This window comes from Hirundo rustica, chromosome 8, assembly GCF_015227805.2.
Source record: "Hirundo rustica isolate bHirRus1 chromosome 8, bHirRus1.pri.v3, whole genome shotgun sequence".
Taxonomy (NCBI): Eukaryota; Metazoa; Chordata; class Aves; order Passeriformes; family Hirundinidae; genus Hirundo; species Hirundo rustica.
Window position 1 is genome coordinate 2,358,323 of NC_053457.1, and position 119,126 is coordinate 2,477,448.

The window sequence follows — 119,126 nt, forward strand, 5'->3', positions numbered from 1 at the left end:
TGGAGCCGCTCGTTCCCGGTGTGGGCTCATGGAGCACCCCATGAATGTGCCACCTTCCCTGCAGCGAGGCCTTGGAGCAGCTCGTTCCCAGGGTGGGCTCAGAGCACCCCAGGGCTGTGCCACCTTCCCTGCAGCGAGGCCTTGGAGCAGCTCGTTCCCGGTGTGGGCTCAGGGAGCACCCCATGAATGTGCCACCTTCCCTGCAGCGAGGCCTTGGAGCCGCTGGTTCCCGGTGTGGGCTCAGGGAGCACCCCAGGGCTGTGCCACCTTCCCTGCAGTGAGGCCTTGGAGCCGCTCGTTCCCGGTGTGGGCTCAGAGCACCCCAGGGCTGTGCCACCTTCCCTGCAGCGAGGCCTTGGAGCAGCTCATTCCCAGTGTGGGCTCATGGAGCACCCCAGGGCTGTGCCACCTTCCCTGCAGCGAGGCCTTGGAGCTGCTTGTTCCCTGTGTGGGCTCATGGAGCACCCCAGGGCTGTGCCACCTTCCCTGCAGCGAGGCCTTGGAGCTGCTTGTTCCCGGTGTGGGCTCAGGGAGCACCCCATGAATGTGCCACCTTCCCTGCAGCGAGGCCTTGGAGCAGCTCGTTCCCGGTGTGGGCTCAGGGAGCACCCCAGGGCTGTGCCACCTTCCCTGCAGCGAGGCCTTGGAGCAGCTCGTTCCCGGTGTGGGCTCAGGGAGCACCCCATGAATGTGCCACCTTCCCTGCAGCGAGGCCTTGGAGCCGCTGGTTCCCGGTGTGGGCTCAGAGCACCCCAGGGCTGTGCTGGGGGAGGATGAGCTCCCTCCTAGCCAGCCCGGGACACTCCTGTGTCTAACCTCGCTGCTAACTCAGTCAGCGGCCAGATAAAATCCTGAGGGAAGGTGAGGCCCATCTCCACGGCCTGGGGGTTCCAGCAAAGGGGACACAAAGGCGCTTTGGTCAGGCTGCTGCCTCAAGGGAATCCTGGAGGGCTCTTGTGCTGCTCGCCCGGGGTCCCAGCTTCCCAGGCTGGCACCGTGCTCCTCTGCTTCGCTCTGCTCCTGCAGGTGCCTCTCGTTTAACCCACTTTGATCAGGTCCACGCATTTGTGGTTTAAGGAGGCAAGCCAGGAAAATAAGAAACTGCGGGGAGAAGGGCAGATAACACCGGAAGAATTGTCCCGTGTGAGCAGGGGACAGCGGGGTGACAACCGCAAGGGGAATTCCTGGGAGGAGGGGAGTGTGGGGGAGCAGTGAAGAGCCCGTGGTGCTGGCTAAGGCTCAAGGTTGCTCCCAGGAGAGGAGGAAAGCTCTCCCCATCAAGCCAAGGGTGCCAAAACCGAGACCGGGCAGGTGGGATCGCTCCTCCGACACAGCCACCGGCCCGGAGCTCGCCCCTGCTGTAAAAGCCCTTCTCCCCTGCCGGCTCCTGCTCCATTTCCAAGGCGTTGGTCCTGCCCTGCCGGCTGTCCCGAGCTGTGCGGCGAGGCGGGCTCACAAAATCTGCGATGGAAGAGGGGCTGGGAAAGGGGTCCGGGCACCCCGTCCTTCAGCGAGGGGGATGCAGAGGGATGGCTCTGGGCACAGCGGAATTCACGCTCAGGCAGCCCCAGCTCCTGCGCTCCCCCGCCCTGGCGTGATAAATTAGGAGGAAAAGTTTCTCATCTCGGTTTGTTCTCGCAGCGCCGTCCAACAGAGCACAAGCCTGTCTAATCAGGAGCTGCAGTCCTTCACCATCTGTTTGGAGCCTAATTACAAATGCAGAAAAATAATGTGCTTTACAATTGCACCAGTAAATGCTGTAAATGATTTAAATGCATGCATATGTTCCCTGCAGAATTCAGCATGCATCTGCGACTTCTTCTGCTCACATTAGGCACACAAATCAAGGGGAAAAATACCCAGATCTGATGAACAGCATGTCCCTAGGATGGTGATTTTTATCCCTTTTTTTCCCCCCTGCTGGAATGGCAAAACAGGGCTTTTTTGTAACAATTCATCCAGCAGCATTTTCTTTGCTTCCATTTTAAAAACTGTTTATCGCTGCTGTGTAAATATAGTACAAATTACTCCATAAAACACGTAAAAGGAGAACAGCAGCCAGGCAAGCCTGCAGCTGGCTGGCAAGGTTTCAAAGCCAAGGGTTGTTTTCTTCCTCTGGGGCACCCGTGGAGGGGCAGGATCAGCTCAGCTCACCTGCCGAGGATGGTGGCCCTTCCCAAGCCCCCAGTGATGTTTCATGGAATCACGGAATGGCTTGGGTTGGAAGGGCCCTTAATGACCATTTCAGAGGTGCTTCCCAGGGCATCGCAGCACAGCACCAGAGCCTCTGCAGTGCAAAGGCTGGTGCCACAGATGGAGAGGGGACAGTATTCCTACCCTGTGGGCACTCCACTGAGGGAGGACAGGGCTTTGGATATCAGAGAGAAAGAGGGAAAAGCACTTGCAACTGATGAGGTGAGGATAGCTCCATGACAAAAATTCCCTTTCCTCCTCCAGCACATTTGCTTGCTTCAAAGTCCCCAATACCGACGCTTAACCTGGTCCAGCTCTGAAGCAGGGAGGGAGAGCTGGCACCACAGTGGTGGGAGGGGACAAAACCAGGCCAGGCATAGGCTCAGCTGGTCTCCTTTGAGCAGAAGCTGCAGCAGATGCATCTCCTCCTCTTTGTGCCCTTCCTCTCCTTCTCCCTCACACCCTGCTGCTTTGCCAGTTCCCAGCTTTCCTTCCCCCTTGGCCAGTTGGATTTAACTCCAAAGGCTGCTGGAAAAGGCAGTGTGGGGCAGGCACACATCCCCTCTGTGCTGGGCTGCCAGGCCTGGCAGGACTGGGACTCTCCAAACCCCAGATCACAGTGCCAGCTCTGCTGGGCACCACACGGGCATTTGTGTCTTTGACTCTGTTTCACACCACGTGCTCACCCCCAGGAATTCTGCAGTGCCTGCATGGCTCATTTGACACCCACAGATGAAAGAGGGCCAAGCCCTCTGGAAAGCACGTGGCCCTTCCCGTGCCAGCTAGATCAACACCGCTTTCCTCGGCTGGGAGATGGGAAACAACCCTGCTGGCTGGCTGAGGGGATGCTGGTGATCACAGAAACAAAACCTGGGAGATGGCTGGGAGATGGGAAACAGCCCTGCTGGCTGGGGGGATGGTGATGATCACAGAAACAAAACCCAGGAATGCAGTTTTAGTCTGGACACACGGACCCAGCTCAGCTCCAGCCCTGCTCACACCCAGGATCTTTCTCTCGTACCCCAATTATGGGGAGCAACTCCCTCCTGTAAAGCTCTTGGAGAACGAGAAGGCAGTGTAATCTCCCAGCTAAATGCCATGAAGTAGGTTTGGATCCCTGCAGTGTTCCTCCTGACCAGAGCATCATTCCAGGCTGGGAACTGTGGTCCAAGGCTGCTTTTGTTGTCAAAGGTGCATTGATCACGGGATCACAGAGTAAGTTTGGGTTGGAAGGGGCTGTGCTGATCCTCCAGCCCCAACCCCTGCCATGGGCAGGCACACCAACTCAGCCCACCCAGGCGCAGGATGGAGCTGCCCTCTGGTGCAGCCCAGATCCAGCAGCCTCCATTCTACCTCGCCACCACCCTTTCCCTCCTCATCCCACTTTTCCTTACCTGGGGCTCCTCAGTATGACCCACACCGAGCAGCAGATGTGGCTTCTCCCAGGCACTGTGGCAACTTCCCTGCTGTTAGATGCAACTCCCTATAAATTATCCCTCCCCTTTTGCAGGGGGTTCACCCACAGCTCATGGCTCAGAGGCCTGGCAGCATCCACCCCCGTATGGTGGCATTCCCACCAGCATTCCCTCCTTTATGCCCAGACCTGGTTCTCACCCAATTTGCATCTGTATGGATTTTCCCCCTCATTTATTGACCTTCCTTAGCTGCATGCCACCAAAACCAAGGGATAAATCCCCTTTTTGCTCATTCCCCCCTGCCACAGGAATGCTCTCCACACCTACCTGCATGTCATTTGGGGATATTCCACTGGAATAACTGTGCTCCCAAAAGCAGTGATCTCAGGGCTCCCCCACGCAGCCCTTGCCAGGGACTTCTCTGAGTTTACAATCCAAGCTGGGAGAGAAGGACGACCAGAAGGAAAAATGCAAGCACAAGTGCATCTCCAAGTATTCCAGACACCAGCAGTTGCACAGGATCAAGAATTACCGTTGTTAGCAACAGTACCAGATAACTAAGTTCTCCCTCCAGAGGTCTGTAACACGGAGAGGAGGCTCAGAGATGCAGAGCAGTAAAAACCCAAGCCAAATCTCATCATTGCTTGGATCAGGGGGAAATGCACAGGTCAAAGACAGGCCCACTGAAGGCCACAAAGGGACTTTTTGATTGCCAAACACCAAGCTGGGTTGGGCTTTTTGACCAACTGCTGCATTTTTCCAGCACCAGGGAGATGATGGGAGCACGGGCTCCCAGCATCCCGACCCTCGGCCCTTGGGTGGGCCCTCAACTGGGTCAAGTGCTGGAGCCTAAGGGCTCCAAACCCACCAAAGGGACAGGAACAAGAGCCCACACGTTCCATAAAGCTGCTCCTCACTACTGCACACCCAACAGATCCTTCACTTGTGTCTGGACTTTACCTTGAAATAAAAACCAGCCATAAAGCCAAACTGTGTGTGCGTGTTGCCAAGGGGCCCAAACTAAACGCTGGAAAGGAATTGTGTAAAAAACCCAGCATCCACCACACCCACGTGGCACCCCAGGGCAGTAACCACCACAGGTCCAGCTGTTCTCCCAGCAGAGCCCCACCACTACGTGGGCAAGCAGGAGGTGTTCAGAGAGCACCCCAGTAATGGAGCATCTGCTCCTAACCCAGTCTTAAAGGAATTAATTTCCACAGACAACATCTCTGAGGCACCACTGCACTGCCAAGCTCTGCCATTACACCCTTGCCTATCAGTTCACCTCTCATAGACCATAAATCCAGCCAATCTGAGAAAATAAATACAATAATCAGATTTAGTCCAGGCTGTGCTGGCATATGGGAATTTAAATGGCTTTAAAAGCCAGTCATCTTTGGGTGGGCCATATTTTTGGGTGTCACAGTAGCTCACCCCTCTGAAAACATCTGGAGGCCATATGGTGCCTGTCTACATGAATTAACCAGATTTCTGCTGTGAACCTCACACCAGGGCCCCTCTCATACCCCTCCCTGGCTTTGACAGAGCTCTCTGAACACACACTGAAGACACCTTAAAAACCTCAGCATTTCACTTCCCCTGGGGGGTCACGCCACAGTCACAGCAGGAAAAATGCTCCTCTCAGCTTGGCCAGGGAATAGTTCCCAACACTAGTAGCACCATGCTAGGAGGTAGATGATCCCTCAATTCAATTTTACATGCAAAAATTAAAGCAAACAAAAATCCAAGTGGAGCGGTTTCCCTTATGTATATATTCATTTCCTTTTTATTTTGTGCAATGGTTGTATAAAGTCTGTTCAAAACTGCGCCCTGATCCCTGGGTCAGCTGCTACTCACTCCCTAAGTTGTGGAAGGTCCTCCAGGGCTCAAATCCCTTTTAGTTCAACACCACCACCACAGCTCGGTGAGGGGTAACCCCTAACCCCTGGAGGGCTCAACTTGTAATAGCACAGCAGTTAAACCCAAGGTACCCCCAAAAGCCCTGGGTTCAGCTAAAAACCACTGGCACATGGGTAAGAGATGGTATCTCTGTATCCCTGGTGCTTCCCTGAGTTCCCTGGGGAGGATGAGGCTGTTTTGGTCCCTGCTCCATTAAACTGGGGAGTGACAATGTCTGACGGAACCTTCCCAAGCACAGGGGATGCCCCTTCCCAGAAGGGAGACTTTCCCTCTGCATCCCCCCTGGATGCAGCTACCCCCTCCCTCCCAAGACAGGCACCCTGCCTCAAAACCACAGGATACCTGACTTTTTTGGGGAAAAAACCCAAACCCTAAATACCCAACAGCAGCACCACAAACCGAGGGCATCCTCGTCCTCCTGCTGCCCCTCTACACGAGGTGCACCATGAAAACAGCACAGGCAGACCCCAGAGCCAGCCCCAGCACGAGGTAAAATGTCATCACCACCCCTGCTGCCTCAGCCAGCTCTTTGGGCACAATTTTGGGGCCGTACACCATCACCAGCGTGCCCAAGTAGCCATTGCTGAGCCCCAGCAGCACCGTGAAGACCACGGGGTAGATGTCCCGGTTGAACACCACGGTCCGGATGTGAGCCCGGGGCTGGTAGTTGCTGAGGATGAAGAGAGGGAGGAAGATGGTTCTGAGGAGGACGAGGGCAGGCAACAGTTTGCTCTTGGGGCCAGGCACCCGGATCCAGGCGGTGACCTGCCTCCCGCACCAGTCAGCGAAGTTGTACAGGAGGAAACACGTGAGCGGCGTGAAGTACTTGGTGCTCCACGGGCTTCCCGAGGATTTGCTGACAGACTCGATGTTGGAGGAGAGGGACGGGAAGATGATGATGGAGATGAAGAAGACATAGAAGACGCAGAAGCCGAGGAGGGCGGTTTTCTGCAGGATGGGGCGGAGAGGGGGGATGCCAGCGCTCCTTGTGAGGAAGGAGGAATTCGCGGTGCCTCCTGACTCTGCCTCCACGGAGCTGTCAGGGGGTACGGTGACCAGAGAGGGGCTCTCCTTCTGGCTGCTCAGGTAATACCTGGAGAAAGAGAGAGAGGGAGGCACGGGGGGAAAGCAACTGAGAATTGGAGAGAGGGCGGGAGAGAACTTGGAGACACAGGGACGCCCGCCAGACCCAGAAACTCCACCACACCTCCAGCTCCCACCTCGTAGAGGGAGGTGAGCCCTGCAGACCCACCATCCCCTCTCTCCCCATCTCTCCGCACCCTCAGCGCTCACAGAGGGGACCCCGCTGCACGCAGGCACTTGGGAGCAGGGGGCTCCGGGGGGCTACAAGGCACCACCAGACCAGTGGGTCGCACGCAGGACGTGGGTACACTACTGGCTGGCTGCCTGCAGATTAGGGCTCTCTGCTGACTCCACGTATTTTGGGAGCGCCAGCAGCAGCAGCTGTGGGAATGCTTGGCAGAAACTCGGTGGGCGCCCAGTTTCAGCCTGTGGTTCTGGCGAAAGGGGAAGCGCGGCCGGCGGCGGTGACAGGACAGGCACCGGCACGGCGAGCGCCCCGCGGATCCCCCAGCAATCCCCGGGGGCGCCCTGGCAGCTGGCGCGCACCTGGAGTACTCCAGCCTGGGCAGGAGCAGGTACACCATGATGCAGACGACGATGAAGATGTCGGCGGTGAGGAAATAGGCCAGCGCGCTGTCGGTGACGTCGGCCGCCGCCGCCAGGTCTATCACAGAGGCCACGGCGCTGACGGTGCCACCCATGGCCTGGCCTGCGTGGGGGAGCACAGCGGGACACAGTGAGGGACAGGGAACAAGAGGGGGAGCCCAGAAGCTCCTCTTCTGGCATGCACAGGCCCCCAGGGGCACAGCTCAGGCCCTGCCCCACACCCGGCTCGGGGTGCGGCTGCGCAAACCACCCCCTCTTCATTTCCACACCTCAGGTATTTGTGGGGCTGCGGCCACGGCCCAGGTGCCATCCTGCACCCCCATTTCCAGCACGGCACAGGGGTCAGGATGGGACCCGACCTGCTGGGCTTGCAGGTCCCCAGCCCTGCAGGCAAAGTCCAAACCTTCTCCACAGCCTGAACCTGGCTCTCTGCCAGCACACTTATCGCCAGCCTCTCTTCTGCACTCCCCCAGATGGGAATTCAAGCCACCAGCGGCAGGAATGCCATCTCAGGGACGTGGTGCTTTCCTTCTCTGAGATAAACTCATTAAAACACTCCTGTCTTGGCCCCAGGAAAAATTTCACCATCCTGATTCTTTTTCCCCCCTTCTCCTCTTGGTTTGTCAACCATTCCACAGCGCATTTATAATGTTATCAAAGCTCCGGGGAGCTCATCACTCACTGCTCCCAACCCTCATGGAAAGGCTGATCAGAAGGAGCAGACAAGGCAAAGCTGCAGATCCCTCTCTGGAAATGGCAGGGCAGGGGGATGTCATCTCCTTCTATCCTTTCTCCCTGCACCCAGCAATTCTCCAGGGTCAGTTTATGGCTATTTACAGTAAACCAAAGCTCATGTGACCAAGCAAGTTTCTCCTTCAGCAACTTCCCTTTATCATTAGGGCAAAGTTAAGCCTCTGAAACAAACCCCACATGACAAAACCCCAGAGGCAGGAGAGAGAAAACCACGGAGCCAAGAAGGGAAAGTCCAAGAGCACGATCCCAGCGGGATCGCCCAACCTGAGATGAGAGCCTGCAGGTTCTTCATGGGGAAGCAGCTGCTCAGGCCGAAGATGCTGCTGGAGAAGACAGTGGAGGCACTGCTGACCACGGCCACGCAGCCAACAGTCAGGGCAAAGAAGCGTGTGGTCCAGGAGGAGGTGTCCACCTTCACCAGCACCGTGATCACCAGGAAAACAGCCAGCATGACAAAGAGGGAGGACAGGATCCGGACACTGGCAGGAACCCTGGGGACAAGGGGAAGAAGTCACTCCTGCGTTTCAAACCACAGCGGGAAGGTTTGACACGGGAGGACAACTCCTGTGCTGGCAGAAAGAAAACATATGTGGGAGGAGAGGAGGAAGCAGAGAGAGGCAAGGGAGAGAGGCAGGGAGCTGGAATCTGGAGATTAGGCAAAGCATGCAGGAGTTTGATGTGGGATAAAGAAGGGTACAAATGACGGCATGAGGCTGTTTGAGATTTAAGCCAAGCTTGCAACAAGGTGCAGCTAGTCCATTTCTTATCCCAGTTCAAGGGCTGGTAAGACCAGACCAAAGCATTGCTCCTACCTGGATGAGCTTGGCTTTTGTCTACCAGTCCTCTGATGACAATAAAGGTGTTTTTAAGAGAGAAGACCGTTTCACACAGAATCACTGCGTTGGAAGAGACCTTCAAAATCATTGAGTCCAACCATGCTCTAACACCTCAAACCATGGCACTGAGTGCCACATCCAGTCTTTTTTTAAAGCAGCCAGGGATGGTGACTCTACCACCTCCCCAGGTAGTGCACCCCAATACTTTATCACCCTTTCTATAAAAAACTTTTTCCTAATATCCAGCCTGTGTTTCCCTTGGTGCAGCTTGAGACTGTGTCCTTTCATTCTGTCAGCTGCTGCCTGGAGAAAGAGACCATCCTCCACCTGACCACAGCCAACTTTCAGGAAGTTGTAGAGAATAAGGTCATCTCTGATTCTCCTTTTCTCCAGGCTGAACAACCCCAGCTCCCTCAGCCATTCCTCACAGGTTTGTGCTTCCAGCCCCTCCCCAGCCTTGCTGCCTTCTCTGGATGCAGTCAAGCATCTCAACGTCCTTCCTAAACTGAGGGGACAGAACTGGACACAGCACTCAATGTCCATCCTAAACTGAGGGGACAGAGCTGGACACAGCACTCAATGTCCATCCTAAACTGAGGGGACAGAGCTGGACACAGCACTCCATGTCCATCCTAAACTGAGGGGACAGAGCTGGACACAGCACTCGGTGTCCATCCTAAACTGAGGGGCCAAAACTGGACACAGCACTCAAGGTGTGGCCTCACCAGTGCCAAGTACAGGGGAAGAATGACCTCCCTGCTCCTGCTGGCCACACCATTCCTGATCCAGGCCAGGTGCCATTGGCCTTCCTGGCCACCAGGGCACTCTGCTGGCTCCTGTTCATGGCTGTCACCAGCGCCCCCAGGCCCCTTTCTGCCTGGGCACCGTCCCCAGCCCAAAGCATTGCAGGGGGTTGTTGTGGCCAAAGTGCAGGACTCGGCACTTGCACTTGTTAAACTTCTTGTTAGACTCTGCCCATCCATCCAACTGTTCCAGGTCTCTCCGCAGAGCCCTCCTCCCTTCCAAGAGATCAACACACACTCCCAGCTTAGTGTTACCTGTGAATTTACTAATGAAAGACTCAATATCCTCACCCATGTTGTCAATGAGAATATTGAACAGAGCTGGCCCCAGCACAGACCCCTGAGGGACACCACTGGTGACTGGCCCCAGCTGGATGCAGCACCGTTCCCCACCACTCTCTGGGCCCAGCCATCCAGCCAGCTCCTAACCCAGCAAAGAGTGCTCCTGTCCAAGCCGTGGGCTGCCAGCTTTTCCAGGAGCGTGCCCTGGGAGATAGTTTCCACACAATTAAGCAAGGAATTCATTAGGAATTTATTTAGCCAAGCCAACTGCAGGCACTTGTGGAGCAAGGTGCATCTCCCACTTCATCTCAGCTGGCTGCAACTCAGGCAGGAGCAAGGAGGGGAATTTTGGGTGCACAGGGAGGCTGAGCTCAGGATGCCCCACGGTCTGCCCCTGAGGGAAGGGCAGCCTTAGCTGGGAAACTGGAAAGAAGACAGGAGCAAAGGCAGGGAGAAAGGTGGCTCGGGCACTTGGGATCAGAGCAACACCTACTTGTTGACAAGCAAGAAGTTTCCAATCAGGCACAGCACCGACGGCACGGTGGAAGCAATGGAGATGTAACTCTCAAAATAGTCCTGCCAGGAAAAAACATAAAGCCCCCAAAGTTAAAAATGTTATAGGGGGGAACAAAATGTGAATTTCAGGTCTCTAATATGACACAGCAGGGAGTTATGATGTAGGTATCCACCTTGTTGTATTGTAGCCCATGTTGCAAATTGCTCGGGGCAATGGGAATTCTGGGATTTGCCCTCCCATAGCCCTGGGCTATTCCAGGAAATCAGGGACATAAATTCAGAAGGAAAAAAATAAACAGTGAAAGAAATAGCTGCCATGTTGCTGTGCACCATCAAAGCGTGTCTGTTCCCTCTCCTCCCCTCGAGGGGCTTAAGCCCATTTTTTTGCTGCAGGAATCTCAGCCAGCAGGTAGGATGATGCAGGGAAGGATGACCTACATATTCACCTCTATCATGACAGGTTTTCATTTTCTAGGCTTATCTAGCTACAAAGATGGGGTCTCATCATGTCCAACCAGAAAAAGGCACTTGGCAGGTTTTCTCTGCACAGTTCATTATTTTTTATGGCTTTGCATCATTTTTAATCAGTTTACAAGCACGTTTGTCTCTTATACCCTATCAGGAGCTCCACTGGAAGCAACAGGAAATCTAATAATCACTCCTAGAGGGTCCAGATAGGCAGAGACTTAAATGCCTGTGCTTATGGCTTCAGCTCAGCCAAGCAGGAGGCTCAAAGCTCTGTGGCCACACGATGAATCATAGGAGAAAAGACAAAGCAAAATGCAATGCTGGCTGCTAAAACACCAGCTTATTTACCCACTTACTTAAAACAAACCTCCAAACCATCCTGGGGACACTCAATAAACTTCCAAGTTAACTTGCTTCTGTTTCTGGTGAGGAAAAATGACTTTCTAATGCTTTGCTCCAAGCAGAGGTATACTCAGAGTAACCCAGCAGAGATGCTGTGTTATGAGCATCCCAGGGACATACTCATTCATTCCCAGCAAATGGGCTCACACCAGCAGTGAGAAGGGAATTGGGCAAGTACTTAAGAACCCTTGCACCACGTTTGTAGTGCAGCAGCAGAATGGTGGGTGACAAATTTAATCCACGCCTGGACCAGTGGAAAATATCAGGTTCCATACTCATCTCTCCTGCTTGTTAGGTTTTAATCCATCTCCAATGGCAACTCTTCTCCCTCCTTGGGTATTCCCACCCTTCACAGACATGCTTTCATTTGTGGCACTGCAGGATATACCTGGTTCTTCTCCCTTTCTGCTGAGCCCTTAAAATAAACCCCAAAGCAAACCTGACATCTTCCTCCCACATCCAGGTCCAACAGGGAAAGGTGTCATCCCTCAGTCACAGAGCTGAGGCACACAGTAGAAGTGTTTAACCCCATATTAACTTCACACATGCTGCCAGCATGCCTTAAAAAGCCCCAAACCAAGGACCATTGTAGTGGCAAATCTGACACAAGGTGCTTTCGCAAAGTAGTTTCTACTCTGCTCCAGCCCGGACTTGGCAGCTGGGCTCCTGCCAGGCTGGAAAAGGAACCCAGGTCCATGACAGTGCCTGAAGGCACTGGAGCGTTACTGAGCACAGGGCATGAAATTAGCAGCAGTGAAGAGGCTGGAACCAGGAGCAGGATGCCAGTCAGAGGTGCATCCTTCCAGAGTTTGGCTCCCTGCGCAGGTAAACCCTCCTGCTGCAGCAGCAGGCACAAACTGGGATGACTGGTTCAGTGTTGATGACACTCGACTGCCACGGAGCAGCCATGTAGCTTTTCCTTGGAGAAGGGAAAAAGCACCGCTCCACGGCCACACAGGAGGAGGAGGAACACCTTTTCAGCAAAGAAATGGCTGATCCAACCAGGAGTATAGCTGTGCAAGCAAACACCTACTTTAACACCCTTTACATAAACCCAGCTTTTTCCAAGAGGATCAGCATGATGAAGAGGCAGTGAGGAACACGTGGGATGCAGGAAATATAAGGGAACACCACGCCACGTGGTGACAGAGCACCTTCACCGGCACAGACACAGGTAATTTTGGTCTTCAGGCAGTGCAGCAGCCAGGGCAGTTTTACAAACAGCAGTCTAAATCAGTGTCTTGCTTTACAGCAGCACGCCTGTAGCATCCTGGTATAAGCACCTGCTTTCCCCTCATCAAAAAAGCAGCTGGCACTTTACAACTATGAAAATTAAAAGAGCTGTGGGTGTACTGGAGTGAGAAATCCGAGAGGAAACGTGAGCGTCACACCTGCTACTGTGTTTATATAAAAACAAAAAGTGCCCAAACCACCTGAACGAGCCTTGCCACGAGAGGAGGATGCGATGCAGCCTCATTGCTCCAACAGTTTTTCCAGCCACAAAGAAACAAACACACAGCTTTGTCAGCGAGGCACAGGGAAGCAATTGTGCTGTGGCAGGAGCAGCAAGAGAAAGCAGCCTTTCTGGGGACAGGAAGAGGCCATTAACCTGCAGCCCCAAGGCTGCTGCGTCCCTCACCACGACACCTCGCTCCACATGCCACAAGCCAGATGCTGATCACTGCAAAGAGACACTGATGGCACACCTGCCAGATCGTGAAGGACACAAAACCAACCACCACAAAAACGCCTTGCACTGCAGAAATTGCCCTATGAAAGGTTAAGCCCTATTTTTTTAGATTCATCTTAACATTCCTTGGTCCAAATACAGGTAAAAGGCAGACCACAAAATGATTTGAAGCATCTTCCCTGCACCTATTTGTAAATAAATACCAAATAAGCCTTTTGCTCTGGATTACAGCAGGTGAGACCCTAGAGAATGTTCACTTACCTTCTGGGGAAGTGCAGGGGGAAAATGAGCAAGTTAGGAAGGAAAAGAGGTTATTTTGTCTGTCTCGAGAGCAGCACTCACCCGCAGGTCTGAGGCCGCCTGCCCCAGCGGGCCCGGCTCATCCGAGCAGTTCTGCAGCTTGTACCTCCAATAGTGTTTGGCCGTGATGAAGAAATTCCAGGGCAGGAGGGACCCGATGCCCAGGAGAAAAAATATAACGTAGGTCCCGTGCCAGCGGTCCCTTGGCTTCTGCCGGCTGTACCTGCTCCCCACGGCATCCTCCAGCAGGGGTTCCTGGTCCGGGGCAAAGCTGCCGGCCGCCGGGATCATGGTGCGGGCACGCTGGGAAAACAACAGCCCACAAGGATATTGGCACACCAGGGGCCCAAAGGGCTGCTCACAAACTGCAGCCCCAGCAAGTCATGGAATCACGGAGCGCTTTGGGTTGGAAGGGACCTCGAAGCTCACCCCCTGCCATGGGCAGGGACACCTCCCACTACCCCGGGCAAGCCCCGTCTAGCCTGGATTTTAACACTTGCAGGGATCCAGGGGCAGCCGCAGCTTCCCTGGGCACGCTGTGCCAGGGCCTCGAGCAGCCACACACTGGAGGAGTGAGCCAGGCATGGAAAGGCATGGGAAAAGGGACTGGGACTCAGCAGATTCCACCCATACTCCCGTCCGTAATTAATAATTAACCTCCCCTTGGACTTACGCGAGTAAGGAACGTCGCTTAGCTCACGTCAGGCTCAAAAAACAAACAAACAAACAACAACAATAAAAAACAAAACCCAACAGCAACCAAACCAACAGCGCCGTCGGGCTCTGCAGAGCAAGGTGTAAACTCGTAGTAATACCGCCAGGCTTTCCGAAACGACTCGTAAACTACTACAACATCACCCGGCCTTGGCGGAGCGGCTCCCAAACCCAACGCGACGCCACCCGGCCGTGTAAAATGACTCACAGAGACACACGAGAGGAAAACCACCTGTGACCGCCGCAGGAGGCCGGCCTGGGGCACCGGGACCCAGCGCGGCCGCGCCGACAGCCTCGGAGCCCACCCCGAGCAGCGCCGCCGAAACCCCCGCCCAGAGCGCGGGGAAGGCGGAAATGCCGGAAACCGCGGATTTTGCAAACAAACGGGGAACTTCAGAAGCGAGGAGCGCCGCCTCGTCCCCTGCAGCCTCCCGCGGCACCCACGCGTCCCCCCGGCCCGGCCCGGCCCGGCTCCGCCAGAGCAGCACTCACGGGGACCCCACCCGGCGCCGCCGCCGCCGCCTCAGGGCCCGGGCCCGCCCCGCCCGCCTTTAATGGACAGGACACGCCCACTCACACCGAGGCCACGCCCCGCCACGACTCCGCAGGAAACGGCCGGCCCTGCGGCCTGGCCGCGCGCCCCCGTATTGGCCACGCCCCTCTCTGTGCTAGCCACGCCCCTCTCTGTGATGGCCACGCCCTCTCTGTGCTAGCCACGCCCCTCTCTGTGATAGACAAGCCCCTCTCTGATAGACACGCCCCTCTCCGTGCTAGCCACGCCCCTCTCTGTGATGGCCACGCCCCTCTCCGTGCTAGTCACGCCCCTCTCTGTGATAGACAAGCCCCTCTCTGTGCTAGCCACGCCCCTCTCTGTGATAGACAAGCCCCTCTCTGCTAGACACGCCCCTCTGTGTTGAGCACGCTCCTCTGTGTTGGCCACTCCCCTCCGTGTTGGTCACGCCCCTCGGCCGCGCCCCATCCCAAAATTTTGCCTCGCCCTGATGGGAGCGCACCTATACCTGCACCGCCACCTGCACCTGCTGCTGCAGCTGCGTCCAGCTCCGGCATCCCCAGCACAGCAAGGGCATGGAGCTGCTGGAGCGAGTCCACAGGAGGCCCCGGAGCTGCTCCGAAGGCTGGAAACCCCCTGTATGGAGCCAGTGCTCACCTGGAGGAGAGAAGGCTCCAGAGGAGTCTCAGGGCCCCTGCCGGTGCCTAAAGGGGCTCCAGGAGAGCTGGAGAGGGACTGGGGACAAGGGATGGAGGGACAGGACACAGGGAATGGCTTCCCACAGCCAGAGGGATGGATGGGAGGAAATTCTTCCCTCTGAGGGTGGGCAGGCCCTGGCAGAGGTTGCCCAGAGAAGCTGTGGCTGCCCGCATCCCTGGAAGTGTCCAAACCCAAGCTGGATGGGGTGTCCAAACCCAAGTTGGATGGGCCTCTGAGCACCTTGGTCTACTGGAAGGTGTCCCAGCACATGGCACAGGGAAGCATCAAGATGATCCTGAAGGCCCCTCCTTCTAACTTAAATCATCCCACGATTCCATGAAAATCAGCATTAATCACAGCCTGGCATACCACACAGCAGTAATAAAAGCTTCTGCCTGTGCTTGATTTTTGTCAGAAGTAGCCAAAACAGCACCTCCTGAAAAATGGGAGGATGGGGAATGAGGAGCATCTTCTGCAGGATGGGATATGAGCTCCTCCTTTACTCCCTGTGCTTCCTGCAATGCCCCATCAGCATGAATTTCACTGGAAAGTCCTTGATTCCCTCCACATCACGCTTTGACACTCACCTTGAGGGTATGGTGTGACTGCGAAGGAAAACATCATTACCTCTTTTTACCCTGTTTCTTTCCCCAAAGCTGTGTCTGGCTCCTCAGCAGCCACACAGGGACATGCACATGTATCCAACGCTTCATCAAAGCAAAACACTCTCCTTGTGTTTTGGTTTTTTTTTTTGCAGAAAGCCCCAAAATGGTTTAGTCCGGATTTTTTTTTGCCTATGGGAGAAACACAGAGGGACCCAGGTACCTCCCAGTAGCCCCAGCGCACAGACAGCTGGCCACCACCATCCCCAGCCTCTGAGCCTTGGAGCAGAGCGGGTCAGATGGCCTCGGCCACCCAAATGTCACAGCAGCCCAAGACACGCTCCAGTGGTTTTTCCTCTCTTGTGAGCAAAACAAGCAGCAGCACGCAGCCGGCCCACCGGCAACGTGCTGAGATGGAAAGGCTTGAGAAGAGCGTGTGGGTTTCTCTTCAGAGGCTTCTCCGTGGGATTTTCATCCGCATTGACGTGCCAGGCTGGGAAAGCACCTGAGGAGATGGCACGGCCTATCCGAGTCAGTAACTCGGCAGCTCTGAGGGATTCGCCTGATATTTCTGACCTGCTGCCATCCATCACGTCAAAAAACCCACTGCTGGAGAAGAGCCTGGCACACATCGGCACAGGGACCGTGAGAGCCCGGCAAGGGGGACAAAGCCAGGCCACACGGGGCCAGAGCCACGACAGCCCCTCCAGACAACATCACCCACGCTCCAGAGACCCTCTGGCACAGCACAGCCCCACAGGGCTGGGACACGCTTAGGGATAACAGACAACATCACCCACACTCCAGAGACCCTCTGGCACAGCACAGCCCCACAGGGCTGGGACACGCTTAGGGATAACAGACAACATCACCCACGCTCCAGAGACCCTCTGGCACAGCACAGCCCCACAGGGCTGGGACACGCTTAGGGACACCCCCGTGCCGCTGCTGCTGGGGGTCCTCTCTCCTGCAGAATAAATTTGTGGTGTTCATGGGGCAGCTGCTGGTTTGGAGCCCGTCGTGGGCGCTGAGCTCGATGTGTCGCTGCAGGGATTGGGGACGGCTGAATTCCAACGGGAATTAGCAAACTGGGAGTTCCAACGGGAGAACAACAGGTGGAACTGGGCACCAGCTGGTCAAAGTTATCCATAGATGTCGGCCCTTGGAAAGATGGTTTAGTGCAAAAAGTGCCCAGAGAAGGCAGGGTGGGAGGTGGAGGTCAAAGGAATTCAGATGTAAAGGAAAGGACAAGCGGGAATGGCTTTAAACTGAAAAGAGGGCAGGTTTATACCGGGTATTTGGAAGAAATTCTTCCCTTTGAGGGTGGTGAGGGCCTGGCACAGGTTGCCCAGAGAAGCTGTGGCTGCAGCATCCCTGAAAGTGTTCAAGGCCAGGTTGGAGCAACCTGGCCTGATGGAAGATGTCCCTGTCCATGGCAGGGGGGAGGAACAAGATTGTTTGTAACATCCCTTCCAAACCAAACCATCTCAGGACCCCTTGAAAAGGTTAACCTTCCTGAGGAGGCATCTGCCTCAGCATCCTGTCCGGAGCTGGAAAGCCCAGCTGGGAAGGTGGGGCGTATTTGTGTGGCTATGTTACAGTCACTGCGGTGGCCGGGCAGCGATTTTGTTCCCATTTTTCCTCGCTGCTTGCAGAAGTCCCACTCCCGCCCAGAGCACGGGCAATGTTGCCATCTCCTGGTGGCAGCTGGTCATGAGGTGAGTGGCCCAGGCAGGGGCAGTGGGCTCCTCGCACCTCCCTGCAAACCCTTGTGGCTTCGTTCCCTTGCTGGGACTGAGGCAGGGGAGCAGGGCTAATCCCCAAGCAGGGCAGGAAGAGAAGTGGGATGCTGGAGGACAGCGATGCCCCACTTGCAGCTGCAGCTCTGTGCTCCGTTCCCCCCTCTCAAATTATCCCCCCAGTCCTGGTCTTTGCTGAAGGGGCATTGCTTTCTGCAGGGCACCCTTGGGGAAGGGAATGAACTGCTTGAGGTGGGCTTTGCCCACCAGCCACAGCTGTAGCCCTCGTCTCCCCTTGGAAGCTCTCACGTGAGCCCAAAACAAACCATCAATCAATCTCCAGCTTACTTCCAGCAGGGACTCCCAGAGCAACACCCTCCCGCTGGCACTCCCGCGGCAGTGGAGCCCACAGCAGCTCGGAGGGATGCTCACAGGGATCCCCCATCCCTGCAGATGCCAAACACAGCGGGAACGGGCGAGTGATGAACAGGAGAGGAGCGAGCAGATTGTTTCCTTTTTTTTTTTTTTTTTTTTTTTTTAATTAGACTAGGAAATATAATTTATTGCATAAAAATTAATTTGTTACAATAGGAATGCTAAACTTTATTTACAGTTCTTTAGTTTACAGAATAAACAGATGTGGGTTTAGAGGACGCCACCAGGCTCATCCCCTGGACATATAAATATGGAAACACATTTTGGAGCAAGAGATGGACACTGCCAGCACGACACGGACCACGGGGCTGCCTTTGCTGAAATGCCTGGCTGGAGAAACCCCAGGGCGTGGAGGCAGGCGTGGAGGGCTCCTGGGAGCTGACACCCACGGGCGATGGAGGCAAACCCTGCCTCCCACCCTGCCCTGCTCCTGCTGTGGGTCCCCTGGTCAGGAAAATGGGGAGAATCTCCCCAAACGTGCACTTCAGCCAAGCCAGGTGGCTGCTGCCTGCCCAAAGGGAGGGGAAGATGAACACAGACAGATGGGCATGGAGAGAGGCACCCATGGACAGGACGGAGGGATGGATGGACAGACGCACACCCCGGTGCAGTGATCCATCAACCAGAGAATGGGAGCGAGAGAGATTCCGAGGCGACCTGAATGAGCATCTCATCCCTCAGAGAACACCATGGAGCTGACAGAGGAGCCCTCAAAACCACAGGCAGCTGCATCGATCCATCGAGTCTTAATTGCTCTCCAAGTTTGCTTATCCTTCCTTAGCTCAGAGGGTCTCAGAAATGGTCAAACGCAGCCCAAAGGACGGATAAACCCCTTCCCACGTGACACGGGAGCTCACCCAGCAGCAGTTTCCCCTGCAGCACAAGGGGAAAAGATCCCTTCTCTCCCACAGCCTTGAAAATCCAGCAAGAAGTGAACCCCAGGGACCCCTGACCCAGCAGGGAGCAGCTCAGTGCTTTCCATCAGTGCCTCGGGAGCTGCCCAGAGGAATCCTATCATGTCCCAGCAATACTGAAAGCTCCTCCTGAGCTGCCCTGTGGAGGTGACGCTCTGCAGGCTCCCTGAGCGTGCTCCTGTGCCCAGCACTTTGTGGGATGACACAGCATTCCAGGACACTGACCCAGGGCTCTGCAGCCCAGAGCAGGACACTGCTCCTAATACTTCCACTGATGGGGAATCCACAGCCTGGCCGTGTGACCTAGTCTAATTCTGAGCTTACCACCCCCTTCCTATTTTATTTTTTTTAAACAGACATACTTCTAACGTACAGCACTCGGTGAGTAACTATTTCTACCTGCAGGCAACCTAAATTTTTTTACCTTCATCAAGACACCGTATCTGTGTGAGGAACCTCATTCCTGCCTACTACTTGATTACTTTCCCTTCACCCCACAGCTCCTCCATCGTTATAAAAAGCCTGTTCCAGGGAAAAACAGGAGCTGCAGTGAGGGATGGAAACCTGAGCACTGCTCACGATGCTGCCCCTCACGTGAAAATGCTCAGCCTGGTTCGCAGCTTGGGAATACCAGAGCATCCCTCCCTGAATCCATGCTGAAATACTGCATCAAAATCCAGGCAGGAGTGCACGGACCTGAAGCGGAGGCGGTTTGAAGCGGCCACACCCCAGCCCACCAGCCCCTGCTCTCTCCTGACCCCTCCACACCCCTCATCACCTCCCTCTGACCCTCAAGCCCAGGTTTGGGGTGCTCACTGCAAAACCCTGCTGCGTGTACAACAGCCGCCCCTTTCGCCTCGAGCCCAGAGGCCGGCGCAGGACTGAAATCTTTGGTTTGTACAGAAGTTATGTAAATGAAGGCGTAGTCATCCTAAAAAGCTCCCCCAAACCGTGACAGGGAAGAACTCATTAAAAATACCCATATCTGGATGCACTCGCCCCACCCTGAACCCTAAACACGGGGCAGCATCCCTCATCCCTCCTCGCAGGTGGAGTGGGACCCGTCATTCCCGCTACCAGGGAAAAGGGAGTTTGCAAGGACAAAAGCCTTGGGAAGGGCCTGAGCTGGCCCTGAACCAGAGGGACGGAGAGGCACTTCACCCTCCAGACTCCCTGGGGGTCCCAGGACATGTAAACACGCTTTGCTCAACTCGGATCACACACTTTTCCCTACAGAAGAGTGTCCATTGAAATCTCTCTCTCTGCCACCCCGACCACAGCGACGCTCTTGCTCTCACACACCGAAAAAAAAGATTTATAAATGTCTTTTTTTTCTTTTTTTTTTCTTTTTTTTTAAAAAGGACGCATCCAAAGATCTGGATAATAAGTTATTTGCGTTTCCTAAGAAACTTTTTTTTTTCCTTTTTTTCTTTCCTATTTGCCTCGTTAAGCTGCCTGAAGCCTTTGACAGAAGTTAAGCCTGGATTGTATTCGTCTCTCCAACACAGAAATGCTATTAAAGGAGGAGGAAGGGAACCCAAAAAAGAAGAAAGAAAAGGAAAGCCCCCATCCCGGCTGGAGAAGCCCTAATTTCTCCCCGTGCCACGAGGAGGAGGAGAAATGCCATGTAACACTTGAATTGCTTGTAAACGCTGAGGATGGGTCTCTAAGGCTGACAGTGATGCGGGAGAAGCGCCGGCCTCGGCCTCTCCCCTCTCAGGACGGATGTGCCCCCCTGCCATGGGGGAGGACCCTTCCTCGCCCGTTTCATCCTCCCGGCCCCCCAGGCGTGGGGAGCACCATCAGCAGTCCCCCTCCGTGGCCATGACCACCAGCATCTCGCTCTTGCCCATCTCCTCTAAGGCACTGGCCAGGGTGTTGAGATCGCCGTCGTCCTGGTGCTCGGCTTCCCACAAGTCCAGGAGCACCCCGGTGGGGCTGGCTTTGGTGGCAAAGTAGTTCAGATACCTGAAAGGGAGAAGCAGAAGAGGGTTGGGCTGCTGTGGTGCCCTTTGGAGAGAGGATGCTGGAGCAGCAAACCTGTTTGGAACATGTACTTCGGTGAGAATGCTGTAACACAAATGCCAAAGCCCTGGAGAGACCATCTGCAATTTTTAAACAGAGCTGGTATTCAAATGCAAAAGCAACGTAAGCTTTGCTTTGCTGAAATTACCCTCTCTCCCTCTGGTACGGGGGTGAAACCAGGTGGGAATGGCACAGCCATTGTCCCAGATAAATAAGGGCCATTCAAAGTGACAGGAGATGCAGGACTGGCAGATGGATGCCAGAATTGTTTGGGTTGGAAGGGACCTTCAAGATCATCTAGTTCCATGGGCAGGGACACCTTACATTATCCCAAGCTGCTCCAAGCCCCATCCAGCCTGTATTTGGACACTTCCAGGGATCCGGGGGCGGGGGGGTAGCCACGGCTTCTCTAGGCTAGGCTGTGCCAGGGCTTCACCAACCTCAGAGGAAGAATTCCTTCCCCATATCTCATCTAAACCTTTCCTCTTTTAGTTTAAAATCATATCCAAGGATAGAGATGGATTTAACTATGCAGAGCTATATCCCCATTTAGGGATGGACTCATCCAGCTGGACACAACCCCACTGGATGTCCACAGCTGACAGGGAGCACAGAGTGAAGCCTCCTTGCCGGGGGCACAGGGAGGGAAAGCAAAGCCTGGGAAGACCCACCGGTCCATGGAAAGCTTCTGGGCGAGAAGCCTCCAGTCGTTCCCCCTGGAGCTGGGCGCATCCAGGCTGTTGCAGATCTTCTGCCGGATGGAGAGGGGGATTTTGAAGGCATAGGGTCCCACCTGGGTGGTGGTGGTGGTGGCACCGCTGTGGTGGGAGCGGAGGGTGTCGGAGGAGCTGCCGTGCTGGAAGGGGAAGGACAGGGTGAGGCATTGCTGATGAGGCCTCACGTTTCAGCTTTCATATTTTCCAGATTCTGTACTGCATTAGTAGGTAACTCTGAACTTCATCATATAGAGTGTTAGCAAGTTCTCCTCACAGTTTAAAACAATCCTTTTCCAGCCCCAGAACCAAGGACACCGTTGCAGCTTCAGGCCCCAAAAGTATAAACAACAGCGAATTGAGGAGAGCGACCTGGGAGGATGGGACTCACGACCTGAAGCTGTAATTGGACAATTAACCCAAATATGCAAATGGACCAAAACTTATGAAAGTGTAAAAACTTGTGACCCGCTGTCCATCTTGGGTGTAGCCTCAGCCAGGCTCTTGTACTGCCCAAGGTATATCCTGTGGGAACTGACAGTGGACAAAGAGGAATTTCTTAGGCATCAGGCAGCTTGTGAGAAAGTAAGTCAGATAGGCTTTCCCAGGGATTGCTTTGGAGGAGCTGGGAGAAAACACTCCAAAGAATTTCTAATCTCACACCTGCTGTTCTAACCGACTTGTTTACTGAGAGGCGTTGGTCTGAAACGACCAATAATATTCATTGTACCGAAATTCTGTATAGACGAGCCTGTCTTTCAATAAACTTCTGCTATAACGCCCTCCAAAGAAACGGGAGTTCTACGAATCGTTATTTGAGCTGTCCCAAATGGTAACAGTAGTATCCTTTCAAGGCCCTTTTAATAAATCCCCACTTTATTCCTTCAACACTGCCTAGCCTCTGTTCTGGGTAGCCTCTCAAGGCATCACTGAAATGTCCCAGCGTGTTCCCTGCTGTCCTCACCTCACCCAGCGTGACGTGGAGCTGGAAGATCTGCCCTTCCCCTTCCACCTGCCGGACGCAGATCTTGCAGGTGAGCTCGGTGGAGGCCTGGCTGTACCTCTCCAGCGTGAAGGTGCAGTGCAGCGCTCGCTGGCTGCCGCTCCAGATGTGGTAGAAGGGGATTTCCTGTGGGCCACCGAAGCACGGGTTTAGCGAAGGCTGCGGCAGCTCCCGTGGGGATCCCGCCTCCTCCGGCCGCCCCATCGGGGGTGAGATGGGACAGCGGGACCTCACGGAGAGCATCCCACCAAGAATACCAGAAAACCGGTCCCCTTCCTCCTCCATCCTTTTGGGAGACACCCCAGGAGGCAGGCCCGGAACACCCACAGCCCTGCGGTGCCTGGCTGGAGACGGTGCTCCCGGTCTGGAAGCCCAGCTGCCCCCACGTCAGCCCCTCACCTGGTACTTGGCCAGCAGTTTGCTCCTCCACAGCGCGTGGGGGATGTCGTGGATGGAGAGGCGCAGGTTGTGGTAGCTGTCCTTGAAGGGCAGGGGCTTGGGCTCCTCCAGCAGGTACCCTCCCAGTGTCCTCTCCAGCTCCAGCACCTCCTGTGGGCAGCAGGACAGGTAGGGGGAGATGCAGGAGAAGGGCAGGGGCTGCTCCTCTGCCCACCTCCACACCCAAAGTCAGGATGGAGCGGGGAGAGGAGTTACCAAGAAGAGCCAGCAGCAGCCTCAAGCCCACGGAGAACAGCTTTTGCCACCCCAACAGAACTTGCCAGCTCATCTCATACACCTGCCCACCTAAAACTTGAATTTCCTAATGTGAGCATCCATGAATGCCTCCATACTCCCTGAAGAACACAAAGCTCCAACACAGGGGTCAGGCACTCTCCTGAAGGGTGCCACTCTATCTGCTTTTAACACCATCCCTTTATCACACCGGCAGCTTTTAGGAGGAAAAGACAAGCCAGGAGCCAGAGCCCTGCCTCGAGGCACCACATCAATCCCAACAGGATCCACTGGACAAGCCACAGGGAATCAAACAGCCACAGCACTAGTGGATCCAGGTAGCCAAAGCATCCAAACTCCAGCTTCCCATGATGCCCTGAATGTTATCTATGCCACAAAACCCTTCCATGGCAGGGAGAGGCATGGATCCATGCAGGACTAGCAGGATCTATAAAAAACCTGCCCATCAGCAGCCAAACCTCTCGTGCAATGCCTGCAGGAGGGGTCCCAGCAGAGGAGCTATGCAACACCCTCCTGTTCCCTTCGCAGAGGACAAGGAAGGACAGGCAAAGCAGTAAACACCTCATTATTTCACTGTGGTCACTTTGCAGGCAGTTGCATCAGGTTGTCTGCTCCCCAGGGCCAGGCCATCCTGAGAGGCACCAGGCAGCATCCTGCTGCCAGCACAGCTTTGGGAAGGGGATATTTACCTTCAGAGCATCTGGCGTGTCCTCCAAGCAGTAGACCTTGAGGCTGTACTCCAGGGAGGTGCAGACGGTGGGAGCAAAGATGGCCAGCTGGAGCCTCTTGATGGCTGACCTGGAGTAGGACTCCCCCACAAAGACGTAGGTGCCCAGCTGGTCCAGCAAAACATGGCAGGACTTGGCTTCCAGCTGGCAGTAGCAGGGAGTGTTGAGAGTCTCCTCATCCAGGGTCACAACCTCCTACAGAGACATCAAGACCGAGAGTCAGCCCGTCATCCAAGGGGCTGTGCCCCTGCGGTGTGGAAAGAAACTCAATTTCACAGACTCGTGGGATGGTTTGGGTTCAGGGGAACCTTAAAGATGACTTAGTCCAACCCCCTGCCACGGGCAAGGACACCCTCCACTAGCCCAGGCTGTTCCAAACCCCATCCAGCCTGGCCTGGAACACTCCCAGGGATCCATCTGGGCAACCTGTTGCTGTGGGAGCTCACTTGCTTTGGTCCAGCATCTCCCTTGCAGAGCCCAGACTGCTGTGTGCGGGCAATTTGGGAAGGAAGCAGCACACGCCTCCTTCACCCAGGCTTCAAAGATGGCATTGCTGGTGTCAGGGACTGAACTGACAGTGCCTGCAGGTGATGCTGGGCGTGTAAAACCTGCCAGAGTGGGTATCCGCTGCCTGTGGGGCCTGGGCTCCCCCCTTACCTCCCAGTTTCCCTGGTGGGACTGCGTTTTCAGCTGGTAGATCCAGTCGGAGGAGCTGACGTCGGCGCAGTGGGGAACGGTCAGGACGACAGGGCGGCACAGGAGCAGCCCCGTAGGGCCACAGGTCACCGCCGGGCTCAGCACTGTCTGCGTGCCCTCGGAGGGCAGCCTGGGGAGGGACAGCGACGAGGTTGGACAGGGAATTCCGCGGGGGCCAACGAGGAGTGGGTGGCCAGCGGGGTGACTTACAGGGCAGTGTCAGCCTTGTTGAGCACCAGGTACATCTCGTAGAACTTCCCCTGGGGGATGGCCCCGTGAGGCACCAGCAGGCTCACCCCTGGAATGGCACACACGGGTGTCAGTCACGGGCAGAGGGGGGAATGAGGGAGAAACCACCCTCCACCCCAGCCAGAGAGCACAGGGAGAGCAGGGAGTTAGGGCAACACAGAAGGGAACACCTCCAGATCACAGAAACGTGGAATGCTTTGGGTGGGAAGGGACCTCAGAGATCATCCAATTCCAGACCCCTTGCCTTGGGCAGGGACACCTTCCACTATGCCAGGATGCTCCAAGCCTGGTCCATCTTGGCCTTTAACACTCCTGGGGATGGGGCTGCCACAGCTTCTCTGGGATGGCCCGTGGCTGCACTGCTTGCAAGGATGAGCCAGGCCGACGCGTTTTCTTCACTAGGAAGGAAAATCCTAACCTTTGGGTTTTTTTGCAAGGTGCAGGCCTCTGGATCAATAGCAGGGAAAGACCAAGGCAAGCCCAAGAAGGCTGTAACCTCCGGCCTAAGACATGGGGCTTGGGAATGGCTTCCTGCCTTCCTTCCCTGAGCCAGCTTTGGGATAGCAAAGGGAGGCTCATGCAGGGACAAGAGGAACTCCTCAGCAGGAGTGGCTCAGCAGCCACTCAATCCCAGCCTTCGGCTTACCTGTGCCTGGCACGGTGAGCCTTCCCCCCAGGTAGCCAAAGGTGCCGCTGGCGCTGTAGCCGTGCTCCCGGGGCAGGCCGAGGAGGTGCTGGGAGCCCGGGCCTTTGCTCCGCGCGCTGGCGAAGTGGCCGTCCCTGGCGGCGTCCCCCGGGAAGGTGCCGGCGGCGGGGACCCCCCCCAGCAGGTCTGCGCCGTCGTGCGGCCCCGGCGAGGAGGAGGCGGTGGAGGAGTTGTACACCTTGATCTTGAGGCTGGGCAGGGGGTCCAGCAGGGGCGAGTTGGTCATAGGGATCTTGTCGGAGGAGTCCTGCAGGGCGTACATGGGGCCGCGGTACACGCCCGCGCTGGCCGTCAGGTCCGGCTGCATGGACGGGTGCAGCAGCTGAGGGTTGTCTGCGGGACCGGGAAACACGGCTGGGATGGAGACAGCGGTGGAAACAAGGGCACGGAAAAGTACCACTTGTGTGGAAGACATCCCAGAATGGTTCGGGGAGGATGGGACCTTCAAAAGCCTCTCATTCCAAACCCCTGCCATGGGGCACCTTCCAGTACACCAGGCTGCCCTGACTCCCACCATCAACGCCTGACCACTTACATGGAGAAATTCAGCCTTCAAAAATCAGTGTATTCCCTCGGGAAGATGGGACTGGGAACCCAGTGAGGATCCACCCTCTCCTGTGACTTTCTTTCTGCTTGACCCACGGCTGGTGAGGACCACCATGGCTCTTACCGTGCCGGGACGACTTGAAGTTGACAGGGTGGAACCCTCCGGTCAGAGCGGCCGAAGAGTCCGTGATGTCCGTGTCGAAATCCCGGCGCCTCCTCCGGTACACCACCACCCCCACGGCCATGAGGATGACGATAAAGACGAAAATGGCCACCACCAGCCCGGCGTACAGGGCCACATCGCCCGTGGCCTCCAGCACTGAGAGGGATTAAAGACACAGGGGTGAAAAAAAGGGCAGGAGAAAGGCACGTCAAGACCCACCATCGCTCCCCAGTCCCACCACTGACTCAGGCGTGGGCAGAAAGACGTGCCCTGGGCCTGCTGGAAAGGCTGGCAAGAGGATGGAAGGTGTTTTCTAAGAGCAGGAGATCAAGAGCAATGCCAGAGAATGAGATGGAGGTGAAGCCCTCAGACCACTGGAGAACACCTGGCCACAGCTCGTGCAAACTTCACCTGAGCACCAAGGGTCCCAGGAACATTAGGTTTCTGCAGCTCAGGTTCATGAAGCTGTGAGCAGCCCTCACATCCGAACAGAGACAACCCTGAGGAGCCCACAGGAGTTTTGGAGTGGGCCTTAGTTGTTCCATCTTCCCACCCTGTCCTTGGCCAGCTGCCAGGGAACCCCTACCATGGATTCAACAGAACAAAACCACGGGAACAAACAGAAAAAAAATGGCCATGAAATGAGCACTTACGGTGGCTTTTGGGCTCGTTTAGAATTCTTTTATCTGTTAGGAAAAACAAAGTTAGAAAAGAAAAAGGTGAAGGTGACGATGGGGATGAGATGAAACAGAAAGCGGGAGGTAAGCCAGCCCGGGGCAGGTTGTGGGAGATCAGCATCGCTCCCTGGGGCATTCCAAAAGCATGGTGACAAGGACATCCCCGTGCCCAGGCAGCAGAGGGGACAGTGGCGTCACACAGCAGCAGGTGGCAGCATTGGCTGCCTTCAGCATGCCTGCTCACAGGCAGCAGCACCATGACCATCATGTTGGGTTTATTTCCTCAGAAAACCACCTCCAGAACTCTCAGCAGTGACCCGGGGAAGGTGCCTCCACGGCGTGGCTGAGAAACCCCTCCTGTTGCCCTGTCTACCCACAACCGGCTTCATCCCAGCAGAGACCCCAAACCTGCGGGGGAGACGACAGGGGCCCCAATGCCTCTGCACATTTACATCCCCCAAAACCCCCAGTATCTCTTCCTCCAAGTAAGAAATAACTCTGGAAGGGGTGAATCTGCTTGAAAACACCTTTTTAACGACGCGGCTTAAAACTCAGGTGGCAGTGGCTGCTCCATCAGCTCGGAGGCACGGCCGACAAAGCACGGCCAAATGCCGGAGCGCCGCAGCCCGCGGCATCTCCCGCGGCAGGTCCCCGCGCCCGAGGCCGCCCTCCGGGTACTCACTGTGCAGGCAGAGGCCGTCGGTGCAGTTTTTGGAGTCCAGCAGCACCCCGCTGCAGTCCTTGCCGCCGTTGCGGGGCGCGGGGGCGGCGCACTCGCGGCTGCGCCAGTGGGTGCACTCGGTGCTGCACGCTGACCACTTGCTCCACTCCGTCCACGCGCCGTCCACTGCGGGCACCGGACACGGCGGCGTCAGTAAAACCTTCCCGCTTTGGGGAGGGCTATCCCAGCACTGCTTAAGGACCAGCTTGTTCCAGCGCCCTGCCATGGGCAGCACACCTTCCACTGTCCCGGGATGCTCCAGGCCCCGTTCAGCCTGGCCTGGGACACTTCCAGGCAGCCACAGCTTCTCTGGGCACCCTGTGCCAGGGCCTCCCTGCTTTCACAGGGAAGAATTTCTTCCCAATATCCCATCTAATCCTGCCCTCTGTCTGCGGGAAGCCATTCTCCATTGTGCAGTCACTTCAGGCCCTTGTAAACAATCTCTCTGCATGTTTCTCGTAGGCTCCCTTGTACTGGAAGACTGCAATTAGGTCACCTCAGAGCCTCCTCTTGTCCAGGCTGAACAATCCCAACAATCCCAACCACAGCCGGGGATACAGGCAGCATAGGCACGGCAGTTTCTGGACCCTCCTTACCTGGGCAGAGGGTGGTGCAGGTGATTTTCTGGAAGGGCTGTCCGTCGCAGAAGGAGCCGCCGTTCAGGGGCGCGGGGTTGGTGCAGGTCCGGGTGCGCTTCTGCCAGCCCCGGCCGCAGCGGTTATTGCACGGAGACCACTCGGACCAGGTGGACCAGCCACCATTCACTGCAGAGGAGATGGGCACAGTTAACTCTGGAGCCCAATCCATCAGCTAAGCCTCGAGTTCTTACACCTTCTGTGACCCCGTTACAGCCCAGCCTTGTGAACAGCAAACCACACAACTCCCTCTTCTGCCACCACCCCATACCCGAGATGCTCAAGACTGCTTTGGTCTCTTTTCCACTTGGCAAATATTTTTGTGCCTGGCCCTGAGGAGAGCTTTGATTTCACGGCAAAGTTCAGCCAAATACAGCTTTCCAGCTGCTTTGAGAGGCAGAGCAATCCATCCGGATCCAACCTCCACCCACCCTCCTACCCAGCCGAGAATGCTCGGCAGTACCTCCATCCTCACCCCTCAAGCCTCTCCACTGGAGGCCATTAGAGGCTCCTGCTCTGCAGATATTGGATATCACCTAATGGAATGCGCTCAGTTCACTCCCACCACTCTCAGGAAGTGCCCATGTTCCCCCTGGCTTGGGGACACGGCCAGCCAAAGGTCCCCTCCCCGGGAGGGCCGGTACCGTAGACGATGACGGCGGCCGTGGTGCTCCGGCGCTTGGCCACGATGTTCTTGGCCATGCAGGTGTAATTAGCAGTGTCCAGCAGCCGGGCCTGCTTGATGATGAGGTTGTGATCGATGGTGATCAGGAAGTTGGTGTCCTGGGTGGGATCGATGACATCCTCGTTCCTCAGCCATTCCACCTGGCAGGAAAGGAAGGGGTGGGGATTAAACCAGCACAAGACCAATGATGTCCTCAGCACTTTAACCACTGACTGGACAACCTCGCCTCTGACTGGATTTATTTCTCCTCCAAAACTGGGTCAAGCCAGGCCTGACTGGGGCACCTTACTGGTGTTTTGGCCAAGGATGAAACGCTGTGGCTCCCTCCGACACACAGCTCCCAGAGGCTGACGGAGCTGTGGGCAAGGAAAGCTCCACTACCGTGGCAGGAAAACCCGTCCTGAAAACTGATTTTCCCAGCCCTGAGCTCCCGCTGGTGACCGCTCCCATCCAGACAACTCACTGGGTGCCTCCTTGTCAGATCTCCCCTCGGAGGCACCTCAGGAAGCGTGGGAGAAGTGCGCTGAGTGGGTGCTGCCCAAAATAAACCATTCTGCTGAATGAGAGCTGCCAGGAGATGGGATGGGATGGGGTGGGGTGGGATACCCCACCGTGCATTCCTTCAGGAGCGGCTCACCTCGGCCTGTGGGACCCCCTCGGGCGGGCGGCACTGCAGCAGCACCTCGTGCTCCAGCGGGACCTCCTTGCCCAGTGGCTCCTGATCAAAGTTCTTCCGTAGGTCTGGGAGGGGAAGGAAAAGCCAGGAGTTACCAGCCTGCAGCAGGAGCAGGGCAGCCTCCAAAACTTTGGTGAGCACCTCAGCACTAAGCACCCTTGAGTCAGGAATTCCCTCTGGCACAGCCAGCCAGGGCAAAACGTGCCCTGGGAGGAAGGAGCTGAAGAGCCATCTTTTCCAGGATGGATTTGGGGCAGCACATGGTGCTCAAGGATGTTACATTTCCTCTTTCATGTGCTTGCAAGCTTATACCCCATCCTGTCTTTTCCTTTGGGGGTAAACCTCAGCTTATCCACTGCTTCATCCTTCCCAGCAGAGCTCCTCGGGGTGTGGGGGACACAGCTCTAGAGGCTGGGAAGGAGCAGGAGCATCACTAGATGGTGCTCTGCTACAATTCCCAGACCTCTCCACGAGGCTCCCAAAACCCTCTGCTCCAAAAAACACCACGGAAGCCTTCAAGGCCAGGCTCGAGGGGGTTTGAAGCAAGCTGGTCTAGAGGAGGGTGTCACTCCCCATGGCATGGGGTTGGAATGAGGTGACTTTTAAGATCCTTTCCAACCCAAAACTTCCTGTGACTCTGAGTCTGTGATTTTCCCAGAGTAAACCCTTCAGCAGCGTAGCTGGATCCATCAGCCCTCTCCGTTTTGGATAACATGCTGCTTTATTACCGCTCTGATAACAAAATCCGTCTGGGACCCGGGAAGCCCGGCTGTCCTCCTGCAGCTCCGCCATCCCGTTCGCTAATGGAGCCAATTCGGGCATGCCCATCCCTGCTGGCGGGCCTTTGATCGGGCTGGCAGCCCCAGACTGCAGCCCAGGGCGGTGACTGTGGCAGCAGGGGCCCGCAGGACGCGGAGCCGCCGGTTCAGCTGCCGGGTTATCGCGGATAACAAACCCCGGGCAGCGCCGGGCACGCTGCTGGCCGCCGCGGCCTTAACCCCGGCACGCGGGGACGGCGACGCTCAGAAGCAAAGCTACAGCTGGGGTGGGTGGGTGAGTGGGGAGGGAAAAGCGAGCTCATCCAGCAGGGATGGGCCGTCCCCAGCCGATGAGAAAGGGCAGGCGGCGTTCGGGACGGGCCGGGCCGGCACTCACAGGCGATGCGGACGTAGGCCCGGCGGCTCTTGGTGGTGCCCGCCGAGCTCCAGGCCACGCACTGGCACCAGTAATCCTCCAGGCCGAAGAGCTCCTCCACCTGCTGCCGGGACACCTCGATCTGCGCCTCCCGCACCAGCAGCCCTGCAAGGGGACACAGGCACGCCGTCAGACGGGCGGGAGCGGCCGGGGCCGGGGAAACCGAGGCAGCGCCCAGGAGGAGCGGTGCCCGTGCGAAGCTGGGGCACTGGAGCCCCAGGCGCTGCGGGTTTCAGACTTTCCGTGCTGACGAGCACTGACCCACAAGAAAACACTGCATTTGACCTAAAACCCTAGAAAAAAAATCCGAAATTGAATAATAAAGCTAAGATTATTGCTATATAGTTTAAATAAAAGCCTATAATATCGCATAGACGGAAACTTAAAATTTAAAGTTATAACAACATATATAACATATACCATATACAACATACTATATACTATACATTATATACTATGTATATAATATGTAATGTATAAAACAATTTAAAAATTTAAGCAAAAGCTAATCCTTCTTTTTCAACTTCTTCATAGATCTAAGTAGCATTTTTTATAATTAAATAGTAAAGTCCACATTACAAACCACAAATAGTTAGCTATTAAATTGAAAGTGAAAATAATTTAAATATCATTTCTTAATTAAGCAGTTTACCCTTAAAAAAGCCTTATAGAAAAAAGACAGGGGCCATTTTTACTTTATTAGCTAGAAGTACTGTAAAACTCAAAGTTTGTAAAACTGTAATATAAATAAAAATTAATAAACGTCTAAGTCCTGACAAAAAAATACTATCTCACACATTTAATCCCGGCTCTAGCAAAAAACAAAACAAACCACAACGCTGGGGGACAGAGAGTTGGAGGCTTCTCATCTGGGGTTGGCACCTGGCAAATCAGGGAGGCTGTTCCCTCTGAAGGATGGTTTGGGGATGAAGCCAGAGCAATGGATCACGTGGAAGTGCCTCCTTCCCCCTGCCCCGGCTGTCTGAGCAGGACCAGAATCTCTTCACCGTCCCTCAAGGCATCGCCCTCCTTCACCAGCTCTCTCCCACACCACCAACATCCCTGTCCGGACCCCCTTCCACCCACCAGGGGCTGAAGGACGCTTCCCCCAGGTTGTGGGGAGAAACCACCCCTGTCCGTGCCACCTGAATACAAGTACAACAAGATAAATAAAATCCTAAAGCAATCAGCCTGGCCGTGGCAGGGGAGCAATGACAAAGGTGACACCACCACAACCAGGACATGGTCCCTGGACTGCAGGAGCATCAATGAGCACCACCAAGGGCAGGAGGGACTCAGGGCTTACTTTTCCTTATTTTAAGCAATAGCTGCCCATTTCTTCTTTTCAGTTGCTATTTTAAAAGGCCTCAATTTCACAGTGATCGAGAGCCCTACGCTCCCCAGCTGTAATTTTGTTGCAGCACACTCCCAGTGCTGCTAGAGGCAATTACTGTCTCCCTGCCACCTTCCTGCAGAAGAGCTGACAAGGAAATACAATTTATTTTGTCACTATTCAGGGGAAGGTGAAAAAAAAAAAAAAATATCCACAACAAGAAAATCCCAAAAGCAAAGGTATTTGGGACAAGCAGTTTTGGGAAACTTTGGGATTTTAAAGGGATCCAGGCTGTAGATATGGCTCCCATCCATCTTGTTTGTCTGGGAAGCTCTGGAGGGATGAGCACCCTGGAGAGGCGGGAGGCATGCTGCAGATGCCCTGCCTCTGTCCCCACTGAAAGCAGTGACTACCCAAAACTGGAGACTGAGCTCATGGCACACGGGAGTGACTCCCTAAGGGCCTCGGGCACCCTAAGAGAGCCGCTCTTCCGGCCCGGCCCTCCTCACCCAGCTGAATTATCCTCTCTGACTTGGCCTATTTTTGCTTTCTTCCGCATGAAATGTTTTGGATCAGACGCAGTCAGAGCATTACTGAGCCAGGCTCATTCAAGACACGTCATCCTAAAAGTTCCTATTTTTTTTTTTTCTCCCTTCTTTTTAAAGATCCCTTTTTCCAAGCCTTTAGCCAAGGACACTTGAAAGCTAACCATGCTAACCCGTGCCTCTGTGCCCGGCGCTCCCCTTGCCCTCTCCGGCAGCTCTCCTGAACAACGCCAGGCGCTGCAAAAGCAGATTTTTAGCACGTTAAACCACGTTGGTTCCAGCTGCATTTTCCTTAGGGAGGCTGCCAGGCAGAGGTGCCCACTCTGGCAGGTTTTACACGCCCAGCATCACCTGCAGGCACTGTCAGTTCAGTCCCTGACACCAGCAATGCCATCTTTGAAGCCTGGGTGAAGGAGGCGTGTGCTGCTTCCTTCCCAAATTGCCCGCACACAGCAGTCTGGGCTCTGCGAGGGAGATGCTGGACCAAAGCAAGTGAGCTCCCACAGCAACAGGTTGCCCAGATGGATCCCTGGGAGTGTTCCAGGCCAGGCTGGACGGGGTTTGGAACAGCCTGGGCTAGTGGAGGGTGTCCTTGCCTGTGGCAGGGGGTTGGACTAAGTCATCTTTAAGGTTCCCCCGAACCCAAACCATCCCACGAGTCTATGAAATTGAGTTTCTTTCCACACTGCACATCCTGAAACCAGGGTAACACGCTCCTACAGGATGCTCCAGAGAAATGAGTCCTAACAGCAATTGACAAATTAACGAGGGGGAATTCCACCCATGGCTGGACCACAGTGCTCAGATGTTGCTAGCCGAGCTGGGAGTCCCTGACTGAGAATGGTGGAAAGCTGGGAGGGTGACAGGGCAGCTCCATTGCTCCCCCCTTGTCCTGGTTCCATGATCTTCCCCCAGGCATCCTCCACTGCTGTGTGCAGACCTTTGGCTCAACCCAGTGTGGCCAGATGTTATAAATAAATCAAAAACCCCTTGGCAAAGGCTGCTCGGTCACTGACCAGCACTGACTCTGCCCTACAGTGGCGAGGGTTTCAAACCTGGCCTCTGCAAGAGCTGGGAGGTGGAGATGCATCGAGAGAGAGAGAAACAGTGTCCCCTGCTCCTGCCAGCCTCCAGAGAAGCAAAGGGACAGCCTGCCTGGGCTAAAAGGGGAAAAATACCCCATGAACGGCTGAAGCAGCTTTAGGAGGAAAGGCTCAAAAAGCTGCAGAGGAAAGAAAGGCTCTTCCCTTTACAGAGCAGGTTCAGGAGTGCACCCGAGCACAGACCGGCTCACAGCTACTACAGCGTGGAGAGCAAGAGACACCAGGGAAGGGCAAGGCTGTGGGAAAACCCACAGGGACAAGAGGAGAATCTGTCAAAATGCTGGTGCCTCCTCCAGGCTGGTGAAGTCTCTCCTCCAAGCCCAGCCTGCCTTCCAAGGCCAACACCACTGCAGTTCTAAAGGCTGCCTTGATTTAAAGCCCTCTGGATGCCACAAGCGCAGGGGTTGGCAGAGGGCAGATCTTACAGGGGAAACGTGACTGGTTTCCTCCACTCCTGATCAGCCAGGTACCAAAACTGGCACAAAAAAGATGGGAGCTGAGCTAAAGCACCCCAATTTTAGCAAATCTACTTGATTGCGTGCTATATCCAACCCCACATCTTGTTCTCATGTCAGGATGTTTCAAGGCATGCACCAAGCAGCGCTGCAGAGCCCAATCCCACAGAGTAAGACCCCCCCTAAAATGCTTAAGCCACTTTCTCACCCCGTTGCAGGCAGCCAGAGGCTGACTTATCCTCTGAGGCAGAAAAGAGCTCATTTGCCATCAACAGGCATTTCAAATCCTACCTGCAATTGCTCTCATTACCCATTAAACACTTAATCCCTCTGCGAACCTGCATAAGCTGCCAGCCTTTGCCACCCCTCCTGGCAATGACTCCTACATGTTGATTAGGCATTTTGTAGGAAAGCAGTCCCAGCTTTTGTTTTTTGTTGTTGTTGTTGTTGTTATTTGGTTGGTTGTTTTTTGGTGGGTTTTTTTTTGGGGGGGGGGGGTGGGTGGGTTTTTTTTTTTGCTGTTTGGTTGGTTTTTATTGAGTTTTTTTGGTGGCTTTTTAGGGGTTTTGGGTTGGGTTTTTTTGGGGGGGGGGGTTGTTTGGGTTTTTGTTGGGTTTTTTTGGTTTGTGGGGTGTTTTTTTGTTTGGTTTTTTTTGGTTTTTTTTTTTTTTTTTTTTTTTTGTTTTGTTTTGTTTTGTTTTGTTTTGTTCTTTATTGCCAGATTTAAACATGCCGCCTTCAAAATCCCTTTTAAGAACCCCAAGTCCTGAACAAGGGTAAGCGTGAGATCAGGCAGGGTGACCTCCCCAAGCTTCTGTGGGTGTGGTGACCACGGCACCGCCCCGGGCTCTCAGCGATGGTCGGGAAGCCTGCCCGGAGGAGAGCCATCGCCGGGGTGGATGCGGCAAGAGGGAAAAGGGCCCGGAGAGCAGCGAGAGGCGGGAGGGCGTGGGGAGGGGTGCTGGGGCGGCTTTGCTCACCGGTGACCTCGTCCAGGCTCTCCTTGGTGACGTGGTCGTTCTGGTTGACCCACTCGCCGTTGCACTTGAAGTAGATCTGCGTGGCGGGGTTGGCGCGGCACACGAGCTCCACGGGCTTGTTCTTCACGATGTAGGCGTCCTGCGGCTCCAGCAGGAAGTGCGGGAGCGTCTCCGCCGCTGCCGACGGGAAGGAGTCGGGCAGCACGTCGCTGTACTCCAGCCCTGCCGGGAGACCCACAGCGTCGGGACGTGCCCCGTGGCCCCGGCCCCCCGCTCCCTCCCCGCCCGGCACACGGTGCTGGCAGCAACAGCTGGGCGCGCGTGGAAAAGCGAGAAGAGGGCTGGAGGCTCCTCAAAAACCAGCAAAGCTGCAGAGCTGTAGGATCAACCCTGTTTCACCCGGGAACTGCCCCCATTCACACCCCGAGCCCAAAGCCTGGGTGATCTCACTAGAGGGCACGGCGAGGGGAAAAGCAAAACAAACCCAGGCGCAGGGATAGTGACGGGGACACGGAGAGGCTCCAAAGGGGCTGGTGTCCCCCATCCCAAGCCTCACAACCCTGAGGAATGCATGGGCGTGCTCCAAGCAAAAAGCTGGCAGGGCTCGCGCTGGGAACGCTGACCATATCCCCGGCACAAATGTCAGACACGCACACCTTCGCTGGAGCTGCATTTGGGATCTCACCCCCTGCCAACACTCGGATTCCAGCGCACCCAACAGGTGAGCGGTGGCTTCCAGCCCAGCCACCTCCAGAGAACATCACCCAAAGCTGCCACCAGGATTCACACCATCCCAGAAAACGGGGGCCTGTGCCCTGGCGAGCTCCATATTCCTTCCTGCCTCTTTGCTTTCAAAAGCCATCTGAATGCAAAAACAACTGGAGGTCACATCTGCTCAGGCCAGGCCAAGTAAAACCTTGGAAAGGGGTGAGCAGCTCACTGCTCACACAGGAACGTTATGCCTTAGGAGTGGGAGCCTCAGGGTGCCTCGTTCCCAGCAGCAGCTTGGGAAGATGCTCTGGCTGAAGATGAACATCCTCTGCAGGAGACCTGTCTGCAGCCCGTTAAGATCAACCCCAAATATCACAGGAGTAATAAAACCCCCACGCGGGTGCACAGGGATGCTGCTGCTTAACCTGTTGTTCCAGGGAATCTCACTAGCAGTCAGGTCACATCTCGAGGCTTTTCTTTACACTCAAAGGAGTTATGAGCTTTTCCTCCTCCTCTCTTCCCCCAGCCAGAGCTGTGATTCTCAACTCCAGGCACTGCAGCGTGCAGGAAAACAGTAAATATCCCCAGCCCAACGATAACATCTCCAGAGCTGGCAGGGAAAAGAAAGGAGCCCACTCCCTTCATCACCCTCGGCAAGGAGCGGTGCTGCACGGAGAGAATCAGAATCCCAAGCTGTGAGGAGGAGGAGGAGGAGGAAGAGGAAAAAAAATATAATCAGATGCATCAAGAAAACGAGATGACCAAGCTTCCTCCTGAGCAAAAATCAGTGAGGGAAAAAAAAAAAAAAGGCACGAGGTCAGTCGTTTAAAATCCATTTAGGAAAATTGACTTTCCATTTCCATTTAACACAGCACTAAGGGAGAGCGGTAGGACATTTGTCATAATCCATTAACTGCTCTTTTGGAAACAATGAATTAAACTCCGGGCTAATTTCTCTCTCTCCCTGGCTGGCTCTTCCCCACCTCTCTGCTGCTGGTTATCTCCTCCCCCATCTCACTTGCAGACCTGTAATTTCCCCAGGCCCCGTGGCAGGCAGGGTGACAGGGAATGCCAAGGTGCGTGACCCCCACCCTGAACCATCCCACCCGCTGCTCCTTGTGACCGCCTCAGGCCACTGCTCCTGCTCCCCTCTCCTGCCGAGCAGCCTTTTACCTGTCACAGCAGCAAATATCCCCTTTTTAAATTTGCTACTCAATTTTTCATCCACGGGGTTGTTGTTTTGTTGGTTGCGTGTTGGTTTTTTTTGCTAATTTCAAAAACCTGCTCTGACGCCACGGCTCTAAATTCCCTGGCAGAGGAGGCTGGCAGGAGATAATCGAACTGGCAACAGAGGCAGCCAACAAAACTTCACTCACGGGCTTGTGTGAAAACCTCCCTGATAGGATGCTCCCTGCATCCCTGTGGCAAAGTCAGACCTGAGCTTGGGAGCCGGGCACAGGTATCCTCAAGAGCCAGTTTTTGGCAGGATCTTCCCCTATGGAGGTGACGCCCCATGGTGCACGTGGCCCTGATCCAAAACCACAGGCCAGGAGAGAGCTCCTTCTCCAACAGCCAACACCAAGGAGATGGTTTCTCCCACCTCACCACCTCACTCTGGTGATGCTAAACAAGACTTTAGGTCACCCAAGAAGATCTGGGAGCTGGGAGGGGATGAGTCACGGCCGGATGGGGATGAAAATGCCGGATTTGTGACTCACCAGGATCATCTGCAGCAGGAAGGGTGAAGGCTGCGGTGGGAGCCACCGTGGGCCCCCAGTACAAGGTTTGGGGCTGAGACACTCCCGGTGGTACCAGAAATCCCATCCAGACCCTGCTCCAAGAGGGGGTCTGCCCATATAAATGCTGGGTCCTCAAGGCTCTTCTCCACGTGGGCACAGTGACTTTGGGGATGAGGGTGTGGGAATAGGAGGATGCCACCAGCCAGATCCAACATCTGCTTTTGGTGGCTACTGAAACCTGCTGGGTTTAAAGCTTGAACCCAAAACACCTGAACCTTTTAAGCAAGGAGGATGCTGGGAGAGTTAAAACCCTGCAAACTCACAACAGCTGAGAGATCTTTTGTTTCTGGCCAGGAAAGATCTGGGGCCAAAAGAGCGGCTCTAACAGGAGGCAGGGGAAAAGGATGATGGGTTTTTCATGGCAGACTCACAGCTGGGGCCATGCCATGGAGCCCCAACCCCACAGACTCTCCAGACTCCGGGATGGGAGCAAATCAAGGGGGAGGGTGATTTTTCCATTCAGACATTAGCTGGGGAAAAGCATTTGCAGCTGGGCAGGGCGTTCTCCTCCAGCATGAAACGGCCGCTGCTATTTAAACACGCTGGGGAAGAATTAAGGCATAGGAACAACGGGGACTTTGGCTGAGAAAAGGGAGGAGAACCATGCTGGGCACATTTATCATAAGCCATCAAGCCAGCCTTTCATTCCCGCTGCCGACGCCCGGCCACCCACCGCATGGGAAACCTCTCCCTCTGCCGACACTCACGGGAGGGCCCCAAAAAATCCACACGCGATCAGTGGGGGGAGAAACACGGCCTCTTCTGCAGGAACAACTGCTGCTGCTGCTGCTGTGTGCCCTGGCTGCCCAGCAACAACTGCAAAATGCCCCCCCAGAAAAAGGCATTTCCCCAGCAGTGCGAGGCCACCTCGGCTCCGGTCCCACCCGAGGTGACACTGTGGCCCGGCGACCGCAGGAGCAGCAGGCACGGGAGGTGCTTTTGCATGGGAAAGCAGGAAAGGAGCCCTGCACGGCCGGGATTTCCAGTCCTGCCATCACACCAGCAATAAAACTCCCAGCAGTGACAAACTAATAAATATTTGAGAGAGCGCTCCGCTGCCTGTAATCATCTCCCTGGCAGACGTCTGCAGGGGTTTCCCATCTGCCGGCTTCCCTCCTTCCTGCTGGATGTGGGTGCCTGCTTCCCAGATCTCTTCTGGGGGTTTTTTTTGGAAGTCCCAGGCTGTTGCCATCCCACAATCTCACACTGCTTGGGGCACGGTATTACGGGGTGTCTGGAGCTCTTCGTGGGGAGGGAGAGACAAAGAGGGGGCAGCTCGAGCTCGACCTACGGGACCAAATCCCGAAGCCTCGGGGACGAGTGTCGTAGGAGCAAGGGAGGAAAAGGGAGGAGGGGAACAGGCACTTCTTTTCCTCTCCCCATCCCTCATCACACATTTTAATCTGCTGGGGCTGAGCTGGATTATCCGCAGCATCTGTTCCCTGGGGGGTGATTTGCAGATGTTTGCAGCCAGCGTTTGCAACTTGTCAAGATCGGTGACCCCAAACCCACCCCACCCCCCAAAAGGGAGCAGCGCTGGAGCCGGGATCCAGCCTTAACCCCCCCTCCATCACCCCAAACGCGTGGCACCGGGGATGGCGAGCCCGGGAGGCAGCTCCCCACGCAGCAGCGGCCAAGCAAACCTCGCCAGGAAAGCGTTAAAATCCTCTCTCCTGCAACTGTTATCCCTCCCAATATTTGGAAGATTACAGGAGCATTAGCGGCTGCCCATCACCCACGGCCATCACCGTCCCTCCTCCCGGTACCAGGCAGGCAGGGATGCGAGGTAAGGATGCAGGGATTAGGCTGGGATGCCTGGGTTTCTCCCGCTAAATCACGGTGGCTGTGGACGCTTTAACCCCTTCCGTCTCCGCCTCCGCACGTCCCCGCCTGCCTCAGGGCAGGCGCTGGCTCCTGGGAAGGCCTGGCAGGGAACAGTTAAACCTGCCAGGTGGGTTAAAATCCTCCTGTAGGAATGAAAAAATATATGACATCTTATCTCCAGCACCACAGGAGGAGTCATCTGCCTTCTCAATCCCCCTTCCCAATCCCCCAGCAGGGATGGGAATGGCTCTGGCTCCGGAGACAGAGATGGAGGGGATGCTCCAGCCACCGGCTAGGCTCCAGGAGGTGTCTGAAAGGCTGGAGCGGGGCCGTCCCCCTTCCCCAAATCCCCCCTCCTATTGCCCCCAGGGAGAATGTATGAACAGGCTCATTTAGAGATTAGCGCTCTTGCCATTTAAACTCCAGCAAATTTTGACGCTGGAGCCACGGCATGGCTCCCTGCCATTCCAGAATCCCTGCCTGACTGAGGGCATCCCTGCTGCCAGCCGTGGAGGGACCCAAAGGCATCCCACCACATCCCAGTCCGTCCCTGAGCTCAGGGGAACCGGCACCACCAACCCAGGCCCGTCCTATTCCCACGGGCTTCCCACGGCCAGTGGGACAACTTTGTGCCGAGTGGTAACAAATACCCGAACTTTCCATCCTTCCTCCCCCAAACATCATCCTCTCTTCCCCAAGCAGCCCCTTCTCCGCCAAATTCAGCCTCCCACAGCCACGTGGGCCCCAGCACGAAGCCCGTCTCTGAGGAGGTGACAGCAGCAGGTGGCACCTGCCATGAGGCAGAGCAGTGCCACGCCAAGCCACAGCCACCGCCCCTTCTCCGGGGTCACACCCCACTGGAGACACAGCAGGGAGAAAGGACGGCCCAGGGAAAGGCTGAGGGTGCAGCTGAGCACGGGTTTGGGAGATCTGAAGGCACCCGCAGCCGGCTCTCTCCCTGCTGCCTCCTCGCACAGAGCCCGCAGAACCCCGCGCCTCGGAAAGCCCGGGGCTGTTCAGACCCAGGCTGGGAAGTGCTGAATGCGAGATGCAGGGAATGTAACAGGTCCCCAGGGCTGCGGCTGGCTGATGTAACCCCCGGCCTCATTAACTCAGTGTGCTCATTAACCTCTCCCTCCCGGGACGGGACAGCCCCGAGCTGCCAGCAGAAGGCACAAAACCGAGCGTGGAACCTTCGGGGGCACCAAGGACGACCAGTGGTAGCCAGCTCCTGGGTTCCTTCGGGTTCAGAGTGAGATTTATGGAAGAAGATCTTCCATGTGAGGGGGTTGAGACCCTGGCACGGGCTGCCCGGAGGAGCTGTGGCTGCCCCATCCCTGGAAGTGTCAGCCCAGGCTGGACGGGGCCGGGAGCACCCTGGTCTGGTGGAAGGTGTCCCAGCCCAGGGTGGAAGGGGGTTGGAAGTCCACAATCTTTAAAGGTCCCTTCCAAGCCGAACCATTCCACGAGTCTGCCTCACCTCCAGTCTGGAGCAGGGCTGGATTTTGAGTTCAAAAAGCCACGGGGATGCCGTGCCCGTGGGGGGACCACGCTCGTGCCCCCGAGCTCGGCAGCTCAGCAGGGGCTGGGGCACAGAAACCCAGCACCCTGCTGTGCCCAGGGGTGTGCTGGGCTGTGCAGAAGGTGTTGTTCTACCCCTCTGGCCCCCCAAAACCTGGAGCCCATCCCCTCCTGCCGCCACCAGCCAGGAAAGCATCTGGAATCCACATCTGGCCTCTCCATTCTGGCCACTCTTATTAATAACTAAACCTGGAAAGAACCACTTGACCTTTCCCCCGGGCATCTCTGCCTGACAACCGAGCTCCTTTTCCCCACGGCCTGCCCTCTCCCAGCAGCTTCGCAGTCCCTTCCTGCCAAACCTGGCACCATCCAGCCCCGGGCCAGCCCCATCCCTCCCTCCCAGGGCCTCCAGCTCCTCCCAGAGCCCACCCAGCCCGAGAGGGATGGACAGACAGGCATTTCCCAGCGGGTTAGGAATCCCTCCTGTCCCTCCCGCCCGGCGACAGGCAAACTTCATAATTAGAGAGCATTCCTCCCCGGCGTGGGTAATGAGGGGGTGCACCCAGCCAGCCCTAATTACACCCTCGGAAGAAAAAAAAAATAAGCAGATTCCTCCTCTCCCAGCTAAAGGAAGAGCCTGCAGCTGGCCTCCCTCTCTGCCTACCTTTATTAAACCAGGACAGGATGGGGACAGGGAAAGAAATAAAGAGAGCAAAGTCTGTGCTGAGGGAAGGGTGGGAAGGAGGAGCTGGGCAGCCCCACAGATGTTTCTGCACGCAACGGCGTTATTGATCAAAACCCCAAAATGAAATCTATTTATTTTGTTTATAAATAAAGTTAAAAATAAATCGACTTTTTAGCTAACTCCTCAGGTAGGTCAGGATTTTGCAAAGCAGCCTGCAAGGTAAACTAAGGCAGGGTGCCCTCGCACAGAGCATCCAACCACAGCATCCCCGTGCACCCCTGCAGCATCCTTGGGCATCTGCCCCAGAACCCGTGCAGCACCTCTGGGCCCCGCCAGCCTCAGGAGTCCAGCCCAAATCCCAACCATCCCCAGTCCCCAGAGGAGAAACAGCCAGGGCTTTGGGAGCTGGAAAGAGAGAGATTTATCTTGCTGATTATGCATTACGCCGGAGTATTTATGGAGCCACTACTCTTTTGTTTATCTTTATGATTATGATAATCAAAAGCGAAGCCTCCTGAGAAGTGTAAACAGCTGAGATCCCTTATGGTACAAATCTCTTCATTTTTCATTATATGGATTTACAACACGACACAGGCAGATTGGAGTAAATTGTTCCTTATTTCTGCTTTTAGCGGAGCCATGAGCTGTGTGGATCCCGTAAATACCCATGGAAAAGAGAGTGAATTAAAATCGAAAGAAAAAAAAAAAGAAAGAAAGGGGAAAAAAAGGAGGAGGAATTATGTAGCAAATCCCTGTCACACTCTATTGTGCTGGCTTCTTTTGTGTTGTTTTATACGTTCCCTTCAGGGAAGCAGTTTTGCTGGAAAACTATCTCCAAATTTCATCTAGCACTGGTTCTTGTTACGGGCACAGACACTTCCCTTTGTGCTATTTTAATTCCATTGTCACGGTCCTCTTGTTGAGTTTGTTCTGTTTACTGAGCGACAACGTTATTTTTAATGGATATAATAATTATACGAACTTTTTTATTTATTTGCTTTGGCCCATGAAAGAAAAGCGCCAGCAGCGGAGAAGGCGGCGACGCGCTGTTTATTCACATGTACGGCGTGTGCCGGGCTCCCGGTGTGAAAAGAATAATCATTTCAACAAGAAAGAGAGGGGGGAGAAGAAAACAAGGAACAAACAGGGACCTGTTGCCCTGGTTAATGCCAGAAAGTCCAAAGAATTATTAATTATCCTTCAAACTGCAGCAAACCAACTGGAAGCGGCAAGCTCTCCTTGGAAAACACGGAGAAGGGGAAAAAAAGGGGGTCTTGATCGACTGAGCACCGCAGTTTGGAAAACACTAACTCTGGGAGAAAGAGAGTCGACGGTTTTGCAGAGAGAGGGCGATTTCCCCCCTCACTCAAATTGCATACGTAGTTCAAAATGTAAATTCCCCAGTGTTCCCCTCGAGAGTGCAACTGCTGTTTTGCAGTGGGTGGGTTTTCCTTCTTCCCCTCAATGTGAAAATCCGGAGGCGACCGCCTTGGCTTGGGTCACGAAAAGCAGCAGCAGCAGCAAGCAGGGCTGTGAACCGGCCAGACCTCCCTGGGAAGAGAGGGATGCCCTGCTGCCCACCGGGCATCCCAGCCGGGAGCATCCCTCCCTGGGCACGCACATCCCACAGGACCAGGGGCCGGAGGGAGCAGGTTCCACCCTCTGAGCACCCGACGCCGAACGTCGAGGCGGGCGCCACGCAGCCAGGCCCCTGAAAGCGGCTCACCAGGATTGGCAGTCCTGGCCGGCGGCACTTCTGTCCCCAAACCCAGAGAAGGTGGCCGCGCACGTCCCACCCCAAGGGAGCCAACAAGGCAAAGCAAACAGCTTCAGCGGCTGGCTGCAGAGAAGGGAGCAGCAGAACGAAAGGGACGGAAAGTCGGGGGGATGCGTTCGCTCTTTTCCCCATCCTTTCTGTCCTTCTCTCGCCCGCTCTCTCCTCCCGGGAAGGCAAAGCCGGCTGGAAGGACGCTCCCCACTGCCTCCAGCCGGCCTCTGCTCCACAGGCCCCTGCCCGGCTGCTGCCCCACTTCTCCCAGAGCGATCCCCCTCTGCTCCCGCAGCTCGTGCGGTGGCAGGCCTGGGCAGGCAGCGGCGCCCGCCGGGGCACCCACGGCACCATGGGCTGGAAATGCCTGTGCCAGGGCTCCCTGTGCCAGAGCTCCCCGTGCCACGGCTCCCTGTGCCACGGCTCCCTGTGCCTCAGCTCCCTGTGCCGGCGTTCCCCGTGCCACGGCTCCCTGTGCCACAGCTCCCTGTGCCTCAGCTCCCTGTGCCGGAGTTCCCTGTGCCACGGCTCCCTGTGCCACAGGTCCCTGTGCCAGGGCTCCCTGTGCCACCCTCCAGGATCTCCTCCTGCCCCCAGGACAGGCCAGCTCAGTGGAGGGAGGTGCTGCGAGCGATACTGCTCTGATTTGAAACCATTTTAATCCTTGCATCATCATCATCATCATCACCATTATTATTATTATTTAATCACTAGAGAAACAACAAGGGAAAAGGTCCACGCCATGCCTCAAATTCCCCATTAATGCAGCTGGGGGAGGAACATCACAGGAGAGGCTGATTAAGGTCCCTTTTTTAAACAGTCCTTTAAGTTGCCCTTAATCTTTCAGATTTGTTGCTATGATAAAAAAACCAAAAAACAACCCCGACAATGACAACAACAAAATAACCACCACAAATGGAGGCTGGAAATATTTTGCTTTTTGTTGCCCTTTTTCTGTCCTTTTCTTCCCTTCTTGTTTTACTCCGGGGACAAACAGAAGGAAGAACCGGGGGGAGGGGAAGAAACAGGGATAGAAAAAGATTTAATGAAAAAAAAAAAATAATCCCTGCTGATGCAGAATGTCAAATATTAAGATTTTTCTCTCTCTCCCCCCTCTTTCAGCAATATCCTTATTAAATAATAAGCCCCCAAACCACCAGTGAGACTAGCTTAGATGACAAGGCTTCCCCATCCCCTTTTCTGTGTTAGGATTTTATCCCTGAAGCCAGGGGTGAAGGGCAGGTACCTCAAGCCCATTGTGGCTACCCCTTTGTGGCACAGGGAGAGGCGTCCAGCTGGTGGCAAAAGGATTTTAGCAATTGCCTTGATTAGTTTTATTCCTTTCCCTCTAAACCCTGCAGCCAGCTGGGCTCCCAGGACCTCACACCCGCTTTAACACGGTGAAAACAAAAGGATTTGATTTGATTTGATAAAATCATTTGATAAAATCAACCATGAGGTTTTGGGGTTTTTCTGGGGGTGCCCATTTTCAGTGCCCGCCCTCGCCTGGCATCGCCATCCAGAGCGGGAGCAGGGGCACGCTGTGCTCCCACAGAAGGAAATCTCTACAAAAAACAAAGCCTTTTCCCCTCAGGGTCCCGGTTCCATGGAGGTGGGAGCCTTCGGGAGCTTCCTAGCGTTGTTTGGCACCCTCCTCCCCTCTCTGGCATTTCCATTCCCCAGGTCCCCACGTCGCCACAGGTTTCTTCCTTTCTCACCGCTGGGAATTTCCACCTTTTCTTCTCTGCACAGAGCCCATGTTCCCACAGCGCCGAGCTTCTCTTTCCTCCCTTTGTCCTCTGGCACACACATTCCTGCCCCTGCGCACCAAACCAAACTCCCGAGCTCCCACAGCATCCCTTTTGTCTCCGCGTGGGTACCCTCGGTGCGCTGTGCCACCCGTGCAGCTGGGGCTCCAGCCGTGGAGGAAGCATTCCTGCCGATGCTGCCACCTGTGTCCAACGCCCCAGCAAGTCCACACTTCCTCCCACACCTTCCTCTCCCTCTCCTGGCGCTACACGTGAAAAACTAGGTTTATTTTTTCGGTAAAATTTTGATTAAAGACAATAAGGAGACAAAGATAAAGCAAAGAGTTAACGGCTGGGTGCTTGGCATTCAGCCAAGAGCACAGCTATTATTTTGGAGATACTTTCAAAATGTCTTTTCTCTTATACTAGCTTGTTGCACATTTATAGACTTTTATGCGCATTCAAACTTTTCTACAAACTTCTTTACATCTTTTAGGAACTGTTTAGTACGGCCACTCTTTGGGCCTGCTTTTTTAGAGCGTGCGTGCTTCTTGGCTGTGGTTTTAATTTATTTTTACTATTACTTTGAGTTTGGGTCGTGGCCTATACCCTCCACAGACGGTGAGTGTTGATAATTGACATGTTAGCAGCAGGGTTATATGTTACGTATGTTATTGTGGTTATATGTTATATATTATATGTTTTTGTATGTTATATGTCCACTGGATGTTACCTCAGCTAAGCAGACAGTTTAAGTGTCCTATATTAGCTATTACTACTATGCTTAATTTTTGCTGATAGCCGAAGTCAAGTCTCTACCAACATTGCACATACAGCATTCACCTTAACACCTGCGAAATACGTGTTCGTAGCACGCAAGAGCCCGAGGGACTGATAAGAGCTGACCTTCCCAAGACACGGCTCTGAGGAGCGCGGGGACGGCCGGGACGCTGAACTCGGAGCCGCTCCGGGACGAACAGGCGGAGATCCCCGAAAGCCTGCCCCCGCTGGGAGCGGGACACGCCGGGCTCCCGAGGGGACCCAGAGCTCTCGGGGGGCAGGAGAGCATCGCCCGTGCCGAACGTCTTGGAAAAAGCAGGGAAAAGGCCCGGTGCCCCCCAGCGCCGGTGTTTTCTCCTCGCGGTCCCCCAGCGGCTGCATTTCCATAAGCGATTGGCACTAATTGCCTTAACTCCGGCCGTGCTGCGGTAATCAGTCACTAAGTGACCTCTGCTCCGGGAGGGAGGGCGGGCACGGCTCCCGCAGCCCCGGCGGGACACCGGGATGCGGCTCGGCTCCCGTCCGCCCTCCCCGGAGCCCCATCAGTGCGCGGCCTCTGTCCGGCCCTGCAGCGGCGGCCGGGATGCTCCGGAGCCCCGGCAGGGACGGATCCCGAGCGTTCCCGCTTGGAGGGGCCGCTGCCGATGCCACGGCACCGGGACCCGGCTCCGCGACCGCCAGCTAGCCCGGGGCTGCTGCGGATCGGGCTGCGCTCAAACCAAACGTGTACGAGCACCTGAGAGCCCCCAAACCCTCCCCGGGCATTCTGTGAACGCAGGAAAAGGCGTCGCCCCATCCCAGTCCCGGGGCAGGGGGACAGGAGAAGAGCAGCTGTCACCGACCAGGGGACGCTGGGCTCTAAGCCCCACGCCTGGATCTGCTTCCCGGCATTCCCAAAGCACCCAGGATAGCTCTGCACAGGGACTTCGCCTCGGGAAGCCCCCGAAGCCCTGTGCTGCACCTCCCAAGTTAACCCTGTCCCGCTCAGGGAGACGTCTCGAATTCCGGGGGGAGCTGGGGCGTTCAGCCCGGGGAAGGAAGGGCTCCGGGGAGACCCCAGAGCCCCTTCCAGTGCCTGCAGGGGCTCCAAGAGGGCGGGAGAGGGACTTCGGAGAAGGGCATGGAGTGCCAGGGCGCTGCCAGAGGCAGGGCTGGGCGGGATAATGGGAAGGAATTCTTCCCTGTGAGAGCAGGGGAGACGCTGGCACGGGGGTGAGGCTGTGGCTGCCCCCAGATCCCTGGAAGTGTCCCAGGCCAGCTTGGACACTGGGGCTTGGAGCAGCCTGGGACAGTGGCAGGGGGGTTGGAAAGCTCCTCGGAGATCCCTTCCTACCCAAACCATTCCATGCTTCCGTGACGTCCACCGACACAACAGGCAACACATCCAACCCCCTGCAGGCACAGCTAGAACTGAAAAAGAGCCACAAACGCTCCTTTGACACCCAAACACCTCCATCCCAAGGAGATGAGACCCCCGGACCACACAGCAGGGGTCCCTCTGGCACGCTTGGCTGGGAAGTGTAAGGACACATCCATGCTTCCAGGAAAACACACTGCAGCCCCTTCCTGCCAGTCCACAGGGACCCATTACACTAACAGTGTGTCCACTCAGCCTGATATATAAATTACTAATGTAAATTAATGGATAATTGAAGCCCTTTAGTCCTAAATATTTAAATTATTTAACAGGCAATTAAGAACGAAGGAGAAAGAAAAGAGGAAAAGGGGCCTTAACCCCAACAGGCAGAAAAAAATATAAATGAAGTGTGAGGAGAGCAGAAAGAGCTGAACACACACATTTTAAAGCGAAGCTGCCAGGTCCATTTTTTTTGAGGCGGGCTGGCGTTACAGTGGATGCCCCCAGATCCAGGGGGACGGGGAGAGGAGCATCCACCAAACAACCCCACCGAGCAGGACAGGTTCTGATTCACATCTTTTCCAGTGAGAAAAACTCCACGGCTTTGTTTGTAACACCTCTTGGTTACCAGAGTGATTACCAGAACTTCCTGGCATGCCTAAACAATTCTTTTAAATAATTTTTATCATCCTCCCTACCCCTAAGTTGACAGTATTCCCTTTTGTAATACCATTCCTGATTCCTTTTTTAACCTGATTCAAGTACAAACACACTTATTTCCAGTGTTTTCACTTTCTTTTTTCTTTTTCAGGTGGTCTTCGTGGCTGTTTCACTCTCTGCATCCCGCCCCCCTCCCTCTCCAAACATCCTCGGCGAGGCAAAGTGGTTACAATTCCTCACAAAGGCAACCCAGCAGGATGCTGGACATGATCGGTGCAACGAGCTTCCCACCCTCGGGTGTTCTGGAGCACCCTTCCAACAATGCAGCGCCAGCAAGGAACGGGAACCTGAGCAACACGGCGTTTCCTCCTCCAGCCTCCGTCCCAAACTGGCCAGGGATATTCCCAGCGCTCCCCTGGGAGCTGGGAGAGGTCAGAAGGAAACACGGTCCGTCGAGAGAAGACGTCATGTGGGAAAAGCAGGATTTTAACAAAAGCAGCGCGCGAGTCTGCGTGAGCCCGTGCGTGCCCGGGGACGACACCGAGGGCGAGGGGGGACGGAGACAATAGTGAATAGACTCCAGATTATATCCTGAACTCGCAGCCCCACGGGAACAGGGTTATAAAAACCCTTTTTATTTTGTTTGTAGTCCAAAACAAACAAGTACATAAAAAGCTAAACGCGGAGAAGGCAGACAGGAAGTGAGTAACATCTGGGAAACATCTGGCCCCGGCTGCGCCGCGAGCCCGGCTGCCGGCACAGCTCCGGGTACCTGCTCCCGCAGTTCCCCGCCGGTGGGGCCCCAAAACCTCTGCTCCAAACGGGGAAAAGGATTCCCCGAGCAGCACGGGACATCCCGGCACGGGGCTCCGAGCATTAAGGGTGCCTCTAGCAGTGCAGGACTGAGCCAGGGCTCTGAACACTGCAGGGCACCGTCTGAGCACCGCAGGACACCCCCAGGAAGGGCTCTGAGCATCTCGGGACACCCCCTGAGCATTGCAGAACAGCCCTTGAATAGAGCTTTGGCCATAAAGGGCCGGAGGACGCCCTGGTCCAGGGCTCTGAGCACCACAGGCCAGCCCTGAGAAAGGTTCTGAGCAATAAGGGATGGCCTGAGAGTTTTGGGACGCTCTGGTCCAGGGCTCTGAGCATTGCAGGAGGAAGGCAGGCCGGCCAGCTGGCACGAGGGCACACTTTCCCAGCCCTGGGAGATGCCCCACACCCTTCTCCACAGGAGAGAGGAGTTCCTGCCGAGCAGTCAGAGGGGCTGGAGGTGTTTTCTTCCTTCTGGTTCTCATCTCCTGTTCTTACTCCCCCAAAAGCCCAGTGAAGGAGCCTCCCAGCACCGCCCTGTGCATGGGCCTGGGGAGCCCGGGGAGCCCGGGGCCTGATCCTTGGGAAGGCTCCAGCCGGGCTGCGAGGGAGGAGAGCTGGCTTGGCAGGATCGCCACCCCCACCCCCGGCTCTCCTCACCGGGGAATTCCCCCGTGGCTGCCAGCCCAAGCTGCCAGCCCACATCTTCCCTCTCCACCCGCCCACGGCCAACGCGGTGCTCTGGGGGCAAGGAAAGGGGGTTGCAAGAGACCCCACGGAGCTCTTAGATAGCAAGGGAAGGTGTAAGGAGAAGGGCAGCGATGCTCAGGAGCGGTCTGGATCCCAGCAGGAATCCCTTCTGTCTCCCCCGTGCAACTCCAGCTGCATTTCCAGCCAGGAAGTGCAAACAGCCACACTCAGACACCCGGAGCGACTCCGCTGATCCCTCACTGCCACCCTGGCTGCACCAAACTCCCGGCAAGACAGCTTCCCTCAGCTCCTTGGATGGGCTGGGATCCCCCCAGCTCCCCAGATAACCCCAAAGCACCCTCAGGTCTCCCCAGAACGTCTCCCCGGCATTTCCTCTGCCATTGGCTCTGGCAGAGCCCAGGATTAGCACTTGGGGTATTCCCGTGGGGAGGATTAAAGCTGGCGCAAGGCTGGACCACGCTGGAGAGGGAGCAGCAGCTGGCTGCACGGCGTCTGGCACTGCTGCTCATTTATTCCCCATCGAGAACAGCAGCACGTGGGAGCGGTGAGGGCCACCAGTGGCACTGCCCCTGGCACAGGTGTGCCACAAGGACACAGAGGACAAGGACGCGGCGTTTGGGGCGTGCCGCAGCCACGCTGGCAGCTGGCTGTGGAGCATCTCCCCTTGGAGGAGGCCAGACACGACCCAGGGGACTTGGGAGTGAAGGGAAGCATTGGGGATGAGGATGGGGATGTCAGGGAGAAAAACAGGGAGGAAGGAAAATAATCTCAGAATGGTTTGGCTGGGAAGGGACCTTAAAGCGCATCTCATTCCAGCCCCCTGCCAAGGGCAGAGACAGCTTCCACTAAAATACCAGAGGAGGAAGGACAGTTTGTTTGGAAAGGGAAACAAGCGAGGCACATTAAAGGAAAAAATTATCCGTCAGGCTGGCAAGGTTAAAAAAGCAAAAACGCTGGGACACGGAAGGATAGGGAGACCTAATTAAAGAAGCCTCACCCAGAACACGCCACCAGCAAAAAGCATCTGATGTGTCAGGGACAGAGACGTCGGGTGCTGAGTGTCCCATCCCGTGTCACTGCACACCCTGCAGCAAAGGGCACAGCTCCCAAACCCCAGAGCCACTGCAGCACGAGGGTGAGCACTTTGCTTTCTCATTTCTGGCCATTTCTGCACCAGCTGATGCCCACCTGTAGCTTTTTTTTTTTTTTTTTTTTGGTTGCTATTACTTTAAAAACAGCTGCATTAGAAAGCTCCAGCATCAGGAGCTGCCCAGAGGAGCCAGACCCCGCTGCAGGAGGTGCTGAGAGCATCTCTGCAGCTAAATTTGGCCCAGCCCTTGGGCAGACCAGCTCCTGAAGGTGTCTGAGCACATCCAGGCTGTCGGGGAGAGGAGGGTGATGCACAGGAACCCACCGGAGCCAGGCAGCCTGTTCCCACCATCCCTCGCACGTGCTTTTTCTTTCAAATTCCCAGCCTAAATAAGGCTTTGGGGAGGAAATTAATGAAAAGCAAAGCTGATTACAAAGAACAATACAATGACTCAATCTGTTTCTTTTACCTCAATTGTATAAAGCTTTTACATTTATGAAGGTTTCTCTCGGTACACAATGAAAGAGCCCTCTGAGGGAAGCAGTAATGGCCCTGGAGACTTTTGAGCAAGACTGGACAAAACACCGCGGGAACAATCCCAAAGGAAGGACCAGATGATCTAACAGGTCTTTTGCATCTTTAATTCCTCACCCTTTTCTTTCTCCTCCAGTTTCAGGCACGGGGTTTTTTAGCTGCTGCTAATTAGATGTTAATGCGGGAGCGGCTGGTTTGCAGCACGTGGTGTAAGCAAGAGGAGAAACATCGGGGCCCTAAATGACAACCAGATCACAGGCGTGGGGGTCCTTATTCTCAGCCTGGAAAATCTCCCTCTGGGAGCGAAACAGGCCGTAAAATGTAGATCTTCTGTCCACACCAGGATGGATTACTCCTGCGGCCACCAGCAGAAGGCTTCCTGCCGCTCACGGGTCACATCGGCGCCGCTCTGCATCTCCTCCATCCCCACGTCCAGCCTCTTCACCAGCGCATGGGAAGGATCTCCAAAGTTGTTTTGCCTACCCAGGGACAAAGGGGAAACTCCACCAGCACGAGGCACACCAAAACAACCTGAGATTAGTTCGATCCTAATAGCAACCAACTCTCCTGGCTGCCCCTTTGCAGCGCATATCCCAGGAGAAGGCAACGGGATGCTCTCCTCACCTCCTCCTCCTCTGGGCTGTTTGCTGGGCTGTTTGGATCATCTCTCACACCTGTCTCAGCCAGCTGCAAGGCGCTGAGCCGAGCTCTTTGTGCTGAAATCAATGAGGTGATGCAGAGGCAGGAGTCTGAGGCCCTGTCCCTGGCGCCCAGCCCCGCCAGGGGACAGTCCCCGAGGCTGCCGCCGCCAGCACTACCCTAAACAGAATCATTTCAGTCAGAAAAGGTCTCCAAGGCCATCGAGTCCAAGCTGTGACACGTCCTCACCTCGTCACTCGGAGCAGAGCACCGAGAGCCACGTCCAGGCGTGCCTTGGGCCCTCCCGCCCGCACGTTGCCCTCTTCCTTTCCCCGCTGGCTGAGGCACGAGGAGGGTACAGCCTGCCCGAACCGCCTACCGCACGGTTTCCCCCTCGAACACGTCACTTTGCCCCAAGGTTTGGAAGTTCAGGCTGTCTGGGTTCTGCAATAGCCTTTGTGGACCCACTTGCCCGTTACTCTAAAGTTCAGGAGTTCAGACTGCCCGGGTTCTGTAACAAACCTGAGGTCGGTATGGAAATAAAACTCATTCTGAAGACATTAGCACCCATCTTCCCGAAAGGCCCTCACCCATCGAGCTGTTTGTAAAGACATCAGCACCCACCTTTCCAATCCAGCTCCACTGGAGCACCCTCATACCTCGAGGTCCCCATGGAAGACCAAGAACAGATGGGGAGTCTCAAATCTGCGCCAGTGGGATGTTACTGCCCTCGTTAGTGGGGTCAGAGCCCCACCACCAGCACCCCTACGGACAGGGACCTCCCTCGCCTGACCCCCCTCAGCCCCAGTTCCTGAGCCCAGGCATGACAGGAACAAAAGCCACTGCTAAGAGACACATTTACGACCCTCCAAGAGGGAGCCCGCTGACAGCTTAACGAGCTTTTTGTTTTTCAAGCAGTGGTTTTATATTTACGACCTGAAAGGGAAAGATGCAAGCAGGCAGGGACGAGCTGGGGGCTATCTGCTCCTTCTGCTCCTGACCCGATGCCGTCCAACCCACATCCAAGCCGTTCCGGAAAGCCATAAAAAACGATTGCATTTCAGCTTTTCCCCCCTCCTCCTTTCTCTCTCCCCTCCACTAAAACCAAAAAGCACCTTTTTTGGTGGTGCTCGCCTCCTGTTAATGTTCACCCCAAGGAAAAGCATCAAATATTAATGCAGGAAGCTTCAGAGAGCTCACACCGGAAATCAGAGGCCCCATATGCTGTGGAGTATCCCAGTGGATGCAAGATCCCACCAGTTCATCCCCAAGGCCTGGCTCTTTAATGCCTGGGAAGGAAGGAGGAGGCCAGAAGCTGTGCTTTTACGAGCACGAGGGATCACATTCCTGGGATATCAGCCCAGAGTTACACTTAGAGGAGGAAAAAAACTTAAGGAAAAAAATCCAAACCCCACCACCCTTCCCCGGGATGCTGTGCTGTTATTTATAAGCTTAAGAGGGAAAAGAGAGGGCAAAACTCCCTGGTTTTGTTGTTTTGGTTTGTTGGTGTTTTGTTTTTTTTTATCCCCAGCATTAGCACAGCAGAGAAATGCCTTTGGGCTGCAAGAGCATTCCAGCCACCAGCAGGAAGATAAGGCTCTTCCTTCGCCTCCAGATTCCTTGGCAGAGAGGAGACACATGGGGTTTAATTGCACACAGAGATGCCACAGCCCTGACACGAACACGATAAGAGCTTTTGTCCCGTGGAGGGCTCACCCGGCCGATAAGGACCCCGCCCTGAGCTCCTAAAACCCAGGAGGGACCTTGGCCGAGGAGCTGCAGGGGAAGGTGGGAGGCCCAGATGTGCAGCGCACATCTGGAGGGGAAGGGAGCGGCGTGCCACGGCAGCGTGCCACAGGGCACTGCACGGCCCCGCTCCCGGCAGGCCAGGACAGCACCCTGCTGCCTGCTGGTGACATCCTTGTGCCCAAATGTGCCGCTCCATGGCCTCTGGGGGCCCTCCCAACCTGCAGCGCCGTGTCCAGCCCTGGGGCCCGCAGCATGAGGAGGACACGGAGCTGCTGGAGCCAGTGCACGGAGCAGCGCCCGGGGCTGGAGAGCCTCTGCATGGAGCCAGGCTGGGAGAGCTGGGGGTGCTCACCCGGAGAACACCCAGAGAGACCTCCGAGCCCCTCCCAGGGCCTAAAGGGGCTCCAGGAGAGCTGGGGAGAGATTTTGGACAAGGGCCCGGAGGAACGGGACAAAGGGGAATAGCTTCCCACTGCCAGAGAGCAGGTTTAGCTTGGATATTAGGGAGAAATACTTCCCTGTGAGGGTGGGGAGGCCCTGGCACAGGGTGCCCAGAGCAGCTGTGGCTGCCCCTGGATCCCTGGCAGTGCCCAAGGCCAGGCTGGGCAGAGCTTGGAGCAACCTGGGAAAGGGGAAGGTGTCCCTGCCCATGGCCTTTTAAGCTTAAAGATCTCTTCCAACCCCAACCATTCAGTGATTGTATGAACCCAGCTGCGGAGCTTGGGATATCTTTCCCTCATCCTCCTCCGCCCCGGTGCACAAGCAAAAAAAGAAGGAAAAAAAAAAAAAAATCCTTTTAAGTGCGATTGAGGCGAAGCGCAGCGGTGCTGCTCAGAGCAGGGCAGCCCCCTCCCCGCTCCCCTTCCCCACTTATCGCTGCCCGGGGCTCTGCCCGGCGCCTGCCGATAATCAGGGAGCGCATTGAAACCCCGGCGCCAGACTGGATCCTTATCTCCTCCCGAGCAGGAATGCGGGATGGGGGCTGCCGGGGCAGCAGCTCCCGGACCAGCGGGAGCAGGAGGAGGAGGAGGAGGGGGAGGAAGAGCCCCGTCCCACGGCCCCTGCAGCGAGCAGGGGCTGGGGAGGGCCGGGGGCCCTGGGCACCCCGAGGGGCGCGCAGGGCTCGGTGCCCAGCCCCGGCTCCCGGGACGGCCGGAGGGGTCGGAAGCGCCCCCGCCTTGCGCAAGGGCCGGTAATTATCCCCGGGGATAATTACTCTGCTTCATTTCCCCATAAAGCCAAGGCCGGGGTGCGGGGAGCCCGAGGCATGAGGCGGCGGGACGCCAGGGACAGCGGGGACAGCCGCCGTCCCACCCCCGCCGGCAGCCCCCCTCCCTCCCTGCCCGTCTCCCGAAGAGACGCAGGGTGAGAGCCCTGAGCCGTTCCCAAAGCAGCCCAGGCCCTTCAGGGTCTGTGCCGTGGGAGGAGGAGGAGGGCGGGAGCCCAGAGCCTTCCTCCCCGGCGAGGAGGAGGGCAGGCTCTGCTCAGGAGCTCCCGGGGCTGATCTCCATCACCAACAGCACCGACAGGAACTTCCAGCCGCCCAGCACCGGCGGGGAGAAGGAGAGCAGGGAGAGCCAAGCTCCTGCCAGGTGGGACAGCGGCCACGGCTCCAGCCTGGCGCTCCCTCAGCTCCCTCCCGGCACCGGGGCCGGATGCTCTCAACACCCAAAAAAGAGCTTCGAGGGCTTCTCGCAATGAGGAACCCGAACTTTGTCCTCAGTGCCCTCCTGGCAGCAGCATCCGCGGTGAATCCGCGGCGTGGGGACACGGACAGCAGCCCCCAGCTCCATCCGGATGGGCAGCCACTCCAGGAGGAGTCCTGATGCCATCAGAGCCCCGGGGAACTCGCAGCCAATTAAGGCGATATTTAAAAAAATCATAATAAGGGGCTAATGAAGTTTCGAGGCTGCCGACAGCAGCCATATGCCTCAAATATGCTGGGTACAGTCGGTGCCTAGGTAATGCAACTGCAGGTAGCAGCTCGCCTAATTAGCTACCAGAAGAAAGTCTAATTTAAAACAAAGCTCTTATTTTATTTATTTGCTGACAGCAGCAGAGCAATTCCCTCCAGCATGAAGCGAAAGCAAACACACTGCCCTCCAAACAAACCACCACGGGCTTTTTAATTGTATCCTCCAACAAGTGTTCCCTGCTTAGTCTTTGGCAAGGGAGGGGCAGGGGGAGGGAAGAAAAAAAAGCAAAAACAAAAAACCCCGAACAACAGCAACAAAAACCCAACCTGCGCTTCCATTAGCATTACAGAGGACTCGCAAAGACAGCTTCCCACTTGTCACCTCCCTGCCAGAGAAAACAGCAACCCCGGACCACCTCTACCGTGCAGGGAAAACTGCCTTTAACAAAACACCCCGCAGGAAATGTGTCCCCCGCTCTCCTGTGCCCACCTGGGGCGATGAAGGGCTCGGCACACCCGCGCTGCCATCCCCGAGATGCCCGGGTTGGTGCCCGGCTCCAGCCCACTGCTGAGAGGTGTGCGTCACCCACACGAGCCAGGACTCCTGACCCTTCCTATCCCTACCCTTCCTTCACCTCCGGATGCATCCAGAAGCAAATGTGGGGAGGGGAAAGGGAAATCCTAGAGGCACGGAGAGAGTGCACCGTGATTTTATTTAGTATCTTTATTTATTGAAGTGCTTTAAATAGATATGGATTGACTCTCCCGGCTCTGGCTATTACAGCTTGAAAGGGGAGCCGCAGGCAGCTCCTGGATTAATGCACATGAGGCTACTTCCTCGGATGCTCAGCATCCCACTCCATCTGGGACCTCCTCCTGTCTTCCACGCTTCACCTGGGGCCTCCGCATCCCCCTCCTCTTGTAAAACACAACGTCCCGGTGCCTCCACTGCCCCACATCCACGTAAAACCCTCCTCGCCACCACCCCGATCACCCGCACATCCGAGAGGGAGCCGCCAGCTCCAGCACCCACCCAGCCAAAGCCTGCACCTCGCCACCTTCCTCAGGCGGTCCGAGCTCTGCCGAGTAATCGGGGATTCATTCCATCCCCACAGCACGTCCTGCCAACCATTTATGGATTTATGAAAGCGGAAAGAGGCGCTGCCAGCCTTTATGGACAACACTGGCCGGGCCCTGCATTTTTCTCCCTGCTGATTAAAGTAATAATGCTCAGTTAAAGAGTAGGTAAAAAATCACACCATTTTTAGGCAGCTGGGAAAGAGGAGGAAAATCTATTGTGGTGGCCCTGAACAAGCGCTTCCCCAGGGCTTCGAGGCAGAAAACTTATCAGACACTGCTCTGATCACATATTCAGGCTGGACCATTAGTCTTGGGCATCAAAAAGGAGTAACAAAAGGTGCCCCTGACCGCAGACTGAGTGAGGAGGGGGAAATGGGGTTAAAAACCCACAGAGGCCAAAGGCTGGGGAGTAGCAGCAGCTCTGGGGCTCGGGGGCATCCCCAGCACACACTCCTGCCACATGAGTGTCCAGGGACAGTTTGTCTCCTGCATGTTTAGGGCTGCAGAGAAGTGGGAAAATCAGCATCCACAGCACCACGAGGCTGGTGAAAGATTTCCCCAGGGCCAGCATCCTCAATCATCCTCAACAACGTATTTTCTCATTCCGGCCTCCTTCGGCTCCCCCGCTACGTCCCAGTCCCAATACCCATCTTACAACACCTTTCCCTCCAGGAACACAGCTCCTTTTCTTCCCTGTAACTCCAAACCAGCTCTTTGTCCCGGGCACAAAGAGCTGTGAGGTTTCTGCTCTGAGTTTCCCTCTGCACCGCTTTCCCATCCGGCTTCTTTGGGAATGCCAGGGCACAAAGAGAGCCAGCCGTGACCTGTAGCTACTTTGAAAAATTATCTCCCCCGGAATTTTCTCCACACCTCCTGAAACGATGGAGATGACAACACAGCCTCAGAGGGGTCCCCTTTCTCCTTGGCAATCACCCGCTCTCTGCTCACTTCCTAAATCCCACGCAGATCACCCAGCCTGGGGAAGCCAAGCAACACAAAATAAGCTGGAACCATCCCCCATCTTGCTTCCAAACCACCTTAAAATGGTCAAGTTAGTTATTCTTGAGGGAAAAAAAAAATTAAAATCCATGTTGTTGATGCCTTAGCCCCCTCTCACAGGTAGATGGGAAGCTCATGGCACGAGCAATAGCAACCACTCAGCTGCTTTTGTAAGCTCCCATTCCAGCGCCTCAGGCTCAGCCTTCCGAGCACACCCCAGGCTCCAGCCAAACTACGCCCATTCCTAGGGGTGACCCGAAAACCAACAGCCCAGCAGCTCCACTGCTGTCCCGACAGATGCTGAAGGCCCCCCCATTCCCCAGAGGTGGCCACGGACAAGGTCCACCCACAGCTGGGCACCGGATCCCAGCATCATCCAGCCCAAGCTGTTGCTTCCTCCCTCCTTCCCCCCCTCCAAGGCTGGTTTTCCAGGCAGAACAGGGACGGGAATTACTCAGGCAGCATGTGACATGACCACCAGAAGGAGGGCATTGCATTACTGGAGCTAAAACTGGATCCCTGTTTCTATTGTCTATTCTTTTGTAGCGATGGGAAGAAAGAGCTGCTGCTCTGTAATCAGGCCTCCTCTGGCTGCCTCCCTGCTTTTAGGGCCAACCAGGATAATGCAACGCCGCTTTCATGTGGCAAGAGAAGCTTATAAACAACACTATTAGACTGCTCCACCGCCGAAATTAAAGCCCTGCTCTGAGCCTCAGTCCCTCCCACAAGGCAGCCTGCTTTGCCTCGGACTTAATTTCTTCTCCCAAAGCCTGCAGCACGGGGAAAGGACTGAGTCTGGTCCTGAACGAGCACTCGTGAAACTCAGTGCCTCCCAAAATGATGTCCATTACCTATTTCTGAAAAGAAGAGTAATTCCTTCCAGCTTTTGCTCACGTGCTCTCGGCAAACATTCATTTCTTGTCCTCCCTCACAGCAGAGCAGCAGCTCCAGATCCCGATTCACCCCGAAAGTGAATGAAAGTCTTCTCTTCACCGATGCATCTTCACAGCTTTATTGTGGTTTTTTTGGTCCAAAGCGATTGAGATTTACCCCACCCCACACCCCATAAAAACTCAGATTCTGAGCTCACCCATACACATCGACCCTAAAACCTCCGGAGCGGATTCACTCAGCCAGAAATGATCTCAGCTGTGAAACATCACAAGGGGCAGTCACTTTCTCAGCAGTCTCAAAATAGAGGTTGTTTTTCTTTTTTATTTAAATTAAAAGAGATGCCATCTCTCTGCATTATCTGGAATAAACATCCTGGTGCTGGAGGAAAGCACACTTCAGCTTTCCTAGCTCCAGGTTCTCATTCCCACAGCTCCTTGAGAACCTCTTCCTGGTTCTCCAAGCCTTCTCCTGCACTGCATTAAGAGCCTGTCTCTGAAAAAAAAACCAAAACAACCCTGTGTTTTAAAACCAGAGGGGACTCTGCAATAGGACAAGGACTCCTTTCAGCACCCAAGTGGCCCCAGACCTCCTCCCCCAAGTTCAGCTCCTCTTGGATTAAAGCTTCTCCCAGCAGCTCGGGACGAACCAGTGAGGCAAGAGCCACGTTCATTGTGGCACTGACCAGGGGACAAGCACCAGCCAGATCCAACCCCAGGGACACCCTGAGGACCTACAGAAGCAGCTGAGACCATCTCAGCAGAAGATGCTCTTCCCCCCACCATCTTTCCCCTTGGTGCTCCATTTTCGGAGGGGCCAGGAAGCGCTGCTCCCCAAAAACATGGAAAGCCAAAGCTGCAGGATAATCCTGGCCCAGAAGTCTACAATAACCCGAACTCCTGCAACCTTTGGACCCTGTGGTTGACATCAATGCCCCACATCCAACGTGGCCAAGTGATCTTTTCCAGAGCTGGAAGGAAGCTTCCCCGCCTCTCCCCGCCGACCCAGGCGTGGGACGCGCTTCTGCTTCCCCTTCCACCTCCAACATCATCAGCAAGGATCATTTCCTCCCAACAGAGGTCACCTGCCTACAAGTGCCATTTGCCATGCCCCGAGAGCGGCCTTCAGCGCTTCCCTCGCCCTGCCTAAGGTTTTTTCCAGCATTTTTCTCAGTCCTTCACTTATCTCCAGATGCCCCATCTCTGCTCATACGCCGTGGTCCCACAAGCAGCACAGCAAAGCCTGTTTTCCTACGGGTCTGCTGCTCCAAATACTCCCTCCCACGTGGCATTTGTGCTCCTCAATAGTAGGTGGCAGGCGTTATGCTGTTGATGTTTTGGGTTTTTTTGTTTTGTTTTGTTTTTTTTAGTGGGATATTAATAGATCCCTCTCACTGGCCGACCAGCCTAGATTAAAAACTTTATTGCTAATTTCCTAATCAGGCAGGAACTTAATTACGAGACATCTACTTCTGAGTCAGAGGGAGAGGGATGCAGACATACAAACAGCATGGCAGCTAAGAAAAAAAAAAAGTCTGGATTTTTTTTTTTTTTTTTTTTTTTGGAAATGAAGCTAAAAAAAGAACCCCCCTCCCCCCAAACAAACCAGCAACAAAAAGAAACAAACAATCCAGCAAGCCCAAAGATAAATCCCTGGGGATTTGGGGTGTTTTAGGCACAGGAGCTCCTCTTGGGGCAGGGGACGAGGCGGTCCAGAGGGGCTGGATGCCGCGGGGGTCACGGCAGTGCCGCCCTCCCCCTGTGCCCCACACAGAGCGCAGTCCCCACGGGCTGCGAGCAGATGGTTTCCGAGCTGACAGGCTGCAAACAGCTCCGTGGAGCCGGCCGGGGAATCAGATGTTGTCTCCATGCCTTTAGTTGAGGGAACAAAAGATGTCTCCCAGCTAAAAAAGTTTGCTGGGAGACCTCGGTGCTTCTCCTGCTTCTAGGTTTCTTTTCGAAAGCACTTGCACCCAGCTCAGATCACGCAGGTCTGATGTCCGAACAGCTCTACAAGCTGTCTGCACATAACTTTCTCCACTTTTCCTCTGACCCTCCCCTCGGTAGCTGGAAAGAGACCACAAGGACAGCCCTGGTGCAGGGCACATCACCCTTGCTTTTCCTGCAGGCACTCCCTTTCTGGCAAAAATTTCTTCCTTTGACTTCCTATCAAGCCTGCAAACACCATGAACTCAGGACAACCAGGACAAGTTTCTTCCCAGTATCCCTGTTGTTTATTTAGAGGAACCCCAAGGCTTGGAAACAGCCCTGGACCCCAGCACTAAACACACAGGACAGCAGAGTGCCAGGCAAGAGACCCAAATCATCTCTCAGGGCGGGTTTATTTAATGAAATCATCCTTCAGTAGGCCACGCTGGATCCCCACACACCTACCGGGATGCAAAGCCCAGCCAAACTGCAGGACTCCGGCTCCTTTGGCTTCCCTGCTGCTTTCAGCTCTGCAACTCGACCCTCAGCGAAACATATGGTTTGCATTCTCCCCCCCTAAACTTTCCACAGACTCCTTCCCCCGCCTCGCCGTAGCACACAAACCCCAGCCCTTTTTGTCTCCGAGCGAGGAGCGGTGCCGGCAGCCCTTCCCATCCCTCTGCAAGGGAAGGAGACGAGGCTGCAGTAAAACCCCTCGGCCGGGACCGCTGAGTGGTCTCTGCTGTTCCGTGCAGGGGTCATTAACAGCCCGGCTGGAGCTGCTGCGTCCCCTTCCAGCCAGTCCATAAGTACTGAGGAAAACGGAGCCAGTGCGTCACGGTGATGTGGAGATGGGGAAAGGGGGGAGCAGCACAAGAACTCACTCTGCAAGGGAAACTTCTCCTTCTCCAGCCAGCCTGGGACCACTGGGGTCCCACACTCAACCTCAACCCTCTGCAAAAGCCAGAAACAGCATCCTTTAGGATGCAGGGATGGCAAACGGGTCCAGCAGTGCTCAGAGGATATTCAGGGTTAAGCAGCGACTTCACCTCCTCTTTTCCCCTCCCTGCGTGCAAAAATCATCTTTTACTTTCCTGTTAGCCAGTTTTCACCTAATTTTCTGCTTCATCCAGCAGCCAGGCTTTTCCCACTCAAAATGACTCCGGCGGCCTAAGCCGGTCTTTGTCCAGCTCAGAATCCCAATCCAGCAGGAAGGGGCAAGTGGGATTCTTATGGAGCGCTACCTGCCTTACTAAAAAGCGAGGCATCGCCTTCTCCCAGCCCATGGCGCTGGGTGGAGTTAAAGACCCACCGGGGTACCCCCTTCTTCCTCCCAGTGTCCTCAAAACACCACACTGGAGAGGAGCCCTGCGGAGCCTGGGAGCGCTGTGGCACGGACGGACGGACGGACGGATGGACAGACGCCTCTGGCCAAAACAGCGGCGGCTGTGATGGAAACCAGAAGCCTTGCGGTCTGCCAGCCCGACGGCCTTCCCAAGGCATGCCGAGCATTGCTGGCGCGCCTGCGTGTCCCACGCCGGCCACGTCCGAGGCAAAAAGCCGCCCCAAACCCTCTGGAATCGGTGCATTTCAGCAGCACAGGACCAGCAAGCCCGACAGCTCCTCGGAGCACGGATTCCTCTTAGCAGGTATTGAAAACCACGCTCCCCAAAGGAAGAAAAACACAAAGTCATCTATTTTTGACCCGCTCTGTGTTTAGCATTGGTGTCGCTCGAGGTTTTAGCTGAACAGGGGAGGCCCTGCAGTAACCTGTGGCTTCCCCCTACTCCTGATCCCGCAGGATCCTGCCCCGTCGGCTGCGACCCCATCTGCAAAGCCGGCGCGTGGGTTTTTCCATCCCTGGCAGGACCAGCCGCAACACGCCCCAGACTCCCGGGGTTTTGCTATAAACTACAAAGGAACCTGCCCAATTCGCCCCAGTTTGCATAACCAGTTTATCCCAAGCATTTGTTTTAAAAGCTCAGCTCTGGTTAGTCACTGTTCAGCCCAAGCAAAAACCCAACCCTCTTCCCGGCTTTTGGATCTTGCTTTTCCAGCTTTGGGCACAGCCAGCATTTTTATCTTGGCATATAAATTTTAGAAACATGAAATATGTGCCTTGATGCCTTGGTTTTTTTATATATATATATATATAAATACACACTCACACACAGACATACATACGTACACATATGTATAATATATATTTTATTTGTATCAGGGTATCCAAAGGATCCGCAGCCCAGGATAGAGATTAGCCACGAGGCTGTAAGTCCTGAAATCCAAACCTAGTCATTCACCAGTAGCAAGCCATTAAGCACAGACACACATGGAAAAAAAAAAAAAAAAAAAAAAAAAAAAAAAGGGAATGAAAAGGGGGAGGAAAACAGTTTTATAGCTTGGCAGCCCACAGCCCACTTCATCACACTCAGGATCCCAGTCACCCGAGCAGCTCCACAGCCAAATCCCCTCTCCTGTAACAAATCCCGTTAGCGCTGACGCCGGAGCGCGGAAGGAGGCGTTTGCAAGGCTCTGACTGCAGCAAAGCGGCCAAAAGGATGCGCAAGAGGAATCAGACATCCTGCAGGAAAACCTGCTTCCACAACTGAGTCAGCATCTCCTCCTAAGGACTAGGGGAGGACAGGAGGAACTGCCGGCCTGGGGGACGCGCTTGGATGGACCTGGAAGGGGAGACCCAAATGCCAGCTCTTCTCTCCAGCCCAGAGCGGCCCCGGCACTGACAACGGGGTCGGGCGTGCGCCCAGCGGCGACACCACGTCACCAAATGCTTCTCCCCAAAACACGGATTGATGGAACCCCTCAGAGGAAACCCCAGGGAGCAGCATAGGGATGCCACAGCCCCAGCAAGGAGCTGGGAGCAGTGGGAACAGCTTAATCCCAGCTTAATTCAGATTTCCAGCAACGCTTGACCCACTCTGTGAAGATGCCCCCCAGCCAGGGCCCAGACAGACAGCAGAAAAGACAGGACATTCAAGCTTCTCCAAGATAAGCTGGAAGAGAAAACCCTTCCACGAACCCCGTCTCCAGCACAGCGACCCAGACCGCTGATTACTTTTAATTGCTGTGTAATTGGACTCTAGCAGCCATGCTTTCATTTTAAGCCTGTCTCTACATCTCGCATCTGTCAAAGGGGGAAAGAAAAACCTTCAAAAGTAATATTCCAGTGCGGGAACACCGTAGCACCGTCCAGCAAGCGCCAAACCAGCTGCGGCAGCAGGGAGGCAAAGGCTGCACCCCCGGCCTGTTTGGGACAAACAGGGGTGGAAGGCGGCGCTGGGATCCCACAGCTGGGCAGCGGCCATCCCAAAGGCAGCAGTGGCCCCAGGGCAGCCCAGCCCACGGCAGACAGCACGGCCACATTGCAGGATCCACCCTCCTGACCAGCACTAATCACTACCTCTGCTTGCAGGGCCCTGCAAAGCCCTCGGAGAGGAGACGCCCCTCCAGGTGAGGGTGGGGACGCTTGTTCGCTGATGAAAAGCAGGCAGCAGACCGCTTTTTTTTTTTTTTTTTTGTTGGGGGGTGGTGTGGGTGTTTTAAATAGCATCCACTTTCTGGCTGCTGGAAAACACCCTCCCTTCTCTTCTCCCAGCCAACCCAAACAGATGGAGCTAATAATGCAGCCGGGTGACGGCACAGGATGGTGATGGCTCGTCAGGGGGAGAGCAGCCCCTGCTCACAGACCACAAGAAGGGGAAGCAGACTCCTGAAGATGGCAGAGAGGCAGAGCCCACCAACCCAGTGGAACAACTCTGGTTCATCCATCTCCATAAAACCCTCCAAAGTCCTGGTACCAATCATGAGAGTTAAAACTCACCTCCAGAATCACTGAACCCAACGTTTGACCAAACACCACCTTGCTGGCCGCGGGATTGTCCTCCATCCCAAGTGCTCCCAGTCCTCCAACCAGCAGTCAGGAAGAATTACCGTCTCCCAGACAGCATGCGAGTCCACTGGAGGGTCGGCGAAGCAAAGTCCTCACCTTGGTGCCTTCAGCCACCGCTGTGGATGCCCTCACGTGTGCCCCGAACCTCACAGCCCAGAAAGCACTGAGGATGCTGCTGACAGCAGTGCTGCATCCCAGGCGTGTCCCTTGTCCCACTTCAATCTGTCCCCAGGAATTTCTGGGCTCTGCGACCTCTTGCCTAAGGAAAACTCCCACGCCGCTCGGTGCAACACAACCCTTTTAATAGCCTCCCGCCTCCGCAAGCCACCCTGCCGGGAAGCCTGGATCTAGCTGGAAACGTCCCATCCCTCCATCCTGCCACCGCTCCAGGAGGTGCAGGTACAGCCAGGAGCCCACCCAAAGGTGGGCAGCCCAAAGTGCTCCTTGCGTGAGTGGTGAGACGGGACCGCAGAGGCATTTAAAAGCTGTTGATGTGGCGAGAAGGGGGCAAGCAGGGGTCACTGCCTCGGTAGTGGCAGCTCCCAGGGACAGGAGGCGCTCCACAAAAGGAAAGACTCACAAAGCAACAGCAGGACAAAGTCTGGGTGCAGAGAACCCTGCTCTCACCCCAGCTGTGCCCTCACCTCCCCTCACTTAAGAGTCACCAGGTCTGTCTCCATAGAGCTCCAACAGGGAGGGATGCCCGGCAGGGAGGAGCATCATCACCGTGCCTGGCAGGAAGGAGCGCTCCCCATTTCCCACCCTGTGCTCAAACCCTCTCACACGTGTTTTGCCTGGACAGCCTTCGGTTCAACGCTCCAAGGTGTGCTGAAACTCATCCCTAGGACAAGACAAAGCATCCAAAAACGACGTCACATGCAGCAACCTCAGTCCCAAGAGCACTTCTCCGCCCCTGTGGAAGCTTTTCTTCGCTCCCCACGCCTTTTTCTAGCATTCCCTACTTTCCACCTGCACGGATCCTCAGCTGACGCCCACAGCATCATTCCCAGAGATCCCCCCAAGCCCATCCATCTGCACTGGGGTGTCCTCGTCTCTGCTCCTGAGGTGGCCCCCGCTCGAGAGGGAGGCAGATGGATCTAATACGCATTAAACGTCTCAAAATGAGATTTTCCACGCTCTTTCAAAGGGAAACAATCCCTCAGCTTTCCCACTGGGCACGGGCTTGTGAAGGAGGGGAGCTGGGGGCAGCAAAGGTTATCCGTGGGGGCTCTGTGGAAACCACACCGGCAGGACCCCCCGGAAGCAGGAGAGATGCCGGGACCTGACTGAGCCAGTGTCTGGCTCCACGAGGGGCTTGTACTGACTGGGCTGACAGCCCTGGGTGTTCCAGCCGGGAAGGGATCGCTCGTGGCACAGCCCAGCCCTTTTCCTCCTCCTCTGTTATTCCCACAGGAGGCGGGAATAAACCAGGGAGAGGAGTGAGGATGGCTGTGCTAATATCTGTGTGCGCACAGGTCTTATGGACTTGCAGGGCCAAGGGGGAGCCCCACAAAAATGCTCCCCAAATCCATAGGGAATTCTTCCTTTTCTGAGGGAGCTTGCTTGCCTGGAGAAAGGGACAGCCCAGACCTGGAATTCCAGGAGAGAAAAGCTCTGCTCACTTTTCTTCTTGTATAACCAGGTATACTATCACTCTTAAGTAATAATGTAAGTAACAAGTGTCTCATCAGTTCGTACCCCTCATCTCCCAGGGTATTAAAAAACGACAACAAACAAGACAACATATCAGCACTGCCTTAAACTTACACAGCAAGAAAAGCTAAAGGGGAAAAATACCTCAAAAACATTTCATTTTTAAATGCTGGGGGAATAGGTCAGCCACGTCCACCCAGACCAAGCTATGCATAGCAGACAGTGGGATGCAGCTCCTGATTTAATTTTTCATTTGGATAAATTCAAGTGCCATGGGCACAGTCCAATTTTGGGACTCCAGTGCCACTGCCATGTCTGCCATCCCCATGCTCCTACCCACATGGCTTCACAGCCATTCCCAAGGCTTGGGACGTAGTAATTCCTCCTCCCTGCAGCAAGGAATTAGCTGAAAAGGGGATGTTTCCCAGCACTTAAACAAGTGAGAGCTTGGCCATCAATCCCCAGAAGAGAGGGGAACACGAGGAGAGAAGGCACCGAGGCCCCCACGGATGCTCCAGCCAGGCAGGCAAGGGAAGGGGCCTGGCAAAGCCCACGGAAAGGTGGGAAGCAGGGTTCACACATAAAACAAGCACACTTTTTGCCTCTGAAACTGGGAACAGCCTCCCTAAGAGTGGGAGAAGCCACCCAAGGCAGTTGGGAGCAGAGGAGACCCGAGCAGGGCCGGGCTGCGGCAGGGAGGGACTCGCAGGAGATTAAAGGCAAAGTGCAGGACACGCTGGAGCAAGCCCCGTGCTAAATAATTCCTGCTTCCCTTCCCTTTCCTCGTTTTCCAGCGTGGCTTCACCCAGCCTTTCCCAGCCTGGCTGGCGTTTGATCTCGGGCCTTGCTCTGCCTTTCCCTCAGCAGAGGTGCTGAGCCCAGTAAAAATAAATAAAAAAAAAAGGCGGGTTGAGCCCCTGAAAAAAAAAATACCAAACCAAAACAAAACAAAAACAGCCAAAAACCAACCCAAAACAACAAACCACCTCCTAAAACTCCAAGCTCAGCAAAGATGTGGCTGCTACCAGCCCAGCCCAGCGGTTTGGGATAGGGAACGGGCTCCGGAGGAGGAGGAGGAGAAGGAGACGGCAGCTCTTCCCCTGGCTGAGGAGCAGGTCTGGGGCTGCCAGCCCAGCGCATTCCTGTGCCGTGAGTCAGGCCCCCGAAAAACCAGGAGGCTCCAAAACTCCTTCTCGGCGCAGCCTTTGGGATGCTCTGCTCGCCTCCCCGTTGCGCTCCGCAGCGGAGCTGAGCCGCTCTATTATCCCAGAGCCCGGCGGGGACCCCCGGGACAGCATCGCCCTCCGGGCTGGGAGCCGAGAGCCGCCCGCAGCCCCCGAGTGCCTCGACAGGAAAGAGCCGAGCGGCAGCCAGGCCCGCAGGCTGCGGGGACGGGAGAGGGAGGCTTTAGGGAGCGCAGGGAGGGTGCTGCAGCCAGCCACAGAGGTCCCTGGGAGGGCGGGTGTGGAACCAGACATCGGAGCAGCTCTCCGGGCCTTCCTCGCCTCTCCCGAGCCAAGGCTCCGCAATTCCCAGCCCCACTGCGGGTCACACAGGATCTTCTCCAGTGCCCCAGCCTAATGTGAGGAGAGACGCTGCTGCTTCACTGATCTGGGACGCCTCCGAGGCTCTGCTTTTCGGAGATGCAGCTCACACAACGCTGCCTCCAGGTCCTGGGCTCCGGCAGAGCCAGGGAAGGATCACCCGGGATCCCCTCAGCCCAAGGCGAACAGAAGGGAGTCACAAACCGGTTTGGGTTGGAAGGGACCTCAAAGCTCATCCCGTTCCGGCCCCACTGGCGCGGGCAGGGACACCTTCCCCTGCAGCAGGAGCCTCTCCAGCCCGGCATCGAGCACCTCCAGCAGCAGTAAGGCTCCGTGTCACCAGGCACGGATCCCCCGCACAGAGCCGCGTCCCGAGGGCCAGCGCTGTGTCAGCTCGCTGCCACCGCGCTCCGACTCGCGCAAAACAACTGATTACAGCAGATTACAGCCCTGCAGATCGTGGAAAACCAGAACGGGAGCCAGCGGGCCCCCAAATGGCATGGAGGAGCCAATGGCGGCACTGAGCCCCTCAGGCATCCCTCGCACCCCTGCTCATCCCCCTTCCCGGGGTGAGACGCACGGGGAGGATGGCAGGAGGGGCAGAGGGAACGGGCTCCTGATTTATCTCCCCCCCACCTTGCTCCAGCAAATGTTTTCACTGGCATTAGCATCGCTAAAGCCGGGAAGATATAAATGAATAGGAAACAGCAGGAACCTGTGGCTTTATGGCACCGACATCTGCTGTAATGAACTGCTCAGACTCCACGCAGCCCCTTCCATCCTCACCTCACGGCATTCCTGGCCTGGCACTGGCCTGCCAGCCTGGCTTTGCCCAGCAAAGCCCAGCCCAGGACTCTCCCAGAAGCCCACAGGGCTGCCAGGATGATCCCACTGGGGATCGTGGAGAAAGCCATGGGGATGCCACTGCTAGAAGCAGAATGAAAACAGAGCTCCTCACAGAATCTTGGCTCACTTAACTGACCCAAAATACAGATCTGCTTTTTATATATGTTATGTATATGTGATTCGCCTTCGACTAGGACAGGGGTGGAAAGGGAACAAGCATCCACAGCACCAAAGGGACCCACGGCACCGCACAGAGATCAAGGACACAGCTGAACCCTCCAAGCTCCTTACAGGGTCAGCTTCTGGTTTCTAAGCAGAGAGAATGCAAGCTGGATTTCCTCCCTGCCCCCCACAACTACCATTTCCAAGTGATCCTGCCCTCTCTAAAGTAGTGTTTTTCCATTTCTCTCCCTTTTTTGTTGTTGTTGCAGTGTTTCTCTCTACTGCTACCACGCACAGAGAGCACCTGCTCACACAACGAAGCAGCTGAAGGAGAAGGAGACAAAAAACTCCTGAGCAGATCCTTCCAGACACTGCTGTCCTCAAGCCTCCACTTCCAAAGGACAGGATTTTATGGGCAACAGGTCTTGGAGCATCTTTTCCCCAGCCATCTGCTCACGATGGCAGCAGCAGGCAGGCTGCCACCCGTGTCCTCATGCTGCTACCCCCTCTCCATCCCTCTGCCCCTGGGTGTTTTCCTGCTGGTGGCAGTGCAGGAGGGTGGAAGGATGTACCTTCACCAGGATGGCAGCTGTCCATAAACACCCCTGTCAGCCAAGTCCCCACCTCCAGCATCACCCTCTGGATTTCGGCCGCCCTCCTCCAGCCCCTGTGCAGCCCCGTGGGGAAAGACCCTCCAGCAAGCTCCAAATCCTCACGCCAAATTGTTTTCCTCTGCAGAGGAGAGCACACAGGAGCAGGATGGAGCCTGGAGAGCAGCCTGGCAGGTAAAGCCCCAGGCTCAGGGTGGGGGCACACGCTGAGAGCCGGGTTCTCCCAGCAGCGCTCCTGGGGATGGATGAGTGCACCAGATGCTTTCTGGGTTTCAAACCCCCACCCAAAACCACCTTTCTACCCCCACACTGCAAAACCCGACACAAACAGCACGTACGTTCTTTGTTATTAAAAGAGAAAATTGTTTTCTGGGTGATGCCTCTCCCTAAAAGCCAGGCAAGCAAGGGGAAGGGAGTGGATGATCACCCAGGCCAAGCACCGGTCTCGGCTCCCTCCTCTGCTCGTCACAGGCCACCTCTACACAACTCTCCTGGAGAAACACTAATTATAGCTCTCCAGCTAAAAACTTTATTATACACATGCATACGTATGCCAGATTAGCAGCATGCCTCGAGAGAGCTCCCCAGACTCAAACTGAGCCGGGTGGGTCAGGTTTAACTCGTTTTTTTTCTTCTTTCTTCCCTCCCTCCTGCCCAGTTTTATTTCAACCCCTGCATGAACTCGGTGCACACAAAAATAAGAGGACAGAGCCAGGCATGAACACAGCACTCTCATCTCCCCAGCTGCCCTCAGCAGCCACGGAAAGCTCGGCCACGGCTAAAGCCAGACCCACGGCAGCCTGGCTAATCCAGCCTGGCTAATCCAGCCTGGCTAATCCAGCCTTCCCAAACCCCAGCGCCGCACACCTCGGGGCCCCTCGCTGCCCATCCCTGCGGCACCGCTCCCAGCCAAGCAGGACACCAGTTGCCAGCTCTCAAACCTCTCCCTTCCCACCGAGGAGGGAGAGTTTCTTCTGGCTGGAGGACGCTGCTGCAGCAACATCCAGGCCCCTGGATAAGTCAATAGTGCCGTTCCTGTTTCCCATTTGCCGAAATACACTGGATCTTTGTGTGGCGGAGGCGGAAAAAATATTAATCTAATTAGACTCCCTCCCTAAAATTCCTCGTCACCTTAATTATGTTTCAGAAAAGAAGGCTTGGTTCATTTTCCTAGAAAATCAGCTTGTCAGGAGACGCTTTCAACTCCTTGACAAGATCGATCTGTGCTTCGCGACGCGTCCTCAAACCCTCGCCAGGAGCTGCGGGGAGCGAGATCCCGAATTCCCGCCGGGATGACGACCTTGCCCAACACGGCCGTGGTCTCTCCCAGCCCCCAAAAGGCCATCAAACTTTACAGGGCTCCCCATCTGAGCTCTGCACTCGAGCACATCTTTTTACACCTGGAGAATAAACACGGGCAGCTTTGCTTTGCCACCGCCGGAGGATGACAAAGGACAAGGTCCTGAGGTGCTGAGGATGCCCATGAGCCGCGGAGTGTGGTGCGTGGGGGGGAAATTCACAGCGGAAAGGCTGAGTTTGATCCAGGAGTCCTAACGAGAGAGGGCAGCAGGAGAGATGCGCCTCTGTTTCTCGTCTGTGGCAGGGATCACTAACGGGAGGGCTGGATTTGAGTGCATCTCAATCACAAGATCGGGCTGCGCACAGGAAACTCTGAACAGCCGTAGGAAAACACCACTCGGCTGCCCGGCCATCAATCGCTCAGCTTATAAAAATGCAGATTTAATAAGGATCATAAGAAAAAAAAAAAAAATCCACGCTGTATAGTTACTTATTTGACCCGCCGGGGAAATCACACGCCGGCGCTACTACAAACAGGGCTGGGTTTGTTTTGCCTTTGCCAAGAAAAATAAATAAATAAATAAATAAATAAATACACAGAGAGAGAGAGAGAGAGAAAGAAATATAAGGAAGCGGCACGGCGAGGCGAGCAGGGAGCGGCGCTGGCTGCTCGCATTCCCCGGAGCATCCCCCCCGGAGCGGGGAGCGCTGCCAGCCCGTATCCCCGCGGAGCATCCCCCGGAGCGGGGAGCGCTGCCAGCCCGTATCTCCGCGGAGCATTCCCCCGGAGCGGGGAGCGCTGCCAGCCCCCACCCACCCAGAACATCATCCCCCCGGACCACAGCATCCCCCGGGCGCGGAGGGCGCTGCCAGCCCGCATCCCCCGCGAGCATCTTCCTCCCGGGAGCATCACCCCACCACCGTAACCCCTCAACCTTTATATTAAAGAAAGAATTAAAAAAAAAAAAAAAATTAAAAAAAAACCCAAAAAAACCCCCCACCAACTCGGCGTCCCAAGGCCGGTCACCTCAGCCGCAGCGAACTTTTTCTGGGGGTGCTGCCCAGCCCACTCCACAGCCCTCCTCCGCCCCCCAAACTTGCGCCCCCCTTACCTGCGGCGGCCAGCGCCCGGCGGAGCAGCAGCGCGGGGAGGAAGAAGGAGAGGAGGAGGAGGAGGGAGAGGCGGCGGGGCCCGGGCGGCGGCATGGCGGCGGCAGCGGGATCGGCGGCGGCACCGGGAGCGGAGCGCTGCCCGCCCGCCTCGCCACACTGCCGGGCTGCCCGGCGCCGGGCGGGGCGGGCCGGGGCGGGCCCGGGGCGGGCTCTGCCGTCAGCCCCGCCCGGCCCGGCCCGGCCCGGGGCGCGCCGTGCGGCCCGGCCGGGAGCTCTGCAGCGGGCCCGGCGGGCGGCAGGGGGAGCCGCGCCCCGCCGGCGGAGCGGGGCCCCGAGCCCCCCGGGACCCCCGCGACGCGGAAAGCGGCGTCCCGCCGCGCTCCCGGGGAACGGTCGGCTTGGAAGGGACGGCGGGATCCTCTTCTTCCGTCGGCGCGCACACTTTCCGCCGGAGCGGGATGCTCCGGGCCCCGTGCGACCCGGCCTCGGACGCTTGCAGGGGTGCGGCAGCCACGGCTCCTCCGGGCGCCCCGTGCCGGGCCCTCACCGCCTTCCCGTGATAGCCCCATCCTGGTCCAGTTTGAAGCCGTTCCCCCTTGCCCTATCGCTACGTGCCCTTTAAAAAAGTCTCTCGCTGTCTTTCTCGTACCCCTCCTCTCACCCCACTCCCCCTAAAAATGGGCATTAAAATCCCGGCCGCAGGATGTACCTGCAGGAGCGTAAAAATAACAGATGCGGACGCACACAAATAATAAAAGGTAAAATTCACAGACGGAGGGAGGTATCCCGCAACTGCTTCTTGATAGGCAGCCTTTTGGTTTTAAAGGGGGCTAATAAAAAGGATGGAGAGTGACCTTTTACTGGGGCAGATAGTACAAGGACAGGGGGAGTGGTTTTCAGCTGAAAGAGGAGAGATTTCGAGGAGATATTAGAAGGATTTTTTTTTTCCCTGTGAGGGTGGGCAGGCCCTGGCACAGGGTGCCCGGAGAAGCAGTGGATGGCCCTGGATCCCTGGAAGCGTCCACGACCAGGCTGGTAAAGGGCTTGGAGCAGCCTGGGACAGTGGGAGGTGTCCCTGCCCATGGCAGGGGGTTGCAACGAAATGACCTGGAAGGTCTCTTCCAACCCAAACCATTCCGCGGTATGCCCGTGATCCCCTCCTCCTAAAGAATTGTAAACAGACTCGCGCATTTGCAGGCTTTGGTGGGGCTGCAATTTTCCAGCTGGCGCGTCCCGGCTCAGAATGGGTTTAAACCCTACCCTGGCTCCGTGGAGGAAGGGGAGGGCACAAGGCATCAGCAATGCTTTTTTGGGCGGAGAGAGACCCCTGAATGCAGCGAAGCCACACGCTGCAGCTCTGCCTGTGCAATCAGAGCGCCAGCAAGGTCCGCTCTCTTCCACCGAGGAGGAAGGGGCTGCCACGGCCACCTAGAAATGGTTACAATAGCGTGGGAGCCGCTAACTACTTTTAATTGCTGGCAGCTGCTCGGTTCCTCGGGGTAGGGCAGTGGGGGCGAAGGCGCCCTGGCAGGCCGGCGGTGATGACAGCCCGTGCCTCAGCCGGGGCAGTGGCTTTGGAGCCGGAGCTCCCCGGGCTCCGCGAGCTGCTCCAGCCCCGGGCGGGCTCCCCGGGCTCAGCCCGGCCGCCGCCTTCAGAGCGGAGTGCCAGCACCCGACGGATGTTCTGTCGGGATGCTGCACGCGAACCGTCACCCAAAAATGAAAATGCACCTTTGAGAACCTCCCGGTGCTGTCGTGAGCTCCTCCCGCCCTCTCCCTCAGCCAGAGGCACCCCCAAATACCGGGAAGCGCTCCTGGCCCGCTGCTTGGGCCACCTGCACATCGCCGCTGATGCAGCTGCCTCGAGTGCTACCTCGAGCATGCCGCACTCGGCTGCACTTCAGCCGGGGTTTACAGAGCAGTGGGACGTGCCGGAAAAGGCTGGAGAGCGGAAAAAAAAAATAAAAAAAAAAAATCTCATTTCCAGTTGCTGTCGAGGGAGCGAAGCTGTAAGGGAAGAGCCTGGCTGGGCAGCGAGGAGAGGGGATGCACCTGATGCAAACCCAGCAGTGCTGGCACTGGGGGTAAGAGCTCTGGGAAAATAAACCAGGACAAAAAGGCGTTTTCCAGCTGGATCGGGCCAGATGAGTGGATTTTCAAAGTGCCTACTCCGGGAAGCAGAGTGTGCCTTTTGTAGAAATGAGCGAGAGCGGGTGGGTTAAACCGGGCAGCGTTTAAGGCAGTGTGGTGTTCAAAACACGAATTAAAGCGATGCAAATGAAGGGTTCACTTACCCCTATTGCGCAATTTGAGAAAAATACGAGATGACAAACTATCATTAAGGCAAAGGGCTGGTTTTCCTCCCAGGTGTTTACGCACTAGCCCTCGTTTTCCCTCTAATGGCCGGGCATGAACGCGTCAATCAAATTCCCGGCGCAGCGGGACCGCTCCCAGCTGCCGCTCCACCGAGGTGCGAGGAGCTGCCCCGCGCTCAGCCGGACCCGCGGGCTCCAGCCCTCGTCACCAGCCCCACAGGGGCTGGGTGCAGCCGGGGGAAAGCGGATGGCGCCCGGGAAAGGCTCCCTGGCACCTGGGGTGGCTGGCATCCTGCGCCAGGCGCAGGGAGGGGCTGCCCCCGGCTCAGCGGCACCAGCGCATCCCGCCGGTGACACGCACGGCACCCGGGCAGGGACCTCGCCGGGCTGGACATTCGGGTCTCCGGCACAGCCAGGAGGGAGGGGGCGCACGAAAGCGTTAAAAGAGATGGCAATCAGATGAATAATAAACAGAGGAAACTCCCAGAGCTCAATCGGGAGGTGAGACAAAGCCTCACTTGTTTGGGATTCGAGGTCACGGCGCCCTTCAGCTCCGACCGCACCGCCAGGGGAGGGGTGGGTTTCTTTCCCCACCCAAACTTCGGAGGCAGAGCAGACCTTAGGTGGGCTGAAACATCCTCTGTTGATTCCTTTCCTTTCAGACCTCACTAAATATCGCAGGGATCTGGGCTTGCTGGCACCAAGTTATCAAGACATCTTTACGGTACAAAAAAAATTTCAATCGGTGGGAAGAAGAGCAATTTTTTTTTTTTTTTTTTTTTTTTTTTTTTTTTTTTTTTTTTTTTTTTTTTTTTAAAAGAGCTTGTTCTTTTAAGCCCTCAGACGTCATTTGCAGCCCTGGTCGGCTGGAAAGGCTGCAGTCAGGGGTAGCCAGAGGTGCTTTTTTATTTGGGGGTTCAGAGGTCTTGGAGGCAATTTGCATGGCATTATCCATAGCTGTGCTATCGGGACAAACAGTCCTGCCAACCTAATTAGGCATTAGGAAGGAGAGAGCATCTGAAGACCAGCACACAGGGGAAAAAGAGGGGATATGCAGCAAAGTTACTGATAACATGGGGTCGAGGCACTGGGAAGGGCTTCCCCAGCATGGAAAAAGCCTTGCAGAGACTTCTGATTTCCCTGGGATGCTGCTGCCCGATGCCCTGGCATTGTCTCCCCACCAGCTCGCCCTGCCGCATCTCCTCTTTCCCCTTCCCTCCTCCGGAAATCCAGCCGAGCTGAAATCCCCCTGCTTTTTTGTAAAGAGGGAATTTTAACAGGAAACTCGTTTTTACCAGGCACAAAGTAAACACTGAGTTAGCCATGGTTCATTTCATTTTTTCCCCCATACTACTGATGATTTCCTCACCTGAGAGCTTTGGGGACAGCAAAGGAGGCTGCAGAAATTCCTGCTGGGAGACCTGCTGCAAGGATGCTGTTACTGCCGCAGGGAAGTCCTGGATGCTGCCTGAAAAGGACAGGGAATTCGTTTCTCTATAAAACACAGGGAGAGTCAAGGCAGAAAAAGGGTTGGAGGAGGACAGAGCAGGTTTCTCTACAAAACAGGTGTCCCAGAGTACTTTGACAGGTAGGTGGTTGCTGGGGGACACCTGGATCACCTGGATGGAGCCAGCGTGTCCCCTCGGTTCGCCATGGGCCAGCTTCCCTGGGCAGGTAGTGATGGGACATGGGGGAACTGTTTGAAACTGAAAAAGGGGAGATTTAGAGGAGCTCCAAGATAGAAATTCTTCCCTGTGAGGCTGGTGAGGCCCTGGCACAGGGTGCCCAGAGCAGCTGTGGCTGCCCCTGGATCCCTGGCAGTGTCCCAGGCCAGGTTGGACACTGGGGCTTGGAGCAGCTTGGGACAGTGGAAGGTGTCCCTGCCCATGGCAGAGGGTTAGAACAAGGTGATCCTTAGAGTCCCTTCCAGTGCACACCATTCCATGATTCTGTGATTCCCTGATTTTCTCCCATGCTCTCTGAGCGTGAAGCACCCAGCACCCTCCCTTCCTTCCCCCTCTCCACGGGCTCCCCCACCCCACACTGGGGCTCCCCAGGTTACCCCTTTAAGCTCAGAGCAGGGAGGTGAAGGCCAGGGACTGTCCTGCCCCTCACCTCCACACCGGGAGGCACATTCCATGCTTGGGCTGCTAGGGGCTCCTGAGGGAGCTGAGCAAGGCTCAGGAGAAGATGCAGCACCTTCATGGAAGCTGAGGATGGAGAAGACCTCCTTGATTAGCAGGACTCATGCATGCCCAGAGGACCCCCCCTGACCAGAGAGGGCAGAACACCCCAAGATGAAAACCAAGATGATGGAAACACCATTTACATATCCCCAAATCCTCCAGCCCACGGGATACCTGGCGTGCAGGGCCTGCACCAGGTGTGGGGAACAAGGTGGGATTTCCGAGTCCTGCCTCCCTCCCAGACTGAGCTCGTGGGCAAGAGATGGGGGAGAGAGGCAGGATCTCCACTGCGGCACTGGGGAGGGAGCGGGAGTTTGTGGTTCAGTGGCTCCCAAGTCCTTTCTGCTTTGCAGAGCTTTACAAGTGACACCGGCGTGTGATTCGATTAGGGAAAGCGCTTCGCTTTCTCCCCACTCCAGAGTCTCCTTGGCTTCAGCCTGAGATGGAAATCCTGCTGGGCATGGGGAGAGGCAGACACAATCCCCCCACCCCATCCCCTGTGTCCTCTTGGACCCTCGTGTCCCCTCTCTTCTCCACCTTGGATGGCGCTTCACAGCATCTGTGTCCCACAGGAGGGGGGAGTTGAAAGCTGCTCCCCTGGGGCCGGGAGAGCCTGGCTAGTGATTCCCCAGGTGACCATAACCCACGTCAGGAACCCTTTCCCGAGTCAGGGGCTGGGCTGGGTGGCTGGGAACAGCTCCACGTGTGCACACAGGGAACCCACGGGAAGGAGCGAGCGCCCCAAACCACCAGGAAATGCCTCGGGGCATCATGGAGACCAGGGTTTGCTCCAGAGGGAGCTGGCAGCACCTGGCCCGGAGTCAGCGGTGCCTCCCGAGCATCTGGAGGAGAGCAGGGGAGAAGGCAGATCAGCGCAGCCACCAGGCAAAGCAGGGACCTTCCCATCTGCACCTTGGTGTGCAGCAGAGCTGCAGCAGAGTTGGAAATTGCCGGGGGGGATGAATAAGGGAGAGGGAAAGAAAAGCCACAGCAGGACAGTATAAATGCACCAGTGCTGTGGAGCAGGTGCAGAGGCAGCGATAATTCCCCATTTCTTCCAAGAGAGGAACCAGGAGTGTCCAAATCGAGTTATCGGGCCGCAGATTTAGGGACAAACAAAAGACGGCGCTTTTTCCACGCTGCCTGTGATTAAATTATGGAACTCATTGCCACAGGGTGCTATGGAGACCTACAGCCTAAGTGGCCCCCAGAAAGCATTTAGGCAAACTCACGGGGCACACGGGTCTGTCAAGGTCTGTTAAACATGATGGAACAGCCACCTCAGGGAGTCCCCAAAGCCCAGGGCTGCCGGCAGCGCGTGTCCGACAAGGTGCCGGAGCGGACCTGCCATGCCTTGCCAGGAGTGCTGGACCAGCGCAGCCTGGGAGAGAAACAGCCTCTAATCACCTCAATGAACCGTGCCCCGAATCCCCCTGAGGGCAGGGAGAGGTTACTGGGCTCAGAAGTGCCCATGATGATGCTACAGGATAGGCGGAGAGGCCACCACGGAGTTTCTGTCCCTGTGCAGGGATTCTCCAGGGCCCCTCACCAGGGATTTTTGGCTGGGGCTGCCCTCGCAGTTGGCTGGGTGAGACAGAGTGAGCAGAGCTCTGCTGCTCCCACAGCTTCAGGCCGAGAAGCTCCCGCTCAGGAAGGAAAGGGGGAAAGAAACTTCCCCCACTCCCTGTGAAGACACTGCATTCCAGACCCGCCTGCCATGAGCTCGGCCCCTGCTCCTCGCTCTCCGTCCGTGTGTCAGCTCAATAATTTATTGTCCAGGAGGTGCAATAACCATCCATAATTCACGAGCAGTAATGTTCTACAAGTCGGAACTGGCAATTTGGCTCCGCGGACCGTGTGCCGCCTTCCCGGGGCTGCCTCATGCCACTTCCAAGGACTGGTTTCTTCTGGCCAAAAGGCACGAAGGCAGCAGCCACCTCCAGGTGGATGCAGCCCCGAGGGGCATCCTAGTAAGAGCAGGTTCTGGAGCAGTGTCCCTGTGTGCCTGCTCTTCAGGTTTCCAAAGCCTTTCTCACGCGCTGGCCTGAAAACGATGAAGAAGTCTTGGATTTTGGCCTGCGAGGCTGAAAAAACCCGCACGTGTGGGGCTCTGTGCTCACGGAGCAATGATGGAGGTGCTTGGGAGGAGCAGGACAAGGAGTGTCAGCAGTGCAGAGCCCTGGCGTTCAGCAGCAGCTCGTGGGTGGTGGTTTTGGTGGCCCTTCCAGCAGCCCTCCTGTCAGCACAGGAATCCTGGGCCGTGGGAGCACACACGGGTCCCAGAGCAAGATGAACACTGGGACCTTAACTTTCAAGGCTGATAAAGGGCTCCAAGGCACGGGATCCAAGTGATGGGGTGGCAGAAAGGGCTGGGTTGCTCTCCAGGAGATAACAGAAGCATCGCGGTATCAGCAGGGAAGCGCAGCAGCACCAGGGAGAGGTGGGAAACGAGAGCCTCTGAGTTCTCAGATTAGAAAAACACCTCTTGCTCGGCAGACTCCGTTAGTCAGACGTAAAACACGGTGAAGCAGAGCATGCTGGAGCTCCCTGGCTCCTGGGGGAGATGTTTATTAACTCGTCAAAACACAACGGCTGTTGTTGCCAGCAAGAACCTGGAACAGCAGAAGAGAGAAGGAAAAAAAAAAAAAAAAAAAAAAAGAGAGAGAGAAAAATAAAGCTCACATGTGAAAATCATCGCTTGCTTCCCTGTACTTGGCTGGGGATGGCGTGTGGAGCGTGCCTGAGCCCGGACCGTGCAGGGAGCTGGGAGCATCCTCCCGGAGAGGCTGGGCAGGAGGCTGCTGCACCGCCTGCCTCGCACTCACGCTGCTCACAGCAGCCGTCCTGGCCTTGGTGTCACCGGGCCGCTCGGCGCACCTGGCCCGAGGTAGATTACAGCCCCTGAAGTAAATGAGGCCATGGGCGGCAAGGAGACCCGCGGTTAACACCGGGACAGCGCGGGGCCGCAGCCATCGCATCCCGGGACACGGACAGGGAACGGCAGAGCAGCCCCCGGCCGCTGCAATCCCTTTAATCGGATTTGGTTGAAGTGCTACAGGTCAGGGACTAAGTTTCTTCACCAGTTATTTGCTGTTGCTTTACTTCCCCTGAAAGAGAGACAGAGGATTAACTGAGGGGTGGTATCATTATCCCGGCTTTTGCCAGGAGTGTCCCTCTGAAAGGAAGCCTTGTTGCTCTCAATAACCCCGATCTTCCGAAAGTCACCTGGCACAGCCAGCATTGTCAGCTAATTATTGTGAGCCCAAGGGGTCCTTTTGGGGTGACGCTGGCCTTGACTCACAGAATCCTACAAGCTCTGGGTTGCAAGGGACCTTAAAGAGCCATTCCAACCCCCTGCCATGGACAGGGACACCTCCCACTGTCCCAGGCTGCTCCAACCCCAGTGTCCAACCTGGCCCTGGGCACTTCCAGGGATCCAGGGGCAGCCACAGCTGCTCTGGGCACCCTGTGCCAGGGCCTCAGCACCCTGCCAGGGAACGATTCCTGCCCGATCTCCCATCTGACCGTGGAGTCCCCCCACAGTGAGGGTGGCCATTACGGACCAGGGCTGTGGTACATCCCGTGGGGCTTTTCCAGCCTCCAGCACTGTCAATATGTACTTTAAAGAGCAATTTACACCTAAAAACGCTCCCCTCCTGTGAAAGTGCCGCCGTGCAAAACAGCAGATGGTGTTTGAACACTGCAAAATGGAAAAGATATCTTTAAAAGAGAGATACCAGAGCTGTCTGGGCGCTGTGCAGGCACCTCGGGGTCTCCATTTGCAGCTTTCTGCGGGGAGGGAAAGGAAAAGATGGCAAGTGCTGTGACATAATATTGGTGGAAGGAGAATGCTTTTCCTGAGGGGCCCTTGGAAACTGTGGTGTGGGAACAACCCAAAAGGACTCTGCAGGAGGGGCCCTGACACCAACAGCCCTCAGGGGCTCACATGTGCCCAGCTGGGGGTGGGATGGGAAGCAGAGCAGGATTTCCCCCCCTTTCTGCCCTCCCTAGTGTTCATCCTCCTTCTTCAGATGAAATGATGAAATGCTGTTTATGGAAAGGCAAGGTGGGGTGGGAGAAACATAAGCCGCCCTGCTCCCACTTGGGGCTGCTGGGAGAAGTCAGTCCAGTGGGATGCTGACCCTTCCCAGTCCAGTGGATGCTGACCCTTCCCAGGTTACAGCCTGGGAATTCAGGCTGGCATTCCAGGACTGATGCAGCAGGAGGTCCTGCTCCCAGAACCACACACCCAGTGCTACACTGACACCACTTTTGTACAGGAAACATCAAAACTACTCCTTAAAAATGCCTCCTCTCTCTCCCCATCCTGGAAGCAAAACCCTGCCGAACCTCCGTCCTCCAGGCAATCCTCCCTCCACGTGAAAAAACCCCTTCTTCTTAGAGGCTTTCTCAATAAAAAAAAAAAAAAAAAGCTTGAACGCTGCTAATTTCCAAAACAAACAGGCAAATCTTTGGAGCAGCAAATGCAAAGGGCCCCGAAGGCATCTTCTAAATGTCAGGGAAAAACATCAGCCCTAACGCGTGCCCGGCTGCCGCTGCCTGCCCGGCGCCGGCTCCGGGCACAGGGGACATCTTTGGGAACTTTGGGTTTGGTGGGAGCAAAGAAACCCCCAAACCCGGGCCCCCTGGCAGCTGCTTTGAAGCTCTGACACAGGGAAAAAAAAAAAAAAAAAAAAAACAAAAACAAAAAAAACCAACCCCCCCCCCCCCAACCATAAATCGGGCTCAGCTTCACTCCTAGCAACGACATTTTGACAGCTTCTATTTCGGGGATGGCTTTATTGTTTCCCCCCTGGTCCTCAATTAATGCCTTACCTCAAAATAGCTACGAGCCAGCAGGACTTTTCCACTCACCAGGCTGTGAGCTGCTCCCAGCTTCTCCCCGTGGTGCAAATGCCCATGGATTGGGCTGGCTGTTCCCAGCCTGGCCCCAAACCTCCAGTTCAGATCCCTCGAACATGGACAACCGCCCTGCTGAAGCCAGGTGCTGATGCTTAAAAGTCAGCCTGGAGGAGAGAAAAAACCATCTTTGCCAGCCTGTTCTCCATCGTTCTGGGAGTGCTCGAGTATGTGAGGCTCAGGAAGTGCATTTAGCCCAGGAGAAACACAGGCTGGGAATGCTCTGAGGGATGCAGGCAGGAAGATGGAGCCAGGGCTGATCTTTACATTCTGCACTTGATTTTGGAGGCAGGAAAAGCTGGCCATATGGAGGGCCTTAAGGATATTTGGGTTGGAAGTAGATGGCCTGTGCGGTCTCTTTCCGAGCCAAAGCCATTACGTGGCTCTGTGACATTCCCTGTGGTGCTGGCTGAGCTGGACAGCCCCATCCAAAGGGATGTGCTGAGCCTCACACGAGGATACCACACCCCAGACCGGCTTGGGCTCCCCGCTGCCATTGCTGCTGAACAAACCCTGAACACCCCTCTCGAGGTTACCCAGGGTGGTTAAAGGTTTGGGAAAAGCCCTGTACACTGTACACGGCTCCCCCTGAAACATTCCCCCGCCCCCCGCACCAGTGTTCCATCGGTTTTCCGTCACAGATCACCTTCAGTCACGGTGGTGCAGAGGGGGAAAAGCAGATATATTTACACAACCAACCACCTCCAGCTGCCTCTTTTCCCACGTAATTTGGTAGCTACCGACCCGCCCGCGCAGACATCCCCTTCCCTGCGCTCCGGGTGAGCCAGCAGTGCCCGCAGCTTCCCTCTGGGAGCAGGTGACACGGAAGTGGCTGCGGGGAGCAGTCCGGGTGGGCCTTTTGCAGCGAGGCGCTGGGCACTCAGCCGGAGCCATCCCAGAGCCCAGCGGCCATTCCGAAGGCTCCAGTTTATAATTTACCTACGACAGCACCTGCGCTCCCACTGCAGGATGCCAGCTGCCCTTTCCCCCTCACCCAGGACTCCCATTTTCCACTCAGTAGCCACATTCCCAGACACCATCTCCCACAGCATGCTGACCCCAGGTGCTTTTTAAAAATCTTTTCCCTTTTATTTCCTAGAAACAGTTTCACCGGTGTGAAGCACTTGCCTGCGCCTCTCCTGGCCCCACTAAGTGACCGAGAGGTTGCCCCTATCTGCCCATCAGGGATCACCCAGCTGCCGTGAAATGAGGCGGGGGAAGAGCTCCTGCCGCAGTCGCCTTTCGATTTCAGTACGGCTAACGAGGTTAAAGGAGACCTTCCCTCTCCCCCCAGCCTGAGCTGGAGAAGCCAGAACATTTTAGCTGTTATCTGATTTGATGCGCAAAGAAACAGAGGGAGAGGGGAAGAGAAAAACCCCCACAACTCACTGCTGGCTCCTTCTCGCCTTTAATTGAGGATACAAATGCCAGGCTGGTTTTTGCTCTCCTTGAAATTCCCTCTGTCAGTACAGGGCTCCCTCTGGCTCAGGACAAAAATTGACTTTGTGTCGTGAATGAAGCAATTATTTCCCTCCACAAATGAATATGGCAATTATTTCCCTTTTGGGGAGGGGAGGGATGTGTGTGAGGTTTGAGCTGCTGAGCAGAGCCACGGTCCCCCAGCAGGGATGAGCTGGGGCTTGGCTCAGCAGTGTTGGTCCCCTGCTCACACCCAGCCACCTCTTCCCGTTCCCAGTGCTGTGGGATCAGGCTCAGCTGGATCCCCACCAGACACAGGCATCTTCCCGGATCAGGGGCTGTGCTGAGGGGGGAAATCCCTCCCCCTTCAAATCAGCCCTTGAGCTGGAATCAACTTTCATCCCTTTGTGCTGTTTTCCCTCTGCCTCAGGAAGAAAGGACCTTCCCTAACGTGCCCATCCTGTATCCCTTCACTGAGGAAGAGCAAGGATAAAATACCACTTGGCTAAGTGCACAGGGGGCTGGTTAGAGACATCCAGAATCCCAGAGCGGTTTGGGTTGGAAGGGGCATCAAAGATCACCGATTCCATCACGCCTGCCGTGTGCTGGGATGTCACCCAGGAAGGCCTTCTCTGTATTTGGAGACAGAGGCGTGTCCCGCATTCACCTTGCAACAACATCCTGCCTCCTTTTCCCCCTGGGAATTCACTCTGTGTGTGTGTGTGTGTATGTGAGTGTGTGTGTGTGTCTGTGTGTGTGTCTGTGTCTATGTGTGTGTCTATGTGTGTGTATGTGTCTGTGTGTGTGCGTGTGTCTATATGTGTGTGTCTGTGTCTGTGTGTTGTGTGTGTCTGTGTGTCTGTGTCTGTGTGTCTGTGTGTCTATGTCTGTGTGTGTGTGTGTGTGTGTGCGCGCATGTGTGTGTGCGCATGTGTGTGTGTGTGTCCGTGTGTCTGTGTCTGTGTGTCCGTGTGTCTGTGTCTGTGTGTGTGCATATGTGTGTGTGTGTATGTGAGTGTGTGTGTGTGTCTGTGTGTGTGTCTGTGTCTATGTGTGTGTATGTGTCTGTGTGTGTGCGTGTGTCTATATGTGTGTGTGTGTCTGTGTCTGTGTGTCTGTGTGTCTGTGTGTGTGTCTGTGTGTCTGTGTGTCTGTGTCTGTGTGTCTGTGTGTCTATGTCTGTGTGTGTGTGTGTGTGTGTCTGTGTGTCTGTGTCTGTGTGTGTGTCTGTGTGTCTGTGTCTGTGTGTCTGTGTGTCTATGTCTCTGTGTGTGTGTGTGTGTGTGTGTGTGTGTGTCTGTGTGTGTGCGTATGTGTGTGTGTGTGTCTGTGTGTGTGCGTATGTGTGTCTGTGTGTCTGTGTGTGTGTGTGTCTGTGTGTCTGTGTGTGTGTCTGTGTGTCTGTGTGTGTCTGTGTGTGTGTGTGTGTGCCCATTTCCCCGCTCTGGCAAGGAAGGTTTCACCAGCTCATAAATTGTTTCTATGCCAGCTCTCAAGCACCTAGCAGCTTCAGCAGGTGTTAAAAGCCGCTGTGAAGAGCGACACAAAGAAAGTTATTTGCAGCACACGCCGAGATCTCTGAACCCCGCAAACGGAGCGACGATGCAGCAGCGAGTCCTGAAGAGCGATGAACCAGCACTGAACCATTAACTGTTTCCAGGAATCACAGGCAATCCTGCAGGAGCTCACACTTCCCCTGCCAGCGCAGATGGGGCACCTGTGCCGGCACTCAGAAACCTCGTCCTTCCATCAAAGGCTGGAAGGAGGGACTTCAGACGTCTTCTCCAGAAAAGTCACCTCCCCACTGCCACGGCCACACCAATTCCAACAGCACAAGAGCAAGGAGGATTGTAAGAGGGAGAAAAGTGGTAATGAATATATTTTTAAATGCATTTATTGTATGTACGTCTGTCACCTTACACACAGTTACGAAGATTTTTACAGCGAGGGTGGTAAAATACAGGCACAGAGGGGTGGAAGATGAGCCACCCCTGGAAGTGCCCAAGGCCGGGCTGGACGGGGCCTGGAGCAACCAGGGATAGTGGAAGGTGTCCCTGCCTGTGGGAAGGTGTTGGAATTAGATGATCTTTAAGGTCCCTTCCAATCCAAACCACTCAGTCATCCTATCATATGCAAGGAGACACAAAAACATCCTATCTGAGTTATTTACCTGCACAAAATGACATGTTTATTTTACTGCTGACATTTCACGAGCCATCATCACGTGAGCCAGCACCAAGCCCCAGCACTCCCAGAGAGATCCCATCGCTTCCCTTCAGGAGTGAAAAGCACAGGACACAAGCGATGGAAAGTCAGTTGAAGGTTGTGAATGACCTTGAAGGGAGCTGGACATTGCCTTGTTGGCCGCGGCGGCAGGAGCGTGAAAATGTATTGCAGCCCTTGGGCAGCCTTCAGTTCTCATTTAAGCCGTTAATCAGAGGGGGAGAGGGAGGAGAGAGCAGCAGCAGCCGCAGCTTTTCCCCGCGAGCCTGGCTGGGAAAGTGTGAGTGGCACTGGAAGGGCCTGCAGGACACGGGCGTGGGGGCACGGGGGGAGCGGCTCTGCCTCCTGCAAGAGGGAACGGCTCTAGGAGACAAACATTCCCTTCTTCTTCTTCTTCTTAGTCCTTTCACGGGTGGAGTTATCCCAGTTTTTTTATTCCCATGGTTTGTTCGGTTGTGCAGGTGTGCACAGCAGCTCTGTGGGTCTCTGCTGAGGGTGGCAGCATCCCCACTGCTCTGCCTGGCAGTTTGGGGCAGCTTTGTGACCAGGGGGATTTTGTGACCCAGAGGACCAACCCTAAGGGGCAGGTGCCCCAGAGCATCCTGCCCTCTCTGTGCCATGGCAGTGTGACCTTGCTGCTTTCAGCCCTCATGTCACTGACCCTGGTGTCCCCAGCATCCCTGAGGAACAGTGCAGCCCCTGTGGGGACCTGGCACAGGCTGCCCAGAGCAGCTGTGGCTGCCCCTGGATCCCTGGCAGTGCCCAAGGCCAGGCTGGACACAGGGGCTTGGAGCAGCCTGGGGCAGTGGAAGGTGCCTCTGCCCATGGCAGGGGGGTGCAACAAGACGGTCTTTAAGGTCTCTGCCAACCCAAACCCTTCTGGGGTTGTATGGCATTGGGCCATGAAGCTGTGGAAGAAGGACAGAGAGGGACACAGGTACAGACCCTGGAGGCTGGAGAAATGGGGCTGGTGACCTGGCCCACCCAGAGGACTCACTCAGATACAGGTGGGACGCCCTAAGGGAGAGCAGACAGAATTGGAGCAGAGAGGCCACCTCCCCACTCACCTACACCACCTGCCCTCCTCCAGCACCACAAGGGTTAAGATGAGTCTATTACTGTTTGCTTGTCACTTTGTCGCTGATCTAATGACCATCGATAATAGCTGAATAAGAATTGATGGAGAGATGGATTTAATTAACCCCGGTGTCAGCAGCTCGCATTGCTGTCTGTTTGTGTTAATGGAGCAGCTCAGGAAAAAAACCCTCCTGAGCTTTGCGTGGCTCAGCCTGCGGCGAGTGAAACGCTTCTATTCATCAGCTGCACCCTCCAGGTAAACCCGGGCGGTGCCACATGGCAAATGCTCCCTCCTGCCCCCAAAAGAGTAAAACAATCACCTGCTCCGGCGCAGATCCGCCCGCCACCCCATCGCTCCCCATCCCGGCCGCCTCTGCCTTGGGCAGCGCAGCCAAGGTCTCTGCAGGGCGGGTGGGAGGGAGGCTGGGAGTGCTGATATTGGGAGGGTGGAGGTCTTTATTTAGCAGGGGAACGGTGCTGGGGGTTTGATAAAACACCGGCACAAAGGCAGCAACCGCTCTGCGTTTCCTGAGAGCGCAGATGCTGGGCAGAGATGCGGGCAGAGAGGTTTTCCCAGCCAGCCAGACATCCTCTGGCATCCTCCACATCCCCTGGGGCCTCCTGCAGCCTCCTCATCCTAAAACCCAGGTGTTGCATGCACCCCGCCGGGGTTGATCCTCTCCTGCTGGGTTTCCAGCTACTTTGGGAGCCAGCTCCATGTGAGCGGGCACAGCAGCACAGCCCGGACCGGGCCATCCCGGTGCCACTGACTGGTCCTGCCCACTCCTTGACGGCAGCTGGTAATTAGCGTCTGCCAGCTCCCGAGCCCTCTTCGGCCGACCTTCAGGAGCAGCAGACAGCAGCTCGTATCGCTCCTCATCCTCCCGCCCCTGGCTGACCCGGAGGATCACCGGGGAAACGCCAGCCCGGAGGAAAGGTGGGTGCGCGGCCCTCCTCACCTGTGGCACCCGATCCCAGTGAGGAATTTCCGGGCAGCTCGGGGAGCAGCGGCAGCATCATCCAGCACCCCAGCTCACCCAGCCTCAGCACCCGTTTTCCAGGGCAGTAATCCACGGGCGCGCCCCAGAGCAGCCCCTCCCTGGGCGTTATCCATTTGGGAGATCTCTCAGGGCAGGCTCGGGGGGTGGGGCTCGTCTGACACCCTCCGGGTTTTCTTCACACTTCCCCTTCCTCTCATTTTCGGCTGTGATTGATTTGCGTGTTCTAACACGTGCCCAGCCTCGACCCAGGCGGGCAGGTCCGCGTCCGTCGGGATCCCGTCTGGGGACGCGCTGGGATGGTGCTGCTGCCGTCCCTGCCTCGCTGGGCTGCGCCCGGGCTCCTGCAGCCGGAGATTCCCTGTGCTGGCTGTGACAGACCGAGGCACGGCTGTCTGAAGGAATAAACTTCCCACGGCAACGCCTTGCCGGGCTGAAAATACCGATTCCAGTAAAAGGCCGGCTCCCGCTGCCGGCGCTGCCTCGTGCCCGGCGCTTCCAGGGAGGACAGGCGGCAGAACTTCCACAGTACGAGGGCACTGAAAGCACCCTCGCTGGCAAACGCATTTCCTGCTGGGAAACAACCGGGTCGGTTCCTGGACCCTCGTTCGGCAGCTGGAGGCAGCTCCCAGGGAGCAAACGTCTCCGCCAGGACTCCCGCGGAAAAGACAGGCGTGGAAAACGGGCTCGTGGACAAGCGAGGCAGAGAATATTGCCAGGGAGGTGGAGGCCGGTGTCAGCAGGGATTAGGGCTCTCTTCCTGCCCCCCAGCTGCAGGATGGAGATGGCACCACCTGCCCGAAGAAAGGTGAGGGGTTTGATTCAGCAGCGGCTGGTCTGGAGTTTCCAAGAGCTTCCCGCAGCTCTCCAAGCAGCCCTTGGAGCATTTTGGGTCTGGGTGGGGAGAGCCAGTGGTGGCGATGCAATGGGACATGTGGATCTCTCCCTCCCTATCCCAAGACCTTTCTCTTCTCCCAGCAAGGAGGAGAAACAGCTAAAATAAGCAAAGCTGGTAGTGGAATGCAGAACTTGTCCTGGCCTCCTCAACAAAGTCCCTGAAGCAGCAAAATTCATCCTGCCGTGGCAGGAATTGGGGAGCCTGGGAACAAGCCCAAGACCAAGCATTATCCCAAGTCCTTCCTAGCCTGGCAGAGCTCCCAGCTGCCGAGCTGAAGGTGAGCGGGATCTTTCCTCCCCTCAAAAAGCCCTGAGTATGCCACATTTTCCTCTTTTAGCTCCATTTTCCCAACAGAACGGCAGCGACTGCCCACAGCTCCACTTCACCCTCAGGAAAAGATGGGCAAGGCACAGGCAAAGTCTGCGTTGCTCTGGAACAGCCTGAGCCATTGGAAAGTTGCTGATGTAGAGAGAAGCAGGCTTCCTGTTTTGCTCATCCCTGCCCCAGACAGAAAGTACCTTTGCCAAGTACGTCTTCAAGTCCCTGCCAGTAACCTGCAGTCATGGAATACGTGAGGCTGGGGGAAAAAAAAAAAATCCAGCAGAATTTAATTTTGAAGACCCAGCCAGTCTTATAGCTTTTCAACTGCTGGAGCAGGTGAGCCAATAATGAAATCAACTGCCCAGAGAGGAAATGAATATTGGGTTTTGCTCCAAAAGGGTGAGTTCAGCCAGCGTCAGAAAGAAAGGAAAAAATAATAATCATAGAAAATAAAAGAAGAGGAGGAATTGTTCTGTGACAAACGTATTTTGACAATCCAGCTGAAAGGGCTGACAGAGTTATGAGTGAGGGGGAGGAATTACTGATCTCTGAGTGTCATCTCACTTGTTTTTCTTGATTCAGCCTGGCCCTGCTAACAATGTGTGTCACTGCCCGGCACTGGGAACATCCTTTGATGAGTGACACGTGGTGCTCCCCACGGCACAGCCCGGCTTCCTCCTGCTCTTTACCTGCCAGCAAGCCCAGGGGTGTGCAGGCAGGCTGGGTTTGGGAAGGTCACAGGTGGCGGGGCCAGGGTCTCCAGCCTCACATCCCAGCGCATTTCTCTTTGTTTGGAGTCGCATTTCCCGGTCTTCTTCCTGCCCGAAGCCGTGGAATCACAGAATGGCTCGGGTTGGAAAGAGATTGAAGATCAACTTGTTCCCGTGGCAGGGACACTCCCCACTATCCCAGGTTGCTCCAAGTTCCACTCAGCCTGGCCCTGAACACTCCCAAGGATGGGGCAGCCACGGCTTCCCTGGGAATTCAATACCAGTTCCTCGGCGCCCCCACAAGGAAGAGTCTCCTCCTCAGATCCCACCTAACCCTGCCCTGTGTCCAGTGAATCATCCCCCCTCATCCTGTCCCTCCTTGTCCCCGTCCAAAGACCCTCTGCAGCTCCCTGTAACGCTGTTCCCATTGCTCTCATCCTCACACACTGAAATGGGGCTCGAGATCTCTGTTTGCAGCCACAGCCCTGTGCTGGGTAAAGGGGAGGCGCAGGAGGGCGGCAGCTGCTGGAATTTGGACTCAGGTGATGGGAAAAGGAGCCACAGGGAGTTTTGCAGATCCTGACATCTCTCTGTGGGGGCTGGAGGTGCCTGGTTTGGGATGGAGGTCGTGACTGTGGGGTGTTGCTGAGGGGTCTCTAGTGCCCATTGCCACCCTGGGCTAAAATCTACGTCTGGATTGGGACCCTCAGGGATTTTAAATGCTCCTTCTCCGTCTGAGCTGTGCAGCTCCTGCTGTGACCACTTCTCCTGTGGAATCTGAACCCTGGATGGAGCCAGGCTGTAAGAGCCCATTAATTTTAATTACCTTTAGAGCAGGGCTCAGCATTGAAGTGGGCAAAGCCGATGGCCTTTGGTGGCATTCTGAGAGGTCCTCTCTGGCTGAAGGACACCTGTGAGAGGCTGCTTCAAGCCAGGCTGTGACCAGGCTCTGGGAGAGGGATGCTCCCTGTGACTCGTTCTGAGTCAGCTTGAGTCACCTACCGCTGCTAATTTACTACCCACGGTCATTTTGAGAATTGGGGATTATCAGCTTCTTATTCAGATTTTCCCCCTCCAAGGTGGAAAACATCCACCTTGTGGGGGGGTCCCATGGCAGAAGTGGGTCCTACAGCAGCTTTCTCCGTGGCTGTCCACTGTTCTTAGGACTGCTGGGGAGAGCTGGGGATCTTCCTGCACCTTCCTGGGGTTTGTTTCCTCAGCCTGAGGAACATTCCTGCCTCCCCACCGAGTGACATCTTTCAGGACATGTTTGCTGAGGGTCGAAGCAGAGGGCAGCCTCCCAGAGAGCAGTGTGATGCTCCTGAGATAAATAAAGCTCTTGGAACAAAACCTCCTCGGAGGGACAAGGGCAGCATGAATTTCTCCCGAGGCTTGGGGATGGCTCAGCGTTCCCAGGAACAGCCACCTTGAGTTTGCACTGACAGCTCTTTAAACTGGGAGAGGGAGTTCAACCACTTGATGGTCGGGTTGGGATGGGAAATGCTCCAGAAATTTCCCGTGATATTTTTTGTATTTTTAAGCCTATTCCTGTGACTCCCTTGTGCAGATCTTTCCCACCCAGTTTGATGTCTGTGCCCTGCCTGGCCTCAGGAGTAGGAAACCATCCATTCAGGCTGTTTTGGATAGATACAAGTGCAAAATAAACAGGTCCAGACATTTTCAGTTGTTCCTCATTTAAAGACAGACACTGAGGAGCTGGAGCGTGTCCAGGGCAGGGAACGGAGCTGGGGAAGGGGCTGGAGCCCCAGGAGCGGCTGAGGGAGCTGAGGAAGGGGCTCAGCCTGGAGAAAAGGAGGCTCAGGGGGAACCTTGTGGCTCTGCACAACTCCCTGACAGGAGGGGACAGCCGGGGGGGGTCGGGCTCTGCTCCCAGGTGAAAAACAACAAGAGGGAACAGCCTCAAGCCGTGCCAGGAGAGGTTTAGATCAGATGCAAAGAAAAAATTCTTTGTGGAAAGGGTCATCAGGTACTAGCACAGGCTGCCAGAGGAGAGCTGGACTCCCCATTCCTGGAGGGATGTGGAAGTGGATGTGGCACTGGGGGACAAGGTTTAGGGGTGGGTTTGGCAGTTGGTTGGACTTGAGGGTGTTAAAGGTCCTTTTTTCAACCTAAATGATTCTTTGCTTCTGCTCCCACGGCCCTGCTTTGCGCTGTTATTGGTCAAACGCAGGGAAGAAGGAAAAATAAACTCCTGTTTATTCACCCTGGTGACAGTTCCACGCCAGCACTCCCCCATTCCTCTCCCTGCTGCTGCTGCCTGTTGTCCACTCCTGAGGACACCAAAGCTGCCCAAGCTCCTCAGCAGCTGCCTTTTGCTCCGAGCCTGTGTGTGAGCGTGCTAAGGAAGAGCCCCGCTGGGCACCCAGCTCCCCAAGGGCTGCTGGAAGGGAGCAGCCACATCCAGCCCCATCCTTTAGCCCTCTGGAGAGTAACTGGAAGTGGAGCTGCCAGGTTGGATCACCCCTCAGGCCCCACCAGCCACTTCCCGGGGTGCAGGCCTTGTTAACATGCAAAATAATGGAAAGATGCAGGTGGGGTTCTGGCTGGTTAACCAGGAGATGCTTCAGTGAGAATTATCCAATTAAATCTCCATCTCTCCCTCGCTCCTGTGGCTTTAGCCCCCTCCCACCGGAGCGGCAGTATCACCCAGAGCAATAAACACGGGTCCTGATGGAGTGCTGGCCACATTAAGCTGTCACTGCGGGCTCTGGGGACCCCGCAGGGCTGGCCTGGCTCTCTGGGCTGCTGGGAGGCATGGGAAATTAATCCCAACCTAAATACATACGCTGGCAAATCATCTCAGCAGGGGGTAGCCAGTGGCTTTCTGCCCTTTGTGAGAGCCCATCCTTTCTCCTCTGACGCCACCCCACAAACAAGCCCCAGTAGGTGCTGGTGCTTCCCCCAAGGGAGGATGCCTAACCCTGCTCTTGGAAAAGAAAACCAAACCAAAAAAAGCACAAATAAAAACCCATACAGACAGAAGGAAAAAAGAAAAGAAAGAAAGAAAGAAAGAAAGAAAGAAAGAAAGAAAGAAAGAAAGAAAGAAAGTAAAGAAAGAAAGAAAGAAAGAAAGAAGATAACGAAGAATAAAGAAAGAAAAGAAAGCAAGAAAGAAAGAATAAAGACAAGCCAGAAATAAAGAAGAAAGACTACAAAAAGTCAAGTCCACTGCCGGCCTGTCATCCTTCCGTCCCAGGCGAGTACGGTCCGTGTCCGCATTCCTGACGTCCTGCCTTCCATCCGTCCGTCCTGCCTTAAGGCCTTCCTTCTTCCTTCCTTCCTTCCCGTCATTCCTTCCGTCCTTGTGCCGTCAGTCCTTCCTTCCTTCCTTCCTTCCTTTCCTTCCTTCCTTCCTTCCTTCCTTCCTTCCGTTCCTTCCCTTCCTTCCTTCCTTCCTTCCTTCCTTCCTTCCTTCTTCCCTGCCTTCCTCCTCTCCCTTCCTCCCTCCCTCCCTCTCCCCTCCACTCCCTCCCGCCCTCCCTCCCTCCCTCCCTCCCTCCCTCCCTCCCTCCCTCCCTCCCTCCCTCCCTCCACCTCCCTCCACTCCCTCCCTCCTCCCCCCCGCACTAAAGGAAGAAAAAAAAAAAAAAGGCTAACACCTTTTGGTGGTATCAGTGCTCGGTTGCTCCATGACTTCTGTGTCAGCTCAATATATTCCCCATAACTGCTTGTCTTGCTGCTTTTCCCCTGCTGTTTGCAGTGTATTTTTATGGTGGGATTGCTGGTTAAATCAGAGCAAAAGGAACAAGAGGATAAGTAATAAAAGAAATCACTTAGACCCTGGAGGTAAAACAAAAAACTCAAAACAAAACAAAAATCCGAAAAACCCAAACCACAGAATGCACCGCTACTTTGGATTAAAGATTTGGTTCATTTTATTCGAGCTGAGGGATTGGTGCTGGAGCCTTTTCCACGGAGGAAAGCTGGTGGCCAGGTGGGAGAGGGGCTCCTGCAGCCCCCGTGTCCCACCTGGGCACCCCATGCCGTGGATTTCCGGCCCTCTCCGTGTCTGCAGGTGTGATTATCACAAAGCCCTCGCTGCAGGAGCTGTGACAGCGGCTAGAACTGAGCTCAGCGCTGGAGCAGCCCCTCCACCGCGCCCTCCCACCGCCGGCAGTGCCGGACCAGCCGTGCTGCTGGCCTCCAGGAGCATCTGATGGGAGCAGCGGGAGCTGAGATCGCATCGGCCTCCCCGCCAGGGTGATAATTCGTTTCGGGGAGGCCACCTGACGTCCGGCAAGGTGCCCAGCAGAGCCTGCAGAGCTGGAGATTGCCGTGGGGCTGGGGGCTCTGCCCTCCGTGCCACCTCCTGAGCCCCCTGCCAGGCTGGCACCGCCGTGTCCCGTCAGGAACGCCCGTGGGATGCTGTTGGGGCACGCTGAACCGTCCCAGCGGATCACCCCAGGCCTCCTGCGTCCTCTCCAGGAGCTCTTGCTCCAGGACAGTGGCGTGGAGAGGAGGCACCTCCCTCGCCCGGCGCTCAGAGCAGCCCGGAGCCTTTCCCACCGCAGCTGGTGAGGAGGAGCAGGAGGCACTCGGAGAGGTGAGGAGCTTACCCAGGCAGACACAGAGCTTTGCCGATACAGGGTTTTCCCCAACGGGGACTTTTGGGGCAGGCAGCTCCTTCTGAGTGATGCGGAGCTCGCCCGGCCTCCAGGGGTTCCCAGCACCCCTGGGCACAGAGCTCCCGCCAGGGAAATCGAATCAAACGATTCGAATGGAATGAATTGAATTCATCGAATTAAGCAAACCCAGCCCAAGTGCTGAGGAACTGGAAGGAGGAGTCAGGGTTCCTAAGCACAGCAGATGCCCTTAGTGTACGGGTTTTTCCCCGTTCCTGGATTTGGGATGGGAGGAAGGCTGCTCCCCTCCCCTCAGACAGAGCAGAACTTTGCTTTCTCCGCTGCTGTCCTTGGAATCGCTCTTCCGGAGGAACTTTGGCATATTTTTGAGCAGGAAACGGGATGATATTTGCTAGATGGACCTCCAAGGGGGGCTCTGCCATACAGCATTCCCATTATACACAGGTGTTTACCTTCCTTCAGGCTCCTCACTTCTCTATCCTCACCAGGTAAGCACTGGAAATGTCACCTCCCCATGCCTGTAATTAAACCCTGTGACTTTTGTCCCGTCATGCACGCACTAACCTAGACACAGCTCCTTTCTCTCCTCTTCAAAAACTACCCAAAACTTTGTTTTCGCTCCGAATCAGCCGTGCAGATGTGCAGCTGCGTATTGCCATGGCAACTGAGTTTGCCCTCCTGCTCCCCTCTCCGACCCCCTCCCCCAGATGAGGAAAGGAGGGGAAAAAAATTAAAAATAAGCAATTTTAATAATGTCACAGAAAGCAGACAGGGATATAAAAATCCATCAAGAGCTGGAGTGGCCCTTGCAATGGGAGGTGCTCCAACCCCTTCCCTCTCTGCCGCTCGCTCGCTCTCTCTCCAAGCCCCTGAAAGGTAACCTTTAAAACACACTCGGCAGCACGGTACTTAAACCTCTGGCATTTACCTTCATTTCGCTCTGGCTTTTATTTCTTTCCAGGGGAGGAGGGCTTTCACATTGTGAGAGGACAAGTTGGGTTGGATTTTTCCCTTCCCCTCGGCTTGATTATTTTCTCCTCCTGTGCAGGTGGATTCTTTTTTCTCCTCTTGTTTTGCTGTCACCATCACGGAGCCCCCACAGGTGAAGCAGGAGGGGGCGAGTGGCCTAACGTCCAAATCCCCCCAGACACCCCAAGCTGAGATTTGGGAGAGATTGGCGATGCTGGAACGGTGGCTTGAGGTTCCCGGCGGGTGGCGAGGAGGTTGTGATGCTCAAGGCACAGCAGCTTTTGTGGGGCTTTTCCTTTTTACGTGCACACATCCCTCAAGGCCCCCTAGGGAAGGAAAACCTCCAAACTCCCCTTGATATTCCTCTGCCCGCCGAGAAATCCTCCCTGACACGGTGCCTGCCAAACACCCCTCTTCAGTGCGGTCTCACAGAGCTGCCACTGCCCCTGCTCCTCTCATCCCTCTGTAGCACAGAACCCGGGGTTCTGAGCCCCTTCCACCGCTCTCCTCACCACCAGGGCCTTGCCTCAGCCCCCCTGGGACAGCCTCCCGTTTCCTGCCCCTTTAAAACCACTTAAAACCAGACCTACATCAGGCAGCAAGTGCTTTGGGATGCCTTTGCTACCTCCCTGCGAATTCCGGTGTGGAGTTTTGTGCCTCTGAGCGATGGATATCCACATCCCAGTCACACCACTCTTATCACAGTTTGCTCACTGCGTTTGCTTTCCCCCCTGCATTGAAGACCCTGCTTCAGGAGTCGTGGGATGAGCAGAGCACCTCATTACAAAAATAAATGTATTTTGTAATGTTTGTATTTTCCGGGCTGGAAGAGAGCTTGAAAGCATGACCTAATTGTGCTCGGACACCCATGGGCAAAGAAAGAGTCCAAACCATATTAATAAAAGGAAAGTGGCCAATTTTTGCAAAGCCATTCATTAATTTCAAGCGTGACCCAGGAACGGAGACATGAATTATTACATCTTTCTCACCCAGAAGCTCCGTGATCCCAGGCTGACTCCGTGCCACGCCCCGCACAGCAGGAGTCCTGAGCAGTCCAGGTTCCCAGATGGACGTCCCAAATACCTGTGAGCGATGGGGAGAGGTCGTCCCCCTGCCATAGCTGCACCTGGGGAGGCAGGAGCACCCTGAAGGCAACAGGGAGACCCAAAAGCTGCTCGTGCTTCCCAGCATCCCTCCCTTATCCCAGTTTTTTGGGGGTTTTGTGCCTTCCAGTTTTTCTGAGACCAAATGTTCATACTCTTTTATGCCACAAGCCTTTTCTGAGCTGGCAGCAATCAGGTCACGTAAGCAGGAGTTATCAGTGATGCTTCCTCCTGTCCCGATGCCCTGCCAACATCCTCATGGAGCAACCCCAAAATCTCCCTCTCCTGTGGACCACCAACCGGTATAAAGCCTCAACTCGTGTGGAACAGCTATTCACTGCTTTTTCAGCATGGAAGGGACCTGAAGAAGGAGCCAAACATTTGGGTCAATGAGCAGAGCTTGGGTTTTTTAGTGGAGTTTGTGGTTTTGGTGTCTGGGGGTTTTTTTAAGGGGAGTGATAACTCCATCTGGTAAAGGCCAAACCTTCACCTCTCGATGGCTCTGGATCAAAATAAGTCATCACAAAACGACCTGTGCATCTGACCAGCTCCAGGTACCAGCTGGATTACAGACTGCTCTCTCCCTGGCTCAGGCCCAGATTTCCATGGCAAACAATCAGCACAGCAAATGGTCAGAAAGGGAGCAAGGCCTGCGAGCTGATTGCAACAGACTAAAATACCCAGAAACACGTAAAAACCCCGCAAAATGCTGCAGATCAGCCACCTCACAGCTGCTACACGGTGCACTCCTTGCAGCTGTGCAGGTTGGAGAGGGCAGAGAAGCCTCCTGGAGAATGGGATTTCCTTTCACGGGGCCGCCTCCAAGGGCTGGGCAGTGTCTGGGCTTACCCCAACAAGATGTCGTGGGCAGGGGCACCTCCCACTGCCCCAGGCTGCTCCAAGCCCCGATGTCCAGCCTGGCCTGGGACACTGCCAGGGATCCGGGGGCAGCCACAGCTGCTCTGGGCACCCTGTGACAGACCATCCCCCCTGTTCATTTTTGCCAATCCCTCAACCAGAGAACAGGATTTCAGTCAGAATTTGTTGGTACATCTGATGCTCTGGACAAGCAGGAGGGTTTATTTAAAGAAAGGAAATGACAAGTGCAAAGGTATGAAATTACCTGAGGATTTTGTCTGAGTGGGATGGGATGGGGCTCTGGCGGCACTGAGAAAAAGAGATAACAAGGGAAAACTTTGACTCTTCAGAGATTAATCTTTGCAGAGATTAAATTGAAGCCCTCAGGTCTGAGCCATCGATTGCATTTCACTTCCCTGACAGTTTTGTGGAAGTACAAATTACAGAGGTTGTGGACGGTGCATTCTTTTAGCCGTCCAGCAAGTGGCTCGTTTGTGGCCAAGGATCTCCTTAGAGCCAGCCCTGAGAGCCAGGCACAAGGCTGGGATCTGTTGGAATCCCACTATGGAACTAGAGGATCTTTAGGGTCCCTTCCATCCCAAACCATCTGGTGATCCTGTGAGTTGCATCCAAGGGGAGAGCCAGCAGTAGCAGCAGTACCCATCCCGCCCTTTCCCCCTTCAGGGGCAGATTTGAGGGGCAGAGTGCTCCTCCTCTCACAGGGGCCTGTTGGTGCTATTCCCATTCTGTCAGCAGCAATGACCCTTTTAACCCTTCCCTCAGAGAAGGAGACAATATCAAACGGGATCAACTCAGATTTAATGAACAAAAAATATCGTTTCTAACAGCTTCTAACAGGTTCTAACAGCACAGTCCATCCACTTCTGCCTGTTCACTGGAGGCCAAAAGTTCATACAAAAAGGCAGTGGAGAAACACGAGCTCCACAAGAACCTCTGTAGCTGATGGCACCCGAGCTGAAGGTGCGCTTGGGATGGGCACATTGGAAGGGATGTCTTTCCCTGGCTCAGGCCCAGGGGGTGGGGGCTTCAGAGATCAGCTGTCTTTTTTTGTTTCCATCGTATTTGTCCAGACGAGCTGGGCAAGCAGAGGAGATGGACAGGATAAGGGAGCGCTCAGTTAATTCCGCTTTAAACCCAATTTCATTTCCTTTCTAATTAGAGCGGCAGGCATGTTTTAACAACTGATTATCTCTCCTGGGCAGTTGTGTGTATTCTTCTTGGCTACTTTCTCAGCTTTCCCAAGCAAAGCTCTGCTGTGACTGTAACATAAATAACACGGGAGCAAGGCAGAGCACGAGCGCTTTGGAGAATGCTCTGCCAAGATAGAGGAGCAAGGTTTCCTTTTCCATTCCTAAGGGTGAAAAATAGAAGGTGCTCACCATAGGAAAATATAAACCCTCCAAAGCAGAGACCTCAGCAAATAATAATAATAATAATAATAATTATTATTATTATTATTATTGTTATTATTATTGTTGTTGTTGTTATTATTGTTGTTGTCGTATTGTTATTATTGTTATTGTTATTATTATTAAGGGCTATCTGTAAGAAAACCTCCCTGTGATAGCCACTCAGCCCTCACAGATGTTCCAGAACTGCTGGGTCTCCTACCTGTGCATCCCACGGGGCCAGAAGAGGCTCTGAGCACCCACATCCAGCACCTCCTACCCAGCAGCTCCCTTAGAGCTGAGAGCAGGGCTGGGACAAGGTGAAGGAACCCCAGCCCTGGTGTGGCTGAAGCCTCTGCAAGTGGATGTGGTTATCTCTAAAAAGCAGCAATGGAGCATCACAGGATCCTCTGGGAAGATTCACCTGCTTCCCAAAGTCTCATTACAAGACGTGTTTTTCTCCTGAAGCCTGTTATTGTTCTACTATTGTTACTATTATTGTTGTTGTTGTTGTTGTTGTTGTTGTTGTTACCTGAAATAAACTTGTTTGGGGAACAAAAAACAGTGCAGAGCTGAGTTCCCAATCCCCTCCCCATCCTCAGGCTGCCTCCACCACCGGCAACGGGCTGGGAAGCCCAAAAGTCCCTTTTTCCACCCTTCTCCCATGCTGGCAGCCAATTCCCAGATGCGAGACTGAGTTGGTTTTCCCTTTTCCATGACCTCACCCTCGTTTCTCTTGGCACTGCCTCTCCCCTCACCCAAGGGCGCGCTCCAAGGGGGTGCATTTTTTAAGGAAAAGCGGTTTGGGCAAAGAAAAAGAAGAAAGGGGGATGTGCCACCATTGCAGACATTTCTTGTGTGCTTGAAATATTCCCATCCTCTTCATCATGTTACAGCCACTGGATCCCAGATGAAATGCACAGACTGGCATGCACCCATCCCACAGTAAACACAAGGTCATGCAGAGGGAAGAGCAGGAAAAGGAAAAGCAGTGTAAACCTAAAACCACTACCACAAGCACTCCTGATACCCTTTTTTTTTTTTTTTTTTTGATTCCTCGAGGTCCTGGGCTGGTGCTTAAATTTCCTGTGCCCCATAAAAGCTCATTAAACAGTTCCAGGGGTCATCTCGATGGCATTTTCCTCGCTCCAAATGGGATGAGACAGCTGAGAGTTAATAAGTCCGAAAGGACCGCTTATAAAATAAGATGTTGTCACAGCGTGTTGTTAAAATAGCAGGTGAGCTGGCCCATTTGGAGAGCTTAATGGGCCCACGTTTTAAAAATATCTGTGCTCCATTTCCCCCGACACATCATAAGTCTGAGGCAGATATGGATTTTCCTGCCTGGGTGCTGCGCCGAGTTCCAGCTCCGACTCTGCGTCCCTGGGGGATCTCCCGGTCTGCCCAAACCCCTGCCACTGCCTTTGCCACCGTGTTTGGGGGGGGCGTGGCGGCAGGGATAGGGTTGTGCTGAGGTCATCCCGCCGGAATCATCCCCATCCAAGAGGTGCTGACCTGCTGGCGGATTCTTCCCCTTCTCCCCGAGCCGCTCTTCTTCCCCAAGGCTCAGACTCCTGAGGGATTAGCAAATCCCTCAGGATTTGCTCCCACCCAGGTCGATATTTTATCCCTTTTTACCTTGCGCTGTTTGCAAGAACTTCACACGCAGCCCGAAATTTTCCAACTGACAGGTGAAATTCAGTCAGTAGAGCTTCCATTATTCCCAATTTATTCCTCCGTGAGAGGAAGGGCTGGAGAAAGGAAAACACGGGCACACACGTGTGGCCCGGCAGCAGCCAGCAAACCAAACCCAAGCTGAATTATGATCCACAATTCATCAACCATTACGTGCAGGGGATTTCAAGTGTATTTATTGCAACCTGACTGCGAGCAGCTCAGAAATCAATTCGGTAAATGTGGAGGGAAAGGGCGGAATGATGTTTTTTGTTATCCTTTCCCTGGTAAATAACTGCAGACCCTCTGCTTCTGAAGGGTTTGCCGTCGGGGATAGGATTCAGCCCAGGGTGGCTAAAACAATGGGATGAACGAGAGGGGAGGGATGCACAAGGCATGACAAATGCAAAGTGGTGCACAGAAGAGGACGGAAAAGCCCCGGGATAGGCATGGGGACACGAGGAGAGGACCTGTTGAGGCAGGGATGGATCACTGGGAAGGAAGCAGAGAGTAGGTGTGGGCACATCCATGGAAGTGGAGGGATTTGAGTTTAAGGATGTGGCAGAAACTCTCCAGAAATCCCAGCTCCAAGCTGATGCCTCTCACATTGTCCCCCTGTGCTGGGCGCTGCTGAGGCCCCTCAAACCCTCACTTTAGGTCTGGGCCCCTCCAGTCAGGAAGGACCCTGAGGGGCTGGAGCATGTCCAGAGAAGGGGACAGAGCTGGAGAAGGGGCTGGAGCCCCAGGAGCAGCTGGGGGGGCTCAGCCTGGAGAAGAGGGGGCTCAGGAGGGACCCTCTGGCTCTGCACAACTCCCTGACAGGAGGGTGCAGCCAGGGGAGAGCCAGGCTCTGCTCCTGCCCAACCTAAACCTTTCTGTAGTTCTGTGACCCTGAGTGAGTGGACCGAGAAAACTGTGGTGGGCGTGACCCCCCGCACACTGGACTGCTGTGCCAAACCTGAACTGCTGGAACACCTGAGTGGCTTTGATCCACCTTAGTCCCTGTCTGGAACTGATTTGGAAAGGGCAGCTCAGTGCCAGACTGCTGGGTGGGAAGGGGGAAAATCCCGTTCACCTTCAGGGAAGCGACGGGTGGAGACACCCTCCCCAGTCCTCACACCTCACTTACTGGTTTGGGAACCATGAGCCCAGCTGTGCCAGGAAAGCTCTCGAAAGACACGGGAAAGGTGGTAGCTGCCATGCCTGTGTAGAAAACCAGGGCATCTGCTCCCAAAGGTTGGATGATACTGGCTTTTCCATTTTGGTGGTATGCAACCATCTGGTGCATTTCAAACGAGAGGGTTTCTTCTCCTCCAGTTTAAGAAATTGATTGAAAAAGGATGAGATTAGATGAGAAGCAAAGGGGAGTTTTGCATCTCTTTAATAATGACCTTTTTGCAGTATTTTGGGTGGTGGCTTTTGGGGTTTTTTTCTTTCTTTTTTTATTTTCTTTTTTTTAATTTTCTTTTATTTTTCCTTTTTTTTTTTTTTTTTTCCTGGAGTGCTGGGAAGAAAACTTAACTTCAATTTTAAAAGAGAAACTGGGTTTCTCATATGTTCCCATGATTCCTGATGCTGGCACTTTCAATTAATCACTGCAAAGAAGCCACCACAAAAATAGCGATACCAGAACTGAATATCCTCTGGGTAAATGCTGCAAATGCTGCCTGATGCATCTAAAATAAAAAAATAAAAAATAAAATGAAATCATTCTTTTCCTTGGCACCTCTCCTCTGGCTCATCTTATGCAAATCACCTCACTGAGGAGAATTTCCCAGGCCGTGGCCGAGGTTGGTCAGTGGGGCAGATCGAAGCAGCGAGTTCCCAGGTAATTATTTACGTGTGAACTCAATACAAGGTGATTAAATCTGAGCCACATCCATGGCCTGGGTCCATTCTCCCTCTGAGCCATGTGTTACACAAAGTTTAATTGCTCGGGGAGGCAGTTGGTGTGAAATACTCCAAAATCTGGTAATCCCATGTGGCCGCTGCTTCCAGGACTCATCCCGCCCCACGGACTGACTGCTGGCAGGTCTGGGAGGGGGAAGGAAACACCCCGTGGCCTTTGCACCAGGAGCTGCCAATCTGCACAGTTCACCCGCTGGGCAGAACAAGCCCAAGAACAAATTCTGAAGCAGGGAACGATTCCCAATATCTGGTTTACCCGAGGACACTGCGGATCGCAGCAAGTTCAGGAGCGGTTCTCCAGAAGTGAGGGGAGCTCAATTCACTAAGCAAGTTATTTTTGCATGGAATTATGTGCCAGGCTGTGTTCCTAGCAGAGTTTGGTGGTGGAGTTTTATCTGCACGACCCGAAGCCATCCTGGATTCAGCAGGATTTGTCCTTCTCTTCCTGGGGTGAGTCCCAGAAACACCAGGATGGGCTTTGCCCAGGGTGGAGGTGCTTTGGAAGAGCCCATGGCTTGGGGATGCTAGTGGAAAGGGATAAATGATTCTTCACGGAGTGATTTAGGTTGGAAAGGCCCTCCAAGATCAAGTCCAACCATTCCCCCAGCGCTGCCAAATCCAGCAGCAACCCACGTCTTCAAGGGCCACATGTGTACGGCTTTTAAATTCTTCCAGAGAAGGTGACTGCAAGTGAGATCACTTCCTACAGAATGCCACAGATACCAAGAGGTTGCCTGAGCTCCAGGAGAGACTGGACCAGGTCATGGCTAAGGCTCCCTTCAGACTGTTAAATACACAGAAAAGGTTTTGCTGCCAGGTATCCCCCAGGAAATGTCTGAACTGAGCAGAGATTCATCTTCTCTTGCCCTGCCAAGGGACCCTGAGCAGCAAGAACCAGGGTTTCAGGGAAGAGGAGACCCATAATTTTATCTCCCATCGAAACTCAAGGCAGGGGAGGCTCACTCAAATCAGAATTTGGCTCCCAGGAAACACACCCGTCCCTTGGGATGAATATCCCCATCCCTGCCTGTTCCTGCCCAGATGCACAGCCCAGCACCGCCCACTGCACTGAAACCATTTCCTTGCCTTTGGGCACTGGAATTAACAGATTTGCAGGAATTGTTCCTCACCATTAGCTTCAAACTGCCTGGGAGCTGGGTGAGAAGCAGCCCCATATCCCTTCCCCTCGCTCTGACCCTTTCCAGCACACCTCTTACCCCCACCTTGCTTGGGAGCAGCTGGGATAACTTTTTTGAGGGTTTTTTTTTGATTTTTTTGCACCCATTTATCTCCCTGCTTTGATGCCTCCCATGGTCACAAAGCCTCGTTTCTTCCAGCTTTACTCACATTTTTCTCTCAGCACTGACAGAGCCACCCAAGGGACAGGAGAAGTTTAGGATTCACAGCTCCCCTTCGCCCTCCCTGCGCTTTCCCTCCTCCCACCAGAGCGGTTCCAGCTCAGCACCAGGGAGAGAAAAATGTGCCTTGTATAAGCTGTGACGGCTGATGACTGATGACATTTATCTTCCCTCCTGAGGAGGATGGGAGAAGTCACTTCTGGCTGGTTTCACCTGGGCTCTCAGGTTTCTCAGGGCTGCCTTTAACGTTTTCACAGGCCACTGCAGCGATGCGCCGCCAAGGCTGTAGGCAGGGGCTCCCCAATATTCGGCCCCACAGCTTTTCCTCCCCCCTTAAGTGCACAAACATTTACCTTTGAGTGCTCGGTGAGGGGCACAGGCTGCTGTTTTCCCACTAGAACAGTTTCCATTTAACAAAGAACCCCTGTCCAGACCAATTTTTTTAATCTGCCCCTTCCTGGGAGATGTGACAGCACATAGTTGGGAAGATGGATGGCCCACAGGGGGTGTAGGACAGCATCCTTGGCACGGGGCTGGAGTGAGAGGAAAGGAAAGCAAGGCGCATTCCAAGGTAAAAGTCACATCCCTGGAAGCGTCCAAGGCCAGGCTGGACAGGGCTTGGAGCAGCCTGGGACAGCGAAAGGTGCCCCTGCCCCGGCAGTGGGTAGAACCAGATGGTCTTCAAGGTCCCTTCCAGCCCAAACCAGTCTGATTCTACAAAAAGGAAATATGACCCTCGAAGGAGGTTTTGACTCCCTCCCCCCAGACACACCTCGTGCCTATCTGCAAATTTCAGCAGCATTGCTCTGCACATTTTACACCCCGGGGAGGAAGAGATTTGTGTGGGCTCACAGAGGGATGCAGCGAGGAAAATCTGCTGGGTGTTACCAGGCAGAGAAATCACATCAGACGCCAGGATTCCCTGGAGAGGAAAACAGTTGGAGGTCAGGACAGCCTTTGTGGAAAGCACAGATGTGCTCTTCAGCTGAACCAGAAGAGCCCTTTCTTATGTTCTTACAGGCTATTCCCCGCTGCCAAGTGCAGAGGCACTGGGAATATGCTTATTTAGTGGGTTGCTGGTAATGTGATTTGTCACTGTAAACTCCCTCCACTGAGCATTTAGATACCTCTGGCCTTCTCCAAAACCTGTTTTCTGGCTGTTTCCCCTCCTCATTTCTGAAAACACGGAAGATTTAAGCCAGGCAAACTCACCAGCCTTCTCTGACTGATTTTTCTCTGAGGCTTTCACCGGAATAATTCTCCTCCAGCTTCCCATCAGTGGCTGCACCAACAGCCACCAGCAGTATTGATCAAGTACTGAGTCACTTGTGAGCCAGCACAGGCACTTAAAAAGAGAAAAAAAAATAAAGTACTCCACTGAAATGTCAATCAAAGTCTGGGAAAATCAGGGAAGAAAGGGCTAAAAGTATATGCATTAAATGCAGTACAGTCTGGCTTTATAGAGACACCTTTGTAGGTAATTCCAAGCTGCATTACACAAATTAAAAAAATTATCAAAGCTGATACCTCCTCAAAAGAGCTAGACCACTCAGGGATGGTTATTTTTATTTGTGGTATTAGTGCAGTGTCAAAGGTTACAGCTTCTAGAGGCGAAGTTGGTATAAGGAGCTCCCAGAAGCACCCTTTAGCTCCTGCACCTTCCCATCCTCCCTCGGCTGCATGATCTGCAAATCTGGAGCTGCAAATCTCTGAACTGCAAATCTAGATTTGCAGTTGTGCTAGAAAAAAAAAAAAAAAAAAAAAAAAATATCACGTGTGGATGGTAAAACACACCCCTGATGAAAAGGCTCCAAAAAAGAATTCCCGATTTCCCTTGCTGGGCTCTCAGCATAGCCCCAGGAAGCAGTGGGGTGATCAAACCCTGGGCAGAGCCAAGGGGAAGGGGCTGCCAGGGGATGCCAAACAAGAACTGACCCAGGCAGCCTAAAAAGGGGGGAATGCACTTGTTCAGGTGTGAGAAACAGGAAGGGCAGCAGCCAACAGTTAAATTTTTGGTGGTGGGGGATGCTTGGGTTTGTGCTTTTTTATATTTTTTTAAACAAACAAACAAAAGATCAATATTTAATTCAGCTCTAGGGGTAACACACCTCCAAAACGCAACTGGTGAACTATTAAATGTTGCCTTTCCATAATTCTGCCGGGTTTTTCTCCTGTGCCCACAGTTTTTCTCCCCTCTGTTCCCTTCCTGAAAGCAAAATAGTGGGTTTTGTGTTTTTATTGCACTGTGCATCTGTTGCCACTTCTGTTCGAAGCTCCCAAACAAACGCGTTTTCCCCGGATCACGGAAAAACAAGGAGGTGTCACCTGAGCAGCTGTCACCTCCCTGTCCCTTCGCTCGGGGTGGGGCTGCCACCTCCACCTTCCCCGGGCATCCCCAGGGCTGATGTTCAAACGCATTCCAGGCAGGGAAGGAGACACGGAGGCGATGCCCAGCTGCCAAAAGCTGAGAGGTGGAGGTGAATGCCACGGCTGGGGCAAGGAAGATCAAATCCTTTGGCTTTGCTCCTCTTTTATGCCCGAGCCAGCATTCATTTTTGTGATTAGTGAAGGGAAATACTACTTGACTGCCTGTGCAATGCCATGGTTTTTCCCATGCAGGCAAAAACGTAGGGAAAACCAGGATGCTGGAAAATGGCCAGGGTGCGCTGCTCCCCTGGCTCTGTTACAGAAGAAATAATAATAAAAAAGCCAGTAATGGGGCTTTGGATTGATGCTGCACTTCCAATTTTAAATGCCGAGTGTTCAGGGGAGGGCAGTGGCGTTGTTCACTCGCTGAGGTGGCATCAGGCAGCTCAACACAGCGTCCTCACCAGCCTCTTAAACCTCACATGGCCTCAGCTCCCACAGCACCAGGAGCACCAGGCACTTTGTGGGACAGGAATTCACAGGTGCTGACTGTGAATTCAGATGGATTCTCTTCACAGGCATTGAGGCTCCTCCTTCTCCTTCAGCTGCCCCTGGTTCCACAGCAAATCCTCACTGCCTTCTCCTCCCCGTGCTTTCCCCCAAGGAACAGCAGCCTGGAGCTCTTCTCTGCCCTGGCTGGAGTTTGAGGGTGATTTTCATCAGCTGACTTCCCCAAGTGAGGTGAGCCCCAGAGCTGGGGCTGCTTTTCTTCCCTGCAGTGACTGACCCACAGCATCCCCCTCTGCACTGTCCAGAGCTGCCCTGTGGAAATGGGACCTCTGCAGCTCCTTTTGTAACATTCCAAGGCAAGTTTAGTCAGCCCTTCAGGTGGCACAAGCATTGGACCTTGGTGTGCTCTCCAACCCCGGATCCCCTCTGGGAGCTGCAGTCCATCACCACAGCACAAGGGAAAGGGTGTGTGCAGGCACTTACCAGATCTGGGCTCCTCACTCCTTTCTCAGAGCAGGAAGCACTATCTATTACATCCCTTTCCTGCTTCTAAACACAATCAACCATTTCTTGGCATTTCATCGAAGATAAATAGCCTGATCCTGCTTCCATCCACACAGAAGGAAAACTTCCCCTCGGCTTCTCCTGCTGAAGGTGTGAGAACTCGAAGAATGTCAGCTGATGGTTTTAAAGTTCTTCCCACCTTTTCCCCCTCTTTCCTTCTCTGCCGGGAGACCAAGCTTCCAGCACAGGCTCCCTTCTGGGGTTAGCCCTCCCTGCCATCCTCCGGTGGATCGTCTTTCCCAAACCACTGTGTTCCACTGCAAAGGAGGAAGGAGCAGCTGCATATCGCAGCACGGCCCTGAAATGTTTAGAGCTTTGTGTGCTCAATCCAGAGCCACGGAGCAATGGGAGACAGCCTAATGGCACGGATGATGGGGGGAAAGTCGTGGCATGAAGGTGCTGTCCACGATGGCACTGCCACTGGGGTGAGGAGCATCACACACTGAAGGTTTCCATTCCAAGATCCGTTCATCCAGCATTTTTCAACAACTCCGAAATGACACACACAGAGAAAGCCCACCCCCAACAAACCAAACCAGGAGAGAATGGCGATGGGGTTTCTTTTCCCTTTTAAAATTTGTAAGCATGTGTGTTTAGCACTCATGGAAATGTCAAATCTGAAGCGGAGGGAACTGGTACATCATCTGTCAAAACTGCAGCTGGCTTTAGCAGCTCAGCGTGACATTATCACGGAGCAGCATGGGAAGGGGGAAAAACAAACCCGGGAGCGCGCAGCCCAGCACGAACCAGAGCAAATGAGGGCTTGCCTGCTGGATCAGAGGTCATCAGGAATAAAACTGACACTAAGACAGAGTTAAATGCACTTTAAGTTTGCAGCAAGGTTGTCTTAAAGGCTATTTCTGTCCTTGCCTTCTGCTACAAACACCCGTCTGCCAGAGGACACGGAGCTGTGCTTGCCCTTCTCCAACTCTCTCCGGTCTGGGGCTCCTCTTACCTGCATCCTCCTTTAGCCTTCCTCCTGATAACCAAAACTGGCATCACTGTGGTTCTACCCACGGACCTCAAAGAGCCCCCAGAGCCCCGCTTCCCCCATCTTCAGGGGAAAAAGGGGAGCAGAGAAAAGCAAATGATGTGACTCAAGGTCACGTGGTGGACCCCAAAACCTCGATGCTCCTTCAGGCAGTGAGCTTCCAACAGACCCACGTTTCTCTCCCTTTTCTCCTCCCCACAAGCCTCGCTTGGTCCTGTCCCCGGCAGCCTCCTCAGCTGGCTGTGCCCCTGGAACTCCACCTCTCTCCATGACCTTACCACTTCCCCAAATTTGCTTTCCCTCGATGTTTCCAGGCACTCTGGGGAGCAGGACCTTGTATTTTTAGCGCTGGTGCTGCGAAGTGCTAAGCAAATTCCCAGTGACAGATTATCAATAGTCAGCGCTATTAAAAATTTCCCCCAACTCCAGAGAAAAGCCAACCAAGCGCCGAACAAAAAGGAGTCGGTTTTGAGTCATTCCAGTCCCCGTTCCTCTGGCTTTTATAGAGGTGCTTCCATGCAGAGGCAAACAGGGCCCAGGAATGGGTGTCTGTCCTGCTGGGCTTCGAGGGAGGTTTTGCCCTGGCGGTGAGCAAAGATTTGGGCTGGAGTGTTTGGAAGGGCAGAAAAGCTCGAGGTCGAGAGCAGGTTGGCAAGACTGGCTTTAGGTGGAGAGGAAGCAAAGATGCCTTTGCTCCGCAGGGATGGAGGAACTATTTGCTGTAAATCTGCTCTAATTACAGGCAGGTGCCCTCGGGACACCCACGCTCCTGCAGGGAATGCCGGGTGCAGAGATGGATCTACCGGGGCTCAGGCTTGGCCAAGGAAGGGTGAGCGTGTTTCTGCTGCCGGCTCAGGGCTGTCATTTAGACAGATTTAGGGAGTGTAATCGTATCTTCTGGAGCAGGTAATGCTGCCTGATTGTGAGGAGGGAAGGGAGGAATTAGGAGCCAAGGCAAAGACAGAGCTGTTTAATGGACCCATTAGAGGGCATTAGCTGACAACGACAGGACATCTCTGGAATTTAAAGGAGCGCCCCGGCACAGCCAGAGCTTTGGGCTTGGGGTGTGCTGTGCTCTCCATCTGTCACCTGGCCAGTGCTTCCCTGAGGTCCCAGCGGCTTCTGCATGGCCTGTCCAGCCTTCCTGGGTGCTGGGGGAGGCAGGAAGGGCAAGGGCATTGTGCCCAGGGCGCGTTCCTGGCTCACAGAGACGTTCAGGAGTGGGCGCATTTGGCATCCCCAAAACCTCCCTGCCCACACCATCGCTGCCTTCCCCTTGCTGATCCCCTGGTCACCCCAGGACCCTGCTGCCCACCCCTTGCTGCCAGGACAAGGAGTGTCAGTGACTCTGGAAGAGTCACTTGAGCTGCTCCAGTTTTCCCAGTTCATTCATCACTTGCCGTCTCTGACACCCAGGATCCCTCCTCACTCCCCAGGGTTGGAGCAAGGGATGGGGATGGGGCTGGTGGCACCACTGGGACTTCCCTCCTTGCCGGCCCAGTCTCAGATCATCAGCTCCTGTAAGCAGTGAGGCTGACACACTTAGAAACTTAAAAAGAAATAAATATAATCCGGACCACAGCTCTACTAACAGGACCTGGCTGGTGGGGAGGTTGATATTTAAGGACTGCAGGAAAATGGGGACATGGACATGAGTGATCAGGACACATATGGGATGGGGAGGGTGACAAAAGAACCATGCCCTCTCCCCCAAAAAAACCCTCAAATTCTCATGGATGCAGCAGTCCTGGTTCCTGACAAGATGAAAGTCCCTCTTCCATGTGCATTTTCCACATGCCAGGGCTGATGGAAGAGCAGCAAGGACACCACAGAGCTCCATGCTGCCTGAAGAAGAGCCTGCCTTGGCCCCAGGGCAAGGGTAGGCAATCCCAGCCAGCCCTGCTTGCTAGGAAATGGGAATGGGGTGGATGAATAATTTGGAGCAGATGGATAATCCAGGACAGAAGCCCTTCCTCTGAACCCCAGGGAAGTCACAGGTCCAGCCTCCCTGTTGTGGGCTCCCTCACAGGGACCACAGGCAGCAGCCTGGATGATGGATACAAATCAAATTCTGAGTTGTATCCATCAGATGAAGGGTAGAACTCAGATACAAATCCACCCCGCAACGCATTTCTTTGCTGCTTTCTCCCTTTCTTTTGCCTTCTCTTTCTCTGTCCTCCCTTCCGCATCCTCCAGCCCTCCTGTTTCCCAGCAGTTCTTTTCAGCTGGTAATTGCAGCTGAAGTGGACGATCTGTCTTTTTTATTTTTAGGCTGGAAGCACTTCCAGGCCAGCTGAAGCGAGGCAGCAGCGAAGCAGTGGGGATGATGCCGTGGGGTCCCTGTCTCCCTGCTCGGCAGGGATGCCTCTCAGGCACTGATGTGAAGGCAGATTCGTGAGACGGGGGATGCCCAAGCTGAGATTTTTAGAGCATCCTTTCACCCTCACCCTGCACATCGTGGGGCAGTAGCAAAGTTTCCCAAGGCTGGAGTTAATTCCAAAGTGTCTGGGACACCCAGCACCCCTGTAGGTGCCACGTGGAAAGCAGGAGAGCAGCCCAAAGTCCCCTTCTCCAGCTCAGAGGACCTGGGTTTGAGGCAAACACTCTTCTTGTTTCAGACCTAAAGTGATCTCACCCCTTGGTTTATTCTTCCCCTCCCTTTGGTGATGATTTCACTGACACAAAGCAGCCCCAAAACACCCCGAAATAGGATGGAGGAGCCCCAACACAGGGCAGGTGCATAGAACTTGTGAATTACAAGGCCAGCTATCCTGTGGACTCATTAGTAAAAGATACTGTTGCCTGCAGAGACACGGTTTCTGGGTGATTGAATGAAGAATTGTTTGGTTCAAATTCAAAAACCCCAGCGTGTCTTTTGCTTTTAAATCTGCTGTTTTCTCTAAGCTGGCGTTCCTCGTGGAAGAGCGTTAGGTTGAGGCTGGGAGTTCGGCAGGAAGATTTCCGAGATGGGGCACGGCGGCCACCCCGAGCTGGGAGCGGTGGTGACGGTCCGGTGGCCTCACCTGGGAGCAGACATTTCAACACAGCCTTCTTCAACAAACCTCGGGAGGGCTTTGGTGCTGCTCCAACATCAAATGGAGCCCTGGCAGCTCGTGTCAGAACCTCCAAAAATCACTGCAAAGCCCGTTTTGGGAGGGTTTTAGCAGCCCAGAGCTCAGGGCAAGCCCGGTTTTAGTTCCCTTGATTCTTAATGCCTTGCACTGGGTTGTCACATGTGCCACAGAGACAAGGCTGTCAGGCAGAGGATTCTCCATGGACTCTGCCTTTATTTTCATTTATAAGAGTCTTCAGGACAGGTTTAATTGCTGGGGTATGGACCAGCCATTTCCAGTTATGACTACAAGTGAATCAAAGTGCTGAAGCCGCTGCTTTAATTAAAAGACACGATACCTACGCCATCCTAGAGTTCAATGGCAACAAAAGCAGGTTATTAGGAGAAGTAATATCCATCTAATCCGATCTGATCTGTGTAGTTATTAGCCCTAGCTATGTATTGGTATTGATTTTATTACTAATATCACTGTCAAAATAGGAAACCAACCAGAGCTCAGAGTTTTGCATCCTTCATCATTTTGTTCATTGGTTTGGCCTCAGAACAGACTTTTTTTTTTTTTTTTTTTCCCCTCTATCACTCAAAATCCACATACAGGTTTTCTTTGGGGGGTTTTACCTCTTGTTTCTTCATCTTTACCTTTTCCTCGCTACATCTTCTGCTTTTTCTCCCTCTTGGTTTGGCCCTCACCCTCTACAAAACAACTTCACGCAGGATCGAACCCGATGCTCACATTTGTGTTAGTCTGAACTCTGCCGAAGAAGCTTCCAGCAGTTTATGAGTGAGAAACACAAGATAGAGTTGCTGGTCACTGAGAGGAATTGCCAGGGATTTGGGGAGGGTGAATCACCCTCAAAGACAGCTGAGAAGAGAAACTGAGAAACAACCTCATCCTTTTTCTCTTTCAGCTCATTTCTTTACCTAGCTCCAAGTAAGGAGCATGACATGGGAATTTTCTTGGATCTCCCCGCAGGAAGGAGCTTGGTTCTTGCATTTTCCCATAAGGACGAGCTGGGAGATGAATAAAGCTGGTGCTGGACAAGCTCCCCCTGTGAAGCCATCACTTGCAGTGAGCTGAGAAGTGCTCCTCCCTGCATGCTGCAGCACACAGAGCTTGTCTCTGGCTCCCCATGCTCCCAGGGAGTTCAATTTAACTCCAGGTTAACTGCAGTTCCCTTGCAAAGCTGTCTGTCACCTCTCAGCCTCTTCCTCACTCACTCAAGAAAATAACAGCTCCCACACTCTGAAAAATCCCACATAATTGGTACAGCCTCCACAAAGTGCCTCTCAACCAACAGCAGGACGATTTGGAGCTCGAAAGGTGGCCCTGCCTTTTCAGAAGGGTCATGGGTTGACAACCTTGTTTATTTTCCTCAGTGTCTGTCCGAGAAAAGAGAACAAACCAACCAAAAACACCATCCCAGCTCCTAAAAACCCAGCAGGCAGCCCCAGCTTGGGGCACAGCTGGACGAAGAGGACAGGTTCCCATCCCACAGCTGTGCAAAAGCCTCAGAATCAGCCTTGACCTTCTGGTGACCAAGCAGTCCTCAGCTTTCCTTTTTTTTGCCCCACATCTTGGTAGGATGAAGGATTCTGATGCTGAAGCGCAGAGATCTGGAAAACGTTGGGTCTGTTCCAGTCATCCTGCACATTCTTGGCCCTCTCTCCAACCACATCTGAGCAGAAAACTGCCACATCACCAATTTGGTGTAGATTTAGGTATTCCGAGGACCAAAGCCCGTTTGTTTTGCTGTTTTACCTCCTGACTTGGCAGCCTCGGCCGGGCCCTCATTAACATCCCCCCCTCACACAACAGATAAACAGCAATACCCAGAGTCACACACAGGTATAAATAAATAGAAAAGGAGCATCCATTCAGCTGTGAATGCAAAGCTTAAGGATACTGCATCTCATTCCCGTTTGCTGCCTCGGGCATCGCAAGCTGACAATCAAAATTCACCAAGCGCCAAAAATATTAGTTTAATATTTGTGTTTGCTCAGCTCCTTCTCGTGCCGGGATGACAAACTGCCCTGCGAAGGCACTGCCAGAGGCACTCACACTTCCATTCTCTCTCACACTGATTCTGGCACACAGAGGGATCTTTTCAAACCAATAAACACTTTCATTTTTGTCTTCGCTGAAAGGACTTCCTCTGTGGGGTGATGTTTTGCTGGAGGAAATGATTTAAGAGCAGAGATACGGTTGTGATTCAATATGGTTGTGATTCAATATCGTGCTCAGGAATTCCTTGTAAAGCCAAGGGAGAGACAAATTCTGACATTACCTGAGCCTCGTTGCACTTACCAGAGTATTTTTGGAGTGACAATCCAGCGACAAAGACTGTGACACCTTTTTTTATGTGGTGTCTGGTAGCTCCTGTTCTCAGGTGCAACAGCAGCAACACCATCTCTCTAGTGTAAGGTACACCTTGACTCCTGTGGGAACATGCAGGGGGAAGGAAGGGGGAAGGAAAAAGGGGGAAGGAAAAAAAAGGGGGAAGGAAAAAGGGGAAATCTTTTCTAAGCCCTCTGTTAGGGCTGGATAAAGAGGATGGAGTTCAGATGCAGCAGTGTCAGAGCTGGTCCCTCACACCCTTCCCTACTCGGGCTGCATCAACCCTTGAGTCAGAATTGGCAAGCTGATCCAGCAGGAAGAGACAGACCAACCGCAGGAACAGATTTCCTCTTTGCTTTCCCTCCTCATGGCTGAAGGGATGCCCTGAGCTCGTCACGGAACCGTGGAACGGTTTGGGTTGGAAAGGACCTTGCAGATGGCCCAGCTCCAACCCCCTGCTGTAGGCAGGGAGCACCTCCTGCCATCCCAGGTTTCTCCAAGCCCCCTCCAGCCCGGCGTTGAGGTACACCAGAAAAGCAGAAACCCTCTACAGAGACATCTGCGGGCTGGAGCTCGGCAGTCTGACGGAGTCACCTGGGGGCACTGCAAGGGGAGGGGGTCACACCCTGCTCCTGCTGCCCTGGGGACATCCCGCTTCCCCCAGGTCAGCCCAAAGCCCAGCCTCAGGGAGCAGCTCCCTCCCACCCGTAACATCCTTCCCTCTGGCCTCAGGAGATGTGTTGGACACGTTTGTTGAGGAGCTGTAGAGAAGAACAATGCTGGCTGTCTCCTCATCAAGGTGGGCTGTGGCAAGGCAGAGTCCCGCTTTCACTCCAGCACTACCCTGAGACACAAAGCTTTGTATTTCCCTGTCAATATCCCAGTTGGATTCTGCTTCTCTATATTTAATTCGAGATGAGTACTGCAGGACTCCTTTTGTTAGCTGGATACCTCATGCACATTGTTATTATTTCTTTCATAAAAATCAATAAAGGCTTAGGAACAACAACCTCCAATAATAACAGTACATCTCTCTTTGTGTCTTTGTGTTGCAACTTGCTGAATAACTCAGAAAAGCAGCAGACAACAGTCAAGAGAGAAGATTAAAAAAGATGTTGTTTCCAAACCGGACCTGCTCTTTCTTTGGAAAAAGTTTCCAGCCACTTAGAACTGCAGCACCATCTCAGCACACAAGAATTCTGTAGCAGAGGCTCAGGACAGGAAGAAATGCTCAGGGGATGAGGCACCAGACAGAGTTCCTCTAATCCGGTGTCCTGGTTGTCTTGCCTGCGAAACACAAGCAAAAACAATGATGGAAATTTAAGGGCACCGCTTTGAAAGCCACAGGGAAATCATTCCCACTGAAGTCACTTCCAGGGCACTAACAAAACTTGAGGAGACACATTCCTTGCTGGTTTCCATGCTGCTGTGAAATGAGGAGAGAGGAAGAAAGGTAACATAAGGATATGGAGCTGGTGGAGCGAGTCCAGAGGAGGCCATGGAGATGGTCCAAGGGCTGGAGCCAGGCTGGGAGAGCTGGGGGTGCTCACCTGGAGAACAGAAGGATCTCGGGGAGAACTTGGAGCCCCTTCCAGGGCCTAAAGGGGCTCTGGGAGAGTTGGAGAGGGACTGGGGACAAGGGATGGCTTCTCACTGCCAGAGGGCAGGGATGGATGGGAGATTGGGCAGGAATTGCTCCCTGGAAGGGTGGTGAGGGCCTGGCACAGGGTGCCCAGAGCAGCTGTGGCTGCCCCTGGATCCCTGGCAGTGCCCAAGGCCAGGTTGGACACTGGGGCTGGAGCAGCCTGGGACAGTGGAAGGTGTCCCTGCCCATGGCAGGGGAGTGGAATTAGTTGCTTTTTCAGGTCCCTTCTAACCCAAACAATTCCATGATTTCCCTGCCATCCAATTCCAGGAAACAGCCACAGAAACAGGAGCAGAAATCTCGCGGCAGCTCTACAGCTCCCCTTTAATTACTTTGCATGAGAGGTTAAAAAACCACCACACACCTCGAGGCGACACTTTCTCCACTCCCTGTCCCTTCAGGAGCTGTTCCTGCAGCTCCAGCTGGGGTTCCCGTGGACACACCAGACAGCAGGACACACACAACCACAGCACTGCTGCCACACTTGGCTTTGCCTGGGCTCCCCTGGTAGCCACAAAGCCCTGGAAGGACAAACCTCATCCCCCAGGTCAGGGCCTGGCCAGTGGGGCTCCAGCTCAGCACCACCTCCAAGGGAATTCCAACAGGCTGAGTGCTCCTTCACGGATAAACCCCCCAAAATCCAATTTCCTGGAGGAGCACTCGCTCAATGTGACCTGCCCTTCACATTTACCAGGTTTCCAGCATTTTGGTTAAAGAAAAAATATAAAATTTTAACAGTATTGTTTTAAAGGTTAATGTATTCCCGGCCACAACTCAGAGCACAGATTTGAGTCCAGGAACAATCATCTGGTGGCAGGAAAGTATTGAGTAGATGACCTAGGTCTTATCCATCTCTATCTTTTATGCATGTGTGGCTCTTTTTTTCATTTCTTTCCTTTTCCGGTTCAGCCATCCAAAGCAATATAAAACTAAAGCTAAACACAGCTGGGGTTTTATCCACATCCCAGCGATTACACACTCAGAGCATCAGCACATGTCACAGCACCAGGGCTATTTTTTCCTTCCCATATCAAGTATTGCTGCTGTTCCTACGCTCAGGCCAAGACACTTTTCAGCAGGCATCTTTCCTGGCTGTCCATCAGGCACCTTTTGTGGCTTCCCAGCCATTCCCACGTGCAGCTTCCACAAACTAAAAGGCTGCTGCAAGTGCCACGAGATAAGGGAATTCAGGCACCAACGAGAAAAAAAGCTGGTGCTTTTGACTCTCCTAACAACTGATGAAAAGATGAGCTCTACTTTCCCAAAATCTCCTACACCATGAAAGAAAAGCTGCGGAAAGTCAGGAAGTCCTTTGGCTCTTAAAGTAAAGTTAGTAAATGCTGGCCCTAATTACAGGCCTGGCGCTCTTCCCGCAGGCACCCAGCAAAGAGCAGCTCCTGCCGTGCCAGCAGCTCCCAGCTAAGCCAGGGCTGCTCAGGTGGTCCCTTCTCATCCCCCAGCAGCTGGGTCCATGGAACTCAACAAAACAGCCTTAGCAGGGATTGTTCCTCACCTGTTATCCCATCCCACCCCATCTCCCTGCAGCTGAGCAGCAAAGGAAGGTCAGAGAGCAGAGACTGATTTATGCAGGAGAGCGCTTTGGGGAAGCCGTCAGACTTCCCTGCGTTTGAGGGAAAGGTTCCATTGGAGCAGGAATAGCACTCCTGGGTGTGTGGAATTGTGCAGTACCTGTTTAAACCAGCAGTTTTTTAATGACACGTACCAGGGATGGTATTGGTCTTAATTTTTAATTTGAAGGCCGGGTTATAGTTTTCCTACAGCCCTGCTAATACTGAGAAAAAAAGTGAAAGCTCCTAAATCTTACACCCCGGGAAATCCAGGGTGGATTCTCCTCTCCCGAGGAGCACAGGGAGGGGTAGGGAATGCTGGCAGAGGGCACAGACCACCCTGGTGAGGAAGGTCTCTCAAGAACCCTTGGAGAGGGCGTGAGCCACTCCGAGGAGCTCCACATCACGAGGTGACAAATTTTAGCAGAACGTCACCCTCCTTTTCACGTTCGGCTTTGCTTGACCTCATCCCAGCCCACAGAGGCGGTGTGAGCACCCAGCCTGGGCACAGCTCCACCACTCCCACTCTCAAACTCCAGGTCAGCACAAGCCGGGGGTAAAACCCACCCCTGTGCCAGACCCAACAAACTCCTTTGGAGCCTTAATGCTGGCCTCAGCCCGGGGCTGGGTGACAACGGGAAACACCAGAAACAGGCCCAGAGCAAATTAAAGAGAAGAAAGGCAGGGCTAAGGTGACTCAGAAGAAATTCAGGCCATCAAAACACTGCCCTGCTGTTTCCTGCTGGGCCAGTGACTTTGAAAGCTCAAAGTGTGCCAGTGGGAAATGGGCGAGGTGAAGGATGAAGCGTGTGTCACTGTGGCCTTAATCCCACAGCCCAATTGTGCCTCCTGGCATGCACTGGGATGTGCTGCTTTCCTGCTGGAGAATAAAACACAGGCACCAGCAGAAGCAGAACTAGACACACACACACACACACACACATATATATATATATATATATAAAAAAATAAACAAACTAACATTTTAGGGAGAATTTTTTTCATTCAAATGCAATTTTCCATGGGAATTACACAATCTGGATGTTTTCTGCTCTTGCTTGTTTTTGGTGTTGAAGAACTGACATGCACAAAATTTTTTAAAATAAGAGAAAGGGGTATTTTTATGTTGCAAACCTGAGAGCTGAATAGTTTTGATTGACTGGATGAAAGCACTGAGGAATGTTCCAGATTAAACGTGGTAAATTGTCCAAGTGAAACGGTGCTTTTTGGCATCAGGGCTCTTCTCTGAATAAAAATGTTGATGCCAGGAGGAAAGGCAGAAGGGAAGAAAAGCTGCCCTAGCAAACTTCACCTATAATTCCCATTAAAATTGCAAAAGAAATTATTTTCCTTCTTTTTTTCAGTGGCAAAAAGTGGCTTCACCAGATATGACAACCAGCTGTGGGGGGAAAAAAAGCCTCTTGTGATAATGCCTAATTATTATTGAACTATAGAGAACAGAAATCTAGATAAACAGAGGGAAGAAGACCTCTCTGGTGCTGTGTTGGACGGGCAGTTTTCCTGCTCTGGTTCTGGCTCCTCTGCGCACTCAGCGGGCAGCTCAGTCTCTCACATCTCCCCGGGATTAAGGGATTACCATTAATTAACAGAGCCCTGCCTGCCTCGCCTGTGATACACTATCTTTCCATCGGAAAGAACCAGATGGAGCCGAATTTCCAAACTCTCCGAGATGGAAGGAGCAGGTATGAGATAAGAGCTGGGGGCACTGGGCGAGGCAGGAGGCCGTGGATCATCAGAGAGGAAACCTAATTCCCAGTAATTTACTTTTTTTTCTCATTTCCTAAGGAGAAAAGGCTTGTGGGATCCCCCTCCTGTCTGCCTGGCCCCTGCTATCTTCACTATGTCTTCTTTTGAAGGAAATCCGTGGAGAGGCCACTGCCCTCAAAGCAACAAATCCCCAGAAGAGGTGGAGCAGACTGCCTGGAGAAACTGGGGATGCCCCATCCCTGGAACTGCTCAAGGCCAGGCTGGATGGAGCCCTGAGCAGCCTGGTCTAGTGGAGGCTGTGCCAGCCCTTTCAGGGGGTGGGAACAAGACAATCTCTTATGTCTCGTGCAAGCCAAACCATCCCATGGTTCTGAATCTCTGGATTTGATGCTGTTCCTGGGTGTCCCTGCTAACAAAACAAAGGGAGTGCCATGGGACAGGATCTTTCTGGAAAGAGGATTGGAGTGGCTCAGCTAAATGAGGAGGAGAAGATAGCTCCTTGGATCCAGTTTTTACCTGGAATAAGGGGTTTGCTGTCGGTACTGGTCCTGGTGTGGGTGTCCCTGCAGGTCTGTCACCTCAGGCGGCTCCCTGTGCCCAGCAGGAGACCATCATGAATTTTCCCTGCCCTTCTAGAGAAGGAAACATCAAACGTTCCCCAGACAGCCTGGCCAAGAGCTTCCCCAGGAGGGGAGATGAAGGTGTCAGACATGGCAGGAGTCCAGCTGAGGTTGTGTTCTCGCTTTTTTTTTTTTTTTTTCCTCTCTATTAATTAAAACCCCACACTCTCCTGAGGATAAACTGGTTCAGTTCTTTGGAATCAAAGTGCCAGCAGCATCCAGAAAACTGTATCCAAATCCAAGTACCTCAACATAACTAGAGGTCTGTCTCAGAAGAGCCTGCCCACAGAGGTGGCCCTGAGAGAACGTGGCACCACCAGGGCAGGAGAAGTTCCCTGGGATAGTCCTTCTCCAGGGCTTTCCTGATTCAGAGAGGTTTCTCACCCACAGCCCTCACGTCTAGATGACCTTTGCACTGCCCAGCCTCTCTGCCCTTTTGAACCTTTCCCAGTGGCACTTCCAGGTGTCACCGCCCACCCCATCAGAAGGATCTGCTGGCTGTACATCCCCACATCCTTGTGAAGACAGCTGGAGCAGGGATTGTAGCAGTTCATTCAGCTCCTAGTCCCATCTCAGGTTTGACTCTGCCTTGTTGCTTTTTCCCTTAAAAAATAGAGTAGGCAAGGAGTGACTGCTTAAAATCTAATTCCCCAGACCTCTTAAATCGCCAAGATTAAAAGCTTTCTTCCTGATGGCTGCTTCATAAAAGACCCAAAAGGTTTCTACTCCTTTATTCCTTTAAAAAGGAATGCCTCACCTATTTTAAACCATTTGGGTTTATGGGTAAAATACGCAGCGACGCCGCAACTCCGGAATCTGCGCTCCACTGACTTTCCAGGAAGAAAATGAGCCCCAAAAAGCACACCCGAGCAAAATGAGAAGTTTTGGCCAACTCCAGCCTCACTGTGCAAATTTTGAGATGTGTAAAAGCCCCCTGAAAATGTGGGATTTCCGCTGGCTGGATGCCCCCAGCCAGGTGAGATGGCCCTTTCCTCCCCGGAAGGGTTGCAGCTGCTCAGAAACCAGCGCTT

The 119,126-nt window shown here is 54.6% G+C and overlaps 2 protein-coding genes across 7 annotated transcripts; both read right to left on the reverse strand.

The window, feature by feature from the left end:
- Positions 1-589: 589 nt before the first annotated feature.
- Positions 590-14,508, reverse strand: SLC29A3 (solute carrier family 29 member 3). 4 transcript variants are annotated; one of them, XM_040072017.2, is made up of 7 exons: positions 14,474-14,508; positions 13,310-13,570; positions 10,385-10,467; positions 8,235-8,461; positions 7,158-7,320; positions 3,936-6,621; positions 590-1,706 (listed from the first exon to the last, which is right to left on the reverse strand). In XM_040072017.2, exons 2-6 carry the CDS (start codon positions 13,556-13,558, stop codon positions 5,958-5,960), a joined length of 1,386 nt encoding a protein of 461 aa, XP_039927951.1. In that variant the 5' UTR covers positions 13,559-13,570; positions 14,474-14,508; the 3' UTR covers positions 590-1,706; positions 3,936-5,957. The 4 variants fall into 4 exon arrangements, with proteins under 4 accessions (XP_039927951.1, XP_039927950.1, XP_039927948.1 ...); XM_040072016.2 differs by lacking the exon at positions 14,474-14,508 and adding an exon at positions 14,214-14,443; XM_040072014.2 differs by lacking the exon at positions 14,474-14,508 and adding an exon at positions 14,190-14,443.
- A 3,578-nt stretch (positions 14,509-18,086) lies between these two features.
- Positions 18,087-71,864, reverse strand: UNC5B (unc-5 netrin receptor B). Of its 3 annotated transcripts, none has more exons than XM_040071645.1 (17): positions 71,744-71,864; positions 35,408-35,629; positions 30,953-31,096; positions 29,759-29,862; positions 29,081-29,261; positions 28,398-28,565; positions 27,763-27,927; positions 27,057-27,089; positions 26,365-26,559; positions 25,635-26,027; positions 24,950-25,037; positions 24,701-24,869; positions 24,005-24,238; positions 23,022-23,171; positions 22,584-22,748; positions 21,578-21,762; positions 18,087-20,849 (listed from the first exon to the last, which is right to left on the reverse strand). In XM_040071645.1, exons 1-17 carry the CDS (start codon positions 71,835-71,837, stop codon positions 20,684-20,686), a joined length of 2,856 nt encoding a protein of 951 aa, XP_039927579.1. In that variant the 5' UTR covers positions 71,838-71,864; the 3' UTR covers positions 18,087-20,683. The 3 variants fall into 3 exon arrangements, with proteins under 3 accessions (XP_039927579.1, XP_039927578.1, XP_039927580.1); XM_040071644.2 differs by lacking the exon at positions 71,744-71,864 and adding an exon at positions 37,837-38,115; XM_040071646.2 differs by lacking the exons at positions 27,057-27,089; positions 71,744-71,864 and adding an exon at positions 37,837-38,115.
- Positions 71,865-119,126: the final 47,262 nt, after the last annotated feature.

What these genes read in the sequence shown, in the direction of transcription:
- SLC29A3 (XM_040072017.2), bottom strand. Translation starts at nt 13,558, where the DNA reads ATGATCCCGGCGGCCGGCAGCTTTGCCCCGGACCAGGAACCCCTGCTG. An exon ending in AGGCGGCCTCAGACCTGCGG is followed by an intron (nt 10,468 to 13,309) that starts GTGAGTGCTGCT and finishes TTTTCCTGGCAG; the next exon opens with GACTATTTTGAGAGTTACAT. An exon ending in CCTGCAGGCTCTCATCTCAG is followed by an intron (nt 7,321 to 8,234) that starts GTTGGGCGATCC and finishes TCCCCCACGCAG; the next exon opens with GCCAGGCCATGGGTGGCACC.
- UNC5B (XM_040071644.2), bottom strand. Translation starts at nt 37,942, where the DNA reads ATGGGATTTCTGGTACCACCGGGAGTGTCTCAGCCCCAAACCTTGTAC. An exon ending in GGCCTACGTCCGCATCGCCT is followed by an intron (nt 29,863 to 30,952) that starts GTGAGTGCCGGC and finishes TTCCCCTCCCAG; the next exon opens with ACCTACGGAAGAACTTTGAT. An exon ending in GGCCGCCGTCATCGTCTACG is followed by an intron (nt 28,566 to 29,080) that starts GTACCGGCCCTC and finishes TCTCCTCTGCAG; the next exon opens with TGAATGGTGGCTGGTCCACC.